The following is a 142,590-nucleotide window of genomic DNA, read 5'->3' as shown; positions in this document are numbered from 1 at the left end:
TTGCAGACAGGCCCTTGCACAGCATGTCTGGGCTGCCACTCACCCCCCTCTTCTTTTATCCTATTTCTTTATTTCCCTTTGCGGTGTTTGGCAACCTGCTTTCAGTCAGACCAGAAGTTCTCTTCTGTATGCACGGAGCCCCTTGTCTGGTGTGTCTCACTATACAGCCAGACAGAATGATCCATTAGCAAGAGCAAGCGAGTGAACTGACTGCATAAAACCGCCAAGGGCTGGTAAGCTGTTTCAATAGCTCTTACTGATGCCAATGAGCTACTTTTTCGACCTGTTAAAATCCCACCTAATAGGAGCAAGGGGGCCAAGCTGAGGGTTGGAGACAGAAGGGTTCTGCATTTGAGCTCTGACTTTGATACTTTCAGATGTATGTGTCTGTCTAACATGTTTGGTTTCTTTAAGGGTTTCCTACTCTGATAGAGGAAAATAGTGATTTTGTCCTCTGGTTTCCCAGACATCACAGAAGGACATAGAGATCTTCATAAAGTGCTTTGGAGGTTTTCTTAGAAGTTTTTGGAGGAAGAAGCTGATGAATTTGCTCCAGGCTCTCTCCATCTTCCTGCCAGCCCAGGATTCCCAGCAGGAGGCAAATTTCCTAATCAGTCAAAGCCATGCTCAACCCCCATCCCCACCTGCACCCTATATGCACATTAGGCGGATATAGGGAAAAAGTGAGGAGCCCTTAGTGGGCTCCATGCTGAGGACATATGACCTGTGCCCTGGAACTTTCCAGTCTGAGAAGGTGGAAAAGTACAAAGGAGGCCACATTCTCCAAGCAATAATGACACAAAGACCCAGAAACAGAAAGTAGAATATAGTAACATGTCTTCCTCCAGGGAGAATACACAGGGCAGTAATGGAGACAAACGCAGAGGGTGGGGGTGGATGTGAGTGCCCAGCCCCGCCTACCTGCATGCCTCCTGGGCGCCAGCCCCTAGCCCTGCCTGGTTTTACATTAAGAGCTCACAAACAGCATTGCCCTGGGCCACACCATTCACCTTTCCCAAGGGAACACATGAAAAGTTCATGACAACAGCCTCAGATCTCTGACCCCTGCTTTCTGAGACTGCAACCTGCAGAAAACCAAGGGGTACCTGAGGGTGAAGGGCCAGAAGCTTGTCCAGACTACTCTTTTCTTCAGGGCAACCAAGGCTTCTGATGTCAGAGGCGAAGACCTGGATGCTGCTGTTTGCTGGTCCAGCTTGCTGTGGGCTGGCCCCTCTGCTCCCACTCCCGAGAGCTTCAAGGGGCTGAGGACTGCTCCACCCTGCCCTGCCCTGCCTGGGTGCTGCAGGAGGAGCGGGGAGGGGTGCAGAAAGAAGAACGGCAAGACAGTGGGCAGGTGCCAACTGGTGGGTCCAGTCTCCCTGGAAAGGGAGAAATTCAGGAGAAAGCCAGGGAAAGTCTGGCTGTAAGGAATCCCTTGCTCGGTAATGACTCTCCCCACAGCACACAGCACACAGCACAAGAGAACCTCATTAAAATGCAAGCCAGGTGAGCTTCGGTGAGTAGGTTCCTAAACATACTTCTGACCCGCCTCCCTGCAGGCAGCGTTCCCCCACACACACATTTGTATCCACTGGGGCCGGGGCCTCTCCGCAGCCAATCTGAGACATCACAGAGCAAAACAATGCAACTGAGCTCCGCCAATGCCGAGGCCCCAGATCTCGGAGGGATGGATGGGGCCTCAGATCCCAAAAGAGAAAATGTCAGTAGGACCAAAAGGGGCTATTAATAAAAACAGCAGGGGTGTGGCCCTGGGTCTCATGTAGACACATACACAAATGCTCCCATTTATACAGATTTTTTTTTAAATGTCTTTTTCAGATACACACATAGACTCACAAAGCAGAGATCCTCACTTATCCGGAGGCACACTTCCTCCTTCCCCGACCCACATACTAGAAAATCAAATTAACTCACTGACCTTCTAACTCATCCCCCCCACCTTTCCCTCCTATAGGGTGGGCTTCTCCCAAAAAGCAGTCTTGGGGGCCCGGGGCTAAGGGAGGAACTGTACCATCCACATTTTTTTCCAGAAGGGAGTGGCACCAGCAGTCTGAACACCTGCTCGTCCCACAGACTGACAGCCTGATCTGGCCCAGCTGCTCTGGGAAGACCTGTCTTCCCACTGTTCCTTCCCTGCCAATCTAATTTCATTATGATGGCTCTTGGCTCCAACCTGTAAAACTGAATGCACAGTCCTGGAACACAACGCAACCTGGGTACCCTCACCTACCCTCTGAGAGGACCCAGGCCACTGTTCTCTATCTGGGTGTCCCCCCAACCCAGCACCTCCTTTCAGTCCCTGCACTCATACTCACCTCCTCCAAGAAGTCTTCTCTGATTAAATTTGTTTTGCTCTAAATAGCACAGCGTCTCAGTGCTCAGGAAGAAAATTGCTTTCTATTTATTGCTTGTTGTCTGAGCTTGTATCAGGCCTGACTCATGAGAGTGCTGACTCTCCCATTAGATGAGAGCTTCTTGATCCTGCAAACAATCCTTGTCCACTCCCTCCAGAGTCCTGCAGAATCCTGACCTGGGAGCAGACTCAGGAGGAGTCCATTGCCTGGACAACACAATTTTCAAGGCCTTGCTGTTGGTTTGTAGAAGACCCTGCTGGAGAGCGAAGCCCTTGGAAAGCAGGAGCAATAACGAGGGGTTGGAGCCATTTGGGTTCCAAGAGTTAAGAGGTTTCCCCAGAAGTGACTGTCTAAGCATCAGGCATGGCCTTTGTGGAGAGCAGCTCCCTGTCTGGTTTGTGAACTGAGAGATACTTCTCGCTCATTTACTTGAATGCTCTAAGGAGAGTCATCCTATACCTTGAATAGAGCAAGCGCGAGAAGTACAGTCAAACAGAGGCCGTGGAGGGTCAGAATCAGAAAGGGGAAAGGAAGAGGTAAAGGTGGATGGGAAGGGGAGGAGTGGAAGGTAATAATAACAAAGTGGTTTGAGGGGAAGGTAAGGAGGAGAGAAACAGAAAGGGGAGAAGGAAAACCTGACCCAAAAGGTAAAAAAGGGAGTTATGATGGCATCAAAAGCAAGGCAACACAGAAGCACAGACTAAGACAAAGACACAGATACAAAACTATCTCCATCAGGAGCTTCAAGAAGGTTCTCAGGCACTAAAACATTCAATACTTCAATAAAATATATATATTAAAAAGAGAGAGAAGGCTCTCAGGAATTGAAGTGTTCGAGGTGGGCGCTGGGGATTTTAGGATTTTAGCCCCTATTATGGATCAGCTACATTCTGCACATTAGACTCTTTGTGTAACACCCCACGAGGTGGGCACTATCGCTGCCTGTTTACAGCTCAGGGGACCCCGGAACAGAGAGGCAAAGCAACACCCTTGGTCATACAGCTGATACATGTCAGGTTTCAGGTTCAAATCCAGGGCTGACTCCAAAGCTTGTGACTTTTGTGCCATCCTTCCCCGGCTCTGGAAGCACTCTCCCTGGGCTGATTTTCTCCCAGCATTTCAGCAAGCCCTAATGAAGTGCCTTCCGTGTGCCCAGCATTGTCATAGGAGGGGTCTCTGCCCCCACAGAGTCTACAGTCTAACGGGATTCCTCTGATGTTTGATGGCTTGTTCTTGTATATCCAGGTTGGCAGGACCCCCCTAAAGTGAAAATGACTGTCCCTCTGCTCCAAGGTCATGCCCGTGACTGACAAGGACAGGAGGGAGTTTCAACCTCTTTCTTAGTCAGCAAATTTGGATCCATCAACTCTAGATAGGGGAATTTTCTTACAAAAACTCTTAGACTACTCCAAGCCCCTGGTCCTTCATAAGGGCATTTGTCTTGGGAAGATGGGAATAAATAAGGAAAAGAGGGTGGTTGAACAACTGTCTGGTCTCTGTGCTTTTCTGCTAGATCCACTTTCCCCCAAAGTGACTAAAGTCTCTTCCCCTTGACTGCTCAGAGAGTGGGGCCACTGGGGGCAGGGGCACCAGGGATGATGCCAGCAGAGAGGAAGGATCAGAGAGGGATTTACAAAACACTGCAGGGCTGCTGCCCGGGGCCCAGAGCCAAGCTCTCCCTCCCCATGGAGGCAGGGCTTTCAGAGAAGGAACAGCTTCGTCTGACCAACTGGAGGAAGAGCAGGTAGCAGGATGCACCTGGGTTATGCTGGGGGCTTGGGAATTCCTTCTCTAGAGCTGTAAACTTAGACCGGAATATCACCACTGCCCATTGCTCAAGTCTTGCCTGGAGGCTGAAGGAAGAGTTTGATGAACTCTCTAGGTCACTAAACAAAAATGTATTCCGAACTATTCAGACACAGAGAAAGACACAAAGAACAAGATCAGGAATAGCACTAAGAATGCCACCATAGATCCCCTTGCTCTCTCTGCTGACATGCTCCTTGTTCACCCGAGGTGAGCACTCTTCTGAGTTTGGTGTGTACCACCCTGCAAGGTGTTCTCCACCCTATGGGTCCTGCCTCTCCTACAGGGAGAAGGCCAAGAGGGCCTCGGTCAGCCTTCAGCCTGAGCGCTCTGTCCTCCAGGGCTGTCTGATGGGGCTCCCCCGCCTGGTCTCGCTCTCCACCCCCACCCCAGATGGCTGAGCAGACAATCAATATTGATGTGAATCTCCTAGGCAGGCCTGCCGGACAGACAGGCCCAGCAGACAGAGGCAGAGATGCCATTCCCAACATGGGCGGGCTTTAACGCAGACACAAAGCAGGTGACCCAGGTGCCTGGTGGCTCTGGCTGGACTGAGGTCATCGTGAGCCAGGAGCCAACCAGGCCCTGCTGCTCCACTGGCCAGATCTGACGTGTGCCTCTGCCAGACGTTTACAGCTCCTGTTCACTCTGCTGTTTGGCAGGGTGAGATGCCCATGCTCGGATGAGGCTGAGGGGAGAATAATAAGCAGTTTACTACCCCCTGCAGAGCGAGGCGGCAGCACAGCTGCAGGGCTGACAAGAGTTTGGGAGAGGGACCCGTGTTGCCCCAGGGCCCTGGTCCACCCCCAGCAGCCCGCTCCTCTCCAGCTCATTGCACATCCCTCTCTTGAAGGGACACGCCGCACCCCAGGGTCCTGCATGGCTCACCCCTCCTCCTCTCACCGTGGCCTCCTGGTTCTGGTCCAACTGACCAGGCTCCCGCCTCCTCAGGAAGCCTTTCTTAGCTGAGGTTCCCTGGCCTTGAGCACTTTTGCCCCATGTTTATCCAGTTCTTACACAATCAGTTGGCACAATGGTAAAATTTTCTCTTATGAAAATACAGCCTTATGTGCCATGAATATCTTCCCTGCCACACTATAAGCATCTAGAAAACAGGGACCAGGGCTGATCCATCCTAGGCACCTTTCATAGCCATTTTCCTAAATGGCTCCGTAAGTGTTTGTTGAATGACTGAATGATCTCTGCCCCCCACACCTGCCTGAGTGTTTCTCAAGGATGGGACTACCCAGGTCTTAGAATTTCCCAGTAGAACCAATAAAGGGATACCCACTCCTGATTGTTGAGTGAGTGGAGAAAAACCCCAGAACAGTCCTTTCAGCCAGTTCACTCATCCTCTCTTCTCTATCCAAAGCTCACCTGCCCACCTGCAGGTCCCTCAACAGCAGCAGGAGCAGAACTAGCATGGCCTCATCATGTTCCTTCGAAACCCTTAGCTGATACTGTTTTGGTTTGACCTGACTTGAGGCCCATTTACCAGTCTCCACAAGTGTCTATATCACAACCATCCTGAGAAAAAGAAAGCATGCTTCAGGCAGCTTTCCTGCTTCCACACTAACACAGTGCTTTTACCACATATTTGATATGACACAGTGGTTTTACCACATATTTGATCATTACAGGGCACATCTCCATTCTACAGAGAAGGAAACTGAGGCTAAGGGAGTTGGGCTGAAGGACCTGTAGCTCACAGTTTGGACTAAGATCCTCTGACCCCAGTCTGCCACATCACCTGACAGCCTTCTGCCTCTCTCCTCACCTCATAGAACTCAACAAAGAACAACCTCCAGAAAGGCATAGCCTTTGGGCTCGAGAGAAAATCTTTGAGGACAACTGAAAGCTCCTTGCAAAAAAGAAGACAGAGAGAAACTTCAAGTCAGAGCAGCAGGGCTGGTATTGCCCTCAGGGTTTCTGGCCAACCAGAGATTCTTTGTGGGGCCCAGCAGTTCCCTGTGGAGGGCAGCTCTGCCCAGGCAAGAGGGCACACGGCTTTGTCAGGGATGCCCTGAGTCAGAAAGGCATCAAGAATCAGCGAGTGTTCTTGACCAGACATGAGCAGCACCCGGGCTCACCTTCCCGTGACTTCTCCAGGGCCCACGGTGGTCACAGCTGCTGCTGTCTGAGCATTCAGAGCAGACGAGGACCGTCTTCCCTATGCAGACAGAGAGTCCCTACTTACACATGTGTCAACTGGGATTCAACGAGGTGGCATAACTTGTCTAACAACTCGGACCTTAAAAGTGTCAGCATGCAGATTCAAATCCAGGTTTTTCTAAAGCCAGTATCAACAACCTCTCCAAAACTATTATCCACTTCTTCCAGAAACCGTCATCTCCACTTTCCTGCTCAGTAAGACGCACATCGCCTAGACCAGGACGGTTATTTTTATTTCTTTATTTGTAGCAGGGAATATATCGAAAAAGTCCAAAACATATATGTTACAAAAGAATATACCTTGAAAAGTCTTCCTTCCACTCTTGATCCCCAAACGTGTTACTCTTCCCAGAAGCAACCAGTTACTGTTTTCTATATTTCGTTCCATGTGTATATTGTGCACAAAAAGTAATTACGTATAAACATTCTTCCCCCCTGCCCTTTTTAAACAATGGCAGCATATTAAATACATTGCTCTGTGCTTGTATTTTTTTTTCAGTAAACAGTGTGTTATTGGAATTATTCCATATCTATACATAAAGTGTTCTCCACTTCTCTTGATGATTGCAGAATATTTCATGGTCTGCAAATCCATTTAACCAGTCCCCTGTGATGGACACTAGGTCATTTCCAATCCTTTGCTATAAAAAAGGATGCTACAGTGAACAACTCTGTATACAATGTCATTGTGCTCATGTGCAAGGACATCTGTAAGAAAAATTCCTAGACATGAAATTGCTAAGTAAGCAAGCTCTTAAATTAAACATTACCAATGGGAAGCAAAATAGAAAGATCAGGAGTAGACTCATATCTTTCAACCTGGCTCTGTCACTTACCAGCTGTGTATCCTCCAGCAAGCTATGTGACCGCACTAATCCTGGGTTTCCTAGTCTGTTAAAATATTTGCCTCCTTATAGGGTACCTGTGAGGGGCCAAGTAGAAGGCAATGGATGTGAAGTGCCTGACACAAAGCCTGACTCACGGAGGTGAGGAGGCGATGGAGCAACAACCGTCCCCTCTCCACAGTGGGAATGGCCCCACTCCCCGTCCTGGGAAAAAGCTTCTTCCAATGACCTGCCCTTTCTGCCTTCTCTTTCCCTCTCCTCTATTGATTTCTCGTGTTCCCAGTGCCTCCTGGCACCGTCTGCCTGGTATCACAGTTCTTTGTGTCGTTCAGTGTGTCTCTTGCCCATCAGATGATTAGCTCCTAGAGGACAGGGACCCCCTTACTCTTTCTGAAACACCCCCAGCACCTGTCAGAACTCCTGGCACACAACAGCAGCTCAGTGAAGGTCCACTGAACTGAAATCAGCTCTGGAAAACACTCCTCACAGAGTAACCTCCTGGATTCTTGGTACTTGAGCAAAGAGAGAAAGGTGTCACCTCCGGCCACCAGGCTGAAGAGGCAGCCAGCCTCCCTCTACCATCTGCTGAGGTTTGGTCATCAGGAAAGGTTTTACTGAATGTGCCATCTTTAAAATCCTCTGCTTCTGCACCTCCCATCTCCCATGACACCCCCACACCCAGACCCTGGTATAAAACATTCAGACAGGGCCCCTCTGGGGAGGGGTGGAGGATCCTCCCTGGCTCCTGGCTGTCCTTTCCCTGGCATGTCCCGGGTTGGACTGCATGCCACCCAGATCAGCGCTAGGGCCCATTGTCCAGGGAGCGCAGGGAGGCGGGAGGAAATGATTTCAGCTTCTCTCTGGAACATAAATGCTTTGTTAATTGCTGTCAGGGCAGCTCCTTGGGAACTGATTACTGATAGTGATTGAAATGAAAGAGAGGGGGGAAAAAGCCCCAGCAGGCTCTCCTTTGCTGGCTCCTGCCCTCCTGGGTGGGTCCGCCCACATGCCCCTTCCCTGAGGCCGGAGACCCTGCTCCACAGCCCAAAGGCCCCTTCTCCCGCCCCACTCCTCACCTGTCCCCTGCTGGCCTTTCCCTCCCACTGCTCCTGACTTTCCGCCTGTCTCTCTGCCTCATAGCAGCGTGGCGCCCTCGTCTTTTCCCTCAGCCTGTCTCCAGGCCCTGCAGCCTCACCTCTTGCTGCCTCGCACGCCGTGGACCCCTGGCCTGCACTCTTTCCTAAGTTCCTGCCCTTCAGTTGCTGCTTTCTTCTCTCTCCTCCCCTCCTTTCTGTCTCCAGCTTCTCCAGCCACCACATCCGCACCTCCTGTTAGCTCCTCAGCCTCTCCCTTTGCTGCTCGGGCTCCTTTTGTTGGAGTCTTGGACCCTCAGTTATTCTCTTCAACAAAGAGAAAGATGGGGCTATCGTGTGGTGTCTTGGCCCCCAAAACTTACAAAAATCTGATTTCCATCCTCTTATTGTACTGAGGCCTCTATCCATTCCGCAGACTCCCAACCTTCAGTCTTCGGTTTGTGCCCATTGGTCCAGTGAACGTCTGTCTATCCCACGGGCTGTGTTTGGGGCCAACACTAGCAGTGCCTGATGAGCTCTGCGCCTCGGTTTCCGGTGTGGAAACCCCAACACTCCTTCCATTACTCACAGAGTGTTTCTTCTCCTCTGCCCGCGGCGGGATCTCCCTGCATCAGGTCTCAGTCTCACCTCTCTGCTTTAACTGGAAGCTGCCCCGGTTCCGGTCTGGGCTGGACCCCTGGCTTCCAGCGAGGGTCTCCTGTGCCTTTAAGAAAGCGGGCGCCTGCGGGCCCCCCAGCTCCTCCGCGCCCACCCCCCCGCCCCAGCTTGAAGCAAAGATGGATATTCCCACGGTGCCCCCTTCAGAGGGGCTCATAAATAATGGCTGATCTTCCCACAGGGGACGGGAACTGTTCCACTCTCGTGGAGCCTGGGGAAAGGGTGACAAGGCTAATTTATGTCTCTCCTCCTGTGCTCACACAGCAGTGGAGGACAGGCCGCTTTTCCTCTCTCTCCTTGCCCAGTCTCTCCTCCCGGGGTCTGTAAGGGAAAGGGCAGGGGATGAGAAAGGAGAGCTCCGGGCTTCTGGATCCCTGAGGCTGGATCTGGGTCCCTGAGGTGGATGCCTGCCCTCCACCACCGCCCCAAACCAACCACAGAGCAGCTTCAGAGCCAACAGCCGCCCTTCCCAGACCCCGCCCACCCCCCACCCTGCGGAGCCCCGGCCAACCCACAGCCCACGGGGCGGAGCACTTGTGAAAGCAAGTGTGGCGGCACGTGATGTTCACATGGCGCAGGTTTCAGAGCAAAGAGCAGTCGGTTCCCCAGACCTCTCAGACACTCCTCTCTCCATGCTTCAGCAGCCCCTCTCCCCCTGCAGGACTCCCCACGAGGGGCCCTCCCCGTCCCACCAGTCTAGCCGCTCACAGGCAGCTTCAGCCCAGTGGGGGGCTTCCAGGTCGCTGCTTCGACCCGCCTGTTACCTCAGTGGCCTTGGCTAGTGAGGGTCTTGAGGCTCTGAGAGCAGATTTCTCCCATGCGTCTCTGAAGCTGCTCTCTTTCACTGTGTTATACCATAGTCCACCCATCTAGACTGGCACACACCGCCGCCATTACCAAGAAGCTCTGCCCTATCCCCAGCCCAGGCCGAAGGCAGGCTGGCTGGGACGCTAGGCCCCGTAAGTACTGCCTTGGGGTCAGGGTAATGCCGGGCCTGGCTCCTAATGAAGATGTGGGGAAAGAGTCTGTGGTCTGGAGTGGTGGCTCGCTGTGTTGGTCATCACTGCAGCAGATAATCAATTAGCAAGGGCTTTTAACAGATGGCCAGACCCCACATTGGGCCTCCTTCCAGCCTATCCGCACCCGAGGCAACCTCTGTCGTCCCCCAGCGTTCCCTCCACCAAGCCAGCACACTTTCCCAGCACCGGAGCACTGCTGAGGTTTCTTGCCATTCCCAGAGACTGATGGATCTGTCTCTGCAGCTCTCCCTTTCTCATCTCTCTCCCTGCAGCTCTTTCCTGCCTCTCTTCGTATCACCCCATCTCTCCATCTCTTTCCTGCCTCTCCCTCTCTCTCAGACTCTGCTGCCTCTTTTCTCCCCCCACCTTCTTCCCTCCTCCCACTCTCCTCCAGGCTTCGTCCCTCCCGCTCCTTAGCGCCCCCACCCCCCAAATCCCTATGCCTTCCCTCTAAGGAGTATGTTCAGCTCAACGGTAGGGGTCTCCTAAAGGCGCCTTCACAGCTGGCGTCTTGTCTTGAAGGCTCTGTCAGTGTCTCCTTAAGAGGCTCACCTGGGGTGAGTTTATAAGCGAGCTGCTTCCTCTCCTTCCCACACTAGGTCCTGGACCGAGTGAGGGCAGCGAAGAGGCCTCCAAGCACAGTGAAGTGTCCTCCCAGAGGTAGAACCCCTAAAGATAAGCTCTTTAGGGGAGAAGGAAACTACAGGTTAATTCAGAGAGACTCTGCTGTGGGTTAGGTCTTCCAGGAGCCTGAGGATTGAGTTGCTCCTAACCACCAAGTTGGCAGTTATGTGAGCTGAGGGGAGGAGGCTCAAATGGCAATCACTGATGTGCACCCAGAGCTTACTGTGCACGAACACCCATCCTTCTGTTTCCTGAGGTTCAGGGGATGACTTGGAGTGAGAGGCAGTGAGAGCATTATAATGCCCCTTTTGCAGATGTGGAAATCAAGGTCACAGCTAATTACTTCATTCATTCCTCACTCCATCAGTTCTTTACTGAGTGCCTACTACCTACAGATGCTGTGTTATATATTAGGCATCATCAAGATAGCTAGAACTGGAACCCAGGGTCAGGAGACACAGGCCTGGGAGTTCTCTGTGATGAGACCACAGTGCAGCCTTCAGGCCAGAGTTATTGGTTCAGTTTGGTAAGTGGTGGTTGAGCCTGAGTGGTGAGCAAAGGCCCAGGCCTGTATGGACCATCTCCAGCCCTTTGGCCTTTCCCCTGCCTGGCCTGAGAGGGGCCCACTGCAGTGTTTCTCTGACAGGAGCACAAAGAACAAGACCCTGCACCAGCAGAGCTCTTGGCTCCTTGAGCCCTTGCAGGTTTCTTACCTTTCTAAGCACAACCACAAAGGCCATATGGATCACCTCACAGGAAACTGGGCAGGAAGGAATGCTAACTTAGTCCAGAGCAGGGCTTCAGCCAATGAGAAGAGAGGGGGAGATTCAATTCCATCCATTCCTCCACTCTTCTGGACAAAGCAAATTACTTCTCAGTTTCTCTCTTAATGCTACCCCTCTTTCTTCCTCCTTGGCTGGAAACGCTGTCGTTTATCGCATGATATTATGTAGATGAGTTAAAGGACAGAGGAGCAGGGAGAGTTGTTCAGAAGTTGTGAGGAGGACCATGTGGTGTGTTGCTGAGTAGATGTACAGTTTCCCTAAGTCTCATCCACCCATCCATCCACTTAGCCTAATTCACTGGGAACCTAACAGAAAAATGCTGACATGTCCATTTTTGTTCTTTCTCTAGCTTCTCTCTCTTCACAAGATCTGTGGATAGGAAGGGGGAGACTTTTCAGAGGTCATTTGTTCCACTCATCAGCCTCTAGGAAGAGCCAGGCTCACTCCCCAAGCAGATAGACTGATTTCCCCTGGTACTCACACCTACAATGAACAGTCTTTTCTGCCCATAAGCTTTTTATTATGTTGAACCTGAAGGTCTCCAGAACCATCTACACTGTGTTCACTGCCCTGCCTCCTCTGAGTCTTCTGTTTCTCCTCTTTGATGCCCTGTTTTTCATTTCTTTTTTCCTTATTCTCATGGCTCTGGGACAGAGTTGTGAAGTTCAAGTCAGAAAACCTCATTTTGAATTCCAGCTCTATCACTCACAGTGGAATGACCAAAGCCCTCAATTCTTTGGGCTTCAGTTTCTTCCTCTGTGAAATGAGTATAATAATACCTTGTTGCTGTGAGGATCAAATGAGATAATGAATGGGAAGCAGGTTTGTAAACCATAAACCACCGTCCTGGAAGGCTTACCATTAATTTCTCCTGTTTGTTCAACACCACAGAGAGAAGAGGTGGGAAACCAGCAAGACTTCAGGTCAAAGCTGAGGACCATGCACCTGAATCATAACTCTGGCCTCTGGCTCCACAGGTGACCGTGGGAAAGTCACATAACCTCTGAGCCTGGGCTTCCCCAATAGTAAAGAAGCAGTCATTAGACCCATTTGCCTCCCCTAGTTGAGGAGGTGAGTTGCTCATAAACAGTGTTGTTCATTCTCTATGTCAGAGACACTTCTGAACTCACCACTCCAATTGCGATTTACTGAGCGTACATGATCCTGTCTCCTGGGCTAGATAAACAGAACTTGCAAAGGTCTAGGCCTTGCCCAGGAAGAGCATCCAAGCATCCAATCTGGCCCAGCCCTGCCAAGGAGCAGAGTAAGGTACCTTCTCAGCTCACATGTGCCTCTGCTCCTGGATGAACCTACCTAAGCAGAAGTGACAACCGAGTCTCACCCCTGGCACCAGCCACCGAGAGCCAGTGAGACCCTGACTGATCAGAACAAAGGAAAGGTTTCCCCATCACATTGGGGTCCTCTAAGCTGTGCAGAGCCACTCCTCTCCTTCTCAAAATCCTTTCTCTTCTGCTGTCCTTCTGGAGGTGTCTCAAGGCAACTTTGTGGCAGAAACCTCCTAACCTGTCCTCACAGCTTTGGCCTCACATCTCCCCATCCATCCCACTCACTGCTGTCGAATTAATCCTCCTAAAATACTCCTGTAGCCTCTTGGTTTCCTGCTGGGCACCTTCAGTGATTCTCCATTGCCTACAGGATAAAATTCAAGCTGGATGAGGTCTGACACAGAAGGATAAATAACTTCAGAATCACGAGAACCCTGGTTCGGCCTTTGATGGACTTCTCTGGAACTTCCTTGAGTGTCAGTTTTCTCAACTGCAAAATGAGGGCAATAGTACTGATAATCTACTACTGCAATTCAACTTTAAAATATATAGACGGCACAGTGCCTAGCCCACAGAATTCACTTAGCATGCATTAGCCCCCTCTGACTGCCTCCCTATTACTTCCCTCCACATCCCGCTACAAGAAGCACCTTCCCTGATGGCTCAGACGGTAAAGAATCCGCCTGCAGTTCGGGAGACCTGGGTTCCATCCCTGGGTTGGGAAGATCCCCTGGAGGAAGGCATGGCTACCCACTCCAGTATTCTTGCCTGGAGAATCCATGGACAGAGGAGTCTGGTAGGCTACAGTGCACGGGGTCACACAGAGTTGGACACAACTGAGCGACTAAGCACAGCACACCCTGGGAGTCCTTGCAGACAGACACTGATAACCAATGCATCCCGCTTACAAGGGCCAGGAGAGGGGCCCTGGGAAGGTAAAGGCTTTGGGGTAATGAGCAGGCTTTTGGCACATCGGGCTAAAGTCTTCAAGTGAAAAGGGAGGACAGAGTCTGCTCCAAGTGCTGCCAGCACGGGGAGCTCACCTGAGACGAGAACTCCTGTTCTTGATTTAAAAAAAAAAAGGCTTCTTTACATAACTGAGCATATTACTTACATGGCTTTGGCTCAGCCCTTGGGAAACCTGGTCCTCATTCTTTCAAAGAAGAAACTTAAACCAAAACCCAAAACAAACAAAAAAACAGGCAGCGCTAGCTGCAGAGTTCCTGCTCCAGCAACCAAGAGGCCTGAGGAGCCCATGGACGTGGGGTGTGGCAACAACATCAGGATGACTTCATTCACTGAGTTATCAAAAACCACAGGGTCTGCCAAGAAAGAGGATGAGTCACCAGGACCCACAGGAAGGATGACCAAGGGCAGGGTGGGCAGCAGGATATGGTGAGAAAAGTTAAGTATTTTGAGGACACACAGCTTCAAATCCTGACATAGCTTTGGGGTCTTAAACTCTCTGAGCCTCAGCTTCCTCATCTTTAAAAATCAGGGATAATCTAAATGCTGATTGCATAGCATTGTTTTGGGGATTAAATGAGTTGATGCGTATAAAAGACATTAGCAATAAATATTACTTATTTTGACAAATGAGTTCTTAATCTTCCCCAAAGTTAGAGAAAGAAGATTCTTCAGAGGGATGATTTCCCCAAAGTTCAGGCCTCCCTGAGTTCCAGCCACTCCCTATAATTTCAGGCCCACTTGGTCCATACCCTCCGAAACATCAAGACCTGCATCAATCCATACAGACGTTCTCTAACAATCAGAGAACCCAGGCATCTTGCCATCCTCGGAACACCCACAGCACTTCCTTTCTGATTCAAGCAATAACAAATCACAGACCATTGCGGACATTCTGTATCATTCACATCTCATTTTATTATGCATGCATGCATACTCAGTAACTCAGTCATGTTCTTTGTGACCCCATGGATTGCAGCCCACCAGGCTCCTCTGTCCATGGAATCTTACTATGCTGTTGGGTAATTTTCATAGGTTTTTCCAGTACTCATGTATGGATGTGAGAGTTGGACTATAAAGAAAACTGAGTATCAAAGAATTGATGCTTTTGAACTGTGGTGACGAAGAAGACTCCTGAGAGTCCCTTGGACTGCAAGGAGATCCAACCAGTCCATCCTAAAAGAAATCAGTCCTGAATATTCATTGAAAGGACTGATGCTGAAGCTGAAACTCCAATACTTTGGCCACCTGATCTGAAGAACTGACTCATTAGAAAAGACCTTGATGCTGGGAAAGATTGAAGGCAAGAGGAGAAGGGGACGACAGAGGATGAGATGGTTGGATGATATCGGCGACTCAATGGACATGAGTTTGAGTAAATTCCAGGAGTTGGTGATGGACAGGGAAGCCTGGCATTCTGCAGTCCATGGGGTCGCAAGGAATTGGACATGACTGACTGACTGAACTGAACTGAATTGACTGAATTTTCATAGATGTAAGTTTTTGTAGTCAACTACACCATAGACATTCCATAACTCCTCATGCAGCTATAACAGAATTAGGCACAGACTTTATGCTAAAGCTGTTTTGAATGAGCAAATAAGCTGAGCTTAGTTAGATCATTAGGCTAACAAGATCAGGGCTTAGGATCCAGGCTATAGATGGCTCAGAATCCAGGCCACCCAGGCCACATCGTGCTGCTGGTCAAGCAAAGATGGGACAAATGTGTGTGGGCGAAACAGCCACTACCACAACCAGAACAAAGGTGCCTGCCCTGCAGAGGGGGCTCAGAGCCCCCTTCATCTTACTGCTTTCTGTGATACTGATCCAGTTCAAGGTGGCTGGGACCTTGAAAGAGAGGAAATAACCAGATTGAGAGAAATGCAGATGCTGGACACAAACTGAGCCTGGAGAAAACCTCAGGCAGCCTGGAACCAAAAGAACAGGGGCCCATGTGAAAATAGACGGTGCTGGGCATCCAATCAGCCTAATAGGGCACAGCAGTGGGTAATGAGAGGTGACGTTTACTTGGAGCCCGTGAGGGTGCTGGCCATTGGGAGATCTGTTCAATACAGAAAGAACCCAGCCAAGGTAGCATCTAGCCTTGGGGCGGTACCTGTGGACTAGGCCACAACCAAGCTGGAGACAGAAAGACACTGGTTCCTGTCGGATTGGAAAGAGCTCCCAGGAGCCTGATGGGCATGGCTCCCTCATTAGTCCTTGGTTGGAACATTCTTCAGCTTCCCTCCCTCGGGCATTTCTAGCTAGGATGTTCTTCCTTTCATCTCAGCACAGGCCAGAGGGGACGAATATTGTGCAGATAATTAATACAAGTCCCACTTCTCTCGATGGTAATTCAGAAACTGAATCTAGCCAGAGCCAAGATGGGTACAGGAGACAGGGAGACAGAGGAGTGGAACAAACAGGAGTGCCTGACAAATCTATCTGCAATACCCCAAAGAGAGCTGTTGGTCTAATGCACTAGAACAGTATTTTGTATGTAGAGAAATCCCCTAATAGGGTGATGTGTCCAAAATGTGAGCTTTAGATTTGATACCCATAACCGCAAATTTTCAGGTCCCTTTGCTCTGGTGGGTAAAATGACCCCCAGCTGATTCTCTGAATGGCAGGGCCTTGGACAGAAAAGGATAGAAACAAGACCTCCAGGTATTGTGGAGTTTTGAAGCAAAGAGGACAGTTATCTCAGTATCACGAGTCAGAAGGTGCAGGGTGGACATTTCAGAACACTGCATAATTGCCCACTGAGGCCTGGTACTCCTTCACCCAAGCTTAGTGACCTACCATCCTTAGGGCTGTTTCTGGGACTCAGTGCAGCGGGAGCCACCCTGAACAGAGTACTTTCCTCGTGTGTCCCTCCATGGCCTCATCTGCCCCACCAGGACAGCATGGTCTGGAAACGCGCTCGTTTCTCCATCACCTACACACACTAAACACGCTTACCTGATGAAATCCAGTTAAACCAAACTCTGGGGTAACCTGAAAGGGGAAAGGGAGTAAGAAAAGGCCAATGTATAGCAGGAGATGTAGGAGAGAGAAGAATTCACTCCTGTTCCCTCAGGCCAGTAGAAAAAGGCAACTTTTTTTTGTAAATGATACGGGCCTCAGTCCAATATTAGTCTGGATTTTTTCCATTGCAATGAAAAGAAACCTAACTAAACCTGGTCTGGGCAAAATCCCTGAGTATATCAGGCCTGGCTGCCTACAGAAATCTCACTGTCAGGACTGGTTTCTCTGCCACTTGCAGCTGGACTTTCAACGCTGGCTCTCCAGGAGGCATTGCCAAGATGGCCCCACATATCCAGGTGCTAACGCTACTAGTGTGAATTCTACCAGAAGGGATTTTGACCAAAGTTCCAGAATTGAGCCTCATCCCCTAGTTTGAAGTCAGGAGTAGGGTCAATTCTTCCCAAACTGCAAGATTTTAGTGAGAGAAAGCAGTAATTTTTCTTTTTATAAAATATTGTATTTTATTTTTAATTGGAGGATAACTGTGCTACAATACTGGGATGGTTCCTGCAGCAGTGATTTTTCAAAGAAAAATTAAAAAATCCAAGTGTCGCCACTCAGGGAATCAGCTGGAGGGTGATTTTACCCACCAGAGCAAAGGGACCTGAAATTTTGCAGGTGTTCGTATCAAATCTAAAGCTCACATTTTGGACACATCACCCTATTAGGGGATTTCTGGACACACAAGGGCCCTAGATCCTGCAGTAAACAGCTGCTGTTAGCAGAAGGAGACCAAAAAGCAAACGACCACTACAGACCCTATCCTGAGTCAGTGGGTCAAGTTTCTGAATATGAAGACATCTAATGTAACCACTAAAGGATTTGTCAGGGCTGGGTGAAGCATTTACACAAATGGATGCCATGAGGAAGTTTTGACAAACTCCTGGCCCCTCAAGAGCCAGAGTCAGTCTTATCCACCTTTGTTTCTTCCATCTTAAAATAGAACATTTGACTTGAATATCTCCAAGGCATTTTAAAAGACTGTGAGTTCAAGAAAAATGAATATTTAGCAAAAATTTCTTTGTTCCTAGGCATCCAGAAGAGGCAGAAACCTCTTGAAAAATACCAGTTTTCATAATTCAGGGGATGTGATGACTTTGAATTGAGAGAGCTGTTATGAAAATCAGGATAACTCTTTTGCCCAGACAGAGGAGGTTTTGTTCCTGTGTGATAGGAGAAGTTAAGAGAAATATCCCTGGCCATGGTCTGGGATGGAAGGAATGGGAATCCAGGAGAGGGAACTGGAAATGTGGCTGTGCTAGCTAGTGTGTCATAGTCAGTGTGTGATGACTAGCCCATGCCAGCCCATCCTGATGGCAGAGACTGCATCAGTTACCTTACTGGGGTTGAGTTTATCCACCAAGATGCCAGACCCAGAAATAAACTGTTTTGTGAGCTCTATACTTAGAGAGGGCACGTAGAGGCAGAGGGATGGGGATGGAACAGTCAGAAGTCCAGGAGCCACAGGCCACAGGCCCCAGGCTTTGGAAGAGAAAATATGGGCTTTCCTTCCTAGTAAGGAAACTAGGTTTGAAATCAAGTACTGCTATATATCAGCTGTGTGACATTGGATAAGTTAACAAACCTCTCTGACCTTCACTTTCCTCTTCAATAAAATGAGGATAATGATACTAACCCCTCAAGTTTTCATAGACTCAAATACAATAGCCTAACTAAAACCTTTATCACAGTGGAAATTCAGAAGTGTATGATCAATGGTGGGTATAGACCCCACCCAAGACTTCCTATTTCAAAGGATTTTGAGCATTTCAACTTTATTCTGCAACAACCAGCCTCAGAAACAGATGAGGGAGCTGAGGGTGAGTTCCCAAAGGAAGAACTTTGACCCTACTCTTTTCCTCCCTTGTTTAACATCTGTGGTTTGCACGGTCAGAGACTTACATCCCTGGCCTGGCAAAACCAAAGTTAGCCCAGACCAGGCAGATGGCTGGGCTTCCCTGATGGCTCAGTGGGTAAAGAATCCTGGAATGCAGGATACACAGGAGACATGGGTTTGATTCCTGGATTGGGAAATACCCTGGAGAAGGGCATGGCAACGCAGTCCAATGACCTCCAGGTGGCAGACTTCTTGGCCTGCCTGCCTTTGGAACCTAATGAGATGCTCTTGTGACTAACTCCAAACCTTTAGCACCAACCATAGTTTATATTCATTCATGTATTCATTCAGCTGTTGATTCCTTTTTGCTATAATAGATTGTCAGGCACCTGTTGTGCCAGACACTGTGTCAACTACTGGAAATACAAAATTGAGTCAGATGCTCTGCCCTCAAGGAGCCTGGAGTCTAATGGGAAGGAGACCCAGCAATAGGCCATCATTGCGGTACTCAATAAGTGCTTGAATAGAGGTCACCTCTGAACACTTTTGAAGCCTCGAGGGGCACCTAACTTGTTTTTGGGAGAGGGGACTCAGGGAAGGCATCTCAGAGGAGGTGACACATGAGCTGAGTCTTAAGGGACTGTTGAGCAAGAAGATCTGAGCAACTGTTATTTTGAGAACTATTTCTCAGCCATTATCATACAAGAAGCCTAACAAGTTGGTTATTGCCAGGCTGATTATCTCATGGAGATGATATCACGCTGACAGCACTAGGGTAATTACCAAGCAGAAGTTATATACCAATGCCTGTGATTCTAGGGTGATGATAACTTAGGCACCAAGGACTCCTATGGTGAATGAAGCCCTAAGGCCCCAGAAGCAGGCAGTCCCGTTGGAATGCACCCGTTGGTTGCTGCATCTGCCATGGTCAATGAAAAATGCAGGAATAGAGCCCGGTCCTCACAGAGACTGGGTGCGGTGGGGAAGGGTATGGAATAACTTTCTCTTCATATAGAATCAGTTAGATTGGATGGTGACAAGAACCTTCCAGCCTGGAATGTGGAAGGGAAGAACCAGATGACCTCTTTTGGCTGCTCTGATAAGAAGAGTTTTAGAATTTGACTCTTTGTTTCTAACTTAGCCCAAGGCTCTTGGCTCAAAGTGCTGCCATTGTCTTTCCTTCAAACTAATTAACCAGGTTTCACACACCAGGAGAGACATGCACTTCCAGGCTCCCAAGCCACAGTTGTGGGGAACCCACAGAGGCCTATAGAAGCTGAACACATTGCAAAAGGCCACTCAAGGAACCATAAATAGAACATTGTAGCCGCTTGAATTGGTCAGATAAGCCACATCCCTCCACACAATGCAAAGAAGAGTAGCTTTTCCTATCGAGTACTTTCTCTCCACTCTACAACCACCAAATCTCAGAAGAAACTAAGATTAAGGAAGCCAGCCTGGAGCTACCAGCTGCAGCAGCCCCTCTTCGTCCATCCTCAACTCTGGTAGATGCACTTTTTGGTACCCTCACGTCCAGCTCCAGCAGATGAGAGTGCCTCTAAAGTAGAGCTCCAGACTCCAAATACCAGTGTGGAGCCGGGTGCCAGGGAAGACAGCTGAGCAAAAGTCTTAAAATGACCTCTATCTCATTTATCATCCTCTTTCTGTTTCTGGTGAGTGCCTATCAGAATCTGAATAAGAAGGATTCAGGTTAGCCCTTCTGAAGAATTTACTTATTTCTAATGGATAAAAAAGGAATGTGTAATGTAAGCAAGCAGCAGAATCTCCTTCTCCAGGGGGATTTTCAGAAGGAGGGCTCTCTACCTGGTGAGCCTTAGCAGGATTGCCTGGAGCCAGGCATGTGGACTGAGTGACTTCTTAGAACAGGCTGAGACCCCAAGAGCTCTGGAGTAGATGGTCACTGGCGAGAGACAGCATCCCAGCCCTCAGCGCCCTCCCTTCACCTTGAGGTCTGCCCTCCATCTACTTACCCCCCCCACACACACCCAGGTTAACTACACAGAGTAGGCGTCCTCTTTCCTCTTCCTTCTCTCTTGACCAAAAGCCTGTATACCGGTCACAGAAATGTTCACAATCCTCAGTCCTTGCTTTCTGGAGGCTGTTAAACGGAGATGGACACACAGACAAGCCAAACATAAAATCTCTTTTTCCTCTCTGAACTGGCAACTCTGGCTTTGTTGCAGGAAGGGGGACCCCTTCCAGGGCCTGAAAGGGGACTCTTGTCTAACACTCAGAAATGAATTGCCCAAGGAAACACACACACTGACAAAGCAAGAGACTTTATTGGGTAGGGGTGCCCGGGTGGAGAGCAGAAGGGTAAGGAAACCCAGGAGGACAGCTCAGCCACATGGCTCACAGTTTTATGGTGATGGGATTAGTTTCTGGGTGGTTTTGGCCAATCATTCTGATTCAGGGTCCTTCCTGGCAGCGCACGCATTGCTCAGTCAAGATGGCTGCCAGCAAGGAGGATTCTGGGAGGTGGTAGGACATGTTGCATCTCCTTATGACCTTTCCCGAACTCTTCTGGTGGGTGATAGCTTGTTAATACTGTGTTCCTTACCAGGAGCTTCTATCAGAAAATAACTCACACAAATGGTTACTATGGTGCCTGTCCAGAGTGGGTGGTTTCAGTCAGTGTGGATACCACACTCATATGTCCATTGTTTCGAGTAAAACAGAAGTACGCAGGCACAACAGGCTTGGTCAGAATGTCTAGAGCTGGAACCAGCTCTATGACTTACTGGCTAGCAGCCCTCTCTGAGCTTCATTTCCCATGAAATTAGTGTAACGATACTTACTTCTTAGGACCACCAGAGTGAAAGGACATAAGGTAAGTGAGCTGGCTCACCCATCGTCTGTAAATATTAGTTGGAGAAATGACTGAAAGGTAAGTGCTCTGCCTAAGCATTTGCCGGGCCACCGTGGGAACACTTCAGTTTACTCTGTGTTTGGAAGGGTATGAATATAGGAGCTAAGGAGCTGCCTAAATAACAGAGGGACTGAAGGGCCCTAGGTCCTGGAGTAAACAGCCTAAGCCTTCCCTGCAGAGCAAATTCCACTCTGGGTTTCTTCGAGGGCCCACCTCCTATGATCTTCCCCAGATGAAAACGTCAAGGAAGGAGGATTTCTGGAATCTAGGACCCAGTGTCAGTTTGAGAACAAACGGGAGGGGGTAGAATTCAGTTATTGGGATGGAGGCAGAACCACTGCTGCCTCCTCTTTCCTGCAGCCCTTCCCAGCCAGGGCTGCTCTCCCCAGGTCTCCACAGCACCTAAGCCTAGAAGGCCTGAAGTCTGAAGTACTGACCCAAGGTATGCAGGGTCAACTCAAGGTAGGGGACAAGCACCTTGGCTGAGCAGGCAGAGGACCTGCCGCACAAACTATGTGATATCACGCAATCCTGTTCCCCACCTGGAAAACGGGAATAATAGCTCATACCCTATTCTCCCTACCATATACAACTACTGCAAGGATCCAATTATTCTATGCAGAAAAAGTACTTTGTAAACTGCAAGTACTGTACAAACATGGAAGAGCTATTAAAGGCTCTGGAACAGAGGACCTGTGAGATGGGACATATTATAAACTCTTCCTGTCTGGTGTGGAGGCCAGAAAGGATCTTTCCAGTTGGCTTTTCTTTGATCTTCGTTTGAAACTAAAAAGAGCACTTAAGGCACTGCTGACACTCTAATTAGGTTTAAAAATTAAATTTATAAGTCATCACTTGTTCCCTTCTTTCTACATTTACTTTCTCAGCTCTACTGAACACAGACATTAACCAAAAATTATTTTTAAATGACACTGATTTGATGTAGACTGAAACAAATGGAAGACAAATATTTTCTTAGAAAAACAAATCACAAATCAAACTTGAGTTAAAAAAAAAAACAACTAGTTAATGAGTTCAAAGTGAAATTAAAAGCAAACCACTGAAGTTTCCAAAACAACTGAATAAGAGTAAAATTGAAACAGTAAAATATGCTCGCAAGTAAATCAAATCAATTTTACATATCATCAGAAGCACTGGATCCCCAAAGTGCCACTGGCCCTCACCTCTGCTGGCCCAGGCTTTCCCATGTTAGATCCTGCACTCCTCCACTTACAGGATGACCCGGACATCTCAGATGTGCTCAGTTACCAGGGAGGCAAAGATGAGGAAGAGAGAATTCCTTCACTCCAGGAGGGGCTCAACACACACGTTTTTCCTATTCAAACACTCTCCCACTGCCCATCTCAACTCTTTCCCCACTATAAACCCTCTTCTGCCTGCGATCACAGAAGGAGGTAGAATTCTCGGCACCCCTACTAAGCCTCATTGTTGCTAGAATCAGAACATTAAACCAGCAACACAACGAAACACCAAAAATCCAGGGAATTAAAGTTGAGTCCAAAAGGCCTCTGTGGTGACAGAGACTGGTGATCCTGAGACCAGCTCTTTCCAGTTAGCAGAGAAAGCATCCTTTGATTTAATTCTGCATCACACCCTTTACAGCTCAGATCTGCTTTCTAATGATCTTGGTAAAGGTTGTCCCACCCAACCCTCTCCACAGAAATCCCAGTAAGTGGAAACAATGAAATTGTTGCTTGTCTAGGGTAAATGACCACCCACACTCAGCAAGGGGTGAGATGGAAGCCAGGCCTCCTATGGAGGGCCCAGCAAGGTTCCTGGAGTGGAAAATAGCCCCTGTTTGTTGCTGCTATTGCTGCTGAGACAGCTGCTGTGATTTGCCTGTCTCTCATACTACCAGCCAGAGCTATCCATCCTTTCATCATCCTTGGACCCTTCCAGCTGAAATCATTACTGCCTTCCTGGATAGAGTACTCCCTATCTGGTTCCTGGAACAAACCTCACCACAGAGTTGAGAGTTCCTTGTTTGAGCAGATGAGCTTGTCTTGGCTATCTGTGTTCTTATCTGGCTGCAGTCTTCTTTTATTACCTGTCATCTTGGCCCAGGCTCATTCAGTAGGCTGCTTCTTGATATCTCTGCCTAGCACACTGACTCCCAGTTGCTAGCCCACATTCTGGTCCCCCAGTTTTGGGGACCAACCTGCAGCCAAATTGCTTTCCTAAGCTCTGTCTTCCAGTTTCCTTTCCATCAGCAGCCTTGTCTTGGGTTATGTATAAGGATACAAAAAGGGCCTGGGGCAGATGTTGCTGGGATAAATGCCTCTGTCTACCCTGCCTTCAGCCATCACCAGAACTGCTCTGCAGGGGAATGGGAAGAGAGACCCTGGGTAGAATTTTGAAGTCCAGCAGGAGTCCCACCAACTCTAAAAAGCCTTTCCCAAAGGCTCCAGCCCATCATCAGCTTTCCTTTCACTAGAACTTTGCTGGATTTTTCATCTGGATCCAAGCTTTAGACTTAATCACACACTTTGTTTTGTGATCTGTTTTATGTGTCTCTACAACTAGATTAGAGGCTTCCAGAGAACAGGGACTATGTTTTATATACCTACACTACATAAAATTGCCCAGAGTTGCACTGGGTGGGGATTATCGCTGCCTGCCACCTAGGTTTCCAAGCTATCTACACGCTGCTGCCACAGCCAGCTTGCTAAACATAGACTTAAAGAGGCCACTCAGGGCTCTGGAGAGTCCACACCAAGCCAACCTCCCAGCCTCCACTCTCTGCTCTTCCTACCTCTGGACTTTTGCTCAACGCTCCAGCCCACCCCTCTCCCCTCCCCCTCCCCCAATCCAAAAGAGGCTAAAGCTTACTCTTCAAGATTTTTCAGGAACCTCCAAATACCATCTATTTTCTAGAGCTTTCTAATGTTTTTGTCAAAAGTCATCACTCCCTGGAATTTCCAGAGAAGTATCTTCATACTTCAAATTTCACCATATACTATCTAGCACATAGTAAGCACTCAATAAACGTTTAAAAGAATAACTGTTTAAAAGAATAACTATAACACCTTCTATTGTGGTTATTTATGCTGTGAACATCTTTTTTCCTCCACTAAATAAGCTTTATTATCTCTGTACGCCTCATCTAGGCCCCACGGATGTTAAAACAGTAGCCATTCAATAAATGTATACTGAATTGAATAGTAGGTATTCAGTAATGAATAAAACGAGTGAATAAAATTCACTGAAGTGAGTGTATCTAAATGGTACATATTGACGTAAAAGGTTTCTATATTACTATATTCCTTAGTACAAGTGACCAAAAATCCCAGTTTAGTCTAGATTACGCATTCATAATGATTCATGTAACTAACTCATTTGTAGGAAAAGCAAGGGTAGGATGTGAGGTCGAGTTGATTCAAATGCTGCCAGAACTTGCTCCTCAGCTTTCTTCTCTGCCTCTCTCTGTGTGTAAGCTTCATTCTTTAGGATGGCAGGCTTCTTTCATGTGGCAGGAAACACAGTATCTCATACTTTCAGAGCTTAATTCCTCTGAGTGTCCTTGCTGGAGGGAATCAAGCCTCATTTTCACTTTAGCCTTTTAGTCAAAAATCTCAGAAAGGAACATAATTGGCTCAGTTTGGGTCAGGTAGGGATGGGCCTCTAATAAAAGGAGTTCCCATATTAACAGTGAGGAGAAAGACCATCTTAAAGAAGAACTGGGTCTGGGTGTCAGGGGGGAAGTTTCGTGTTCTAGACAGATAAAACAGTAGATACTCACAGTAAGGAGAGGTACAGTCTGCATTCAAGAAACCTGGGGAGAACGGGCACAGGTGATTTGGGGAACTCAAGACGGGGGTCTCAAGAGGCCAGAGGAACACGCTTTGTTAAACATCTAAGACAAGGCTGACTGCATTTTCTTCAAGTAAGAGTCAGCGTGGGGATAGGGTCGACAGTGATGGAAGCCCACTGACCTGGCCTGCTCTGGGGAGGCCATGATACCTGGCTGAGGAGAGCCAAGCTACAGCTAAAGGATCGGAGAACGTGTGAAGGCAGGGGCACGGCAGGGAGAAGAAGGAAAAAGGTCTAGTCAGAGGCTAGTCAACAAGCCATCCACAACAGCCCCACCAGGAACTTCAGTGCGAGAGACGATACCCTCCCCTCGTCATGGTGGGAGAAGGGGCACGCCTCTGCTCTCCCACACTTGGCAGTTATTTTTATGGTAGGCTTATTTCTATCCATTCTAGACCTCAAGCCAGCTGCTAGAAGAAACAAGGCACCGAGGCTTCCAGGTGTCCACTGGCTTCAGGACTGGTTCCGTTACAGAGATGAAGCTGCGGCCACTCCACATTCACCCTCCTGGTTTCAAGGGGGCTGGAGTTGGGCTGGGCTGGGGGGCTCTTCCCTCATCCCACAAGCCCCACGAGTGCAGGGGACACTGGGCAGATCTACCTGACACGGCCTAGGGACCCCAGCCAGCCATCGGGACCTCTTTTGACAGCACCTCCCCTGCACAGCCTGCTTCCTTTGAACCCAAGGAGTCTGAGGAGACTCTCTAGCCTTTCACATACTAACCAGGAATCATTTCCCGGCCCCTACATGCCAGGCCGCCAAAGTAGATCCTTCCTTAAATGGGACCACACATCCTGTCTAAATTGTTACTCCTCCAAGGCAAACTTACAGAACAGTCAGGCAAGGCCTCCACACACAGCCACTGCAGACAAGCTTAAAATACACTTTAATCCATATAAAGCACCATTTCAGAGACTGGCTTTCTCATGAATGATAAAGATGCAACTGACACTCACTGGGGACTAAAATGTCAAGCTGCTGCAATCCAGCAGGGAGCCTGACAGCCATTAAATACAAAGTTCTGTTTCACTGATTCTGTTCCTTTCATTTCCCTGTCTTCCTCAACAACTGATCTGAGCTCCTGAAGCTGGCATTTTGGTAGGACCTTAGAAACTCTAACATCTCTATCCCTACCATCAGTTCTTCCACTGAAACGCTCTGAGAGTGGAGTGGGATGGACCAGAGGAGTTGGAAGAGAGGTGGAAACTGAAGGAGAACACAGCTCACCTTCGGGTTCCTCTAAATGCCAAGGAAGGGGAGACTTTCACTCCCTAGGAAGAAAGGACTCCTTGAAAAACAATCCATGATGGCTTCCAGAGGGGGTGACCCTAAACGCCCCTCCACACCCCTGGAATCCTCCATCTATTGGACTGGGAAAGACAACCACAAGGGTAGGCATGGGACTTATTTTGGATTCAGTTCCCAAGATAGATGGGAGCAGGCAATCTCTAGCACCACATTAGGAAACTCTGAGTTCTGAGCCCAGCCAACCACTCTAAACAGTTTCTTTACTTTTGTCTGTTTAACTTTTCCTGGCTCAGAAATAGGACATAAATGAGTTATTGAGAAATATTAGAATAGAAAAATAGAGGAAAGAAAGGACCCAAACAGTAGGACACTGGCAAGGGTGCGAATAGGCAGAGGAAAATCAGACCACAAGGCTCTAACTCACAACTCTGCTTTTCCATGTGCACGTGGTTTTTCATGCTTGGGCCTGGAGGTTGGATGGCAAAGGAGGACAGGTATGGTGTGTCTGAGGAGGTGGGTTAAGATGGGAGGATCAAAGATGTCTCTTCTCAAACCCTGAAGTTGTAGCCAGTCACCCTCTCTACATCTAGTTTACGACTCTAACCTGTGAGGTGTGTTTTAATCAGGCTTCCATTAGTATATGCGTGTGTGTGTCTGCCTGTGTTTGCTGCTGCTGCTACGTCGCTTCAGTCGTGTCCGACTCTGTGCGACCCCATAGACGGCAGCCCACCAGGCTCCCCCGTCCCTGGGGTTCTCCAGGCAAGAGTACTGGAGTAGGGTGCCATTGCCTTCTCCGCTACCTGTGTTTACATGCCTGCTGAGGGAGGTGTGGGAATATGTCAGTCAATGTAGATGTGCACCAGTTGATGGTGCATGTTTGCACTTGAAAGCCAGAAGGTTTTAGGCAAAATCTAGGGGTGGCACTGTTACACAAAGCTGGTGAGTGTGTGGCTGCTGGGTGTGATTAACAGTTTATAGTCTGTGTGTAAGTGTGCATGAATATCTGCATGCAAGTTAAAATGGAAATGTGTGCTGGAACATAATATAAGTGCAGGGAAGTACCTGGGCTTTGGAGTCAGTCTGACTTAGCCTTACATCCTTGTTCTGTTATTAACCAGATGTGTAACCTTGGACGAGTCACTGATCCTCAATTTCCTCTACTTAAATGAAGGTAATAAGTACCTTTCAAGTTTGCCATGAGATCACTCCACACCGGTTAGAATGGCCATCATCAAAAAATCTACAAACAATAAATACAGGAGAGGGTGTGGAGAAAAGGGAACCCTCTTGCACTGTTGGTGGGAATGTAAACTGAAACAGCCACTATGGAAGACAGTATGGAGATTCCTTAAAAAATCTAGGAATAAAACCACCATATGACCCAGCAATCCCACTACTGGGTATATACCCCGAGAAAACCATAATGCAAAAAGACACATGTACCCCAATGTTCATCGCAGCACTATTTCAATAGCTAGAATGTGGAAACAACCTAGATGTCTATTGACACATGAATGGATAAAGAATCTGGGGTACATAAAGGCAATGGAATATTACTCAGCCATAAAAAGGAATGCATTTGAGTCAGTTCTAACCTAGAGCCTATTATAGAGTGAAGTAAGTCAGAAAGAGAAAAAACAAGTATCATATATTAATGTATATATAGAATCTGGAAAGATGGTACTGACCAACCGATTTGCAGGGCAGCAGTGGAGACATAGGCATAGAGAACAGACTTGTGGACGGGAGGGGTGGGGGAAAGGAGAGGGTGGGACGAATGGAGAGAGGATCATGGAAACACACACTACCACATGTAAAGGAGCCTGTGGGAATTTGTTGTATGATGCAGAGAGCTCATATTGGTGCTCTGTGACAACCTGGGGGTGGGGGGGAGGGGAGAGGGTGGGAAGTGAGAGGAAGGTTCAAGAGGGAGGAGACTATGTACACTGATGGCTGATTCATGGTGATGTATGGCAGAAACCAACACAATATTGTTAAGCAATTATTCTTCCATTAAAAATTAATAAATTTTAAAAAAGATTGTCATGAACATTAGAAATGATGTATACAAAGCTTTTGGCGCCATAGCCCACACATAGTAGGATTCAAATTAGGCAGCTAGTATCACGCACTGGGGATGAGCCCCTGGTGGTTACTGAGGCGGTTAACCAGGCAGCAGGTATGTGAGATCTGGGTGAGGATTGTGCACTAAGGTGTGCGTACAAGCAAAGCTGTGTCTAGATGTGTTCGACCAAAGCAATTCCTTCTGCTCCAGCAGCCTCCCTACTCAGACCGGGGAAGGAGGGTGCAGGGGCTGGGCAAGTTCTCAGACTCTTGGGTTTCTGGGTCCGGGGTCTAAGGCAGTAAGAGGTTGAAAGGAGCTGCAGGAAGCCAACGACCTGCAGAAGCTTCCTTTTTTTCCCTCCACCCAGCAACCGTTGAACACCGCCACTCACACCCACTCGTCGCTCCACCCCCACCCTGCGTTGCTTTCGACAAGAGAGAGCAGGGCGGAGAGGAAACCCCACCGGAAAGAGGATTCCTCCCCTCCTTTCCCCACGCCGCCTTAAGACAAACCAGGAAGCCGGCGCAGCTTGCAACTGGGCCACCTTAACAGCGAGGAATGGCCTGGCTCCCCGCCAAGCCCCACCCGGCCCGGCCTCGCTCCGCCCCTTCTCCTCCCGCTCGGGCCGGGCTGGTGAGCCGGAGTCTGGCCCGAGTTGGCTGGAGCTGTTGCCATGACAAGCATTTTCTTAAGAAAGCTCTGCTGTTGAAACCGTCTAAATCCGGGCGTTGAAAGGGGGCTCGAAGTTCCTGGGGAACCGTCCCTCCGAGAAAAGCAAGACCAGGGACACCCGCCCAGCTCCCCGGCGCCCTTTCCTTCCAGGAACCTGAGAGGTCCTTCCCTTTGGGAGGGCCGGTGGAGACCCAGCCCACTCCCTGGTCTCCGCGGGGAAGGCAGAAGAGACCAGCTAGCAACTCCGGCGTGGCTGCCACACTGGGGAGACCGGTGGGTGTACACCTCCCACCCTACCCCTGTCCATGGAAAGCTGGAGGGGAAGTCCCGCGTGCAGAAGCCTGGATCTTTGCTAAGGAAGAGAGGTAGGCTTGCAGAGAATGATTTGAATCGTGATTTGCAAACTTAGTTTCTTTCTTTCCTCTCAATGACTTCTTTAACTCCCTGAATTTCTTCTTCCTAGCATATTTCTTGCGACTGGGTTTAGGGTGTGTGTATGTGTGTATATGTGCACAGATTTGTCAAATACTGTATTTCCTTCCTAGGTTCAGTTCTTAGAAACCATATAATCAAACAAGTGATTTCTCCTTTTTCCCCCTAGTTGTCATTCTTAGGTTGTGGGGGTAGGGAAGTGGAGGGTCTGTATTTTTCATACCCAAATTGAGCTTTTGGCAAAAGCATTTGTTTTCCCCCATTCGTCCCTGCCCTCCCTGCCCCCTCCTCCCCCTTGGCTTGGGAATGAGACACAGAATGGAAAACTGTTGCAGAAATATTTTCCGTGTCTGTTCCCTTTCTTGAAAGCCCTAAAGAGAGATGGGAAAAAAAAAAAAGAACTGAGTATGAAATCTTCAACAGGAAGAGGGGCAGCTCTGGGGGCTGAGAAAGGGCTCACTGGGGGGTGAGTGGCGGTTTCTGCTAGGAGAAGTTGGGGGTGGGGAAGGGGAATGCATACATTTTCTTTGGCTTTGTAGAGAAACCTCAGCAGTTTCTCTCTACCGCTTGCAAAACATCCTCAGACTTTCACGTCTATAATTAGTCGTGGAAAAAGCTGGGAGTTCCCTCATACCGTTGTTGTTTGAGTGTATGCAGAACGTCAAGAACCAACTGTATGAGTGTCTCTGAGGGCACCGCCCCATATATAGCTGTTCCCAAAGGGGAGAAAGGCGAAGGGGTGAAGTTGGAAAGTTTGCAGTTTCACGGGGCTGGAGAGTGTGTGGTGGTTAGGGTGGGCCACAGGTAACATTAGGAGGGTCCCAGCATCCTGGGCCACTGTGCTGTCTTGATGAAGAGCTAGAAATTCATGCTGGGATTGTCCCTCCTTTTGGTTCACAAACACACTCACTCAAATACTTGGCTTGCCCCTGGGGTGGAGGAGGCAAGCTGGCATCCTCTGCAGGCGAGTCCAGCCTCACATACGCCTCCGTCATCTCTCTGAAGGATCCACCGCGCTCCTGCCGGGTGTGGAGGGTGCGGGAGTGGCTAGCCACATCCTGGGAGAGAGTGGGCACTCTGCTGGCCAGGAAAACCGCCCTCCCGGGCATACCTGCCAGACTCACAGTAACTTGAAGTTGGTGCCCGCCAGCCTGGTAGGGGGGATCTCAGCTGACGTAGTAGGCCCCGCGGCCGTGGGGGGGCCGAAGGGACCGGAAAACCCCACCGCACCCACCTCGCCTAGGTGGAGTGTCTGGCCGGGAGTGACGGTCTCGTCTCCCTCCCGGAGCCTCTCCCAGAGCTGCCCCTTCTGGTCCTTACCACTTGGAGCCCCCTGTCCCCATCGCCCCCTCAGCTCAAGGCCCTCTTTACAAGGAAGGAAGGGACGAGACCAAGGTCATCCTAGGCTGGGACAGGCCCAGGGGAGATGGGCCTCCGGGGCAGGGGGCCGGGGAGAAAGTGTTGGAGGCGGGCTCCCTCAGCGGCCGGCCCGGGCTGGCGGCCCGCGGAGCGCGCTCTGGGGCGGGTGAAGGGTGCTGGGGAGCCGGTCCTGTCCCCGAGGTTGGGGAGTGCAGGTGTGTGGGACCGAACGCTCGCCCTCGCCCTCTCAGCCAGTTTGGTCGGAAGAGTCTTAAAGGGGAGAGGTTAGAAACTGGAAAGAAGGAAGCAGAAGATTTGGAGGAGAGCAGACATAGAGGCCAGGAAGCAACAGGAACCCGTTTCCACTCTGGGGTTCTGGAGGACGGGGCTGCCTGCACTCCTGCAAGGTCAGACCGCGCCTCTGCCTAGACTCTGCGGGAGAAGCCGGGGGGGGGGCCTTATCACGCGGGCAGGGGGCCCACGGCAGGACCCCCGGCTGAGTTCTGAGGAAAGCCAGGGAGAGGAGCTCATCTCTTGGCCCGGGAGCCCCGTCCTCCGCGCCACCATCTTGCAGAAGCACAATCCCGAAACCACCCCTTCTCCGCGCCCTGCGCCCTCTCCCACTCGGGGGCCGGTAACCCCCGCGTTCGCGCGGCCAGCCCCCCACGCAGGGCCCTGACCAGGGGTCGACTCCGGCGGGCTCGGGGAGGCGTCTCCCAGACGCGCAGGGCGCGCCCGCCGCTTTGAGCCGCAGGCGGGGGCCGAGGGGCTCCCCGCTCCCCACGCCCTCTGGGGCGGGTCCGCGCTGCGCCCCCCACTCCGCCACGGCCACGCCCGGTCGCCGCCCCGCCCCGAGCCTGCGGGGTCGGAACGCGCCAAGCACAGCGGGTTCCGGGCCGAGCGCGGTTCCCTGCCCCCGGGGGTGCCCTGAGCCCGGTTCCTTCCCCTCCCGGTTACCGTCTCTGCGGCCCTGGCTGGGTTCAGAACCCAGCAGGACGAGCACAGTTCGTTTCTCCACCCTGGCTTCTCAGCACTGAGGGCGCAGTCAGTGTTTGCGGGCAGGAGAAGGTGGCGTCTGGGGGGTCTGGGAACCGGCCTCTCCTGGGCTGACTCCTGGCTTCCCTGCGGTCTCCATCCTCCCCTCGGTACGGAACGCCCGCTCCCCCAGTGATGGCGGGAGGGAGTGCTGAGTCAGGTTTGTCAGGGTTCGATGGCCTTGGGTGTCCAAGAAAGTCAGAACGGGAGGGCCCAGGGGGGCAGAAGTAGCAGGTGCTGCGGGAGGGGACCCCGAGCAGACGCGGAGGAGCCGTGACTCTGTGCCTCTCTCCTGCAGCCCCTTGAGAAGAAGAGGGGTCCTGAGCTACTCAACCCAGCCCTGATCCGCTGCCACCTGCCAGCGTTTCAGACATTACAGAGGAAACTGCCTCTTATTCGAGAATAATTCAGCTTCTCTCAGCAACCCCCGTGGGCCCTTTTCTCTTTTTTCTATTCCCCTGGCCTTTGACCCAGGAGGCCTGCCCGCTGAGGGCATTCCAGACCCACCAAGCCTTGGAGGGAGAAAGCGAGGATGTTCCTTCTTGGTCCCAGCACCTTAAGAGTCCTGTCTGGCTTAGGTCAGCCCAGGTGTTGGGTTCAGCTTGTTAGAGGAATGCCCCTCCTAGGCCCCACTGCCTTCCCTGGAGGACTTCTTCCTGCCTCCGACCTCCTCCACCAGCCCCCTGGATTGGGCTCCCTTCCCAGCCGGCTCCCTGCTCCTCAGACCCGCACTGACTCCTGTCATCTCTGATGGGTATTTGCTGGGTGGGGGTAAGAAGGAGGGAGGGATGAGCAAGGCAGAGGTCACAGGAAGCAGGACACTTGGGCAGAATCAACTGGGATGCCGTGTCTTCCCCACTCATTTCCCCCTTCTGCAGAGCCGGTCAGAGGAGGAAAGCAGGCTGCAGTCCAGAAGGCTGGTGTGGAATGCTTTGTTCTCCACTTCCTCTCCCGGCATCTCTCTGTCTCCTCTTTCCTCTTTCCCTGTATGAGCCATTCTTGTTCCACTGACTTACTTCCTCTGCACGTGGTGAAGCAGAAATGACCCGGCTTGCTGCCCCCACCGTCAGCCCGTCCTCTGTTCAAGACGGGACCTACTTAGAAGCAGAGCCAACGACTGCCGGCTGGGGGAGGAGCTGGTGGGGGCAATTTGTGCTGGGACAGGGGCATATCAGACAGGCCAAAGGAGAGAAAAGGCAGGTGCAAACACAGGTGTCAGGGGCAACAGTACCCCACCCCCCACCCCTCCTACCCGTTTGGACTCTCTTCCCTCTTAATTCTTCTCTGGCTATAGTCTTCAGTCTCATCATTTCTCTCTGCTCTGGTTTCCCAAGTTAAGTACAAAAATGTTTAGAATAATTTAGGGAGACGGTCTGGGATGAAATCAGTGAGACTCCTTTGCTTTGGCCTTCTTGAGCTGCATCACTCAGGGCAGAGGGAGCTTAGGGTAATGTGTTAATTGGTGAGGAGGTTAAAGACTGTCAGGTAAGCTCAGGGAAACTCTCAGCGTAGAACACTTCATAGCATCCTGCTGTGATCTTCCACCTGCAAAATCAATGTCAGGGTGCAAACTAGTACAACTGCTATGGAGAGCAAGTTAGCAATATCTAAAAAAACAACATACGCATTTACCCAGCAGTCCTGTTTCAAGAAATTTATCCAGAAGATGCACATTCACAAATACAGAAAGACAGGTGCACAAGGTAATTATTTAAGGCATATTTGTAATAAGGAAATCATTGGAACTATCAATGTCTTTTTGTGTGTGCACTCAGTTGTGTGTGATTCTTTGTGACCCCGTGGACTGTAGCCAGGCTTCTCTGTCTGTGGGGTTTTCCAGGCAAGAATAGTGGAGCAGGTTGCCATTTCCTACTCCAGGGGATCTTCATGAACCCAGGGATCTAAATCGTGTCTTCCATGTCTCCTGCATTGCAGATGGATTCTTTACCACTGTACCATCTAAGAAGTCTGGAAATTATCAATGCCCATTTTTAATAGACACAGTGGAGTACTATGCAAAAAAAATGAGTAGGAGCTCTATGAACTGACACATGATACCTAGGATATGTTATTAAGTAAAAACAGCAAAATGCAAAAGAGTGCGCATAGTATGCCATCTTTGAGTTGAGGAAGTGGGAGAAATATGGCTTTTTTTTTTTGCAAACTGATACATACAGACAGGAAGGATAAACCAGAAATTAATTAAAATGGTTACCTATAGGGGGTAGGTAGAAACAAGTTAGGCTAGAGATTGGCACGAAACTTTCCTGATACCTTTTTAGACTGTTTTGAATTTTGAACCAGGTAAATATTTTATGTATTCACAAATTAAATTAGATCAAAAAGAAAGAAAAAAGCAAACTCTAAAGCTGACTGCAACAAAAATAAAGATCCTAACTAAATATCAATTTGATTACAAATAAGAGAGTTAATTCTAGTAGTTTTTTAGTTTAGTGCCCTGACTATATCCATACTGAAATCTATATTCTAAGGATAAAAAGAACTGCAAAAAAATCTCAGAGAACTTTGTGTTATTGGTGTAATAAAATGGAAGCTTTGCTGATTATCGTAGGCTAGCTCAAAGAAGTAACTATGTTGATATTTCTGGAAATTAGAGTTTCACTTTGGAAGAAGAGAGACAAAAATGGAGGAAGGTGAGGCAAAATCCTATGGTTTTTTTATGTATCTCCTAGGTCTGTCCCCTGGCAGGGTCCAGAGGCAATGCCATGTAGTAGCATTGAACACACCTAGTGCTTGGAGTTTTATTTCTAAGTACCACTTTCCATTAAAAGAAAGCAGTGCTCCTTGGAGAAATGGCTGATTCCAAGTGTGGGACTGGGTAATAGAATGTAAGACACTGAATAAAAAAAGATTCCTTGAGTCCATTCTGAAAGTTAAAATGGAGCAGGAAGGAGTGGGGAGAGAAAACTCTGTATAGATAAATGCCAATGAACTGTGGAAGTGAGGACAGAACTGTAAACTTACCCGTTTGCAGCCGTAAAATAATAGTTGATTTGGGCTAGACTTACTAATGGATGCCAAGACCACTGGGTGAAAGGTTGGTCTTAGTGTATTGCCTTACAGTGACCCCTTAGAAAAGGAAACACCTGTCTTTACAGTGGGCCAAGTCAGCACTGACCACCTTAACCAAAGCACCAAACGTCAGCAGCAGCGGAAACACCTGGCATTAACTCCTCCTAATGTTCTTGCTGTAAGAAGTTCAATCATATCACCTATATTCTTGTCAAAATGTTTATCCTGAATCTAATCATGAGGAGATGAAAGACAAATCTAGAATGAGAGCCGTTCTTTTTTATTCCTTTACATGCCCATCTAACAAATTTATTTACTTTTTAACTGTTCCTGTGTGATAAAAGTCACACTTTTTGGCGTGCAGTTCTGTGAGTCTGGACAGAAGTGATCATCATGTAATCACCACTGCCGTGAGACTGTTGTTGTTCAGTCGCTCAGTCGTGTCCAACTCTTTGTGACCCCATGGACTGCAGCATGCCAGGCTTCCCTATCCTTCACCATCTCTCAGAGCTTGCTCAAACTCATGTCCACTGAGTCGGTGATGCCATCCAGCCATCGTCTGTCACCCCCTTCTCCTGCCTTCAGTCTTTCCCAGCATCAGGGTCTATTATCTTACAAAAGACCCTGATGTGCCATGAGATACTGAACCACAATATTTGCCTTTCCCAAACATCCTACTGATGGAATTGCACAGGATGTAATCTTCTGTGTCTGACTTTCACTAAGCATGACACAGTTCAGATCCTCCTGTGTTCTTTTGTGTCTCAAGAGTGTGTATTACAGAGTAGATGTCCATTGTTTTAGTTTGTTTATCTGTTCACTAGTTTAAGGAGATTTTATTTGTTTCCAAGTTTTTGGAGATTGTGAATAAATTCACTATAAATATTGGACTCAGGTTTTTGTGGGAAAATTGTTCACTTCTTTAGAGTTATAATTTATAAGAAACTGTTTAACTGTTTTCCAAAGTGGCTCTCCTATTTTGAACCAACACTGCATGATAATTCCATTTCTTTGCATCCTTACAGCACTTAGTATGGTCACCTTTTTAAAGCTAATCTATCAGATGTTTAGAGTTACGAAATTAGTTGGTAATTAGACTGTTATTTGATCTGTCATCAGCCTGAAATGTTGAAAAACCTAGTAAGAAATAAGGCAGGCATCTCTGGATGTTAGCAACCAAAAAAGAAAAAAATCTGCTGGAGTAGAATGAGAGTCATTCTCCATGACAACTGAGACTTCAAAAAAGTGAGTTATTAAAAAAACATTAAAATTGTGTGTTTGGAGAGAAGGGTAGGGAGGCTGAAACCTCTTTAGATTTAAAGAGGTATTTTAGCCAAATGCAATCCATAAACCTTAATTGGATCTTGGGTCAGAAAAAAAAAAAAAAAGACCATAAAAGACATTCTGGGACAAGTGGGAAATTTTTAAGATAGATATTAGATGACATGTAATTATTGTTAATCTTTAAAGGTGTTCTAATGGCCATGATAATGATTTTATAAGAGAGTATATTTATGCAAAAGTATTCTAGAGCACAGTGTCTGCAAGTGGTTTTCAAATGTTTCAGCAAACAAAAGTGTGTGTGTGTGTGTGTGTATTTATATACATCAAGAGGGCATACAAGATGCTAGCAATTGGTGAATCTAAGTGAAGGGTCTGGAGTTGTTTATTGCACTGTTGTTTTCAACATTTCAGATTTGAAATGTTTCCTAACACCAAGGTAGGGAGAGAAGTAAATGCCAGGGAGGACCCTCAGATTCCTAGACTGCCCTCACTCACCCCTCTGACTGAACCAACAGGGCGTCTGCTGTCAGCTCCCTCACCCGCACACAGCACCCTCCCCAGGAAGTTTTTGCTTTCCCCTCATTGCTGTTAGCATCAGGCTTTTCTTTCTGGGGGGGAGCAGCTTGGGCACTGCTGACTAGGCGTCGGGCGAGCCCAGAGTAGCAGGTGGAAGCAGGCGCTTGCCGCGTTGCCAGGCGGCCGGGGAGGCCTGGGGTTGGAGGCTTCCAGAATCACCGCCTGCCCTATGAGAACGGCCCTCCATGTAAGAGGGGTCTGCCTGGTTCAGAAGTCGCTTCTGACCAACCTTTCACATCCCTTCTGAATTCTACAGTGAGGTGCTTCTGAGGGAACCCAGCTGTGCCTGCCCTGAGCCTTCAAGTGTGGGCTGAGCAAGGGCGCCTAGACCGTCCCCTGCTGGCGACGGCACAGGGGCTTACGGTCACTAACCCAAATCACTGTGCTGCCCACCACCGCCTTCAGCCTGGCTCTAACTCCGGAAAGAGACTGGGTTTCCAGGACTGCCTGCACTCCCCTCTCTCCTCCTCTGTTTTCTCCCTTGGTACCCTGGGGCTTAGGTCCTGTGTGATGACTCAGGGCCCTTCTCATGTAGGAGAGGACTCTGGATCCTTTACTCCATTCCCCTCTGTCTTGCTTGAGAAGCCTGAAAGAGCAGGAGCCAGAAAGTTGGAAGGGGACAGATAGGGACAAGTTTGTTCTGTGTGTTGCCAGACCTGCCAGAAGAACACGGGACTGCGAGTCAGAAAACTGGTGATCTGGGCTTATGACTACTGAGTGACCTTGACTGAGGCAGGTAACGTCTCTGGGCCTTAACCGCTTCCACGAGAAAATGAAACCAAGCTTGGACAAAGAGGCATTTCTGATTCAAGGCTCCTTTTCTAAAAAGAGGCAAAACTCAACACCCAAACCAAGCTCTTTTATCATAGAGGCTAGAACAATGTAACATCTTGTAGCTAAGCTCCATTCTTCTTCCCAGGATGACCAGTTGTAAGGAGACCTAAAAGCATCTGCCTTGTGGACAGCCACACCCTCCAAGTTTGGGAGTAGGACAAAGTTCTTAGATTCCCCATCCCCACTGGTCTGCAAGTTAATTGAGTACATACTCAGCACCTCCAAGGCCACGGTTCTGTTATGTCCTAAACCAGAAATTAAGAAAGATTGGCTGGAGATACAGAAATCCAAGACTTCAAGGAGTTTACTTATTTCCTAAGAAACGTGATTCCCCCAGAGAGTTATTAGGTCGAACCATATAAAATTGCCAGTTTGCAACCTCTTTTGATGGTTGGATAGCATCACCGACTCGATGGACATGGGTTTGGGTAAACTCCGGGAGTTGGTGATGGACAGGGAGGCCTGGCGTGCTGCGATTCATGGGGTCACAAAGAGTCGGACACGACTGAACAACTGAACTGAACTGAATATGATTCAAATTGACGTTAATATTATTAAACACTGGAAGTCAGGAACTACAGTCAGTGCTGTGGAATGGAGAGATGAGATTTCCATCTGAACAATGGATTGAGTTTAGAGAAATTTGGGTAGAGTCACCAGCTGCTAGGCCGGTTTGTCCTATCTGTCAATCCAGGCTTTTAGCCCTGGAGGTAGACACATTAGCCAGGACCTTATCCAGACTCTAGTTGAGATTTCAGCATTAGTTTTTCTGGTAACTGGCCAGGGCAGTTGCCCATGGGTAGAGAGGAGAGTGCTGTCTATCTGTAGTTTACTATTGCTGTGCCCTGCTTCATATCTTCAGAGTTGAGAATGGAGGAAACTAAGAAAGGAAGAAATAGGAAATATCTACCTAATTCTCCCCCGCTAGTGGCAGACCGCAGTGGGACACACACCTGAAGCCTCACCTGGCACAGGAATGCTGGGAGCTGAAGTGGGAATGTGGGAGGCCAGAGTTTGACAGGTCTCACCCCATCCTTAGAGGAGGTAATTGCCAAACAGGATTTGGATGAGGAGAGAAAATAGCTCTGATGGAGGAGAGGATGGGGGAGGATGGGTGGATTGAGAGGAAGGGCCGTCTGCATCTGGCCGAGGACTCTCAGCATCGTGGAGAGTCAGGTGCCCTGGCAGGTGAGGGAGGCTGTCTGCTTCCTCCTGCTGGAATCCCTCCAGTCCTTTGGCTGAGCCAGCGCCCAGGTCTCAGGGAGGAGGCATCTGGCCTCAGCAGCAGCCTGCTGTCTGCCTGCTCTCCTGGCACTTGTGGACCTTTAGGATGATGTTTGGGACGTCCCCTCCGCGCTCTCTGTACTACAGTCTTCTTTGTGGGAAGCACATGTAGGACAGCTGTTGGAATGCTAGGACAGGCACAGCTGGCATCCAAACCTCCAGGGGCTTTCTGACCTTGGTACAGGGGAGGTTGCTCACCAGGCTTTGGGCTGGGGAGGTTTTATTTTATTGAGTCAGAGCATTTGAGATGGATTGAGCTGGAGAAATGGTCCAATTTCCCTTTATCCCAAGTGAGAAAACTGAAACCGAGAGACTTGTCCAAGAACACCGGACTAGTTGGAGGCCAAGCCCAGTTCTCCCCACTCCACGCCTGTGACTGGGCCCCTGAGCCCCTTTATGCGTTTCTGCGTGAGCTAGATGGATGTCGAATCGCCTTGGTACCCACTTTCTCTACCCATGTAATTGGGACGATTATTCTAGCCCCTCTGGGGATGATGTGCGGTGTGATGAGATCATGTGCTAGAAGCTTTTTCGAAGAAAGATGCCAGAAACCATAACGTTGCTGTGCTGTGATCGTTATTGTTGCTGCTGTTATCAGCACTTAAGATCATTAGGACTGAGAAAATGCAAAGGTGAGGCGCTTTGGCACCCCCCTTATCACTGTAGCTTCTCACAGGCCTGGGCTTTTCTCTTGGTCCTTTCCACATCCCTTCTCAGGCACCTGGGCCTTGAGCTGGGAAAGGCAGAGTAACTCAGAGCAGAAGCAGAGTTCCTGGAAAAGGGCAGGCAGAGCCCCCCTTCTGCCTGGGTATCCCCAGCTCTACCCTTTTTTCAGAATGTGGCCTCTTGGAAGGAGTGTGGAGGGAAAATACTCTGACCTTCACTTCTTCCTTGGCAGCTGACTAACCTGGGTTGGCTGGGAGCTCTGATTTAGGGGCTAAGAATCAGCAGAGTTGAGCCACTGTAATAGGACAGAACAGATTGATTTTATTGCCAGAGCCAATCTGTCATTCATTTGCTTGTTCATTTATTCATTTGTTCATTCAGCAAACACAAAATGAGCACAAACTGTGTGTCAGGAGCAGTGTTAGAATTTGGGAAGAAGTGATGTCCAGAAGGCAGGGAAGGACTAAGAATCACTTACTTTCAGCTCAAGGACAAGTGTCCTGAGCCTGGGCACCCACAGCAAGCCCTGACTGTGGCAGTGTTCCCAAGAACGTGCATTTGTGTCCTTGAAAGATACCTTTAACCCCTGAGCTCAGGAAGATCAGGCTTAGATTCCATGATGGATTGAGCTGGGAGGGGCGCTCCTGTTTCACCAATAAGACTGGCCTGATGATGGACTTGCCCTTGTCCTTTGTCTTCTGGGCCAGGGCCTGGTGCCGGAGCTGGGTGTTTGTCCAGCCTGATATACCCAGTCCTTGGGCTGGCATCCCAGTGTTGTCTGACTTTGTAATCCCCTGCTTATGTTCTCAGAATCTGATGGGAGATATTCTGTTGCTAGGATGTGCAGAGGGAGCTGAATGGAACCTTGGAAAGAAAAAATAAACTTCCAGAGAAGCCCTCCAGCTTCTCCTCCAATCCTTATTTCTCATTTCAGCCCTTCCAGCCTACTTGGCAGTGTGACATTGAAGGATGAGAGAGTAGATTTCGATTCGGTTGATGCATGTTATACACATCTTTATTTGAACCTCAGCTTTCCCGTCTTTAAAGTGTGCATAAGATCATCTTTCCTTATCTACCCTGTAAAGTGTTGTGATGGACAAATGAGATATGATAGATGACAGTGCAGAGAAGGCAATGGCACCCCACTCCAGTACTCTTGCCTGGAAAATCCCATGGACGAAGGAGCCTGGTCGGCTGCAGTCCATGGGGTCACTAAGGGTTGGACATGACTGAGTGACTTCACTTTCACTTTTCACTTGCATGCATTGGAGAAGGAAATGGCAACCCACTCCAGTGTTCTTGCCTGGACAATCCCAGGGACGGGAGAGCCTGGTGGGCTGCCGTCTATGGGATCGCACAGAGTTGGACACGACTGAAGCGACTTCGCAGCAGCAGCAGCAGCAGCAGCAGCAGACGACAGTGTTGGGTAAACGCCGAAGTGCTGGATGTACGTAAAGCTTATTACTCCAGTGCCTCCTCCTCATTTTCCAGTTCACATTTCAGTCCCTTCTGCTGCCCAGTCCTCTGATCCCACTCGCCAGTACGTCCTTCTCTGGTCTCTCACTTCCACTCCAGATTCTGCTCTTACTCTGTCCTCTCTCCTTGCCTAGATCAAGATCTAAAACAATACTTGTTGCATCTTAAATGATAACAGTAAAAAGTAATAGTCTAATTATGTGCTAGGTATTAAATTTGGATTATCTCATTTAATATTCTTAGTTGACAATGAAGTCAGTACTAGTATTATCTTCATTTTACAGATTAGTAAAGATGTTCATAAAACACAGGCTGAGGTCCAGCCCTAGTTTAGTTTATTTCTGAATTTCCTCTTTCCACTGCTGAATGACTGACTGGCTGACAAGAACAGGGAGAGATTTGACAGCATTTATTGAATGTCGCCTAAATATGCTGCTTTCAAATTATGTCACAGCAGCCACCATCTGAGACAGTTACTGGGTTTGTCTTAGAGATCATCTGGTTGCAGAATAGCAACCAGTCCAAAAAAGCAAAAGGGGGAACTAGTAGGTTACAGAGAAATATCACAGAATGAGCAGCAAGAAGTGCGGCTTCCGTGTGGACAGCATCTTTCCTCTGCCCCCCAGTTCACATGCACAGCACTCATCGTGGTTCACCAAGCAGCAGTTTCAGTGTCCAGATTGATGACCTTCCTGCTTAGCTCTGCAAAGTAAATTAACTCGAGTTTCTCAGCCCAAATATCAAAAGATGCTGATTTCCAGATCACATCTGATGTCCATCCCTGCTAATTATCCGTGATCTGTGTGGCCTGCTTGAGGAGAGTGTGGACTAATCAAATCATGAACACACAGGCTTGTCCCTCCAACAGTGGCTGTGGGTGGGAGCAGATGTTTCTCGAGGGGAAGTCCTTGACCTTAGATGGATGCAAACCCACCATCTGTTTATCACAGCAGACTGTCCCTATGGATGTCATGGAGGTGCCCCTAAAGAAGAGATGAGTCAGTTGTCCTAGAATCTGCATGTTCAGGTGGGCCCAGAAAGATAAGAATACCATTTTTGAACCCTGCTATATGTCAGGCATTTTATGTGTATTATCTTTCAACCTTATAACTTGTCATTGTTTCCATTTTATAAATTAGAAAGGTAATACTCAGCAAGCTAAATGTCTTGCCCAGAGGTCCTCTGGTTGGTTTGGGCTGGGCCAACGTTTGACCCAGGCCTGACAGTAAGACCCTTTCTATTAACCAAAACTCACCCAAAAAGACTATTTGATGTTGATTCTGCTGTGATGTACGCTCCATGAGGGCAAAGATCTTAGTCTTTTTGTTCACTGATATATCTCACCTAAAACAGTATGTGGTGCATAGTAAATGCTCAATTAAAACATCATCAAATGGATTTTGTTTTGGTATGTTCTGTACCCCTGGGCTTCCCATGGTCAGAGGGAAAAGGGTAATATTCTAACTGCTGAGAATGGGCCACTGAAATAAATAAGAGGATAGCCCTCTGAGTGTGCCTCTGATCCCTAACTCAACTCTCCTTTGACAGGGGACTTTAGGAAGAGTCCCTCAACATCTAAAGGATGGTATAGCTCTATCTCCATCTGTGTTTCCTGTCCTATACACCTGGTCTGAGACACTTAGCTCTGTGAAGAGGGCAGGTGAAAGGAGATTACCCTAACACTAGAAAATTCACTTACTGGAACAGGACATAGAATGCCAGGCAAAATAATGCTAATTTCCATTGGGTTTTCAGCCCCAAGGTTCAGTTTACCAAATCCTGAATTTCTTCCGATGCCTTTCTCTGTAGCAGTGCCCTCTGCCCTCAGTCACCCAGACAACATTCCCAATCCCAGGTTTGGGAGAGTTGGAACTGGGTTCAAGTCTGCCTTCCCATCCTTTTGACCATGGACAAATTTTTCATGTGACTGGACTCAACTTTCTCTGGAAAAAGAGGATTATTTATTAGTAAAGAGTGATCCATGTTCTTATGGCAGAAAGTGAAGAAGAACTAAAGAACCTCTTGATGAAAGTGAAAGAGGAGAGTGAAAAAGCTGGCTTAAAGCTCAACATTCAGAAAACTAAGATCATGGCATCTTGTCCCATCACTTCATGGGAAATAGATGGGGAAACAGTGGAAACAGTGTCAGACTTTATTTTTTGGGGCTCCAAAATCACTGCTGATGGTGATTGCAGCCATGAAATTAAAAGACGCTTACTCCTTGGAAGGAAGGTTATGGCCAACCTAGATAGCATATTTAAAAGCAGAGACATTACTTTGCCAACAAAAGTCCGTCTAGTCAAGGCTATGGTTTTTCCAGTGGTCATGTATGGATGTGAGAGTTGGACGGTGAAGAAAGCTGAGCACTGCAGAATTGATGCTTTTGAACTGTGGTGGAGAAGACTCGTGAGAGTCCCTTGGACTGCAAGGAGATCCAATCAATCCATCCTAAAGGAGATCAATCCTGGGTGTTCATTGGAAGGACTGATGTTGAAGCTGAAACTCCAATACTTTGGCCACCTCATGCGAAGAGTGGACTCATTGGAAAAGACCCTAATGCTGGGTAGGATTGGGGTCAGGAGGAGAAGGGGACGACAGAGGATAAGATGGTTGGATGGCACCACTGACTCAATGCACATGGGTTTGGGTAAACTCCAGGAGTTGGTGATGGACAGAGAGGCCTGGCGTACTGCAGTTCATGGAGTCGCAAAGAGTCGGACACGACTGAGCAATTGAACTGAACTGATCCATGTTCTAAGGGCCTGGCCCATAGTAGGTCCTCGTTGAATTTTGATTTTACTCCTTCCGTCCCTCCAGTTCTCCCTTCCTTCTCCATGGATCCTGGCTCAAGCCTGCCCACCTGCTCCCTGCTAACCTTTGGGCTCAGAGCCCATTGTCCCCAAGTAACTGAAAGGCCCGGGGGCCCCAGCTTCCTACAGCTTTCCACCAAAAGGCTTCACAGGCTGACTGGGGACTCCGTTGTTTCCACATGGCAGCAGTTCCAAAATCATGCTTGACTCTTGTACAGGAAGAGTCCTGGCAAAATAAGGAGTGGCAGGTGGAGAGCTACAGTCACCTCATTTTGTTTGCTCCTGCCCTGCGTTCCTTCCCCGGGAGGTAGATGCTGGAAGAGCCATGCTGGTAAATCTCTTGTAGGAGCCAGAATGGGTGACGGTGCTCTACTTGCTTGTAGCAGCTGCGGCCCGAGGATGCCATCGCTATTTGGTCAGGCAGATCACTTGCCAACTGCCCCTGAAATTGAGCAGGCTGCTTAATAAACAGGCAGGAAAGTCCCAGTCTGGGATTGCCTCCTCTCTCTCCAGGACGCACCCACACAGAGACTTTAGCTGTTGTGAAGTGCCAGCCTGGCCAAGGTAAGGCAGGAACCAGAATTTGCCCTCCCTGAGCTGGGAGGGGCGTGGCAATGAGAGACTGGGCTCTTGCTTCTGCTTCCTGTGGATTACTTAAGTGCTCCAGGCTCTTTTGGAGTGGAGGAGATAGATTCTCCAGCCGCCTCCTAGTCTCTCAGGGATGGCATCCTGTGATGGAAGATGCTTTCAGAAGAAGTGAACATGTGAATCGTAACCAAGTTCATGTGAGCAGGCCTATGGCAGCGTGGTTGCTGGGATAGGTCAACCTGTCGGTTCTGGCCATAGCATCCACTTAGCCCACGTGCAGCCTGTGAGCCAGGAATGGTGCCCTACCTCTGTTTAGCCACTGTTTAGCATAGTCCTTGAGCTTCCCAGGTAGCTCAGCTGGTAAAGAATCCGCCTGCAGTGCAGGAGACCTCAGTTCAATTCCTGGGTCAGGAAGTTCCCCTGGAAAAGGGATAGGCTACCCACTCCAGTATTCTTGGGTTTCCCTGCTGGCTCAGACAACAAAGAATCCGCCTGCAGTGTGGGAGACCTGGGTTTGATCCCTGGGTTGGGAAGATCCCCTGGAGGAGGGCCTAGCAACCTACTCCAGTATTCTTGCCTGGAGAATCCCCATGGACAGAGGAGCCTGGCGGGCTACAGTCCATGGGGTCGCAAAGAGTTGGACACCAAGGGAGGATCATCAGTAAACATTGGATGGATGAATAACTGAATAAACAAATAGAAATTTTTCTTTAGAGTCAAGATCACAGCAAAGTTTACCTTTTCTCTTCCCAGGGTCATCATCCCTGTTCAGAATGACTCCTAATGATGGATGGGGTGGTCTAGAGGGACGAATTACAGGTTAAAAATAGGAAGACCTGGGATTTCAACTATTTAAGTTGCTCTGTCACTTTAAGGATAAATCTGGGCTTCCATTTGTTCATGTGTAAAATGAATAGTTTGGCCTAAACATACTTTGAGGAGATTTTAACTCCCAATTCTCTGCCTCCTCCTGCCCAAACAACCCTGCAGATTAATTATAGTTGGTTACCAAATTTTAAAAATAAGATTTACCATAGAAATCCAAATTTCTTGCTTCTCAAAAAGTGGAAGCTCTCACAAAAGTTCCACCTTTTTTCCATGGCAACAGTTAGCAGGAGCTAAGTAACCGCTGCCCTGTTCAGACAGCGTCTGCCTTCCAGTTTGCCACAGACGCCTCCTCTCCCTGCTGCCTAATGCTCAGGCTGCCTGGTCCATGCAGGCATGTTAATTTTCAGACCTCGAATGGGGAAAACAAAACCTCAAAGGGTGGAGGGAGAGGCATCTAGGATGGGGTGACAGCCCAGCCAGGTTTAGGTGCAGAGAATAGGGGATCTTCCTGGGAGGCGGTGACAGGGATGTGAGTGGAAACAGTGACCAGTGCCTCAGGAGACTGCTTAGGGACTTGGCCTCCAAGAATTGTGAAGTCCCTGCCTGAGGAAGTGTTCCCCTCTTCACCAGCTTCCTTTGCCTTGGACGCCTGCTGGGAGTTTGGAAGGCTCCCTAGGGCCACCTCCGTATAACTTTATCTGCCACTACATGGTAGGGAGCTCAGGGCTCCATCTTAGAAGCTTGCAATGCTGGTAATTCCCTTTGCACTTCTTTCTGTTGTCCAGCCTCTATTGGTATTTTGGTCACAAAACAGTTCACACTGTTGGAGTAAATACAACATGAGACAACCCAGGATCCCAGCTATAGTCCTATTGGTAAAGTGCCTGTTCTCCTGTTAACTTCCTCAGCTTATCTCATGCACCTGTTGCTGTAAACAGCAGTACTTCGGAGCTCCCCAGGGCTGGCTGATCCCAGAGTCCTTTGTCTAACTGGGTGCTAACTTGTGCCCCAGTGTAAGTCAGGGCTGTTTCTCACTCAGCTCCTTAATCATCTTGTCTGAGCCCTTAGGCAACTCTGCCTCTTTGTTACCCTAAGCAGGCAGGACCTTCTTTGCATACTCATTCTTACAATCTGTTTTTCCTGCTTTCTGGTTTGCATGCTTTATTTTTTTAATTAATTAATTTCTTTTTGGCTGTGCTGGGTCTTTGTTGCTGTGTGTAGGCTTTCTCTAGTTGCAGCAAGTGGGGGCTTCTCATTGTGGTGGCTTCTCTCGTTGCAAGGTACAAACTCTAGAGTGTGTGGGCTTCTGTAGTTGTGGCACACAGGCTCAGTAGTTGGGGCTTAGGGCTCTAGAGTGCTGGCTCAGTAGTTGTGGCGCATGGGCTTAGTTGCCCTGCAGCATGTGGAATCCTCCCAGCCCAGGGATCAAACCAGTGTCCTCTGCACTGGACCACTAGGGAAGTCCAGCATGCTTTCCTTAAGGGAGAAGTAAGATTTCCATAAGTCCAAAGATAATTGTTAGCATTATGTTATATTATCTTTATTCTTTTATATATGTAGGTGATTCTACACATTTTTTAAACAAAATTGGGAATACTTTGAATATCAAGTTTCTGATTCAGATTTTTTCCAACTCAATCCTATATCATGAGCATTTTCTTACATCCTAAGGAATTGGCCACAAGTCAGTCACAAATATGGTTCTTGGAATCCGATAATAGTAGACAACCTGAGGTGAAAGATTGATGTGATTGTGGAAGGAAAATAAAGATACTGATGCTTGCACCCTTTGCCTTGAAAGTTGACAGTCTGGAGCCAACCTGGGCTGGGCACAGGTATCTGAACCTGGGATGGAAAGATCAGAAGAGGGAGAAAGTTTGGAACCCTTGAATTGCCTTCGAAAATTCCTTCCCTCTGTGTGTCTGGATCCCACATGAAGGTTCAGGCCAACTTGTGTTTGAAGTAAGAGTTAAAAATGTAAAGTGGCTTTTACACAGGCTCAGCTAGGGGCAGGGCTTTCTGGAAGAAGGTGTGGAATACCCTAAATCAAGTCCCTATAAACCTGTGAGTGGAATTACTCTTAATAGCAGAAAGGCTGACTCCTCCTGCTGAGTTTGGGCTCTTACACTAGCCCCCTGGTTTGAAAGAACTGTATGGCTTTTCCTTTCTTCTTTCTCTGAGTTAATTTTATCTTGGGCTATATTTTTAAAGAAAAGAAATTTTTTTGTTTTGTTTTGTTTTGTTTTGTTTTAAATAATCATCCAAGCCTAGGTCTGGGAGGGGCAGAGAAAAAGGAGTTAGGAAGAGCAAGAGGCTGTCACCACCACCAAAATTAGCAAATATAGCGCTGGGGACAAAGACATGGTCTAGTTCCTCTGATGGAGACAGAGAGTCCCTGTGCTTTTGGTAGGCAGCTCAACACCCCTCAACAGGATGCTTTGAAATGACAGCCTGAGATGTCAACCTCTTAAAAGTTGTACCAACCAGCAATTATACATTTAGAAGTGACAAAGAGTCTTGATGACCATCATGATGAATATAGGCTTATCCAAATAATATTGGTACATGTTCAGTGTGGGCTCAAGGGCTGGGACATGAAGTCTTAGGTTCATCCATGAGCTGGTGCCACCTCTCTGTGTGACTTGGGAAGCCTTCCACGACTTTGTCCCCTGGCCTACAGGGAGGTTTCACCCTTGCACTTACCTCTTTCCTAGGGAGGTTTCATCCCTTACCTTCCTCCTTCCTCCCATCTAGGGAGATAGATGAGGGAAATGGAGGGAGATTCTGTGGTTTCCATTATGAAATAGAGGAATCTTTGTTATTCTGTTTTTATTCTGGTTACTCCAGAACCTCTTGCCATAACAGAGGAAGATAACAGACTGAGTGTTACCATCGCACATGTCACCCAGCTTCTGAACAGCCTTTTCATCCTCCCTAAAATATCAGATAATATAATTTTGAATACCTTACAGGGTCATTAGAAGAATCACATGAGATAATGGGTGTGATAGAACTTTGTACAAGGTAGAGGGCCTACAAATATATAATTATTTACGAAGATTCTTGAATGAGGAAGTCCCTCCTCACCTGACTCCTCTGAGGTTTGGAAGGCCTTTTTTTCCAGCTCATCTAAAATTTGAACCCTCTTTCTTGGGTAGGTGCTGTACCTATGCTATAGGTGGAGGGTGAGATGCAGCAAAGATTTGTTCAAAGTGGGTGAAAAAGCTGGAACTCTAGAGGCATTAAAAAGAGCCCCTTAATTGAGTTCCACTCTTGACCATGCCACTAGCTAACAGCATGACTTTGAGCAAGCTCCTTAACCTTTGAACCTCATTTGTCATCTGTTTTTAACCATAAGGATTATTAATAATCTAGGGACAGTGTAGAATCTAAACAGAAGTGTTCTGAGAAATTAAAAGCACTATACATGTGTGATAGTACATTATTAGAGCTCAGATGTGTTCCTGAAGATGTCAGGAGGAACCAGTGTTTGATTAAGATTACACATCCTAGAATCCTATTATATCAGAATCTGCCTGCAATGCAGGAGACCTGGGTTCAATCCCTGGGTCTGGAAGATCCCCTGGAGAAGGGAAAGGCTACCCACTCCAGTATTCTCGCCCGGAGAATTCTATGGACCGAGGAGCCTGGTGGGCTGCAGTCCGTGTATTGCAAAGAGGTGGACATGACTGAGCAACTTAACGTACAACAGTACATTACACCAGCACTGGAAGGGACTATCACTCAACTCCCTCAATTTTACAGGCCATAAAAAACTGAGTCCAAGCAATCCCCCCTTGTACCCAGACCAGGTCGCACTCTGCTCTAGGACTCCGGTTCCCCACGTGTTGCCCTTCTGTTTCACGTCTCCCACATCCCAGTACAGATGGAAGATCACTCACTCTGTGTACCTTAAGGGCCTCTCCGATCGCCCTTTCCTTCCACCGGGAGGGGAGGTGCCTTTCATGCTAACGTCTCAGTCGCCCCGATATTTGTCCTTCCTCTCTGACATCATGCATCCACCGATAGCAGCGTTCATGCCAACGGAATGCCGGGCAGAGCGGGCAGCTCCGGATTGGGGCTGAGCTCGCAGTGTGGGAGGCCAGGGGAGGGCGCGCGGGACCTGGGGGGCGCCCGAGGGGAGGCGGAGAGCAGGTCCTGGGAGGCCCGGCGGCCCGCCCGCGCGGTGAGTCACGGCTCCGCTGGGCAACCGGGGTGGGGCCGCCCGCCTGCTCTGGGCTTGGCGGGGCCGGGTATCCGCTGCCCCGGGCGCCCCCATGCCAGGCGCCGGGCGCAGGCGGGGACTGGACGGGGCGGCGCAGGGCCGGGGCCTCCCCGGGGCTCCGCCCGGAGACGGGCAAGCGGGCGGGGGCCTGCGCGGGCCGGGCCGCTTTGGCTCCTCACCCCCCAGCCCAGAGCCCGCTCTGCGGAGCCCCCTCCCTGGGTGGGGCTGTGGCGGCGGAGGACCCGGAGTCTCGGCGGGGGCTCCCCTGAGCCAGTTCGCTCTGCGCCCCAGAGGACACTGGCGCTTTGGCTTCCTCTGTCCCCGGTTGCTGTCTCCCTGCATCGTCAGATGAAATGCCTCCTCACCTCTCTCCACCCAGCCGGAGACCAGGTCCCTGCTGAGCTCTCCCTCCCACCTTCTTTCCGAGCCTCTCATGCTTTCTGGCTCTCGGGTCTCTAGAGGAACAATGCAGATCCGACTTCCTGCCCTGCTTCCCTACCACCCCACCCCCAAAAATCAGAATTGCTACGTTGGTTGATAATGTTATTCGCTAACATGGTCAAATGCAGTATATTCACTGTGTTGTTAAATGACAATTTTAGACTGTGAAATCGACAACAGAAGGGCGCATCTAAGAGTTGCTGACTTTTGGTAGATCCATGACTATCTTTGATCATGCAGATTAAAAAATGTTGCAGGCAGGAATAGTGGAAACATACTTCTCTCTCTGATCTCTACCTCAGTTTTTTTCCTTCCTTTTATTTCTCTGAGGCACAAAAATGGATGGTTCATGATACATTTTCATCATTGGTTTATGCATGTCTCTCTTTTATTACTTATTTATGTAGGTTATTAATGTATTAATGTACCTGTTGAAGACACCACCCAGTCCAAAAATGTTGAACTCATCACCCAGTCCAAAAACGAGATCACTCCCATATTTTGCATCCACCTATGTGCCCTTTCTATTCTAGCCCCTTACCTTATCACCTATCCCAACCACTACCCAGAGTTGTGTGTTTACCATTCTTTTCATAAACCTATGTATGCCTAAACAAATATATTATTTAATCTTACTTTATATTCTTTATTAAAAACATATACTGTGTACGGTCTTCTGGAGCTTATTTTCACTCAATAGTATAATGCTAAGATTTGTCCTTGTTAAGTGTAGCTGCAGTTCATCTGTTTTTACTGTTACATACTATGCTATTGGTGAAGCTATCACCCTTTCTCGCCATAAAGAACAGCATTACCACAACCTTTCTTGTTCATGTTTTCCTGTGCAAGTCTCTCCTAGGTATCGATCTCAGAAGGGAATTGCTAGGTCTTGGTATGTGAATATTCAGCTTTACAAGGTAATGAGAGATTGTTTCCTAGTATGTTTGTAGTGGTTTTGCTTCTAGCAGTAAAGTGCAAGAGTTGCTGTTGGTCCATGTCCTTAGAGTACCTGGAATCATCAGACTTTTAAATTTTTGCCAACTGAATGGTATAAATAGTGTCTCTTTGTTGTTGCTGTTAAGTTGCTAAGTCGTGTCCAACTCTTTGTGACCTCATAGACTGCAGCATGCCAGGCTCCCCTGTCCTCCACTATCTCTTGGAGTTTGCTCAGATTCATGTCTGTTGAGTCAGTGATGCTGTCTATGAATATCTCTTAATGGCCTTAATTTGCATTTCTCTGATTAAGTGAAGTTAAAGAGCAAAAATAATACTTCACAGATCAGACCCACAAAAATTACAAACATTGGAGTTATTGGATATAGAAAAATATAGAATATATTTAACATGTTAAAAGAAATAAGAGAGTATTAAAAGAATAATACAAGGACAGGAAACTCAATTGATGAGGCAGATATCCAAAGAGAACATCTAAAAATGAAAAAAATACAGTAAAAGAAATTAATATTTCAATGAATTGCCTGAAATAGTATTTTGCAACTAAAGAGAAAATTAATGAGTTGTAAGATATTTCTGAGTAATTACATAGACAATGGAAGATGGAAGAAGTGAAGATGGAAAATGGTGAAGAACTATAGAAGCATAGAATATAGACCAGAGATTGGCCGGATAGTAAATATGTTAGGCTTTGTGGCCCACATGGTCTCTGTCATAACTACTCAACTTTGCTGTTGTAAAGCAGTCACAGACAATATATAAATGAATGGCTGTGGCTGTTTGCCAGTAAAACTTTATTTACAAAAAGAGATAGCAGGTCAGATTTGGCCCAGGTTGTATAGTTTGCCCACATTGGAAATAGAGTAAAAAGATTCCAATATACACTTAATTAACCTTCCATAAGGAGATAATAGAGAGAATAGAAGCATGACAATGTTTAAAGAATAAATGGTTAAGAATTGATGAGGTATAATCATTATTAATACACTTGTGAGGCCTAATGAATCCCAAGAAGGATAAGTAAAATTCACCATTAGACACACAATAATGAAACTACAAAACACCAGAGATAAATAATTTTTAAAGTAACCCAAAGGTAAATTACTTCAAGGGAATGACAATTAGACTGATAATAGATTTTTCAGCCTCAACAATAAAAGCAAGAGGATGGTGAAATAGTATCTTCAAAGTTCTGGAGCCAAAAACTGCTAACACAATATCCTGTCATCAGTGAAAATCTGTGAAGAATGAGGGCAAAATTAAGCCCTTTGTAGACAAACAAAACCAGGTTTCTACCAGTAAGACTTCCACAAAAGCAACTTCTAAGGGAAATAGTTCAAGAAGAAGAAAAATTACCCAAAAGAAAGGTTCAAGAAGGAATGCTGAGCAAAGGAAATTGTAAACATGGAGCTAAATCTAAATATTACTCACAAAGAAAATAAGGATAACCGTGTCTAATTTCTAGTGATAAAATGAAGCTACACATTAAAATTGCCAGTAACAATAGCATATAAATTGGAAGATAAGAGTCCAAGTGTTCTAAGCTCCTAGTATAGTTTGAGAAGAGGTTAAAGATACTGATTAGCAGACGTTTTTAAGTTATATGTACATTCTAGTATTCTTAAGATTTCTAGGCTAACACAAAAACTAGGAATACTGTAACTTCCAAACTAGTGGAGGGAATGAAAATGAAAAGAAAGAAAAGAATGAAGATAATAGGAAATGTGGCAGTTAAAAAAAGTTCAGGCTGTGACACAGAAGAAAGTAATAACTATTACCATTTATTGAGTAGATGCTGTGTTAGTCATTTTGAATCATCAATTTTCATAATTTCATGTAAAGTACAAAGCAGACATTAAAATTTTCAGTTTCTCTTATTACCTCATGCCTATGCTTAGAACAAGATCTGGAACTTAGTAAGCACTCATTTATTGAAGAAAATTAAATGGGAGTGAATATTGATTCCTATCTAAAGATGAGCAAACTGAGGCTCTGAGAAACATAAGAAAATGAAAAGCAACAGACAATATGAAAGTGAAACTCGCCTCTTAAGAGGTTTTAAGCATACATGCCCGTCTATTTTCCTATCTGTGAAAATAAGTCAAACAGTGCTTGACACGTAACAATTATCATCGAATGATCAGTGCTCGCTAAATGATAAACGCTATTGATAGGGAATTTGTGCAGAGTTGCAGAGCTTGGAGTCCAACCCAGGTGTGTAGAATTCAACCATACCTACTTTCCCCTCTACCGTGTGTAGACTTTCCCTCTCTTCACTGATGCAGAAGTATCCATATAATACCTGAGAGCATGAGCTGTGGAGGCAGGCGGACCTGGGTTCATGGCCCGGCTTGACCACTATAGGACTTTAGTTCACTGTAGGACTTTGGGCCTCCACTTCTTCAACTGTTTAAAGGGATGAAAATAGCTATTAAAAAAGGTGAGCTTCCCAGGTGACGCAGTGGTGAAGAATCCACCTGCCAATGCAGGAGATGTGGGTTCTATCCCTGGATCGGAAAGAACCTCTGGAGGAGGAAATGACAACCTGCTCACGTATTCTTGCCTATAAAACCCCACAGACAGAGGAGCCTGGTGGGCGACAGTCCATGGGGTCGCAAAGGGTGGGACACAACTGAGCGACTGAACAAATGCACATTAAAAAAAGGTGGTTGGACTTCCAGGGTGGTCTAGTGGTTAAGAATCCATCTGCCAGTGCAGGGAACATGGTTTGATCCCTGGTCTACTTCAGAAGGAAATGGCAACCCACTCCAGTATTCTTGCCTGGAGAATCCCAGGGACGAGGGAGCCTGGTAGACTGCCGTCTGTGGGGTCGCACAGAGTCGGACACGACTGAAGCGACTTAGCAGCAGCAGCTGGGAAGATTCCACCTGCTGCAGGCCAACTAGACCCATGCATCCAGCGTAACTACTAAAGCTGATGCTCCCTGGAGCCCACACTCCACTACAAGAGAAGCCACTGCAATGAGAAGCCCGTGTCCCACAATCTGAGAGGAACTCCCGCTTGCAACAACTAGAGAAAGGCCACACAAAGCAATGAAGACCCAGCACAGCCAAAATTAAACAGTCTTTTTTTATGAAAAGGCATTTGTAAGATTGTGAGACTGCATGCCAATCACTTTGATGGTGGGGATCACAAACTAGGTCCCAGTTTATGTAACAGAGAGTTGGCGCTTTAGGGAACAGTAAGAAGAGAGTGGTTTCTAACCCTGGAATAGAGGTTAATCTGGGTGACCTTAAGCGGCTCGTTTCTTCCTTAAGCAGAAGCAAGGGAAATACTGCAGTGCATCACCACGCACTCTGCCTGGTGAGCAGGCCTCTAGTGACTCTAGACTCAGCAGTTGAAATGGACTGATTGATAGCATTAAATAATAACCATAATAATTATGTTTGAGTGCTTAGTATGTGATAGCACTGTGTGCTTTTACAGAGGTTATTTAATTATCTTAAAATCTTGTGAAGTATTTTAAGTGGGGTTACTATCTTTATCCCCATTTTATCAATGCTAAAATGGAAGAACAGAGACATTAACTTTCCCAGGGTCAAGCAGGTAGTGAAGGTGAATCTGGGATTTGAACCTGTCTTATCACTGCACTTCATCTTAAAAGGTGACTGAGCAAAAGAGCCCTCATGTCTGGAAAGCACCTTCAAGGTAACACTGTGGGGAAAGTGTGGCCCTTGTCAAATTCGGATTTGGATTCTGGCTCTGCTTTACTATGTGGCCAGAGACAAGGTATTTAACCAGTTTTCTTCTTTGTAAAATAAGGGTGGTGATATCTGCTTCCCAGGTTTGTTGGGAGGATCGAGTGCGGTCGTACATGAGGTACTCAGAAAGGCTGGGGACTCTGTATTTTCATTGTGAGTCAGGGAGGCCTTAGCTGAGCTGATAATGGGGTGACTTTGGGAGAATGAGTAGATGAAAGCTGACTTTTTTCTCTGCTCCTTTAAAGGATGCGTTGAGCATTGCCCTGATCACCCTTTTATGCCACCCCCCGCCCCAACACACAGAGCATGGTATTCAGAAAGCCCTGGTTCCCCTCCCCTTGGCCTGGCCACGTATCCTTGGCAGGATGTTGAGTTGTATGAGTGCTAGACCTTCTGTGGGCTCTCAGCTCTGTGAGAGTCTGGGGTACCTGACCTCTGGGCCACTGGGTCTCTCCCTCCACTGCCATGATGGGGCTGTGCTCCTGGTGGCCGCAGCAAGTGGCTTCCACACTCCTGAGCTAGACTGTTTCTTCCCTTCTCACCTGTTTCTACCAACGCTACTCTGTTTGCTTTCTCATCTTTTTTTTTTTTAATTTATTATGGTAAAATACACATAAAGTGTACCCTTTAACCATTTTAAAATGTACAGTTCAGTGGTATTTATTACACTCACACTGTTTTGCTACCACCAGTTCAGTTCAGTTCAGTCGCTCAGTCGTGTCCGACTCTTTGAGACCCCATGAATCGCAGCACACCAGGCCTCCCTGTTCATCACCAACTCCCAGAGTTTACCCAAACCCATGTCCATCGAGTCGGCGATGCAATCCAGCCATCTCATCCTCTGTCGTCCTCTTCTCCTCCTGACCCCAATCCTTCCCAGCATTAGGATCTTTTCCAATGAGTCAACTCTTCACATGAGGTGGCCAAAGTATTGGAGTTTCAGCTTCAACATCAGTCCTTCCAATGAACACCCAGGACTCATCTCCTTTAGGATGGACTGGTTGGATCTCCTTGCAGTCCAAGGGACTCTCAAGAGTCTTCTCCAACACCACACTTCAAAAGCATCAATTCTTCAGTGCTCAACTTTCTTCACCATCCAACTCTCATATCCATACATGACCACTGGAAAAACCATAGCCTTGACTAGATGGACCTTTGTTGGCAAAATAATGTCTCTGCTTTTAAATATGCTATCTAGGTTGGTCATAACCTTCCTTCCAAGGAGTAAGCGTCTTTTAATTTCACCTCTGCAATCACCATCAGCAGTGATTTTGGAGCCCAAAAAAATAAAGTCTGACACTGTTTCCACTGTTTCCCCATCTATTTCCCATGAAGTGATGGGAGAAGATGCCATGATCTTAGTTTTCTGAACATTGAGTTTTAAGCCAACTTTTTCACTCTTCTCTTTCACTTTCATCAAGAGGCTCTTTAGTTCTTCTTCACTTTTTGCCATAAGGGTGGTGTCATCTGCATATCTGAGGTTATTGATATTTCTCCCTGCTATCTTGATTCCAGCTTGTGTTTCTTCCAGCCCAGCATTTCTCATGATGTACTCTGCATATAAGTTAAATAAGCAGGGTGACAATATACAGCTTTGACGTACTCCTTTTCCTATTTGGAACCAGTCTGTTGTTCCATGTCCACTTCTAACTGTTGCTTCCAGACCTGCATACAGGTTTCTCAAGAGACAGGTCAGATGGTCTGGTATTCCCATCTCTTTCAGAATTTTCCACAGTTTATTGTGATCCACACAGTCAAAGGCTTTGGCATAGTAAATGAAGCAGAAAAAGATGTTTTTCTGGAACTCTCTTGCTGTTTTGATGATCCAGCGGATATTGGCAATTTGATCTCTGATTCCTCTGCCTTTTCTAAAACCAGCTTGAACATCTGGAAGTTCACAGTTCACGTATTGCTGAAGCCTGGCTTGGAGAATTTTGAGCATTATTTTACTAGCGTGTGAGATGAGTGCAATTGTGCGGTAGTTTGAGCATTCTTTGGTATTGCCTTTCTTTGGGATTGGAATGAAAACTGACCTTTTCCAGTCCTGTGGCCACTGCTGAGTTTTCCAAATTTGCTGGCATATTGAGTGCAGTACTTTCACAGCATCATCTCTCAGGATTTGAAATAGCTCAACTGGAATTCCATCACCTCCACTAGCTTTGTTCCTAGTGATGCTTTCTAAGGCCCACTTGACTTCACATTCCAGGATGTCTGGCTCTAGGTGAGTGATCACACCATCATGATTATCTGGGTCGTGAAGATCTTTTTTGTACAGTTCTTCTGTGTATTTTTGCCACCTCTTCTTAATATCTTCTGCTTCTGTTAGGTCCATACCATTTCTGTCCTTTATTGAGCCCATCTTGGCATGAAATGTTCCCTTGGTATCTCTAATTTTCTTGAAGAGATCTCTAGTCTTTCCCATCCTATTGTTTTCCTCTATTTCTTTGCATTGATCGTTCAGGAAGGCTTTCTTATCTCTCCTTGCTATTCTTTGGAACTCTGCATTCAAATGAGTATATCTTTCCTTTTCACCTTTGCTTTTCACTTCCCTTCTTTTCACAGCTATTTGTAAGGCCTCTGAGGGACAGCCATTTTGCTTTTTTGCATTTCTTTTCCATGGAGATGGTCTTGATCCCTGTCTCCTGTACAGTGCCACAAACCTCTGTCCATAGTTCATCAGGCACTCTGTCTATCAGATCTAGTCCCTCAAATCTATTTGTCACTTCCACTGTATAATCATAAGGGATTCGATTTAGGTCATACCTGAATGGTCTAGTGGTTTTCCCTACTTTCTTCAATTTAAGTCTGAATTTGGCAATAAGGAGTTCATGATCTGAGCCACAGTCTGCTTCTGGTCTTGTTTTTGCTGACTGTATAGAGCTTCTCCATCTTTGGCTGCAAAGAATATAATCAATCTGATTTCGGTGTTGACCATCTGGTGATGTCCATGTGTAGAGTCTTCTCTTGTGTTGTTGGAAGAGGGTTTTTGCTATGACCAGTGCGTTCTCTTGGCAGAGCTCTATTAGCCTTTGCCCTGCTTCATTCTGTACTCCAAGGCCAAATTTGCCTGTTACGCCAGGTGTTTCCTGACTTCCTACTTTTGCATTCCAGTCCCCTATAATGGAAAGGACATCTTTTTTGGGTGTTAGTTCTAAAAGGTCTTGTAGGTCTTCACAGAACCGTTCAACTTCAGCTTCTTCAGCGTTACTGGTCGGGGCATAGACTTGGATTACCGTGATATTGAATGGTTTGCCTTGGAATCGAACAGAGATCATTCTATCGTTTTTGAGATTGCATCCAATTACTGCCTTTCGGACTCTTTTGTTGACCATGATGGCTACTCCATTTCTTCTAAAGGATTCCTGCCCACAGTAGTAGATATAATGGTCATCTAAGTTAAATTCACCCATTCCAGTCCATCTTAGTTCGCTGATTCCTAGAATGTCAACGTTCACTCTTGCCATTTCCTGTTTGACCAGTTCCAATTTGCCTTGATTCATGGACCTAACATTCCAGGTTCCTATGCAATATTGCTCTTTACAGCATCAGACTTTGCATCTGTCACCAGTCACATCCACAGCTGGGCATTGTTTTTGCTTTGGCTCCATACCGTCATTCTTTCTGGAGTTATTTTTCCACTGATCTCCAGTAGCATATTGGGCACCTACCAACCTGGAGAGTTCATCTTTCATTGTCCTATCTTTTTGCCTTTTCATGCTGTTCATGGGGTTCTCAAGGCAAGAATACTGAAGTGGTTTGCCATGCGCTTCTCCAGTGGACCACATTCTGTCAGACCTCTCCACCATGACCCATCCGTCTTGGGTGGCCCCACACGGCATGGCTCAGTTTCATTGAGATAGACAAGGCTGTGGTCCGTGTGATCAGATTAGCTAGTTTTCTGTGATTATAGTTTCAGTGTGTCTGCCCTCTGATGTCCTCTCCCAACACCTACCATCTTACTTGGGTTTCTCTTACCCAAGTCCATCTCCAGAACTTTTCATCATCCCAAATAAAAATTGGACCATTAAACAGTAATCCATGTACATCACCCAACCCCCCACCCCCAGCTGAGCCTGGGCAGCCCCCAGGCTACTTCCTGTCTCTATGAACCTGTCTAGAGTAGGCACTTTGCATAAGTGAACTCATGCAGTGCTCCTCCTTTGTTTCTAGCATCTTTACTTTGCATAACTTTTTCAAGTTTCATTCATGTTGTGGCATATCAGGATTTCATTCCATTTTAAGGCTGAATGATATTTCATTGCATCTATCAATACAGTGTTCGATATGCAACATTTTGTTTATCCATTCATCTGTTGATGAATGCTCCCTTTTCTTTAATCTTTGGATTTCTTTAATCTTTTCTTTTGGCGCATCATAATTTGCAATAATATAGAGAGAGCAGCTTCTTTCCCTGCAGTAGAACATGGAGGGGGGTCACTGTCCCAGATGGTGAGGGAGGGTGCAGCTAAACGTGCTGTTTGTAAACTCTGCTCTGAAGCCTCTACTGGGTTTCACCCTTCCAAAAGTCTCTTCCCAACAGGTACTTAATGTGCTGGCACCACCAAACCCAGAAGTGCTCATGGGAAAAGAGAGCAGGATTACCTGGAGCATCAAGCCTCCCTTTGCCGCCTTCCTGGGGACAGAACCGACCTTGCCCCAGGAGTACTCCATTTTCAGTGCTGTAGGCACAGGGTATAGAGATTCTAGAGCAGCTTTGGTTTTCCTGTTTATGTTTTTGAGTTTTTGTACGTTTTCATTGTGTATATTTCTTCTTACCAGTCTGTGTCATTTCTGTCCCTTCCTTGGCAGGTCAGTGTTTCTGCGTGTACTATACTATAATCGCAGGTTTTCGTAACAAAAGCGTGTCCGGTCTTCTTTATTTAGACTTTTGTACCTGGGAGTTCCCTTAGAAGGCTCTCTTCCTTTCTCTGAGTCTTCCTCCGTCCTGTTTTTGTTCTCCCTTCTCTGCTTCTTTCCCTCTTACACCCCCTCGATGCACCAGAGCTTTGCAGCCTTTATCTGGACCACAGTCTGTATGCCCAAGGCGTCCCTGACTGAGATGGTGACGCATGCCTCCAGCATGTCTCACAGCTCCCTCTCACAGGGAGTGGGAGAACCTATACTAATCCTCTGAGCTCATCAGGATAGGAATCTCCCAGCTCCAGTGTCCTGGGTGGGGCCTGAAATTATCTGATTGTTTCATATAGGCTGCTCTCATCTCTTATTCTGGTTTCTGTCCCCTTTTTAAATAGGAACTTGTAACATGTAGTGTGTCTTAGTTTCCAGGCTCTTCCTGTGATTGTGTGGCCTTAACTGAGTCATGTCACCTTTAAGACCATGTGTTATAAAATCTGTAGAAGGAATATCATCAGTCTTGTTTATCTTTTTTATTTTTTTTAGATTTTAAGCTTTTGTTGGGACATAGCCAATTAACAAACAATGTTGTGATAGTTTCAGGGGAAGAGAAAAGGGGTTCAGCCCAACATATACTTGTATCCATTCTCCCCCAAACTGCCCTCACCTGTAGGCTACCACATAACACTGTGCTATGCTGTAGGTCCTTGTTGTTTATCCATTTTAAATACATTAATAGCAGTGTGTACTTGTCAATCCCAAACTCCCTAACTATCCCTCCCCACTATAGTCCTGTTTATCCGAAAAGGCTGTTTCAGATGGCGTCAAAGTGCTTTGAAACTATAAAGCAGTATGCCGACATGAGTTCTTACCACAGTCTTCTTTGACTCTCATGAACTTTTCTGCCTTCCTCCTTGGTTTTCCTGACACCAGTTAACTGGAAACCTCAGGCGACTCCCCAGATATGGCTGCAAAAGTTGGAGATTCTGAAGAGATCCGTGAAGGGGGAGTATCAGTATCTTCCTGGTACATACAGCCAGGATCCAGAACAGGTACTAAGAAGGGTAAGAACAAAATAGCCAGAGGTACCAGGAGCCTCTGACAAAGGGGCGGCCTTGGTTGCCTCCATTCTGCTAAAGCTTTTTAATGCAACTGATCTTCATCCAAAGGCAATGGGCCTTTGGGTACGAAAGAAGTAATCACCTCTCAACTTAATATGAGGTCAGTTACTTTCATTATCTCCTTTTTCAGGTGGGAAAATTAAGGCCTAGGAAGAATGGATTTGGATGAGAGAGGCTGAGGGGAAGGCGAGCCTAGTGCCACTCAGGAACACTCCAAGGGGCAGGAGCCTGAGGCCACGAGAGGCCTGGCCCAGGCAGAGCCCAGCAAGGCCCAGACCCACGGGCCGGCCTTTTCGGGTGCAGCCTCTGTCACACTGGGTTCACTTCTGGTTTTCTTCCTTAGGTATTTCTTAGAATCTAGTGACCCAAGTCAGTGTGTCAGCTTGACAGTTAAGTGTCACTGCCAGCCTGTAAGCCAGCTCTATAAAGATGTTAGCAAGGTGCTCCCTTCAGATGAACCCAGCCCATGGGTGCATAACCCACCTGGCAAAACTTGGAGTGTCTCATCTCCCAACACCCTGCTTATTATGGGCTCATCATTTTCAGGGCACATTCTGCACACCTGTATGCTGTAGGTAGCAGCTCTGGAAAGCTCCCCTTTGCATATGGTGTGGGTGGAGCCCAGAGGTGGGGGGTAGGGGTTCTGTGAGTGATCTCTTCCTGGCAGTCAACTTGATGGCTGCCAGCTGGCCTGCAGGGCAGACCTTGGAGGTGTTGAATACACACAGGTGGATGGGTAAGGGAGGCATTTCCACCCTTCATTTGATGCCTAATGCAGATTTCTTTGCATTATCTGGCCCCTGTTTGCCCATATAGACTGCATAGTCTTTTTGTCCCAGTCCGCGGCACAGTGTTTGACTCATAGATGCTTCAGTGTGAAATGAAGGGATTTCCATTAGGCTTTCCCCAAAGGGAAAGGACTGGGGTTCTGGGAGATGTTTGCTGTGGTTGGTAGGAAACGCAGAGGATCTGCTCCCTGAAAAGGCAAGGAATTTAACTCTGGAGTGCACTCACTGATAAACCTGCCTCCTAGCTTGTGGCCAGTCAACCCCTGACCCTACCCTGCTTTGAGAAGCTAGCAGGGCATACATGGTACTTAACCTACAAAAGTCCTACAATCGCTGCTTCTGGGTGTAGAGAATCCTGGGCAACTCTGTCCTTTCCACCTCTCCAGTGTGAGTCAAGCTGGCAGGAACTCTGGAGGAGGCATCCAGGGGGTTCTTGTACAATGCAGAGAGCTGTCACGAGCATGAAAAGGAATTCCTAGGCCAGGTGGCCCCATTCAGCTGAGCGCTCCTGCTGGAAAGACATGGTAGCATTCTGGCACTCGACACTCTTCTGCCCCATCTGGTCCTTTGGAACGAGAGTCAGGAGTCCTGACCAGGGGGCCTGGGGAGGCAGTACACTGATGCTGGTGTAGGGGTAGGCCTCAATTCTGGGGAACAGCATCTCTATGTATCACTTCTGGGTGAAACTCAGGGGCTTTGGAGGGCCTTCCCTTTCCCAGAGCAGCTCAGTTTCAGCCTGTGTTCTCCCTGCCTCCTAGGTTAGGTTGGCTGGGCATTTGATATAGAAGAGAGGTTGCTCATCTTCCTATGTAATTCCTAGGTTTAACTCTTCCCTGACATGGTGCCTTATCATCCTAAAAATAGGGCCTTCACCCTAGCCTCCCCAGGAAGAATGGGGACTATGAAGACTGACCATTTTCTTTCCCCTGTAACCTTCTGTAAATTTCGCTTCATTTTACCATACTCCCCTCCTGTCTTGGCTCTTGAAACTACTCCTATCAGAAGAAAAAGGCAGTTCACCCTCCTACCCCTCTTTAGGGCCATATTCTGTTTGTTCTCTTGGAAACTATGGCAACCTGGCCTAAGAGGCAACTTCTACCATCTTGGGAGTTAATGTTCCAAAGCCTTGTACTCACAGCTCTGGACTCTCTAACACGTTTTTCCAGAGTGGGACAGGAGCCTCTGAATTTTCAGTTCTGCTAAAAGAAGAAAGTTTCAAATGAACCAACCCCTATAGAATCTTTTGGTTAGGAATGGAAGCAACATTTCCTGTAGGATCTGGAGTATGAATGTAGGCAACATTAGCTGGGAATCCTGAAGCTGTGGTCCACGCATTTTTCATTTGCCTCTTTCTTCTTTCACTAATTACTCACTTAGAAGACTGTTGGAGCTGGTTATCTTTTAGCTTACACCAACTTTTTTTTCTTTTCTCTCTTGACATGTTTGTACTTCTTGCTCTGGTGCTACCTTTTAAAGTCCCAAGTTGGGCATCCAGGGAGCTGTGATGATTAACTGCAGGAGTCCGGTAGAAGAATTCCACATCCTTAGACGGCAAAGTTTCCATGGCTTCGCTGCTGTGGGACGTCCCCCATGAAGGAATCCTCTTGAGCTGGCTGTTGGAGGGGGGAGGGCGGAAAGCAGGGTAGCCTGTCCTTGGCTTCTCTCTAGAGTTGGCAGCTTGCAGAGGGAGGGCTCAGGGGCTGAAGCCCTGAAGGGCGGGTGCTGACCTTCCCCCTACACTGGAAAGGATTGTTCTCTGCTGATACGGATCTTAACTGATTTGGAACAGCTGGCCAGGATGTGTGAGACTGGAGAAGCTGGGAAGAGTGCTCCAGCAAATTTTTGCTGAAGCAAATGTTAGACAAATAGTGTGAGATGCCTACAGAGGTCTGGCTTTGCTGGGTTAGGATGCCTTTTGCTGCTCCTCCACTGGTTCCCTCTGCGAATCCTTGAATACTTACTTGCGTATTGATGGGGAGAGCTAGGAGAAGGTGACCGTGTCACCAGGGAGCTGAATGTTTGCCTCCATCTGTCTATTCCCAGCCCCAATTTTATAGACTCACAGTGCAATTCAGGTGAAACAGTGGAGCCACTTTGCAGCTTGTGGTTGGGTAGGACTAGCTTATCATGTTCAGTTCTGAATTTTCAGCTTCTATGGTGGCACAGAGAGGAGCCAGAGTCCAGTTGTGGCCCCAGATGTATTTTATATCTGTCTAATCTCCCAGCCTCTTCCTCCATCAGGCCACTTCCTATTTACACCGGATTGGGAGCTTGGCTGAGCATATGAAATCCTGACTTTAGTTTGTTACCCATAGGAATAGTCTCACATCCTTCCTCTCCCACCGTCTCTGTTAGGGGTCTTCACTTCTGAATCCTCAGCATTTGCCTCTGCTTCAAGCATGATTAGATGCTACATATTCGACTTAGCCAGGCAAGCTCCAGGTAGGTCTGGGAGAATGCAGGTTGGTTCAGAGTTCACCCTGCCTGTTTCTGGCCATTCTCCGAGGGACACAGGTAGATTGGCTCTGTGTTGGTGTTAGCCGTGGCAGCCCCACGAGCGCCCCGCTCGCCTCTGAGCACTCCCAGACTTCTCTGCTGTTTGAGCCAATGTGGACTTGACAGGGCTGATTGGTTTCAGAAATTACTCAGGTAAGGAGGATGGAACTCTGTCCAATTAGATTGCCCCTGGAAACGTGGAAAAGAGAGAATGAGAGAGATTTTGATATTGAGATAGATAGATAGGCAGACAGATAAATAGGTATGTTGTGAGGGTGAGAGGGAGAGAAAGAGAGAGAAGGAGGCAAGAAGAGAGGGAGAGATACAGAAAGTAATATACAGAAATATGAAAAAATAAGGCTTAGAAATGGGGTATAGAGAGAAAAACGCAGAGGTAAAAAGAGACTGGTTACTGGCTATTTTCCCATGATTTCTGGCATCTCAGTGCTTCAGAAATAATCCAGAAAACATGCTTTTCTGCCACTTCCTACAGACCTCTCCCCAAGAAATAATCACCATGGTTCTCCCCGGTTTTTCCTTGGAGGTATGGCAGTGATGTTTAAAATGCTGTGTGTGGGAGTTTAGAATTGAATGGGTATTAGGAGAACTTGAGTTCTTTATAGTTGGTCTTTGCTTCTGCCTAGAGGGTGGATGATTCCTACAGCGATGGCTGGTTTCTCTTCTGTCCGCAGCAGAAAAATCCTGTGCCTGTGTCCTGGAGAGCGAGCATGATGGGCCTCCAGTCCGCCAACACCACAGCCCCAGAGAGGACAGGGAGACAGGGCCTGTGCTGAGGGTGGTCCCTTGGGACTTAACGGTAGCTTCTCTGTGCAGGTTGGGTCTCCTTCCCGGCCTTCCATCTTTCTCTTTCCCTTGGGAACAGAAGCACGTGGGAGCAGAGAAGGGTCGCTCATTCGTGACCTCCATGGTTTAGGTCAAGCACTGAGGTAGAAGCTGGGAGAAAGAGGTGACACACCCTCTCCACTCGCTCAGAATAATACACAGTACCTTGCACTTTCTCTCTCTTGAGACACAGAAACCACCACTAGCTGAGGCTGAGTCACCTCTCTGCCTGCCCGTTGTCTCTTTCAACAATGGGCCCTGTGTCCATCTGAGCCCTTTTGAATAAATACTCTTTATAACCAGATTTTTGGAAGCTTAGTGTACCGTGGGGGTTCTAGGACATGTCCGCCTCTTTGTCTTTAATGTATTCCTAAGGAACGACTGCTCAGCCTGAGTAAATGCGCTGAGACTTTCTAACCGGAGCCCTGGAATCTGTGATGTTCTCGGTCCACTCCTAGCAGTCCAGCATGGTGCCCCATGTTGCTCCCCACCCACCCTGCAGGGACAGGGAGATGCTGATGACAGCTGGTTTGATAAGCCTAGAGACCATGTCTGCTCTGCTCCTTTGACCTCAAGGTGCTGCCAAGACTGATTTCTGTCTCAAGTTGCTCATTTTCCCAGCAAGATTGTATCAGCTAACCCAGGCTGTCAGTTGGGACTGTGACCTCTCCTGGGGCAGCAAGGGGTGCTCCCCTTGTGGAATCAGCAGCAGCTTCCCCCTTTCTGCCTCCCTCTTCCCCTTGGGGACTGTTCTCATTGATAGCCTTTCTGAGCCATAGTGGCATCTGGAAGGTATTCTGTTACAGTCTGAGATGGAAAGAATTGAACCGTCTGTGTGATTTGCTCTTGTTAAAACTGCCCTAACTTTATTTTTAATCTGATCAATATGCCCATCAGCAGGTGGGGTTTTTTTCCTCCTACTAAGGATGTAACCATCTGAAAGGAACTAGAATAAGGTGGAGAAAGAGGAACGGTAAAATCTTCAGCATCTTTTGTATTCCAACCAGCTGTTTCTGCAAGGTGGCTCTCTGTTCTTTAGATATCATCTAGTCACTGGCATATTTATCAGTCAGCACACACTTTCAGCTCAGTTGTGTATGTATATGGGTGTGAGTGTGAGATACCACACAGTAATCTTCCACTCTCTCCCTCTTGAGCTGCTTATGCCTGATGGTGCATTTCTTTGTTCGTATTTGTTACTTCAGATTTGGCTAGGCGAGTGGAGAAGGTAGGAGGCTATGTTGCCCCATCCAGTAGCCAGAAAATACTCCCTACTTCTACCAAAAAAGCTCTTCCCATGTGCCTCGTGCCCTGGTGTCCAAGGATAAATCAACCTTGCTTTTGATCGTCCTCCAGCATCTGAACCTTGAATGCTGACTCCTTGGTGCTGGTGAGAGGTCCTTACCATCCTGACTTGGACCTTAAATCTTGTTCTACAGGAGTATCCTTTCCCCCCAGAGCTCCCTGAGAAGAGAGAATTGGATGAAAGTTCTCTGTACAAGTGACAGAAACAGGTGTCTCTTCAGAGGTACCTCAGAGGTCATTTCCTACAGCCCTCCAGCCAGGAGTGTCTGGGATCCATGCGGATGGCTCTGCACCCATGGCGGGGCTGGGAGTGGAGGGCGATCGCCTTGAGACTGTCTTCCCACGACCCCGTGTCTTCATCCTAACGATACCTGCATCTGGTGGGGGCTGGTGGGGAGACAGGGAATGTAAGGAATGTTGCTGGTTGGAGCCAGCCTTTGACAGGAAGGCATAGGACAAAGCGTCTTTGTCTCTTCTGAGAGCCAGTGGTGCAGAGGTGAGAAAATCCAGAGTCGGGGCTTCCCCTTGATGAGCTGGGGCAGATGCATGTAGGGGCAAGAAGCCATCCATCTCCCTCTTTAAAGGAGCTGACTATACTCCTTACTTCAGTTTTCCCCTTGCTGGTTCAAATCCCAGACTCTGTAATACACTCTTTTTCTTCTTGAGAAAAGTTGCAGTGGATCTTTTCTTTTTTTTTTTTAAGCAGTTTTGGGGGTTGGGAAAGGAAAACTTTGAAAGTAAAATAATAAAAAACCAGCCACTCTGCCATTACAGGCACATAAATAGCTGCACCATCGTGGGGCTGCACACTCACTTCGCCATAGCAACCTCACAAGTGTTTATAGCAGCCTGTCGCCCCGGCTGGAAAACAGCAGCTGCTGTGGCTCACCCACCACACCCGTGCCGCCGCCTCGGCCTCAGAGCAGCAGGCACCCCCCCCTCCCCGAGGTGTGGCAGGGCCGTGGGAAATGGCAGAGCCAAGGCAGCATGAGATCCAGATGTGCAGCCGTGTCCAACTCTGCGACCCCATGGACTGTAGCCCTCCAGACTCCTCTGTCCATGGACTCTTCCAGGCAAGAACACTGGAGTGGGTTGCCATTTCCTACTCCAGGGGTCTTCCTGACTTAGGGATCGAACCCAAGTCTCTTGTGTCTCCTGCACTGGCAGGAACCCACTGTGCCACCTAGGAAACCCTCAGATGTGCCGAGGAGTGGTAATATCCCGAGAACCTGAAGTGCGGGGTGGGTGTCTTTCCTGCCTGTTCCCTTTCCCCTGGGTATCACCCCATCTCTCATCTCCTGCAAAGTCGGAACCTAAGTGCAGAGGGTACTTAGCTTGCACATGAACCCAAAAGGGGTCCGGGTGTTTCTCTGAACCTCACAAGGCAGCTTGTTTTAACTTTCTAAATAAATCCTGGCTTCTGTTGCAGCCTATTCAGGGAGGTCCTCTCAAGTTTGTTTTCTCAAGGACTTACAGGACAGGGGCTTCCCTTGGGAAGATCATGGGTCTCTCTGGGAAAGAGGGCTGCCCTGAGATGAACGGAAGCAGAGATCAACATTCTGGAAGGACTAAAGGAGGATGAGATGGGACAAGACCCTCCTGTGACTCCCTGTCAGCCTGGATCCAAGGACAGTGTTGGGCCTGTGCCTCCGCTGGGAGCCTCTGTTGCTTTGTCTTGGTGTTGCTGAAGATTCTCACAAGGTTGTAAACTCTGCATCGTTCTCAAGTGGGTACCCAGACCAGCAGCAGCATCCCCTTGTTAGACAGCTTGTTTCAACGCACGTCCTCAAACTTCCTGAACCAGCAACTCTGGGAAACCTCCTGGAAGTCTTTTTTTTGTTTTAATTTATTTGCAGGGAAGCGATGGAGAGACAGACATAGAGAACAGACTTATGGACACAGAGTCAAGGAGAAAAGGGAGGGTGGAATGTATGAAGAGAGTAACATGAAAACTTACATTACCATATGTAAAATAGACAGCCAATAGGAATTTGCTCTAAGACCCAGGGAACTCAAACCAGAGCTCTGTAGCTTCCCAAGAGTCTTGATCCTCACTCAGGTTTCAGAACCGCTGCTCCAAGGCATAAGTGCAAGAAAGTATGATCTGCCCAATTTCTGAAGACCTGCCCTGATCTCGCGGCTCCTGTCTATACAATGTGTAAACAAAGAAGAGTGAAACTGGGGTGGTAAGATGACTTATTCAGGAGTGCTCCCGGATCACTGTCCTATTAAATGCCATCTTCTTGGCATGGAGCCCTTGCCCATTTGTCTGGAGCTTCCAGGAACTAGCTGGGCTGAGAGAAGTCTGCATTAGACAGAGCCAGGGGTGGCTGTCTATACTGGTAAGACTGTCATGAAGCGGACGGAGGCAACAGGAGTGCCAGCCAGGCAGTGTGGTACTTGGGGCACACAGGAAGGTTATTTTGCTTCCTCTCCTCCTAAGCCCCTGGGACAGCTGCCCACAGCACACCCTTTTGGTGGATGACATGTGACCTCCATCTCACCCTGAGGCCTCCACCGGAGCCTGAGGTCTAGGAGTAACGAGATGCTGACCAACTCCAATAGCCAAGGGAAACTGACCCTCCTCTCCCTCTCCGTGAGCATGGCATGGTTCTCCTGAAATTTGTTCGTAAAAATAACACAGGATCCAATCCAGCTGCTAAACAGCACCCTCCACCTTTTTCCCATGGGACCAAAATGTGGAAAAACCATCACAGCCCCAAGAAAGGCAACCTGTTGCCGAGGAGTGTGTGTGTCCTGGATATGCGAAAGCTGCAGCCCAAGGGTCTGCTCCTGTCTGCTGACCTAGTGCCTAACTGTCCCGGTTTCAAGCAGCTGCACCTTACTGAGTGTAAGAAGAAGGTGCTCTTCTAACCCATATCCTGTGCATTTCCCACCATCTGGCCAGCACTCCTTGCATCAGACAATAGACCTTCTGGATGGGACGGTTACTCCCACCTGAACACAGCTTTTGTCCTCCTTAATCCACTGAAGGGGGTTGCTGTTCCATCCTCTCTATATTTTTTTTTCCTGAGCTCCAGCTTTCTGTGAACACTCCCATCAACACCCCCTGAGTCACAAGCAGCCATAGGAGTGACCCAAAGCCTTTGACTGTGTGGATCACAATAAACTGTGGAAAATTCTGAAAGAGATGGGAATACCAGACCATCTGACCTTTCTCTTGAGAAACCTGTATGCAGGTCAGGAAGCAACAGTTAGAACTGGACACGGAACAACAGACGGGTTCCAAATAGGAAAAGGAGTACGTCAAGGCTGTATATTGTCACCCTGCTTATTTAACTTATATGCAGAGTACATCATGAGAAACGCTGGGCTGGAGGAAACACAAGCTGGAATCAAGATTGCCAGGAGAAATATCAATAACCTCAGATATGCGAATGACACCACTCTTATGGCAGAAAGTGGAGAAGAACTAAGGAGCCTCTTGATGAAAGTGAAAGAGGAGAGTGAAAAAGTTGGCTTAAAGCTCAACATTCAGAAAACTAAGATCATGGCATCTGGTCCCATCACTTCATGGCAAATAGATGGGGAAACAGTGGCTAACTTTATTTTTCTGGGCTCCAAGATCACTGCAGATGGTGACTGCAGCCATGAAATTAAAGATGCTTACTCCTTGGAAGGAAGGTTATGACCAACCTAGATAGCATATTTAAAAGCAGAGACATTACTTTGCCAACAAAAGTCCGTCTAGTTAAGGCTATGGTTTTTCCAGTGGTCATGTATGGATGTGAAAGTTGGATGGTGAAGAAAGCTGAGCGCTGCAGAATTGATGCTTTTGAACTGTGGTGTTGGAGAAGACTCTTGAGAGTCCCTTGGACTGCAAGGAGATCCAATCAATCCATCCTAAAAGAGATCAATCCTGGATGTTCATTGGAAGGACTGATGTTGAAGCTGAAACTCCAATACTTTGGCCACCTCATGCGAAGAATTGACTCATTGGAAAAGACCCTAATGCTGGGTAGGATTGGGGGCAGGAGGAGAAGGGAACAACAGAGGATGAGATGGTTGGATGGCATCACCAACTCGATGGACATGGGTTTGGGTAGAGTCCGGGAGTTGGTGATGGACAGAGAGGCCTGGCGTGCTGCAATTCATGGGGTCGCAAAGAGTCGGACACGACTGAGTGACTGAACTGAACTGAACTGAGGCCAGTATGACTCAGATTATTTGGAAATAGGGTATATTCCCTATGGCTCTAGGCCCAAGGGACTGCCTATTTTCATTTTGATCTATTGATGCTATTTTTAGGATGAATCCAGGAGGGTAACATTGCCCTGCTAGGAACATTTCAGCTTCAGTTTCCCAACCCATGTCATTGACACTTCCTGTCTTCATCTTGATGGTTCTGGGGCCTCTGACAGGGGCTGGATCAATAGATCAGATATCAGGAACAAGTATCATCAGCCTTGGGCCAATTCTCAGTATCACTGTTTAGAGAAAGCTTGTGCTATCTGTGAGCCTGACCTTTTTCCCTGCCATCTGAAGGCATCTGGCCAGAACTGGTAAGTTTTGTCCTCATTGTCATAACATATCTTAGACAGTACAGTCTCTCCAGGTCTGAAAGGCTTCAGTATCGTAGTATGTTTTATCTTTTTCCGCTTTCAGGTGCAGACTATTGAGTCAATCATACTGTGGATTCATGGTCCAGTATTATCGTGATCCATGCAAGGCCCTTCCTGTGCTCACTGTTTCCCATATCCCACATCTTTTCCCTTCCCTCCCTATAAGCAGCATTCTAATGTGATATGTGTCTTTTTGTTTAAATATATCCCTTAAAACGTATAGTTTTGCTTTAGATGCATATGTTTTTAATTTTTGTTAAAGTACCTTTTTTTACCTGCACTAAGCACTATTTTTAAGATCAGCAATATTGTGTGTACATCTGATCTCTGTTTCTAACTGTTGCATAATATTCTCTGTTATCTAGCTCATGTATTTTTTCTGCCCATCCCTGGGAGAGGGGACCCCAGGTTGCCTTCAACTCTGTCACCACAAATAATGCATAGACTTAGTTTGGTCAAGTACAAGGTGGCTCCAAGGAGGAGGGGGAAATTCTGAATCCCCGACACCCAGGGCTTGAGGGCAACACATCTTCTCTACATAGATGCTTTGATTCTAGCACTGCATTTCTGCTGTTGAATTGAAGAAGACCTTTTCCGGGTAGCTTACCTGGTGGTTCAAATGGTAAAGAATCTGCCTGCAATGCAGGAGACCTGGGTTCAATCCCTGGGTCGGGAAGATTCCCCGAGAGAAGGAAATGGAAACCCACTCCAGTTTTCTTGCCTAGGAAATCCCATGGACAGAGGAGCCTGGTGGTCTACAGCCCATGGGGTCTCAAAGAGTCCGACACAACTGAGCGACTGGCACTTTCACTTTCTCAGGGTAGCAGGCTTGTGGGGAGGGAGCAGGTAAGCCAGGAGGCCTCATATAAGCCACCTCCTCACCAGCAAGTCATGTCTTCTCTTTAGGAAGGGAGTACCCACCAGAACCCAGGTCCCAGTGGCTGGCAGAGAATTAGCATTGGGCTGCAGCACCACAGGCTGCAGTGTGCCATGCTGTGGTCAGTACGGAGGCCTAGCTTTGGTGCCTCAGCCCTCCCTTGGCTTCCTGGCACCAACCTGGCTGTTGCTGGCGATGACAGGGTGCCGCTCAGCACCTGAACCGCCGCCAGCATCCTCTGCCCGACCTTCTGCCCACATGCCTCCACAGGGCCTCGGAGACTGGAGGAGGGTGTGCACACAGGTCTGCTTGGCAAGCCAGCAGGCACCAGGGCAGAGGAGGGAAGGAGACCCCTGACCCACAGGCAGGGTGGCTGCTCAGCCCAAGTGGTGAGAACTGGCGCAGGTGGGCCAGCCTCTGGGTCATGGGAATAAGAGGGCTGTCGTGTCATGAGGGCGGAGCAGAGCAGCCTCCTTGTGGGGTTTAGACCTTCAGAGGAGGGCCAGCCAAGGATGTCTCATGCAGGGCAGCCTGCCATGTGCAGGCGCTTGCCAGCTTTCATGAAAGGCCTCTTAGAGGTATGCCAACAGCAAGACCAAGAGTGAAGCTTAAGACACTGCAGGGAACTGCCCCTGTGGGAGTAAGAAGAGCTGTCTCTCTGTGCCTCTCCCCATCCCAGGGCTGATGCCCCGAGTGTGAGGTGATGGAGTGCAGGGAGCCCTCAGCCCACTCTTTCAGCCTCTGAGTGGGAACTGGGTATACTTGGAGTCATGCCATCCGGAGCCAAGGGCATTCAGGCCAAGGCATATGTATGTGGGGGCAGGGCTGGAGTGGAGGGTGTCAGCCCCTTCTAAGCTGTGACCTACTGCTATGGTTGCCCAGGAATCTGAAAGAGGTAAGGAGGTGTTTCCCTGATGTGTTTTAGAGCCTTTAGGGGCTCTGGGCCAGGGATGGATAGATAGGTTTATATGGGCTTCTCATCAAGCTTTAGGAAGTAAATCTGTAGCTTTGTTTCCATTTTCGTAAAGGATTGACCTTGTACTTGAGGGAGGGTGGCTTTGGATTCAGACTAGGACACAAATCCTGGTTCTCAGAATCTATATTTCCCTCTTATAAAATGGCATGCCCTCCTTACAAGGCTGTTAATGAAGATTCTGAGAAACAATATGTGGAATAATGAGAATAACTACTATGTATGGACCAACCACCACATAACAGCTGCTATGCTAGGCTGCAGTTTCTGTGTCAGTAATAACACGTGTGTACTTGCATGAATCATTTCTCTGTAAATGGGAAACGGGGGGGGGGCTGAAGCAGGTTTCGTGCTCAGCTTGGTGTGCTGTAAGGTGGCAGGAGCCTGTTCCTGTGCCCCCCATCCTAGCCGCTGCCTTCAGCCCAGAGGCCAGAGCCGAGCTCCTTACCATTCCCGCAGGTCTCGCAGCGGTGCCGCACCAGCCTGCAGCCTGGGCCCTCGGCCCCCTGCCGTTTCCTTTCTCCTGTTTCCATTCATACTTCATTTCCCATGCATCACGCCAGATTCATTATCAGCCTTTGGCAGGAGAGATTCAGGGAGTGGGTTCCTTGCAGATCCTCAAAATACCCTGCTCTGTCCCCTACATGGGAAGTTACCTTTTTTCCTTGTATTCTGAGGATGTACCCCAGGAAGGTTTCTACGAGTTCGGGATTTTTTGACAAAATTGGAGGAAACAGCGTCTGACTATTGTTTATGGCTTGATGGCTTAAGACTTGAGGTTTTTGTCTCTGGCAGCTCATCACTTTGGAACTTGCTAGGGAGGTTAGCTGCAAATTGAGTTATCAGGAAGTGTAGGCGCTCTGCTTCTCAAGTATATGTAGGAACTGGAGGGGGTCTCTGATCCTCATTGTCTGGAATGTGAGGGAGTTGGTTCTGAAAGAGAAAGAGCAAGTGTGAGAGTCAGTACTTCCTCTAAGTGATGATAAAGAACCTGTTACATATTTGCCAGAAAATGAAGAGGCCCACATTGGAGGGGAGAAGTAAGGTATTACAAAAAAGAGGAGGGCAGTAAAGGCCATTGATTGGCCAAAGAACAAGTCACTTTTTATGGCTTTGAATCTCAGCGTCTTTATCTGTAAGGTGGGAGTCACAGCCATCCTACCTAAAATCTGTATGCCAAATCCTGTCACATATCACTACAAGTTGTAGAACAGATGTTACAGAACTTTAAGAGGAAAAAAATTAAAATGATTTAATGGTCATGTAAGTAGTAGGATTTCTTGACCCCGCAGGAAGGGATGAAAATTCCCTCTTCCATCCTGTCATCATTAGGCTGGCAAAACGCTAGAAACAGGGAGTGAGAACATGCCTTACCCAGAAAGCCCCGAGCGGAATGACTAATCTTGACCTGACAGGAGGTGGTGGCCTCCCAGGCATCAGAGCATTGCGCCTGGGGCTGAGGCTTCCTGAGCACTTACAGATGATTCTTTGCCAGTTGCCTAATAAGGTTAGGGGCTAGGCAAGCTCAGTTGCAGAGAGAAAGTATTGGCTCTGGCTCCTGCCATGCCTCCGAATTCCAGAAGCACTTTCGCAGAGAGCCCAGCTTAAAAAGGGGTCCCAAACGGGCAGCACCCCTTTGACTTTGTGCCAGCAGCTTACTGACTGACCTATGTGTATATCTCAAGGCAACCTGAAGCAGACAAGCTTCGTTCTTCTCTACTTGCCCCATGTGTTCTAGTCTTAACTGATCTTTTTGCATTGGTTGTCCGTGTGAGTGGAAGATGCACTCCTCTCTGATCTCTTCAGACTGCCCCTACTTCTCTAGACATCCAAGGCCGCACTGTTGTGGTCATTCCATTGCCAAGTCACGGCCGACGCTCTGCCACCCATGGACTGCAGCACGCCAGGCTGCTCTGTCCTCCACTTTCTCCCAGAGTTTGCTCAAATTCACTTCACTGAGTCCATGATGCCATCTAACTGACTCATCCTCTGTCACACCCTTCTCCTTTTGCCTTCAATCTTTCCCAGCATCAGAGTCTTTACCAGTGACTCAGCTCTTCCAGTCAGTGGCCAAGGTATTATAGCTTCAGCGTTAGTCCTTCCAATGAATACTCAGGGTTGATTTCCTTTAAGATTGACTGGCTTGATCTCCTTTCAGTCCAAGGGACTCTCAAGAGTCTTCTACAACATCACAATTTGAAAGCATCGGTTCTTCAGCACTCAGTCTTCTTTATGGTCTAACACTCACACCTACATGCCTACTGGAAAAATCATACCTTTGACTTTACGTACAGACCTTTGTTGGCAAAGTGACATCTCCACTTTAAATACGCTAATTTCATGGCTGCAGTCACCATCCGCTGTGATTTGGAAGCCCAAGAAAAGAAAATCTGTCACTGCTTCCACGTTTTCCCCTTTTATTCACTATGAAGTGATGGAACCGGATACCATGATCTTAGTTTTTTGAATGTTGTTTCAAGCCAGCTTTTTCACTCTCATCAAGAGGCTCATTAGTTCCTCTTCACTTTCTGCTATTAGAGTGGTATCATCTGCATATCTGAGTTTATTGATATTTCTCCTGGCAATCTTGATTCCAACTTGTGATTCATCCAGCCTGATATTTTGCATGATGAACTCCACATATAAAGTTAAATAAGCAAGGTGGCCACAGGACTGGAAAATGGCAGTTTTTCATTCCAATCCCAAAGAAAGGCAATGTCAAGAATGTTCAAACTACCACAAAATTGCACTCATTTCACATGATAGCAAAGTAACGCTCACAATTCTCCAAGCTAGGCTTCAATAGTACATGAACCGAACTGAATTTAGAAAAGACAGAGTAACCAGAGATCAAATTGCCAACATCTGTTGGATGACAGAAAAAGCAAGAGAATTCTAGAAAAACATCTACTTCTGCTTCACTGACCGTGCTAAAGCCTTTGACTGTGTGGATCACAACAAACTGTGGAAAATTCTTGAAGAGATGGGAATACCAGACCACCTTACCTGTCTCCTAAGTAACTTGTAGGTGAGTCAAGAAGCAACAGTAAGAACCAGACATGGAACAACAGACTGATTCCAAACTGAGAAAGGATTACGTCAAGGATGTATATTGTCACCCTGCTTATTTAAGTTCTATGTAGATTAAATCATGCAAAATGCCAGGCTGGATGAAGCATAAGCTCAGTCGAAATTGCTGGGAGAAATATCAATAACCTCAGATATGCAGATACTGCTGCTGCTGCTGCGAAGTCGCTTCAGTCGTGTCCGACTCTGTGCGACCCCATAGACGGCAGCCCACCAGGCTCCCCTGTCCCTGGGATTCTCCAGGCAAGAACACGGGAGTGGGTTGCCATTTCCTTCTCCAGTGCATGAAAGCGAAAAGTGAAAGTGAAGTCGCTCAGTTGTGTCCGACTCTGTGACCTCATGGACTGCAGCCTACGAGGCTCCTCCGTCCATGGGATTTTCCGAGCAAGAGTACTGGAGTGGGTTGCCATTGCCTTCTCCGGATATGCAGATGACACCACCCTTATTGCAGAAAACAAAAAGGAGCTAAAGAGCCCCTTGATGAGTGAAAGAGAAGAGTGAAAAAGCTGACTTAAAACTCAACATTCAAAAAACTAAGATATGGCATCCAGTCCCATCACTTCATGGCAAATAGATGGAGAAACAATGGAAACAGTGACAGACTTTATTTTCTTCTCCAAAATCACTGCAGATAGTGACTACAGCCATGAAAGTAAAAGACACTTGCTCCTTGGAAGGAAAGCTGTGACCAACCTAGACAGCATATTAAAAAGCAGAAACATTACTTGGCCAACAAAGGTCCATCTAGTCAAGGCTATGGTTTTTCCAATTGTTATGTATGGATGTGAGAGTTGGACCATAAAGAAGACTGAATGCTGAAGAATTGTTACTTTTGAACTGTGGTGTTGGAGAAGACTCTTGTGAGTCCCTTGGACAGCGAGAAGATCAAACCAGTGAATCCTAAAGGAAATCAACCGTGAATATTCATTGGAAGGATTGATGCTGAAGCTGAAACTCCAATACCTTGGCCACCTGATGCGAAGAGCCGACTCATTGGAAAAGACCCTGATGCCAGGAAAGATTGAAGGCAGGAGGAGAAGGGGAAAACAGAGAATGAGATGCTTGGATGGCATCACCTCTATAGACATGAGTTTGAGTAAGCTCCAGGAGATGGTGAAGGACAGGGAAGCCTGGAGTGCTGCAGTCCACGGGGTCATAAAGAGTTGGACATGACTGAGCAGCTGAACATCAACAACAATGCAAGGTGACAATTTACAGCCTTGTCATACTCCTTTCCCAGTTTTGAAACTGTCAATTTTCCCATGTTTGGTTCTAACTGTTGCTTCTTGACCCACATACAAGTTTCTCAGGAGGCAAGTAAGATGGTCTGATACTCCCATCTCTTTAAGAATTTTCCACATTTGTTGTGGTCCACACAGTCAAAGGCTTTAGTGTAGTCAATGAAGCACAAGTAGATGCTTTTCTGGAATTCTCTTGCTTTTCCGTGATCCAATGAATGTTGGCAATTTGATCTCTGGTTCCTCTGCCTTTTCTTAATCCAGCTTGTACATCTGGAAGTTCACATACTGCTGAAGCCCAGCTTGAAGGATTTGGGGCATAACCTTTCTAGCTTATGAAGTGAGTGCAATTGTATGGTAGTTTGAATATTCTTTGGCATTGACCTTCGTTGGGATTGGAATGAAAACTGACCTTTTCTGGTCCTGTGGACACTGCTTTCCAAATTTGCTGGCATATTGAGTGCAGCACTTTCACAGCATCATCTTTTAGAATTTTCCATAGCTCAGCTGGAATTCTGATACCTCCACTAGCTTTGTTCATAGTAATGCTTCCTAAGGCCCACTTGACTTCACACTGCAGGATGTCTGGCCCTGGGTAAGTGTCCTCACCATCATGGTTATCATTAAGACCTTTTTTATATAGTGTATTCTTGCCACCTCTTTTTAATCTCTTCAGCTTCTGTTAGGTTCTTACTGTTTCTGTTCTTTATCATGCCCCTCCTTGCATGAAATGGTCCCTTGATGTCGATAATGTTCTTGAGGAGATCTCTAGTCTTCCCCGTTCTATTGTTTTTCTCTAGTTCTTGGCACTAGTCATTTAAGAAGGCCTTCTTATCTCACCTTGCTATCCTTTGGAACTCTGTATTCAGTTGGGTATATCTTTCTCTTTCTCTCTCGCTTTTCTCTTCTCTTCTTTTCTCATCTATTTGTAAGGCCTCTCAGACAACCATTTTGCCTTCTTGCATTTCTTTTTCTTGAGGATGGTTTTGGTCACTGCCTCCTATACAGTGTTACAAACCTCTGTCCATAGTTCTTCAGGCACTTTGTCTACCAGCTCTAATCCCTTGAATTGATTTGTCACCTCCACTGTATAATTATAAGGGATTTGATTTAGGTCATATATGAATGGCCTAGTAGTTTTCCATGTTAACTTAAGCCTGGAATTTGCAATAAGCAGCTCATGATCTGAGCCATAGTCAGCTCCAGGTCTTGTTTTGCTGACTCCATCTTTGGCTGCAAAGAACATGATCAATATGATTTCTATATTGACCATCTGGTGATATCCATGTGTAGAGTTGTCTGTTGTATTGTTGAAAAAGGATGTTTGCTATGACCAGTGTATTCTCTTGACAAAACTCTGTTAGGCTTTCCTGTGATTTGTATTGTACTCTAAGGGCAAACTTGCCTGTTATTCTGGGTATCTCTTGAACATGGACATCACCAGATGGTCAACACCGAAATCAGATTGATTATATTCTTTGCAGCCAAAGATGGAGAAGCTCTACACAGTCAGCCAAAACCAGACGAGGAGCTGACTGTGGCTCAGATCATGAACTCCTTATTGCCAAATTCAGACTTAAATTGAAGAAAGTAGGGAAAACCACTAGACCATTCAGGTATGACCTAAATCAAATCCCTTATGATTATACAGTGGAAGTGACAAATAGATTTAAGGGACTAGATCTGACAGACAGAGTGCCTGATGAACTATGGACAGAGGTTTGTGACATTGTACAGGAGACAGGGATCAAGACCATCCCCATGGAAAAGAAATGCGAAAAAGCAAAATGGCTGTCTCAGGAGGCCTTACAAATAGCTGGGAAAAGAAGAGAAGCGAAAAGCAAAGGAGAAAAGGAAAGATATTTCCATATGAATGCAGAATTCCAGAGAATAGCAAGGAGAGATAAGAAAGCCTTCCTCAACGATCAATGCAAAGAAATAGAGGAAAACAACAGAATGGGAAAGACTAGAGATCTCTTCAAGAAAATTAGAGATACCAAGGGAACATTTCATGCCAAGATGGGCTCGATAAAGGACAGAAATGGTATGGACCTAACAGAAGCAGAAGATATTAAAAAGAGGTGGCAAGAATACACAGAAGAACTGTACAAAAAAGATCTTCACGACCCAGATAATCATGATGGTGTGATCACTCACCTAGAGCCAGACATCCTGGAATGTGAAGTCAAGTGGGCCTTAGAAAGCATCACTAGGAACAAAGCTAGTGGAGGTGATGGAATTCCAGTTGAGCTATTTCAAATCCTGAGAGATGATGCTGTGAAAGTACTGCACTCAATATGCCAGCAAATTTGGAAAACTCAGCAGTGGCCACAGGACTAGAAAAGGTCAGTTTTCATTCCAATCCCAAAGAAAGGCAATACCAAAGAATGCTCAAACTACCGCACAATTGCACTCGTCTCACACACTAGTAAAGTAATGCTCAAAATTCTCCAAGCCAGGCTTCAGCAATACGTGAACCGTGAACTTCCAGATGTTCAAGCTGGTTTTAGAAAAGGCAGAGGAATCAGAGATCAAATTGCCAATATCTGCTGGATCATCGAAAAAGCAAGAGAGTTCCAGAAAAACATCTTTTTCTGCTTTATTGACTATGCCAAAGCCTTTGACTGTGTGGATCACAATAAACTGTGGAAAATTCTGAAAGAGATGGGAATACCAGACCATCTGACCTGTCTCTTGAGAAACCTGTATTCAGGTCAGGAAGCAACAGTCAGAACTGGACATGGAACAACAGACGGGTTCTAAATAGGAAAAGGAGTACATCAAGGCTGTATATTGTCACCCTGCTTATTTAACTTATATGCAGAGTACATCATGAGAAATGCTGGGCTGGAAGAAACACAAGCTGGAATCAAGATAGCAGGGAGAAATATCAATAACCTCAGATATGCAGATGACACCACCCTTATGGCAGAAAGTGAAGAATTAAAGAGCCTCTTGATGAAAGTGAAAGAGGAGAGTGAAAAAGTTGGCTTAAAGCTCAACATTCAGAAAACTAAGATCATGGCATCTGGTCCCATCATTTCATGGGAAATAGATGGGGAAACAGTAGAAACAGTGTCAGACTTTATTTTTGGGGGGCTCCAAAATCACTGCTGATGGTGATTGCAGCCATGAAATTAAAAGACGCTTACTCCTTGGAAGGAAGGTTATGACCAACCTAGAAAGCATATTTAAAAGCAGAGACTTTACTTTGCCAACAAAGGTCCGTTTAGTCAAGGCTGTGGTTTTTCCAGTGGTCATGTATGGATGTGAGAGTTGGAAGGTGAAGAAAGCTGAGCACCGCAGCATTGATGCTTTTGAAGTGTGGTGTTGGAGAAGACTCTTGAGAGTCCCTTGGACTGCAAGGAGGTCCAACCAGTCCATCCTAAAGGAGATCATTCCTGGGTGTTCATTGGAAGGACTGATGTTGAAGCTGAAACTCCAATACTTTGGCCACCTCATGCGAAGAATTGACTCATTGGAAAAGACCCTAATGCTGGGAAGGATTGGGGGCAGGAGGAGAAGGGGACAACAGAGGATGAGATCGTTGGATGGCATCACTGACTCAATGGACATGGGTTTGGGTAAACTCCACGAGTTGGTGATGGACAGGGAGGCCTGGCATGCTGCGATGCATGGGGTCATAAAGCGTCGGACACGACTGAGCGACTGAACTGAACTGAACTTGACTTCCTACTTTTGCATTCCAATCCCCTGTGGTGAAAAGGACATCTTTTTTTGCTGTTAGTTCTAGAAGATATTGTAGGTCTTCATAGAACCAGTTAACTTCAGCTTCTTCAGCATCAGTGGTTGGGGCATAGACTTGGATTACTCTGATGTTGAATGGTTTGCCTTGGAAATGAACCAAGATCATTCTGTTGTTTTTGAGGCTGCACCCAAGTATTGCATTTCAGACTCTTTTGTTGACTATGAGGACTGCTCCATTTCTTCTAAGGGATTCTTGCCCACAGTAGGAGATAAAATGGTCATCTAAATTAAATTTGCCCATTCCCATCCATTTTAGTTCACTGATTTCTAAGATGTTGATGTTCAATCTTGCCATCTCCTTTTTGACCGCATTCAATTTATCTTGATTCATGGATGTAACATTCCAGGTTCCTATGCAGTATTGTTCTTTACAGCATTGGACTTTACTTTCACCTCCAGACACATCCACAGCTGAGCATCATTTCTGCTTTGGCCTAGTTGCTTCATTCTTTCTGAAGCTAATTGCCCTCTGGAGTAATTGCCCTCCACTCTTACCCAGTAGCATATTGGACACCCTCTGACCTGGGGTGCTCATCTTCCCATGTCATAGCTTTTTGCCTTTTCATACTATTCATAGGGTTTTTGCGGCAGGAATACTGGAATAGGTTTCCATTTCCTCCTCCAGTGGACCAAGTTTTGTCAGAACTCTTCACTATGACCTGTCTGTCTTGGGCGGCCCTGCACTGCATAACTCATAGCTTCATTCAGTTATGCAAGCCCCTTTACCACGACAAGGCTGTGATCCATGAAGTGGTTGTTGCTAATGTTTATAACCTAGCTAATGGTTATTGCTAATGATGCTGCTTGGAATTTTCCACTCGTTTGGGGGTGTGGGAGTTCGCTCTCATAAGAAAAAATAGAGGGGCACATGGAGATTATTGCTCTTCTGCTTAAAGGACTGGATAACAAAAGTTCATTAAGATCAAATTAACCTTTTCACATCACTTCGAGTGTCCTATACAGGACACTGGCCATCTTTCATCTAAGATTTCCAGGTACTATTTCTATCTATAATGCCATTCATTTATCAATTTCTTCTCCCAGATAAAGGTGGGAGGAACTGAGCCCTAAAAAAACTGAGCTCTAAGAAAGCTAAGTGACTTGCTCAAAAGGTTCTTGGGAAGATGGTAAATCTGGTTATGAATCTACTATGAGTTATTCAGCCAAAAAAATTAGCTGAATGCCTGCTTTGTGTAGGTGATTGTTTAAGCACTGGGGAGAAAGCATTGAGCAAGACACGTGAAAAATCTCTGCCTTCATGAAACAAACATGGCAGTAGGTGGTAGAGATAAAAAAAAAAAGGTTATAATTTCTAGTTAAGCTGTCAATCAGCACTGTCCTCAACATCCTCTTCAAAGGTTAAGGAGTTCTACTTAAGGGTCAAATGGGCTTCTCGCTGCTGTCACCCTTCCCACTGCTTCCAGGCTTGGAGCAGAAACTGAACTGGAGAGAAATGTCCATGGTGCTGCCTGACCCTGTGCCAAGAGGACTGGAGAGAGTGACACACTGCCTCCGCTTCTCTCCTTGTTCCCTAGAAATGACATCTAAAAAGAAAGGGGAGCGTGATATTTGAAAAACAATAGCAACAACAACAAAACAAAATGCTTCTTGTATAACCCTTTATAAGTCAGGGTAGCTCTAAAAATCCACAGTAGGAGGAAGCTGAGGGCATCCTGGCAGAGGGAGGGGTGTAACTGCCTCCATCCCAGCGGAATCTACCAAGAACAGGATTGATTAGAATTAGTAGGAACTTTGGCCACATGTGATTTTTAGAAAAGTGATTGATAAAGTAGTCAAGCCCTTATCTGATGACCTTTATACTTCCTGTTCATCATCTAGAAGCAAGGACATCATCCATGTATTAAAGAGGGGCTGACCAGGGCTGGGCCCTCAATGCTCTGGTGCTGTGTTCAGAAAGACCCCCTTCACATTTAAGTAGCTGGTGCGTGGCGGTCCTCTTGCCTGAAGCTGAGAACAGGGCTTAAGATAAGCCTTTTTCTCTCCTTCATCCTCCCTGTTCCCACCCGTCCCTCTCTCCCTAGTCAGCATGTGCAAGAGGTGACACATGGCTTCCTGAGAGGAGAACTGCTGACCTGAGACCCTCCGTTGTCACTCACATGCAGGCTGACTTTGCTCCCCTGCTGTGGCCCTAGGCTGTAGCTGAATTGATAGCTGTTGTATTCCTGCCATCCCAGAGAAACTTGAAAACTCACAGGCTTCAAACTATCTTTCCTCCTCAGAGGTCCTTATGTTCCCTTTATGTATGAAGATTCCACCCTGCATTGCCCACTGCCGGAGCGTTTTACTCACCCTTTTCCCCACAAAGCTTTTTAAACTCCAAGATCTGAACTTAATACCTGATCTATTGACAACTGCAGCAGGCTGCAGAATTTCTATACAGCGTCAGGCCAAGTGTTCTGAGGGGCTGCAGGGGATGTGGACGTCTTCTCCCAGGTTGCCCTTCTGGTTTGTAAATGTGGGTGTTAGGACTATGGTAGAGTGCAGAGTTTGGAGGAGGGTGGCAGACTGGCGGGCCTCCCTCCAGATCACTCTGGTCTGGACTCCTTTCCTGATCTCTTCTCAGCTCTTAGAGGTAAGATTAAAACATTTTAAGATTAAAAGATTAAAACAGACTAAAACATTGTGTTGCAGGTCCCTCAAATAGACAGGGAGAGCCATTAGAGGTTATATAACCCTTTATTTCCAAGTTTCTGAAGTTGTGGGATTTGTGTTGCTTGGTTTAGAAGAGGTGAGGTATGAAGGCTGGGGTGTATCTGAAGTTATTTCTCTACATTGGAGTTTACAGGCTGCTGAGGGGCACCCAGGGAAGAAGGGGCCTCTCCTAAGTCAGTCCACTCAGCTTAGGCCTCAGCTATCAGTTCAGCTCAGATATCAACTGTCACCTAAACCCTTGTGCTAGAGTGAGTACCTCTTGTTCTTGCAGTTGCTGGATCTCATGCTGTTCTAATTGTTTCTTTATGTCTGCCTTGGAATCTTTATTCCAGAGACCCAGTTGTCATCGGTTTCCAGGGAGCCCTCCTCTTTCTCCTCTCCTGCCACCTCTCTGCTACTGCAGTTGCTGGTTGTTGCTAAGGTTGCCTCCATGGTAACATGCACATCCTGTTTATACCTCCATCTGGGAAAGTTGGTCTAAACTAGGAACCTACCTACCCTGGACAACTGCTTCCATCACCACCTGGGGACACCAGTCATCGTAACACGTGGTCCGGCTTACACTCAGTTCCCCCACCTTCTTCCTCCTTTGGCTGCCAAGCTTCATACACACGAAAGGACCTGGACCACAGGCTGCTGCTCTGAAGTTTCTTGCACAAGATATAGTCGGTCTTGTTCTCATCTGGACTCTCAGAGAAGAAAGAAGAAAGAAGTGAGGAAGAGAAACAAGAGACCTTGATCGGTGGAAGGGAGATTTCACATTTTCTCTGTTGAGGGCTTGGTAACAGCAGGCAAAATGACGAACCCAACAGAGCACACCTCGCCGGCCAACTTGATACTTGAGAGCCGTGAAGGGGAGTTTGGCTGCACAGTGATGGACCTGAGGAAGCTGATGGAGCTGCGTTCAAGCGATGCAATAGACCAGATCAACGTCCACTACGGAGGAGTGATGAATCTCTGCAGTAGACTGAAAACCAACCCTGTGGAAGGTAAAGGCCATGCCAGGGGTGGGGGATTGGAGGAAGGCGGCCTGCGTTAAAATATATTGTTCTCTCTGCTTCTAGAGAAGGGATGTTTCTGGAGACCTTGCTGCTATATCTGTGCCTGGTGGGCAAAGTACAGTCTCCAAAGCACTGAAAAGATGTGAGGCTGTGGAGGGAAACATTATTTCTTTCCCAGACATGAGGTTTAGTGACTGCGGTATTCTCTGAAGATCATTCTTTCCTTCTCTTTCTATATCACTGTGCAGAAGTGGGAATGTCTCTTATAAATGTTTATGTTAGAGGTGTGTTTATCAGTAAATAATCAAGTCCCTAACTCATTATCAGTCTTTGATTGCAAAGGGTTGAAGATATAATTCTTCCCTACCCTGATCTTACAGTATAATAGGAAGAGTGGGTGAGTCCGTCTACCCAATGTAGTACCGCTCTATGGTACACAGTTAGAAACGGGATGGTAAACAAAAACGTAGAGAGTTTACCCACCATATCTTTGGATTACTCACTCAGTTTTCTTTCAGGAAATTATTGATGACTTTTTCAACCCTGTCTGATGCACTTTTAGTATAGTTCTTCTTAATCTATTCTCTAAAGAAAACGAAAAATCCAGCTTCATGCTTACCTGGCTCAGCTCAATTGCCCAGTGAGCCATGGTAATTTTACTTCATTGAAATGGAGATAGTACTAGAGAAACCTTATTTGCTCCTTTTTGCCTAGTTTCAGCATCTCTGTTATAGGTCCTTGCTTGGCCCTATCAGTCAGGCAGGCCTTGATTGAGTAGCTTGAGATAGAGCAAAGATCTTGTCCTTTAGATGTCTTCAGCCTCTTGAGGTGTACTATTTCTAACCCTTTCTTGGAGGCCACGTCATATTTTTTGCCAGTTCTAAGAAGTTTTGACCCCTAGCCAGTGTTATAAATTAGTGACTTGGAGTCCAGACTCTCTTATTAAAAGAAAAAAGGGAGAAATTTTTATCAAGATATCTGTACATTGCCCATGTTTTATTTTCTTTACCAGCAGGGAGAGCTGCCTTACATGTTCTCTGTACTTCTAGAGTTCACTTTCTTTCTTTCTTTTTTTTTATTAATTTATTTATTTTAGTTGGAGGCTAATTACTTTATAATATTGTAGTGGTTTTTGCCATACACTGACATGAATCAGCCATGGGTTTACATGTGTTCCCCATCCTGAACCCCCCTCTCACCTCCCTCCCCATCCCATCCCTAGAGTTTACTTTCTTATCTCTTAGGCTTTGAGTTCGGTACTGGCTCTACCATTTACTAGCTGAATAACGTTGAATAGTTGACTCATTCTCTGTAAGTAAACATCATTTTCTTTTTTGAAAATGATATTAATGCTTCGTCTATAGAGTTATTGGGATTAAATATTGTATGTACAATGCTTATTCTAATAATGGGTGTTCAATAAATTAGTTGTCTCACATTAAAACAGAGTCCATATATTTGACGATATTTGCCAGAATATGAGTGCTTATGGAGTACAATGTGTTATTATATCTGGACAGGCTGCTTCAGTCTACCTGCAACCACTATCCATTTTCTACATTCACCTCTTGATGTCAAAAAAGAGCCTGGTTAGGATGGCAGTGCTGAGTTGCTTTCATGTGGCTCAGTTGTTGCCTTCTGTTTAGTTTCTAATTACTGCCCTTTGGATAATGCCTTCTTCTTGTCAGCTAGATTTCTTTATTTTGCTACTGTCACGGTAGTATTTACCTTAAAGAGAGGCTACTCCTATTATGTTTTCATTGAGATAATGTAGTACTTTAGGGACACTCAGCAGAACTTAAGCAGAATCTTTCTCCCCCCTTCCTATACTGTTCTTTCCCCTTGGCTCAGTTGCTTCTCTCACAAAGTGAAACTCCAAATAAGCTGGAACCTAAGAAACTTCCGAAAGCAGAGTCCAGGCTTTCCTTCCAATTTTCCAAACCCTTTCTCATAGCTGCTATTGTTTACTTCTAGTTCCCAGAGAGCTCCCATTCCCAAAGGCCAACATATATATTCTTTCAGAATATATATCAAGATATCAGATATCAAATGCTTAGGTTGTTTCCCAGTCCCAGTTTTAGACCTGTAGTTGAAAATCACTTTCTGATGTCAGCTGCTTCTGTTGCTGCAGACCCTGGCCACGCCAGACCTAGAACCCCTACCACTGGCACAACTGTCCACTGCCATTCCCCTACTTCCTTAGATCACAAACATGTATCTTGATGTTTTTCAATATTACAACTTACTGTTGGGCTGGTCCTAGAGCTAGGAAGCAGGCTGTCAGAAACAACTTTTCCATGAGAGATGTTTAGCTCTCAGTGCCAACAGTGACTCCCTCTGTATGACAAGAGGAAAGGGATAAGAAAAGAAGACACGGAAGAGCTATGACATGGGACTCTCTCCCCAGACAGAGGTGATGCTAAGTGGTTTGTTTGGACAGACTGAGACAAGAACATTGATATCCAGGTGCCAGAAAAAGTAAGTGAGTTCACAGCAGACCACACTAGGGTGCCTGACAGCCTAGCATAGCTTTGTCACCTCTGGTAGGCCCCTGCAGACTAATAATAAGAACATAAAGAAATTTTCCCAGTGCTTGAATTCCGCTGATTGGAAAGTAAAGTGAAGTAAGATTGGGGAGATCGTTTCCTAGAATATGACCCTTCCCCTTTATTTTCTGTTGGATTGATAGTATCTTTAGGATAGATTGTTTTAAACTATAGCTACTCAGGGGCCTTATGGAACTTGCAATTTATAACTTCTCTGACATAGTTTTATTTTTCTCTCTCTCTCTCTCATTCTCACTCTCAACAGACCAAAAGAATTAAATGACTTGCCTAAAGTCTTACCACAGGGTAGAGCTTGATGGAATAATTCATGTTTTCTGACTTACAGACCATTAATGCTCTGCTGCCTCTTCAGCTAGAGAATCAACACAGAGAATCTTAGAAGCACAGATAGTTTTGCAATTTGTTTTATATCCTGGTACCTGATAAAATGCCTAACTGTGACCCGATACTGATATGCATTTAATATTGGCTTGTGTTCCTCTAGTCCATTTACTAGTTGGAACAAGAGGCGATGCCCCAGTGGCTAAGAGTTGGTTACATTTGAGACGACATGGAGGCACCCAGCCTCCACAGCACTCATCAGTGAGCAGACACAAGGCTCAGTATGATCAAAAAAGAGAAGGAAAGTTAGAGAAACAAAAATGGGTGGAGGAGATGTGAAAGAGCACACAGACTTTCATCTAAGCCACCAAAGAATTCCACTTTCATGGCCATGTTAAAGAAAAGCAGAGGGACTTCCCTGGTGGTCCAGTGGCTAAGACTCTGCACTCCCAATGCAGGGGGCCCAGGTTTGATCCCTGGTCAGGGAATTACATCCCACATGACACAAGTAAAAGATTAAAAAAAAAAGAAAAGAAAAGCAGAGAGGCAGAGATGACTGTGTTGGTTGGGTGAGTGGTTGTATTGTGTGTGTGCGTGCTCAGTCATTAGTTGTGTCTGACTCCCATGGACTGGAGCCCGCCAGGCTCCTCTGTCTGTGGAATTTTTCAGGCAAGAATACTGGAGTGAGTTGCCATTTCCTCCTCCAGAGAATCTTCCTGATCCAGGGATCAAACCCACATCTGCTGCATTACAGGCAGATTCTTTACTGCTGAGCCATCAGGGAAGCCCTAAGTGGTTGTGTTGCCTGAGGTTTATCAGTAAGAAAAACCTGAGCATTTTGCAGTGATAGAATCTTTTTAGTTTGCTCCTTTCCTCATTCCAATTTCTTTATCTCTCTCTTTTTACTGCTGCTTGTTTCCCTATTCCATCCCCACCCCCAAATTTTTTCAGTCCTCAAAGAGCCAAGCAGTGTGGATGATACCCACTGGAAGGTAGTCTTTTATCTTCTGATCAACTTTCCATGCTATCTCCCGGGTTCCAAGAGCAAGAAAAACCTGTGTGAATCTGGACTGAGTTACCCATGGCTTAAGAGGAAGAAAGAAGTACTTTCTTTGGTCTCCCTTGGTGTGCAGGAAGAAGAGAAAGTCTGGATGAGAGACTCTTTGGTACAGATAGAAAGTTGTATGAATTCTCCTTCCCCACAGAACCTTTCCACATGGGTCCTTAGCTGTGTTACCTTTCTTCAGAGAAAGAATGATGTTTCCTGAAGAGGAGCTGTCTCAACAGTTAGGGGCTTTGAGGGACCTGGGCCCAGACCAGAAAGGGCAGAGAAGGGGAGCCTTGTCTAAACATTGAATAATTACCTGTGGGCTTCCTTCAGAAAGCTAAAAGCTCTATATTAAATTTGGATCAAGAAGAACGTTGGTGGAAATTTCTATTTCATCTTTCCTCTACATCCTGCTGTTTCTTTTCTTCTCTGCAGAGCTGAGGTATGGCTGTATGCACAGGGTTTCTAATTTCTTTTCAATGACAGTGAACAAATAGTTAGTGGCCAGCAGGTAGTGGGGACACAGTGGTGAACACAACAGGGACAGTTCTTCCCTCCATAGGGCTTGACAGGCACTAAGAGAATGCACAAAAATTAAGGCAATTTCAGATAATGTCATAGTGCTATGATGGTAATTTGGGGACCTGTAGGGGAGGACAGGTGGGCTTAGGAGTTGGAGATAAGACTCCTCAATCATGTGACTGTCTAGGGAAGCTCTGGCCTGGCCGTGCTCTATGTACGTTCCTGGCATAAGAGGCAAGCATCTTTGCCTTGCATAATTATTGAGCAGCTACTAGGTTTTGGGAGCTGAGATTCTTCAGGGAGTAAATGGCAGGAAGGGGAAAGAAACTGTTTTAAGACAGCCCAAATTTTGATTTTTGGTTCATTAACTGTAGGATTTGAGTTAATATCTCCTGCCACCTTACAGTTTCTGGGGTTCAGCTGTGTTCCTGTTGTGTTTCTGTTGCCACAGCTTTTGAGGTCAGTGGCATGTCCTACCACTAACTGTCTATTTCTCCAAAAGCTGGGACGTACTAGGGTTGGGCTCTTCCTCAGTGCGGCAGATTGAAATTTCTAGTAGCATTGTCAGTCTGGGAGAAAATTGCACACATAGCCCCAATAAATGTTCACCTACATACTACTGCGTTACTATTAGTACTTCTAACACTAATATTTTTTACATAATAGACTCTGCAAGAAATAGGAATGGATGAAGTAATACAAAAAGTTCTAGTACCTTTCCCACACCAACAAATGAATGCATGCCCCCTGTTTAGAGACCACTGCTTTGGAGAATATTGATGTTGCCGGGAGGGTATATAAAGAAATTGGCAAGTGGATATGGGATGGAATGGATGGGAGAAGAAAATGGGTAACTAGCTTCTCTGAGATTTTCCTCCCTATCGTTAGTCTGATATAGTCTGTTTCAGAAAATCCACTTTTCAGTTAGTTCGGTTCAGTCACTCAGTCGTGTCCGACTCTTTGCGACCCCATGGACTGCAGCATGCCAGGCCTCCCTGTCCATCACCAGCTCCCGGAGTTTACTCAAACTCATGAGCAGTCTGCTTTTAGGAGTCCATCAATCTCAGCTTAGAAGCACAGCTAAGCTGCCTCTCTCCTCATGCCCTCTGCCCCGTAGCCATCACCTTGAAGATGTCAAGTAAATTACCCTAAAAACCAGTCACGTGGGCATGCCTGCCAAGATGAACAGTATGTGGTCCTCTCTGCCCATCACGCTTTGAGTGGATATATTAAGTTTAAGGTATGAGAAAGACTCATACCAGAAGAATATCTTTGAGGGAGAAGAAGGGGGCTGCTGCTAAGTCGCTTCAGTTATGTCCGACTCTGTGCGACCCCATAGACGGCAGCCCACCAGGCTCCACCGTCCCTGGGATTCTCCAGGCAAGAATACTGGAGTGGGTTGCCATTTCCTTCTCCAGTGCATGAAAGGGAAAAGTGAAAGGGAAGTCGCTCAGTCGTGTCCGACTCCTAGCGACCCCATGGACTGTAGCCTACCAGGCTCCTCCATCCATGGGATTTTCCAGGCAAGAGTACTGGAGTGGGGTGCCATTGCCTTCTCCAGAGAAGGGGGCACACCAGCTCAAACAGCCAGAGAGCAGCTACGCTGTGATGGGAATAGCTGAGGCAAGTCCAGTAGCTTCAAAAAAGAAATATTTAGTACATGGTAGAGGGGTGGAGGTTTTCACAAAACCTATAGGAAGCAGCATCAACAGCAGGATGCAGATGATTGAGAAAGACAGGAGAGCAAAAGTGCCCTTGCCGAGTCCCCTGCAGGGAATTCCATGTTGCGTCCTGGGAGTTCCTTGTCTGGTTTGAGTTATATGCCTAGGCCCGAATTAGGCCAATGGTGCATGACAGCCGCCGGCCTACTCTTTCCCAGGCCGACTCCAGGCTCTCTGAATTCTTTCCTAGCCATCTCCTCCTTGCCTGGAGCGGGCCTCCTGGCTTAGCTGGCATAATGCTGCCAAGCATGGGATAGGGAATCCTGGAGGCAGGGAGAGTCATTGCGTCTTCTGAACCTGAGAACCCTCCCCGCTTTCTCCCCTTCCACCAGGCCTAGGACCTTTGGTGCTCCATTCGGTTGGCAACTCAGCAGAATCTCTTGCAAGTTTTGTTTTGCTTTCAACCTTGCTGTTGCCTTGCACTGAATGTCAGCTGGGGCGGTGGGGGGCAGAAAGATAGCATTCCTTCTTCGGCCGAGGCAGATGTTGCATCTGCCCTTGTAAGTGGGGCTTTCACTAGTCTTATTTAGCTCCAAGGTGTGAGCACCGGGGGTGTGATACCAGAGGGGAGGATGGCAGCCCGGGAGAGGGCGACCGAGCAGAGGGAAGGGAGAGCACTCTGGGCAGCTCTCTTTTCTCCATGCCAGAGTCGGAGAGTTCAGGAAAGGCTCACAGCCGAGGGCCGGACAGACAGACACACTCCTGGACGAAGCTGTCCACCAAGGCAGGCTTGGGGATCGAGAGTAAGGAAGGGGCCATTTTCTAAATCTGTCGTCCTCTTGCTGTGACTTTCGGGAGGCTGCCTTCTCTCTGGGAGTCGGAAGGCCAACATGCACAGAACACATCTCCAAGCTGCGGGTGTGGTAAGTGAGAGATGTACAAGCAGGGAAATGGCTCTAACTCCTCCGAGGAGTGGCAGTGGCTTAGCACAGGAGCTGGCTGAAGCCTTTCAGTCCTTATGTTGGTTTTAAGCTGCTCTTCCCTCTTGGTTTCCCTGGTGGCTCAGACAGTGAAGAATCCGCCTGCCATGGAGGAGACCTGGGTTTGATCCCTGGGTTGGGAAGATTCCCTGGAGAAGGAAATGGCAACCCACTCCAGTATTCTTGCCTGGAGAACCCCATGGACAGAGGAGCGTGGACAGCCTTGGTGGACAGTCCATGGGGTCACGAAGAGTCAAACGCGACTGAGCGACCAACACTTTCACTTCTCTTTTACCCTCTAATCCAGGGTTTTAAGGTAGGACTTGAAAGGTATTCTGATGTCCGTTCTTCTCATGTACTAAATAAGATTGCCTTCTAAGCAACCCAGAGAAACCTGTCCCTTGCACTATCTGTGCAGCAGAAGATTCTGCTCTTCCCTTGGCACAGTATCATTGCTCACACAGCTGGGAAGTCCCTCCTGATCTGACCTGGCCACACCCTCTCTGGGCCTGTGCTGGCTCTGATAAGGGGGCCTCCGTGGGGAAGCCGGCCCGGCCCTCCCCTCCTTCCCTGCCGGAGCCAGGCCACCAAGGGCTGGGCTGCCGCTCCTCCTCCCAAGCCACGGGCTGCACGGGCTCACAGCAGACACAGATTTTCCACCGCTGCTGTTCCATCCCCGCCGGCGGGTATGTGACTCCCCAGCCTGGGGTGGGGGCGGTGACTTCCCAGGCCGACATTCTTGTCACCTTTCCCAGCTCATGTGCTAAGTCTGGCTCTGAGGGCCAGAGGTACTCCCAGTTTGGGTGGGACTGTTTCTCGTATGTTCTTGGGGACACGGTTTCTGCTCATTTTCTTGATGTATTTCTAGGGGAAACCCCTTTCCAGTTTCCAGCATTCTCTTCCTGCCAAGTCCTCCTTCCCCACTTTGGGAAGCGGTGTACTTGAGAAGCAGCTGTGAAGATGAGGGACTAAAACCCCCTTCTGGCCTGGGCAAGTATTTTTGTGAAATCACAGCTGCTGAGATCAAGGCCTGAGAGCCTCTCAAGGGCTGGAAGAATTGGAATGGAAAGCCCCACATTGGGGGTTGGCGGAGCTCCCAGTGGCTTTCCTGTGCGATGCTGCATGTCAGAGAGGATTCCCAAGGCCACCCCGCTTGCAGCCCCACACTGCCCCTCCCTGCCAGAGGGCCTGCAGGAACCTGGGGCCACTTAACTTCTTAGGGGGGCTTTTATTTAAAAGCTGAGGGTGACTCGAGGTGGAGCAGATAGGTGAGAGAAAATGCAAAGAGGAAGTAAATGTGTGACTTTGAGAGCATCTAGGTAAGAGAGCAAGGCCTGACCTCTTTTGTTTTCCATAATGTGTCTTGTTTCATTTGCTTGGGTCCAAAATAAGGCCAATAATGAAACTTTTATTGAATATAAAATTCATAGGTTGGACTCTGACAGACCTGGTGTCACCATCCCTGAGGACAGGAAAAAGACAGGACTAATTCACTGCAATTGTAAATAAAGACTAGGAACAAGACTCATTTGCCTAGAGGTGCAGAGAAAAGCGGCAAGTGGGCCCGCCCTCAGGTAAATAAAGAAGGGTGACCCACCGTTCCTGTTTGCCTGGAGCTAAGGGGTTGTCCCCGGAGACAGGCGCTTCAGTGATAAAATCTGCCAAGTCCTAGGCAAAGTAGGAAAGATTAGTCACAGCAAAATGGAGCCTCAGCTGAGCACAGCTGCCTCCACAGCCCAGCCCCCTCTGTGTATGAGTTGGAATCCAGCTGCTTCTTGTGGAGCAGTTACAGACTGCCACATATTTACTTAAGTAATTACCAAACCTGTCTAGGCCTCAGTTTGCTTGTATGTGAAATGGGGTTAATAGCAGCTATCACATAGGGCTTTGCAGTGTTTCAGTGGGAAGACACAAATGTGCCAGGCACAGTGTAATCACTTAAATATTCACAATAATGTCTATTACTCATGCAGTTCATTCAAGGAATTTGTGTACTTACTACGTGTCAGGCACTGCTCTAAACCTAAGGAACAAAGACAAAAATCCTGGCCTTGTAGAGGGAGATAAACAAATGTAGAACAAATATATCAAATAACCTATTCCAGGAGAAGACCTATAGAGGGAAACAGTTGAGCAGGACAAGGGGATCCAGTGTCCGGGGGCAGAGACATCCGCGTGAAATACATTGGTCAGGGTGGGCCTCACGTGGCAGGTGGCGTTTGTCCGGAGACCTGAAGGAAGTGAAAGGACAAGCCCTAACTAGTGAAGGGAAATCGGAGAAAGAAAACAGCATGTGCAGGGACCCTGAAATAAAAACGTGTCTGGGGCACACAGAGAATGGCAGGAAGGTGAACTTGGCGGGATCTCGGTGATCAAGGCGACAATGGTAGGACTTAACAGGTGGGGAACTGGGTGCTCATAAAGGGGGCCTACAGGCCGTCATAAACTTTTACTCAGTTTCACTCCACGTACAAGGGCAGATGAGTGTCATGGGTTGGGTTGACAGAGGTCATTCTGGAAACAGAAGTGACTGAGGACAGAAAGGTAAGGGTGGCAGTGGGAAGCTAGTTGGACAGTCGCCGTAGTCTAGGTGAGAGATGACCATGCTTAAACAGGATGAGAGCAGGGGAAAATGAGAAGTGAGGGGAGCTTGGATATATTTTGAAGGTAGAGATGATAAATTTCCTGACTAAATGAGTATTGTAGATAAGAGAGAGAGAGAGGAGTCAAGGGTGATTACGAGGCATTAACATGAGAACAGAGTAGGGCAGGGTTACCTCAGTGGAAGTGGAAGTGTTAGTCGTTCAGCAGTGTCCAACTCTTTGAGACGCCATGGACTGTAACCCGCCAGACTCCTCTGTCCTTGCGATTCTCCAGGCAAGAATACTGGAGTGGGTAGCTGTTCTCTTCTCCAGGGGATCTTCCCAACCCAGGGATCGAACCCAGGTCTCCTGCATTGCAGGCAGATTCTTTAGCATCTGAGCCACCAGGGAAGCCCTTTTAGTTAGACTGGTGTTGAGGTTCTCATTTTGGCCTTCATTGGACTATTGATTGGCATGTGATAACCTCCTATATCTGATGTCCTGATTTGCCCTCATAGTCTACTCACCCTTATTACAGAGGGAATAGCGTCTCCTCCCTTTACATTGGAAATCCTGCTTTCTTAAGCAACATCCCAGGTAGATTAACAAGTCATCAGAACTCCTGTTTCTCAAGAGCAGACCTAGCTGTCCAGCACAGCAGTTCCAAGTTGGCACAGATGTGTTATCTCAGGTCCCTGAGAGAAACACGCAGCACGGCCCTGTTCCCTAGCAACTCTGCCTCTGCCCGCCTGGGGATCAAGATGCCCTGCCCAGGAACACTCCTTTCCCAGGCTCTGGCTCTTCTTTCCTGCTGAGAACTGACTTCTCAGAGTGGTGGGGGCAGGGAACCTCTGGCAAGCAGCCAGTGTTGCTTCTAGTGCTTTGGCCACCCTCCCCCCACCACCCCACCACCCCCGCCCCGTTCCTCTGCAGAGCTCTGCTTTGCCTCTCAGCTCTCTAGCCAGGGTCGTGCTGTTGGCCCCAAGGAGGCAGGAGGCCCTGGATTAGAACATCAGGTGCCACTTCCTGAACCAGCTTCCTGCTTCTCTCTCCTGAGCGCTAGCAAGTGGAAGGAAGTAGTCTCCAGTCCCCACTCCACACACACCCCTGTTTTATCTCCAGGCAGGGTCCCCAGGTAGATTTAGATACCTCTCCTGATGGTTTTTGTTTTTAGGGTGGAGGAATGGACCCTGCAAACAGTACTCCCTTGGGTACAGATTTTCCCATTTTCAAAATCCTTGTCTGAATGTCTTCCTTAGTTCCAACCCAGATCTCTTTCCTTGCCATTTAAAGTAACGCTCTTGGGTCGTATTCAGTGGAGATGGCGAATAGAAGTCTGCCCTCCCGCTGTGCCCCCCCACACACACACACACCGGTGGACTAGCCCTTCATTGTGAAGAAATGTGAGGTCCTCGGCATCAGTAGCCCCATTCTTTCCTTGCAGCTTCCAGTCATCTGTTTGTCTTGTGCCTCTGGGTAAAGCTGTGTTAAGTGTCCCCATGCTCTGATTCTAACCCTCCTCACTGCTGATCGTTTTTCAAGACAAAGGTTGCCTCTCCCTGCCTATGGGGAACCCATCGAGCAGTATAGCCAACAACCAGTGCCAAACCAAGGCTATTTGCTAATCAAGTTTTGTTTACACAACTTGATAAATGCCAGCTGGCATTAATTTAAATTATATGCGTTCTCCTCTTTCCTTAAAGTGTAACCCCTTCTGGGGCCCATGAGAAGAGCCTAAGACTCTGGGACTAATTCTGCCTCTTATTCCCTCTGGGAACGTGCCTGGACTCTGTGTGCATACTCACAGAGATGTGTAAGCACACGTGTGTTGGTGGAGAGTGCGCTGATGGTCAAGGACTGAGTGCTGCCTGACTCGGCGCTCTCACCTTAATCACTCTCTATTCACTCTGAATAACAGTGCTTCTCCTAGTACCTTGTCTAAGCAGTACTCGTAGCACTTAGTACATCTCTAAGTACGTAGTTCTTAGTAGAACATTAGTACTTCTGAAGGATGTATGTGTCTATGTGTGTGTGCCTCTGTGTATGACAGAACAGGACGGCTCTGTGTGCTTAAAGGGGATGCCCAAAGTTGGAGTCTCGTGAAGTCTGTATTCTGTTGATGTCCTGAAACCTGTGGAACTTGGAATCAGGATAACTGGTTGGGCTCTGTCTCCTAGCCTCCTAGCATGACCTTGAGCAAATAGCTTATTCTTTATGGCCTTTTTGTGTGAGCCAATAGGTAGAAGCCACCTCTGCTTTTAAATCATGGCCAGCATTTACATGTTAATATGAGAAGAAAATTCTATGTCTCAGGAAACATTTTAATGTACTCTTAGAGCTGAAGCCTGGTGCAGACTCAGTGAGGAAGAGATGAAGTTGTAGGTCTGGGCTCACTTACCCTGGAGACCAAGAGGAGCGAGTGGCCCCTGTCACCGGCTTGTCTTGTTTTGCCCCCATTTCACACCTGCTGAGTCTGGGAAAATGGGTGTGGTTGGTCACCCTAACTGGATCTCATACTTGGGCAGATCAGGAAGCAAGGGATCTATTTTAAAGGGCTCTTTTAACTGCCTTCCTCTGTCACTCAGCTGTTCCACTTTCTTCTTGCTCATTCACTCCACTCGCGTCTCTTTTTCAGGCCTATCTGGGAACCCTGCAGATCTGGAGAAACGTAAACAAGTGTTTGGACAGAACTTGATTCCCCCAAAAAAGCCCAAGACCTTCTTAGAGTTAGTGTGGGAAGCCCTGCAGGACGTCACACTCATCATCTTGGAGATCGCGGCCATCATCTCCCTGGTCCTGTCCTTCTACCGCCCCCCGGGGGGAGAAAATGAACGTGAGTATCTGGAACAAACGAGTGTGACTCTCATCTGGGTTCTTTCCACTGTATTTGTTGACAAATTTTATTAGGTTGGTGCAAATATAATTGCAGTTTCAGACCATGAATTTTAAAGCATAACTAGTTTTAATAGGAACCATTACAATGAACACATTTTTGCCAATGAGAAACGTTTATTTCTGTAGTGTAAAAATCGTGTTTTAGGATCTGAAATAATCTTGGAAAGCATGTTTCTGCATCCTTTGGGTTGTGGAAGCATTTTCCCTGCAAAATGTTGTTGAGATGCTTGAAAAAGTAGTCAGTTGGTGAGAGGTCAGGTGAATATGGTGGATGAGGCAAAACTTTGTAGCCCAGTTCATTCAACTTTTGAACTGTTGATTGTGTGACCTGCAGTCAGAAGTTGTTGTGGAAAAGAATTGGGCCCTTTCTGTTGACTAGTGCCCGCCGCAGGTGTGGGAGTTTTCGGTGCATCTCGTTGATTTGCTGAGCATATTTCTCAGACGTAATGGCTTCACCAGGATTCAGAAAAGTTTAGTGGGTCAGACTGGCAGCAGACCACCAGTGACCATGACCTTTTTCTGATGCACGTGTGGCTTTGGGAACTGCTTTGGAGCTTCTTAGTCCACTCACTGAGCTGGTCATCGCCAGTTGTTGTGTAAAATCCACTTTTTGTCGCATATCCCAAGCCAATCGAGAAATGATCCATTGTTGTTTTATAGAATGAGAGAAGATGACACTTCAAAATGATGATTTTTTTTACTTTCCATCAGCTCACAAGGCTCCCACTTACAAAGCTTTTTCACCTTTCCAGTTTGCTTCACATGCCAAACGACCATGGAATGGTCAACGTTAAGTTCTTCGGCAACTTCTTGTTTAGCTATAAGAGGATCGGCTTCAGTGCTGGCTCTCAGTTGGTTGTTGCCAGCTCCTGGTGGCCACCACCACAGTCCTCGTCCTCAAGGCTCTCATTTCCCTCCTGAACCACCACCACTGCCCTGCACGTTCATTAGCAGTTCCTGTACCAAATACATTGTTGATGTTGCAAGTCGTCTCCACTGCTTTAACCGATTTTGAACTTAAATAAGAAAATTGCTCAAATTTCCTTCTTGTCTAACATCATTTCCATAGTCTAAAATAAATATAAAATACACAGCAAGTAATGTCATTAGCAAAAAAAACATAAAGCAAGAAATGCACATTAAAATGATGTATAACATAACCACATTGATTAAGAATGTATTCTAGTAGCAAATGGCGAATTTCAACAATGCAAAAGCTGCCGTTACTTTTGCACCAACCTAACAACTTAAGTGTTGTGTGTGTGCCCCCCACCCCATTATCTGAGTGGGTTCTCCAAAGGAAACTAAAGAGTAACTAGTAAGCTATTTTTCCCCCACTTTCCCAGTAAATCCTTATTCAGAATGTTATGAATCCTCTACCCTCACTAAACCAACAAGGCTGTGCACCTCAAAGTCCCCCCACCCCCAAGCTGGGTGGGCATCCCGGGAAATAGCAGTGGGAGCTACCGTGCTGGGGGTCATAAGGTCTTTATATGTATCTTGCCTGTAGTTTTCATTGACATGTTTCATGCCATTTAGTCATACACCTGTTTTGAGTAAACAAAAGTCGTTATATTGGTTATGAGATGATGCCCAGTCCTGCCGTCTGCCAGTGTCCTCAGGATAGCTATCTTACCCAAGTTTTCTGTTCTTCTCTTTCCCTGGCTTTCTGTTCTGGGGAATTACGGAAGCACAACCCCCATTTTTAATGTCAGCAAAGGCCCCTCGGTGACCCTTTTCTCTCCTTTCCCTGGGCTAGAGTGTGGTTTAGCCGTCAGTAGCCCAGAAGATGAAGGGGAGGCAGAGGCTGGCTGGATTGAGGGCGCAGCCATCTTATTCTCGGTGATCATCGTCGTGCTCGTGACTGCCTTCAATGACTGGAGCAAGGAGAGGCAATTCCGGGGGCTGCAGAACCGCATCGAAAAGGAACAGAAATTCTCCGTTATCCGAAATGGCCACATCATCCAGCTCCCTGTGGCTGAGATTGTGGTGGGTGACGTTGCCCAAATCAAATACGGTGAGAGCTCTGTGACTCTTTTCTCTTCTAGTTCTGCTTCTTATACCTGTGCCACCCTCCCTATTGCAGGGCTAAGTCCTTTGGCATAAGGGGGCTGGGAATTGCTGAGGACCCAAAAAGATAAGACCCCAAATTGTGTTAACTTCTAGGTCAGAGTTTCAGGAGGTTATGGAAAAGAAATTCAAAGAAAGTAGTAACTGAAACTCCCAAAGACTGTCAGACTATACCCTGTGTGTCTTAGATTACAAGTATATAATAGTCAGGCCATGGGAAGCTCCTTGGGGATCAGTAACCATTTGAGTTTATAATGCCCAGAACAGAGTTTTATCGCAGGGTGTCAGATCCGAAGTTTCTTTTGAAGGTTCTCCAGGATCTCCCAGGCCGTTGCCTGTAGGAAGGGCCCTGGGAGCAGCCCTGAGATGAGGCTGGACGATCCTCACCTGCCCTCTCTCCCTGTCGCCCCTTCACCTCTGTGTGCTAGGTGACCTGCTACCTGCAGATGGGATCCTGATCCAGGGCAATGATCTCAAGATTGATGAGAGTTCTCTGACTGGGGAATCGGACCATGTCAAGAAATCCTTGGAAAGGGATCCCATGCTGCTCTCAGGTGAGGCCTCTGACTACACCAGTTCCCAGTCTACCTCCCCCTTGGCACTCAGCCACAGAGACTGTCTGGACCTTGCCCTGTCTTCCGACCGTGCCCCGTCTCCTGCCCCAAGGCTCAGCAGGGGCTGTAGCATGTCAGTGGGTTGAATACAAGGATATTGAGCAACCTAACAGAGGTTGTCCATGAAGCAGATGCTACAGGAACCTTCGAAGGGCTCTGCTGGCTGGAGTGGGTGGTGGGAAAGGAGCCTTACCCCAAAGCCGTTAGACACATTGTTCTCCTTCCCCCTGGTTTGCTTGCTCTTGATCTTTTCCTACTATCTGCCGAGTATAACACTATCCATGGGAGAGGAAGGAAGAGGGATTGCTTTTTTCCAAGTTTATGTTTCACACCAAAGAATGGCCAGGTATTAAAAAAAGAAAGCTCTTCTCCCTTCTTCTTTCTCATATAGGGACCCATGTAATGGAAGGCTCTGGGCGGATGGTAGTGACTGCTGTGGGTATCAACTCTCAGACTGGAATCATTTTTACCCTCTTGGGAGCCAGTGAGGGGGAAGAGGAAGAGAAGAAGAAGAAAGGTAAGGGGCTTTCAGAAGAGTCTCCCCTCTCCCACCTCCACAGACTGACCAGGAGAGGGAGCGGGTCTGGAAGGGAGCACCTGGCTGGCAGACTCTGCAGGATGATGCAGACAGATCTCCAAACCCCTTGTTTAGCTTAATGCTTCATCCTTGTCTCCCCACGGTGCTCCAATGAAAGCCGGATCAGGCTCTGCACCCTCCGGTCAGATTGCACTGATTCCTGCGTTTACTGGTGGACTGTAAGAGAATGAGGTAGAAGGCCTGTGCAAATGGGCTGGCAGTGTGCCCTGGCTCCAACCCTCTGTGTAGTCCTCCAACCCTCGCCCCTTTCTTCCTCAGACATGGGGGATTATATGAACCATCAAGGCTAAGGGAAAACTATCCAGGAGAAGAAACTGGTTTCCTGCTAAAACTGTGAGCAGGAAGAGATGCAGCCAGCAGGGTGGGAACAGAGAGGGAATGTCTGCCTTGAAGTTAGCCCTGTCTTTGCCATTCACTTGTTCCTGAAGGAAGGAAAAACAGAAGGCAGCAAGATAACAAACCAAATCTGCACCTTTCCCTAAGCATTCTTGCTCTTGGAGGAGAGAAGGATTTCTACCATTTGGCTGGAGGAGCATCTTGGGCTGTTTAGGGAAGGGCAGTTAATGAAAAGGAAACAAAGCACATTCAGTTAGGAACCAGACTGTCTCTGCAGCTGCCTGCAGAGTGAATAAGGAGGAGGCTTGCCTGGTGCTGGTGAACTGACATGGAGGCACCTTGCACAGCCTTTGCCACCGGGCAGAAACAGTTCACCCCATTTCTCCAAGTGGTTTGACTCGGGTCAGAAGCAATGCCCAACAGCAACTGTGCTCCAGGAGAAAGCAGCTCAGAAGGGGGTGTGCACTCCCCTGCATGAGTGGCCTGGTCCATACCCAGGGATTTGTGAGAGCCTCTAATAAAAATGGGGGTAAACAGAGTTGTGAGCTTCCTTTACATCCCCTTTGCTGCAACTCAGACCCTTTGCTGTCACCCTTTTAGGCTCTGAACAGGACCGGCAAATTGCATATCTGATCTCTGAATAGTCATTTTGGGTCCCCACCCCATTTTTTTTTCTTGTTCAAACAGGTAAAAAACAAGGAGTCCCTGAAAATCGCAACAAAGGTAACCTTTCCACTCACTCATTTACCATCTCTACCCGCCCACACTCAAACCAGACCTTTCCAGGCCATCTGCCTTCCCCCTGTTCCTCTCCATAAATCTGTTATCCGCTCTTGTGGCCCAGATGCCTCATCCTGAGGATGGTGCAGAGATTGGGGGTGGTCCCAAGCTGCCAAACCCAATCTAAGGTGGGGCAGCAGCACCCTCTGCTGTTAGCTCAAGGGACCTCCCGTCAGGATTTCTCTCGGGAAGCCTGTGCTGTGATCTGCTCTTCCCGGGGTGCTGACCTTGCTTCATTGCCCTTGGCCAGAGTTAAGGAGCAAAGATCTTTCATTTCTCGGTTGGAAGTCTTCAGGGTCCTTATGGGGGAAGGCGTTGGGATGGGCAGTCCCTGCACCCTCTTCTTCCTCTTTTGGTGCCCTCTTCCCATCTAGATTCCTTCTCAGCTAGTCTTCTCTGGGGTGGAGAGAGCCCTTTCTCTGTAACCTCTTTCCCCACTTCTTTGTTCTCTCCACGGTCTGTTTTCCTCCTCCTAATCTGATGTGTGTTTCTTTTTTGGTGGCTGTGTTTACATCCTGTCTCTGTCTTATTCGTGAGTCTGACAGCAGAGACAATCTCTCAGGAAGGGCATCTAACCAAAGGGGCAGAGCCCTGCAGGGTGAAGTTGAAGGGGTGCTGGGAACCAGCAGGAACTGCTCTCTTGAGACAGCACCTGGAGACTTTTTCCTTTCATAACCCACATCATAATAAGTTTTAGAAATAAAGATATCACATTGGAAAACCAGGACTCAACAAAAATAATTCTTAAATTTCAAATCTCTTTAACTCTTCTTTTTAAAGCAAAATGGATTTCTATGTCTGTCTTTATCCCTGCCTTCTCTTGTTCCAGGGAGTCCTCACACCAACTTCTTCCTTTAGGGAAAAGTACTCTGTACCTCCCTACCTTCATCAGACAGGGGAGAAAGGAGATTTCCTTCCCCTATTGTTCAACTAATATAAGAGGGAACTGGAAAATACCCTGTGTCTGGGGTCTGTTTTTCTTCCATAACAGTCTATATATACGTAGAGAGAGAGGGGAACCTTTTAAAGAGCCAACTAAGACCCTAATGGGTTTCCCATATGGCTCAGTGGTAAAGAAACTGCCTGCCAATGCAGGAGAGGTGGCTTTGATCCCTGGGTCGGGAGGATCTCCTGGAAAAGGAAATGGCAACCCACTCCAGTATTCTTGCCTGGGAAATCCCATGGGGTCACAAAAGAGCTGGACACGACTTAGCAACTAAACAAGACCCTTATGCTCTAGGAACATTTACCAACCTTCCTCGTCAGCCCCTTTCTGCAGTAAAGATTCACTATTTTAAGCACTGAATTCCAGGAAGGATGGCTGTTGATAATAGCACTCAGTGGCAGGACAAATCCTCTTGCTGGAATAAACCTGGCTCAGGGCTCTGAGATAGTGCCAGGAAGCTGCCACTGAAGAGGAGATCCATCCATTTCACCTCCAGTTGTTAAGATACCATTCCAAAGGCCCTAAGAGAAGGTCAAGCTCCCTGTCTGGCATGGGTGAGTGAGGTCAGATCTGATGGCAGAGGTCCAAGGTGTATTCCAGAAATAAGACAGAAGGATTTGTTAGTTTCCCCTTGCCTACTACTCAGGGCTACTGCCTTGCCTGCTGACCTGTCCTCTTTGTGTGTGCACCCTAGCAAAGACCCAAGATGGAGTGGCCTTGGAAATCCAGCCACTCAACAGCCAGGAAGGGATTGACAATGAGGAAAAGGAGAAAAAGGCCGCCAAGCTGCCCAAAAAGGAGAAGTCCGTGCTGCAGGGCAAGCTGACTCGCCTGGCTGTCCAGATTGGGAAAGCTGGTGAGTAGGGTGGAGTCTTCTCAGTGTCTTTGTCAGTCTTACTCTGTATCCTCGCCACTTTGATTGCCTCCTTTCCATACCAAACAGGTCTGGCAGAAAGGAGCCGAAAATTCCAAATGGCTAGTGCAGCTCAAGAGTCTCCCTCCCTGTGACTGCTGGACCACTCCCTTGGCTTTAGCAGACAGACATGTTTTCCTATTTAGGGTTTTTTTTTTTTTTTAATTTATTTATTTATTTTAATTGGAGGCTAATTACTTTACAATATTGTAGTGGTTTTTGCCATACATTGACATGAATCAGCCATGGGTGTACATGTGTTCCCCATCCTGAACCCCCCTCCCAGGCCTAAAACAAATGGGAGATTAACATTAGCAAGAAGGAAGACTTTAATAACTACTCACCTGCTCAAGTATTGGCTTGAAAATTCCTGAAGGGTAGAGAAGGCTGCTGTTAGCTGGGAGCAATTCTCTAGCATAGGAATGGCCGGGCACAGAGCAATCAGTTCAAAATAAGGACTGCAGGACAAAGGAAGACAATGACTAAAGAGGTGCTTTGCAGAGCACTCCTGTGCATCATGAGAGGAAACAGCTTCTCCATGCTTGACTCTGGAGAGGATGGGCTGGGGGGGAGAGAGGGAGCGGGAAGAGGCAATGAAAGGAAGATTGCTCCCTCAGCGGGTATCCCTCCAAGCAGTCTTCTCCTGATGTTTACCTCCTGACCCCACCTCAGATGCCCAATACATCTCTCTGTACTGTTCACCTGGGATCTTGTTACAGTGCAGATTCTGATTCAAGCAGTCTGTGTGGGCCCTGCGTTCCTAACAAGCCCCAGGCGATGCCAGTGCTGCTGCTCAGCTAAGCACACAGTGAGAAGCAAGAATCTACAGCGATCCACTTAAGCATTCAGCTCCTCAGTCACATTAGCCTGTTTCAAGTGGTCAGTCATCACATGTGGCCAGTGGCTGCCCCATTGGACAGTGCAAGCAGAGAACATTTTGAGCATCACAGAGAGTTCTACAGAGCATCAGCTTGGCCTAGTCATTCAGTTCTAGTACCCAGCTAATTCTGACCACCATGAAATCCCTTGCAAGTAAACAATAGATGAACAAGAAAAATTGAAGTATGAAATCAAATTATTGAGCCTGGTACACAGGTTTGAAGCATTAAACATTTTCTACCTAAGCCCTCCTGTTGTGCTCCTAATCCCTACCTTATTCTTCAGGGAGTACAGGCTACCTGAGGGCTAGTCAGTGGTCTCTGTGTACTTCCCATATCAAGCTAGGCCAAGGAGCAGAAGGAAGCAAGTGATGCACCTTGCACTACACTGAGAGTGAATGCCTCCTTAAAGTTTGCACCCTCGGTGCCTTGCTTGTCCTGACCCTGAATATGCCTTCACTGATATAATCACCTCTAGCTTTGCTCTGATTTCCCTGAATCACTGGGCCCTCGGGAAAAGATGTGTATCAGAAAGCAGAACTCTTCCCAGATATTGTGCCACAGGTACACACAGGTGCCCAAGTATTTATCCCCCAGCTCTCAGGGTAGCCAGGCAATAGGTAAGGCAGTTGGAGCCCCTAGGCCAGTTGTTTTCTGACCCAGAGCTTATTCTGCCATTGTAGGATGTGTAGGATGACCAGCTGTCCCAGTTTGCTTGAGACTTTCTCAATTATAGCACTGAAAGTCCCACAGCCCAGGAAACTGCTCAATCTCAGGCAAACCAGGATGGTTGATCCCCCTCTGGTGTGCCATACCAAAACCTTCCTGTGCCTTCATCTCCTCGTCAAAGAGGATGATAATAGTAACTTATCTCGCAGGGTTGCTGTAAGGATTAATGTGTGCTTGCCTGGCTCATAGGAAGCACTGTGCTAACATTTGCCATTACTGTCACCTTCTGTCTGGGCCACGTCGGGAGAAAGGCTGGGGAGCACTCTTCTAAGGGTTAGTTATGTAGGTGTTCTGCTAACACTGTAGGGCATCACTGTGACTACGTGAATTGCCTGACATTCTCAGTCTACCAGAGAAGTCAATGAACTACTAGGAAAGAGCTAACAGTAGTCACTACATTATGATTTGTGGGAAGATTGTAGCTCTGAGACAGAATCTTAAAATGCTGCTTTTGGAAAACTAGGCCAACCCCCTTGTTTATAAATGAGGAAATAGGCTCAGAGAGGGGTCAAGACCAGTCCAAAGCCACGAGTCAAGTGGGTGCAGCACCGAAAGTAGTACGCATGTCTTTAGAATGCAAAACCATGTCTTTTGCCTACACCGTAATGTACAAGTACCAGAGAATAGCTAGGGCCTTTGGGTATGACTAGATAGATATCCATCTCTGGTTAGGGCCCTAGGAATGCCCTCAAGGCTGGGTTCACGTGATTTGTTTCCTGGACAGGTCTGATCATGTCTGCAATCACAGTTCTCATCCTGATTCTGTACTTCGTGATTGACAACTTTGTGATCCAGCGCAGACCATGGCTGGCCGAGTGTACCCCCATCTACGTGCAGTACTTTGTCAAGTTCTTCATCATTGGCATCACGGTGCTGGTAGTGGCTGTGCCCGAGGGGCTGCCCCTGGCCGTCACCATCTCCTTGGCTTACTCCGTGAAGGTGAGGCTGGGATGAGACTCTGCTCTTTCAGAACACAGACCAGAGGGAAGGGCAGCAGGTCGCTCTGGTGAAAGGATGGCCACTTTGTCTTCGTAAACTCTGGGTGATGCCTTCCAGGAGCACAAGTCACTGGCACTTTGGAAGGACCACCTGGATCAACTGCATCGTTTACCTAACCCAGTAGCATCTTAAGAGGATTTATAAAAATGGTATCTTGCATTTTTGTATGGGAGCAGAAAATGAAATGTGGAGAGTTGCTGGCTAGGAAATGGCCTCTGACCTGTATTTTGGAAAGCTCAGTTGATCCCCTCTCAAGTCTTATCTATTCTCCTTTGTAGAAAATGATGAAAGACAATAACCTGGTACGGCACTTGGATGCTTGTGAAACCATGGGCAATGCCACAGCCATTTGCTCTGATAAGACAGGAACGCTGACCATGAACCGCATGACTGTGGTGCAGGCTTATATTGGAGCCACTCGTTACCATCAGATCCCAAGCCCTGATGCCCTTGTGCCCAAGGTCCTGGACCTTATTGTCAATGGTATTTCCATCAACAGTGCCTACACCTCTAAGATTCTGGTAAGCTCTTCTTTTGCCAGGACACTTAAAATGGGTAGTTGGAAGGAACCATTGATTTTCTCCTATTTATTCTGCCTGAATTGCCATCCCATATCCTATTTCCCACTCCCCAGTGAACATGTTTGGGGTGAGACTAGGGAATAATCCGCGGAAGTAGATTGGGAGATGGGGTGGGGGAGTGAGGCAGGTAGGAATCTGTGGCTGTGAAATCACCATGTAAAGGCAGTATCTCTAAAAAGAGGTCTCATGCTAGTAGCAGAATTGAGCTTATCATGAATAAATCACTTAGTTTCTGGAAGCTAAGAGAGAGTGTTAGAGACACCAGCACCAGCCCCATGGCAGCTAGAAAGACCCCAAGCCCTGGGGGCTCAGGGACCATGTCCCACGGCCATGGTCAGCGCCCCCGTGGGCCCCGGGCACACGTGCGAAAGCCTCCTGAGGGAGCCCTTCCCCTCGCAGCCCTTCCCCTCGCAGCCCTTCCCTGGCTGCGCCCCTCACCCAGCCGTCCCACCCGTGTGTTTCTTTCCAGCCTCCGGAGAAGGAGGGCGGCCTGCCCCGGCAGGTGGGCAACAAGACCGAGTGCGCCCTGCTGGGCTTCGTCTCGGACCTGAAGCAGGATTACCACGCCGTGCGCAGCGAGGTGCCCGAGGAGAAGCTCTACAAGGTGTACACCTTCAACTCGGTGCGCAAATCCATGAGCACGGTCATTGAGAAGCCGGGCGGCGGCTACCGCATGTACAGCAAGGGCGCCTCTGAGATCATCCTGCGCAAGTGAGGGCCCCCCCCCCCCCCGCTTCTTCCCTGCAGGGTCCTCCCCTCGGGGAGGTCTGGCTGTCGGCCCCATGCTGAGCCACCCGGATAATAGCAGACCGTCCTTCCGGGTGGTAGCAGCATGACAAAATCTGAGCTTGGTTCAGGCCAAGCCTTGCAGTTATGTACTTTGGATACTATACTTATACTTACAATTCAGTGAGGCAGATGCTGTCATTATCCCTGTTTTACAGATGAGGAAACAGGGGTGTAGTGAAGTTCAGTAACTTGCTAGAGGTGATACGGCTGATAGTGGTACAGCCAGGATTCAGACCCAGGCAATCCATGCTTCCTATTTCCTATTCTGAAAAGAGATAATACCCACTTATCTCACAGGGTTACTCTGATTAAATGATTTGATGTCTGAAAAATGCCTTGCACATAGTAAGCACTAGAAATGTTGGTTCTGTGTTCCTTTCCCTTTTCATTCTCAGTTCTGATCACAGGAACTTGCATAATCAAAGTGGCTAGACGATCCTTAGGGCATTAAAAGTTGACCTATGTGGATGTAGGGCCAGTAGCTAAAGACCAGTGCCCCAGCATGGGTTTACCCCAGCATGGGTGACACTTTGTCGTTGCCCACACCTTCTGCCCTGAGCCCTCTAGATACTGGGGATTGAGAAGGTCTCTCTACCATTGAGAAGCTCAAAAGAGCAGGCGACCCACGAATGACTCTTGCTGTTGCGTTCCCAGATGAGTAGGAGCAGATGACAGGGGAGAGCGATACGCTCTGCCCACCTGTGCTTTACCCACCTATCAGCCGCCCTACCTTGGATACAGGGGCTCAGCTTTGAGTGATGAGTGAAGATTTATGGCCACATAGTAGTGTCTTTAGGAGTAATGCAGAGTGGTCGAAGCACACTTGGCGGGAGGTGGGGTGCTGCGTTCTGACTGTGCACCTTCCCAGGTGTAATCGAATCCTGGACAAAAAGGGGGAGGCGGTGCCATTCAAGAATAAGGACCGAGATGAGATGGTCCGCACCGTCATCGAGCCCATGGCCTGTGAGGGATTGCGGACTCTCTGCATCGCTTACCGGGATTTCAATGATGGAGAGCCCCCATGGGACAACGAGAGTGAAATCCTCACTGAGCTGACCTGTATCGCAGTGGTGGGCATCGAGGACCCTGTGCGCCCAGAGGTGAGGCTCTGACTTGGAAAAGGGCTGGGAAGCATGAAGGGGCCGCGGCCCCTGCACTGGCCCGTCATGACCTAATGAGCAGCCACGCAGGAGTCACGGGAACTGGGGTATCAGCTCCGTTTCTAGCTGTGACTTAGGAAGCTTAGCCAAGTTACCTAACTGCTTCTCATTTGCTGGGATAGATGTTTTCTGTGCTTCCTGCTTCACAGAACTACTATAGCATACTGAACTAACAGAAAGTGGCAATCCCACTTCCTGTGGTTCATGCCACCTGAGGGGTGAGAAGCATAGGTTTTACTGGCCTAATAAGAACAGTTTGGCACTCAAGAATAGTGAGGAGATGGAATTAATTGAAACACCAACTTTGGCTCAGTCACATCCTTTCAATCAACACATTCTTGTCATGTACCCGTAGAATATAGCTCAGTACTACTTTCAACTTTTGGAGGCATGAGAGGGTGTCATGCAATTGGGAAACTTAAAAGAACTGATATGGCCGGAGTATGTGCCAGGGGTGGAAAGTAGTTAAAACTTCTGCTGGAAAGGAAGGGAGTGGCAAAATCTCAAAAGGTCTAGCGTTCCCTGCTAAGAAATCTAGATTGTAAGTGAGACAGCAAGCTTTTACACCTGGCTCCTGAAGCAGATTTCCCCTTCTACTCGTGGTGCATGCATTCGTGCCAAGTCACTCAGTTGTGTCTGACTCTGCGACCCCATGGACTGTAGCCCGCCAGGCTCCTCTGTCCATGGGATTCTCCAGGCAAGAATACTGGAGTGGGTTGCCATGCCCTCCTCTAGGGGATCTTCTCGACCCAGGGATCAAACTTTATATCTCCTGCATTGGCAGGTGGGTTCTTTACCACTGGCGCCACCTGAGAAGCCCTTAACTCATGGTGCAATAAGGCAAATTCAAATGTGAGTATCATGGGTAGGACAGAAGTAAGGTGGCACCAAGCAATATAAAACTGACCAGACTCGGCCTGTGCCCCATGGTTCTACTTCCAGGGTGCCTCTCTCCTGTCAGTGAAGGGACAGCTGAAGAAAAGCTGATGACCAGGACTCACCACCCCCACCTTCTCCTTTCCGCTTGCTTCGCTCTCCCCAGGTGCCAGAAGCTATTGCCAAATGCAAACGAGCTGGCATCACTGTCAGGATGGTGACAGGGGACAACATCAACACAGCCCGGGCCATCGCCACCAAGTGTGGCATTGTAACACCTGGGGATGACTTTCTGTGCTTAGAAGGCAAAGAATTCAATCGCCTCATCCGAAACGAGAAGGGCGAGGTGAGCCTTAGGTGGTGGGAATCAGAGCCTCCTTCATTAGGGGAGGGCTGATGCATGTGTAAGGCATCTGGGACAGGTGGGAGAAAGTAGATGGTTTTTAAATTAAAATCTATTCATAGTAAGACGTCCCTTTTACTAAAGCTGCTCAGACGGTAAAATTGGAAATTTTTTCTTCTCACTGTATTCATTCACAAGCTATCTTTTGAGACTAACTTTTCACATCTTTCCATTTTTTCCAGTCGTGGGATGACTCTGTCCCGGTTTTCCTCTACCCCACCACTCCTGTGTCACTGCCCTGTGAATGGCAGTGGCTCGGGTTGGTATCAGGATACGATCTGGGTGTGGGAAGGCCACAGCTCCTGGTCTAAGTAGAGATTGAAGCTAAGATCTCAGAGGCACTACTTCAGCCAGCTGGGCCAACAGCTAACCCTGGGCCGCCTTCCGTCAGGGGTCTCAAAACTAGGGGTTGGCTCCCAGGTTGGGAATTCGGAGGAAAAGGAGACAGGCAGGGCCTGAACAGTCAGCATCCGTGAACCCGCTCTCGGAGCCTGAGTTGGGTGCTGCACCTCTGCTGGAGGCCAGGGTCACCCTCCCGGGGGGCCATGGGACATGAGCTGCCCCAGGAGCTTGGCGTGTGTGGAGAAGGTTTTCCTGTGGCTGTTCTGAGCTTGACTGACCCAGGTGTGTCTGCTGTTGCAGGTAGAGCAGGAAAAGCTGGACAAGATCTGGCCTAAGCTCCGAGTGCTGGCGCGGTCTTCCCCCACTGACAAGCACACGCTGGTGAAAGGTGAGGTCAGCTCCTGAGCAGGTGCCTGGGATAGAGGAAGGCAGACCAGGGCGAGCACAGATAAAGAACCGAAGCCAAAGAACTCTCTCGTCCTAAATAGGGAGGCCTAAGAGAGCTTCCCAGCTCATGGGAAGAACATGCAGGTTAGCAAACGTCTGAGCACCTGGTGAGTATAAGCTATATGATGAAGTCGTTTTTAAACATTATCATATCTTGTTTGCCCATAGTACTGGGAATTAGGCAATACAGGTTAAGCTCTTCCCATTCTGCAGAAAAGAAAGTTTGAGGCTGAGACGACAAGTAACTTACCCAAATTGCCCAACTGGTAAATAGAAGTGTTATCGTTCAGCCTCTGGGCCTCTGCCTTCAAACCATGCAGTGCTTTTTCGACTGCATTTTAACTGTCTTGATGTACTAGACAGGATATCTGACAAGGTCAGACTTTCTCAGTTTAGATTGCTACCTGTGAAACAATTTACTGCCATTTGGTGACGCTATAAAACCTCCAGCATAGGGAGAAAAGAAGGAAAGAGTGTAAAAAGGGAGGTAGCGACAGGGATTAGAGAGGAAGACCAGAAAGGCATCTTTTGTGGGAAAGCAGCCCCCGACAGCACGCGTGGAGCTTACTGTGGTGTGCCTGTTTTCCCAGGCATCATCGACAGCACTGTTGGGGACCAGCGACAGGTGGTGGCTGTCACTGGCGACGGCACCAATGACGGGCCAGCTCTGAAGAAAGCAGACGTTGGTTTTGCCATGGTAAGCAGCTCAGCGTAGCATCTCTCTCTGACTGCAAGCTGCCTCCACCAGCGGGAAGCCCAGACAGGCTTCTGGTATCCTTCTGCTTCTTGGACCTCCACATCCCACTTTGTGTTCTCTTCCCTAACTCCATCTCACCTACCTGCGTGACCAATAATAATATATATAGTGAGGGACTCATGAAGTATGAAGACAGGGAAATCATGAGGTTTCATTACCCAGGAAAATAAGACAAACTGAAACTTCAGTTTCAGTTCATTCTCTCATCCGTGTCCGACTCTTTGCGACCCCATGAATCTCAGCACGCCAGGCCTCCCTATCCATCACCAACTCCCGGAGTTTACCCAAACCCATGTCCATCGAGTCGGTGATGCCATCCAACCATCTCATCCTCTGTCGTCCCCTTCTCCTCCTGCCCCCAATCCTTCCCAACATTAGGGTCTTTTCCAATGAGTCAACTCTTCGCACGAGGTGGCCAAAGTATTGGAGTTTCAGCTTCAACATCAGTCCTTCCAATGAACACCCAGGACTGATCTCCTTTAGGATGGACTGGTTGGAGAGATCAAATTGCCAACATCCGCTGGATCATCGAAAAAACAAGAGAGTTCCAGAAAAAAACTGAAACTTACCCATGAATATGATAATATTGTCTGCCTAGGCACACTATAGAAAATTCACATTCCATATGGAAAGTGTTTATTCTTTAGTTAGCACTGTTCATCACTCTGTTTATGAGGCTAGGAGCAACAGAGTCACTTAGAAAGTTCATTTAAAATAACATATTTCAAGGTTTGACAGTCAGCTATCTTGATTCGATAGCATCTGGGCCAGGTCCCAGAATCTTTGTTGTTGTTCAGTTGCTAAGTTATGTCTGACTCTTTGTGACCCCATGGACTGCAGCACACCGGGCTTCCCTGTTCATCACCACCTCCTGGAGCTTGCTCAAACTCATGTCCATCAAGTGAGTGATGTCATCCAACCATCTCATCCTCTGTCATCCCTTCTCCTCCTGCCCTCAGTCTTTCCCAGCATCAGGGTCTTTTCCAGTGAGTCGCATCACGTGGCCAAAATATTGGAGCTTCACCTTCAGCATCAGCGCTTCCAATGAATATTGAGGGTTGATTTCCTTTAGGATGGACTTGTTTGATCTCCTTGCAGTCCAAGGGACTCTCAAGAGTCTTCTCCGCACCACAGTTTGAAAGCATTAATTCTTCGGCACTCAGCCTTCTTTATGGTCCAGTCTCACATCCATACATGACTACTGGGAAAACCATAGCCTTGACTAGACGGACCTTTGTTAGCAAAGTAATGTCTCTGCTTTTTAATATGCTGTCTAGGTCTGTCATAGCTTTTCTTTCAAGGAGCACACGTCTTTCAATTTCATGGCTGCAGTCACCATCTGCAGTGATTTTGGAGCCCAAACAGAAATCTTTAGGTTTTTCTTAACAAGTACACTTGTTGATTCTAACGCTCAGGGACATTTAGAAGCCCTCAGATAGCAAAGTACATTCTCACATTCAAGTAGGTAATGATAGTAAGCTTCCCATACATGTTGAACTGTTAGTGATTTTTAAGCAGTAGAGGTGATTCAAGAAGAAATCTATCTTTAGAGTGCTCTCTTTACCCAGAAAATAAATTTCAAAAGTTTTTATCCTAGGGAATTTCAAGAACATACAAAAATAGAATAGTTTGTTGAATCCCCATGTACCTGTTACCCAGGGTAAATCTTGCTGGGTGGGCCAGTGTTGGCCCACACATACACATTTCCCCTTCTCCAGCTGGATTACTCTGAAACACATCCAAGATAGTACGTCATTTCATCCAGTATGTGTCTCTGGAAGAGAAATATGTATCAATATAATATATTTAAAAGAGTCATATACCATTGTCTCACAACAACATTGATTCCTTGCTATCATTAGATATCTAGTCAGTGTTCACATTTCTCTTCATCAGTTTTTTGTTTTTCTAAATTATTTGTCCAAATCAGAATCCAAACAAGATCCATACACTGTGGTTGGTTGATATGTGTCTTAAATGTATAAATCTATAATAGCAGTTCCTGAAGTATGCTCTTCCACCTATGCCTGGAAACCTACAGAAATGCAGATTTTTCAGGCCTCGCCCCAGATCTACTGAATCAGAAACCTTGTAGTGGGGGCCCAGCAGTCCATGTTTTAAACAGGCCCTCTGGGTGATTCTCACGCATCCTAAAGTTTGAGAGCCACTGACCCCATAGGATCTATGTGTCAGGGGTTCCCAAGACCCCCTTTACATTTGTGGATTCACTGGAAGGACTCAGGGGACTTGGCATATAACTGTACTCATGGCTAAGATTTAGTCCACTAGTATACTAAGAATCTAGTAAAACAAAGTCACAGACAGAATCTGGAATCCATATGCAGGCTTCCTTATGATCTCTCTCCTTCCTGTGCTATGCTATGCTATGCTAAGTCGCTTCAGTCGAGTCCGACTCTGTGCGACCCCATAGACGGCAGCTCACCAGGCTCTGCCGTCCCTAGGATTCTCCAGGCAAGAATACTGGAGTGGGTTGCCATTTCTTTCTCCAGTGCATGAAAGGGAAAAGTGAAAGTGAAGTCGCTCAGTCGTGTCTGACTCTTAGCGACCCCATGGACTGTAGCCTACCAGGCTCCTCCGTCCATGGGATTTTCCAGGCAAGAGTACTGGAGTGGGGTGCCATTGCCTGAGGTGGTCAAAAAGAGCACCTGCTTTCCCTAGCAACGAAAATGTAGCAATACCTGTGACGTTTCTGCCCAGAGAAACCCATCAGAGACTTGGCACCCTAGAGTTTTATTAAGGTTGGTCATATAAGTACCATCAACCCAGCATATGCTAAGATTCCAGACTCCTAGAAGGAAGCAGGTTTTCAATGGAAAAATAAGAAAAATTAGTGAGTCACTAATTAATTTTCAGTTAATGTTGACTGAGAACATTCTGAGAGCCAAGTTCCCAGATGCTAACCAAGGGCCAACCTTGCAAACAGACCTTTCTCAAGATAGCAGTCTCAACCATGCTATGTTAATTGTTTTCTGCACAAGCCCTTCCATCTTTTTTTCTAGCTATTTAATTTTGAAGGAAACAGTTTGTTTTTTTACATAGGATATACTACGTCATGGATTTTGTTGATTATATCCCTATGTCCTTTAACGTGACCTTGTCTTTCCTATAAAGTAGTATTTAGTTTTACGAGCAGTCAGATTCTGCACCCCATCTTTCACTAAGGGCTGCAAAATGACAATGTTCTGATTTTCTTTATTTATTAACTTGAATACTTCTATAAAAAGAAAATTACCCTCATCAACTCTTTGGTTCAGCTCCTATGTGAAAGATAGGTTAAATGCTTGATATTTTTCCTTTACCAGTTCCCAAAACAATGAGTTGATTTTTGGGGATCCTCCAGAGTTGTCCAATGAATTATTTATTTTTTGAAAAACTACTAAAAGTTAATTTTCTGTTTTTTAAAATATCATTATGAGCTCATATTCTTTTGAATATGTGTGATATGTTTCCATCCATTGCCCGTATTATTATTTTGATGTTCATATGACCCATCATTAGCCTCCTCCATGCTGCTAAGCACTTTAGGTATAACCTCAGCTGTCTGTAATAGCACTCTTGGTCTCTTGCATGATAAGATGTTCCAGATCCATCATGCATATTTCTTGTCCTAGATCTAGAATCATCCACTTCTCAAAGGAGTTCTGCTTCATTTTAGTGAAGGATGGTATTTAGAGAACACAATCTGAATGTCAGGATGCTCTTTACTTCTGAGTAAATTATTGTTTCTAAAACTTTTCAGTGGACAAAGCTGGGAAGTACATCTTTTATATCTCTTTTTGGTTTTGTGTTTCTTTGTTTTAAAGGTAGAATACTTCATGAATTCATATTGGCATTTCCAATTCAAATTTAGAATTCTAGAACTCACTTCCTAATTTTACTTCCCTGATTTTACATTTATCTCTCAAACTGAAAAGTTGATCTAAGGGTATTAACATAATTATTATTTGGTTTATCATAATATATATGTAATAGTCTCAAAATAGCAATAATAATACAATTACTGTACTAAAAACAGTTAAAGATTTTTCTTATAGTTCTTTTTATCCTGTAGGAATATCCCACTAGAGCTGTAGGATCAAAGTACTGTGTTTTTCAAAAAGTCATTTAGAACTTTTCACTTTGTGTGGTTTGCTACCAACTGGTTATACCAGTTCATTTATATCATGTGTTTTTTGTTTTTTTTTCATTTTTGAGATTGCTTATTTTAAACTTAATTTTGTTTTATACCTATATAAAGTAGTTACATAATTCTAAACTAAAATACACAGAACAAGGTCTATTTATAGAAGTCTTGCTTCTATTCCTGTCCCCTCCATCCTGTTCAGTTCAGTTCAGTCCAGTCACTTAGTTGTATCCGACTCTTTGCAACCCCATGGACCGCAGCACACCAGGCCTCCCTGTCCATCACTGACTCCTGGAATCCACCCAAACCCATGTCCATCGAGTCAGTGATGCCATCTAACCATCTCATCCTCTGTCATCCCCTTCTCCTCCTGCCCTCAGTCTTTCCCAGCATCAGGGTCTTTTCCAATGAGTCAGCTCTTCACATCAGGTGGCCAAAGTATTGGCGTTTCAGCTTCAACATCAGTCCTTCCAGTGAAGATTCAGGACTGATTTCCTTTAGGATGGGCTGGTTGGATCTCCTTGCAGTCCAAGGAACTCTCAAGATTCTTCTCCAATGCCACAGTTCAAAAGCATCAATTCTTCGGTGCTCAGCTTTCTTTATGGTCCAACTCTCACATCCATACATAACTACTGGAAAAACCATAGCCTTAACATTCAGAAAACTAAGATCATGGCATCTGGTCCCATCACTTCATGGCAAATAGATGGAGAAACAGTGTAAACAGTGGGCGACTTTATTTTCTTGGGCTCCAAAATCACTGCAGATGGTGACTGCAGCCATGAAATAAAAAGATGCTTACTCCTTGGAAGAAAAGTTATAACCAACCTAGACAGCATGTTAAAAAGGAGAGACATTACTTTGCCAACAAAGGTCCATGTAGTCAAGGCTATGGTCCATCCTGTTGCCTCCTTCTTAATCTCACACATAGCTTCTTTGATTTTTGGTTTATCCTTCTGTTTGCTCCTTTAAAAATATAATCAAATGTGTAGTATGTCTATATCCCATTCACTTAAATAAGTGACACTTATCTATATTTATCTGTATACACACTATATACTCTTTTTTTTCTACCTTGCTGTTTTTCATTTAACAACCTAACTTGGAGATTATTCTATAGTAGTACATATATAAAGACATCATTTCTTTCTTTTTTTTTCTTTCTCTTCTTTCTTTTAACAGTGCATAGTACAGAATTGTGTGGATATATTAGAGAATCTTTTGAAAGGGAAATTGAATTATATAGTATATCTAACATATTCATTTGTTGCAATCTGGATAGGAAAATAATACTACCAGGTAAACAGAACAAATCATCTAATGGTACAGGTCAGATTCACAAACAAGCTCCTCTGTAGGTTATAGGGGTTGTAAGACATGGAATAGAAGTATGGTGTGGGGATATTAGGGACAGCTTTGTCTAGCAAGCAGGGCTTAATTAATTTACTGGGGCCTTAAGAATAGATGTCAGACACAACTGAGTACCTTTCACTTCATTAAGGATAGATAGGATTTAAATAGAAGGGGAAAGAGGATGTTCCAGGCTTGGAAAAAGGGTGTAAGTAGAAGACTGAACTCTCGAAGTGATTGAGAGAATTCAGGGAGTTGTGAATGAATCAGTAGGTTTTGAGCAGAAAGCTTATATAACAGCAGTTTGGAAAATGAACGAGAGTTCATTTGTTGAAGGCTTTGACTACCAGATTAGAAAGTTTACTGTTTCTCAAGCACTGCTTTCAACCACTGATATGTCGATTTACAAACCTTTAGTGGTTCCCCAGTAACAGGATTTTGAATAAGGACAGGATATCTGAACTATGCTGCCGAACAGCTCACAGCTCCTTCTAGGAAAGAATGCAGAGGGACTTCCAGGTGTGGGGGAGATAAGGATTTAAATTGGATATTGCCAGTGGGGGAGATAAGGATTTAAATTGGATATTTAATTTGGAGGTAGAACAGAAAGGACTTTTCCCCTATCTTCTAATTACTTTCTAAGATGGAGAAGTAGGAGGGACAGGAGACCAGAATATCAAAGGTGACTGTGATTTCCAGTCTCAGTTCAGGAGTGTGGTGCTGGCATCATGGCACATTTTCCCTCCGTTTTCTTTGGGAGAGGAGACCAGAATGTGGGGGTTTCGTCTGTAGAACTTGTGTGGCTGGAGTGCCCTCTGGTGTTTGTGCCGAGTTCTGAAGCTTCTTGGAGTTCAGGAAATGCGTTCAGAATATAGACGAGCTCTTTTTCCAGTTCCTCACTGTTTTCCTTCCCCCTCTTACCTAAGGGTATTGCAGGCACAGATGTGGCAAAGGAGGCCTCTGACATCATCCTAACAGATGACAACTTCACCAGCATTGTGAAGGCGGTGATGTGGGGACGGAACGTCTATGACAGCATCTCCAAGTTCCTGCAGTTCCAGCTCACCGTCAACGTGGTGGCCGTGATCGTGGCCTTCACTGGAGCCTGCATTACCCAGGTGGGATGAGGCTGGGGCCAAGGGATAAGGGGCGTGACATTACAGTGTGTCAACTGAGGAGCAAGGACCAGCGTTTCTGCAAGGGTGTTGGAGCAGGAATTTGCTCTCCCAAGTCTCCCTCTGCTCCTGTGGGATGAGGATTAATTTATCTGCCATTAATGCAGCACTTACATGTTAGCCAGTGTGATAAGCACTTATTTGTAGTTTCTCTGATCTTCAAAAACAACCTTGCAAAGTAGGTATTATCCCCATTTTACAGGTGAAGAACCCAAGGCTCAAAGAGGTTAAATAAGTTTCTAAGTGTGACTCAGCTAATAAGTGGATAGCAAGAGGTAGGCCCTCTCAAGGGCAAAGGTGAGGCTGACGAGTGAGGTGAGGGGTGGTCAGCAAGGAAAGCTGAAAGGAGTGGTTCTTCTTCCTGCCAGGATTCCCCACTGAAGGCCGTGCAGATGTTGTGGGTTAATCTAATCATGGACACCTTTGCCTCGCTGGCCCTGGCCACAGAGCCTCCTACAGACTCTCTGCTGAAGCGTCGGCCCTACGGCCGCCATAAGCCTCTGATCTCGCGCACCATGATGAAGAACATCCTGGGTCACGCCGTCTATCAGCTCACTGTCATTTTTTTCCTCGTTTTTGCCGGTGAGCCATGGAGAGGATGGGTTGGGGGGCAGCGTGTGGAGTGCGAGAGGTGGATGGGGCAGAGCCTGGCCCAAGAGAGGAAGGGAGCAGGCTGAGCAAGCTGAGCAGTAGCATCTTCATGCACGGAGTGCACCCTCTGTTCGCACGCCGTGGTGCATTATGGCATTCTGTGACTCCTCTTAAGAATCTCACAGGGGTAACTTTATGATACCTGTCTTTAGATCATAAACCTGAAGCTTAGGTCACATATTGAGTAAATAGCAGCACTGTGTTTCAAATCTATGTCTACCAGACTCTAGTGCTTGAAGTTTTACCACCATGCATTGCCACAAGAAGGCAAATATTGATGGAACAAACTGAGAGAGAAGGTCAGAAATGTTGAGACCAGGGCTAACACCAAAAATGTTTGATGACTGTTGTGGCTCGGATACTGACCGGTTAGAATGAACACCAACCCTAAGCAACCAGTGAAGCCATACTCATCAGTCTTGACTCAACCTCAGCCCTCCCTGAGAGTGTACTCAATCTTCCGGTGCACCCCTCTCCCAACTAGGTGAGAAATTCTTTGACATTGACAGCGGGAGGAGAGCGCCTCTGCATTCTCCGCCCAGCCAGCACTACACCATTATTTTCAACACCTTCGTGCTCATGCAGCTCTTCAACGAAATCAACTCCCGTAAGATCCACGGAGAGAGGAATGTCTTCTCGGGCATCTTCCGCAATCTCATCTTCTGCTCAGTGGTGCTGGGCACATTCATCAGCCAGGTGAGATTCTAGCTCGAATTGGGATAGAAGGTCTGGGAGGATAAAGGCCAGACGCTGGAAGCCAGGATTCCCTGAGTGCCCCACAAGAGGAGTAGGGGAGGGATAGGGACTTAGGCTGTGGCTTGAACACTTTGGGGTTCCCAGCTGGTTTTCATTTGCTCATTTCTCTAGAATTGGATCCTTCTGTGTCGAGTGCTCCAGTGCACGGCAGCACATTGGTAGTGAATAAAATAAAATTTGTAGAATTCTTTCCTTAACTTTCTAGAACACAGAAATTGAACATAGTGACCACAGAGGAAGGTCACTGTCTTCTAACCCCTTTCATGCCTCATGCCGGCGTACTTGAAATGTGCATGCAGGTGCTGAAGAGGCATCTCCCTGTCCCTGCCACTTTGTTCTGAAAGGGCTCGTGGTACAAAATGCTACACGATTCAGAGAAAAGGAGAAGAAATGGCATGGTGCCACGTGTAGTTGACAGATAAGCCTGATGTGGATTCCTTCTGTGGGACTGGAGTCAAGGGCATGACTGCCCTGCTGGGAAAATGATCGAGCCCCTTTCCTCTTGCCACAGTCAGAGATATCCTAAGACAGACGCCACACAAGAGATGATGAGCACAGGAGCGCCTGCCTCTCCCTTATTTGCGCCCCTCCTAAGTTTCCCTTCTCTGTCACTGTGCCTTCTCTTTCTTACCACTGGCTTTAGTCACAGGAAGCCCTTAGCTCCCCTTGATCCCCTAGCCTTTGCATTGATAGTGTTCATAGTGACTGTAAACTCCCCATCAGAAGGCTCTGCAAAGACTGTTGGTGTCTCTCTTCCCTTTTCCCCATCTGGGTCTCTTCTTTCTCCTTCCCCAATAAGCAGACCAGGGGTTGCACTGCAGGGATCCTGATGTGGCTTTGCTGGCCTTGGCTAGAGGGCTGGCTGCCTGTTACTCACCTCCCAGTCACAGGCTGCCTCTTTGTCTGTTCTAGATTATCATCGTGGAATTTGGGGGCAAACCCTTCAGTTGTACGAAGCTCACCCTGTCCCAGTGGTTCTGGTGTCTCTTCATTGGTATTGGAGAGCTGTTGTGGGGCCAGGTAAGTACCAACACACCCTTCCCGCATGGGCACACGGCCGGCAGACCCCCCTCCCCTAGATCAGATGGAACAAGCCACTTTGGAGACTCCCAGCTCCAAACCTTCATATTCTCCTTCCCTCTACCCTCTGCCACCGGGTTTTCAGGTTCTTTCCATCTTTCAGGATTCCAGAGCAGAATGATGAGTGCCCACCCTTCAGAGGCTTCTTATCTCTTCTCTAATCATGCCTGGAGACAGACAAATCCCTTAGCTTCTCTGAGATGGAAGTGGAAATTTTCAGTGCTAATTTTGCTAAAAGAAAAAGAAAAAAGGAAGGGTCTTAGAAGCAGAAGAGTTTACAAAGCACATGTCTGCAGGGAAGCTGCAGTCTGGTTGAGTGCTCTGCATCATGCTGCAGGACTCCCTTGCCTCTGCTGTTTCTCACCATCACCTTATCCAGGATGAATGTTTGACCATCACCTAAGATAAATGCAGACTCACACGGTCTCTAGAGAAGCAGTATAGTGTATGGTTGAAAGCCCAGACTTTGCAACCGACTCCCTTGGTTTGAATCCTGGTTCTTTTTTACAAACAGCATCACAGTGAGTAAGTTTCTTAGCAGCTCTGCCTCAGTTTCCTCAACTCAGGATAACAAGGCCATTGTGAATCATTCTTAATCAACAACCCAGTTTCAATATAGAAATGACTTAGACAAATGTCTAGTACCTTGTAAATACTCAATAAATGTTAGCTATTAACACTATAATAATATAGTCAGGTTTGATAAGAGTTTGATTCCTTCCCTAGTACCACTTTACAACTCCCCCTCATCATCAATTCTGCCCTGGGCTACACTTCTGCTTTGCAGACCCCAGGTCTCCACTGGTCAGTCCCCAGCCACCTGAGTAATAGAGGCTTTGCTCTAACTGGCTCCAGAGATTCCTCCCTAGGACTGCGGGCTTTCCCCTATAGACCTGCTGGTTATTTCTTCCTTATCTCCTAGTCGCCTCCCTGATTAATCCCTATCCCAGTTCCCTAACACACGTCCCTCCAACCTGCTCTGTTTGCTGTTTGTTTCCCAGTGGGTCCCTAAAGCTTTCTTGTTTCGTGAGCTGTTTGAAACACTCACCTGGATCGAGTTTCACATGGGGCCACGTGGCCCTGGAGACTTCCTTCTGTATCACAACAGCTCCTTCCAGCATCCGAAAGCAGCATGTGCACATTCTATTTCAAACATTTGACTCCACGTAGGACTGCTCACACAGTCCCCCTTCCCAGCTGAGCCCTGTCTGCTCCTCTTCTCGTTTGTAAAGGACAACTGACTGGCAGGCACTGAGCTTACTGTGTGATTCATTTTGAATTGCAAGCCCAAGCTCCTGCTCCATGTCCTCTGAGAATACTCATATGTCCCTTCTTCTATGGGCTGCCCTATCCACTTTCTCACCTGAAGCCCAAGAAAACCTTCAGGGTCCTCTCGGTGTAGTTTTGTAAAAGAGCGATTACTTAGCATATGGAAACTGAGAAGAGGATCACTCCCCTCCAACAGCCTTCCTTCCCCTTTGTGCACACACATACATTGTGACCATCTTGTCCCCAGACATGTTTTGCCCCAGATTCTTGTCTGTGCCCCTTCCCACTATGTACCACGCATTGTGGTTACCTTAAGAGGCAGACAGCAAAATGGAAAGAGAGAACTGAGACAGGAGGAGGAGAATAAAGTATGTCCCAAGGCAGATGCTGGTCAGATCCTAGAAAGTCAGTTCTCCTTTGTACGTCTGCAAGTGCAGACAGCTGGTCGGCCCCTGGCAGATACTGGCCCAGGCGGGCTGGTACTCTCCCCTCTGCTTTCCCTCCCAGGGAGAGGGTGGTGGGGCCAAGCGGGACTTGCCCAGGGCCTCACCCCCACAGCCAAGTGGCAGCTCTTCTCACCCTGATCCTGGCATCTCCCCTTTTGCTGCACCTGCTTTCAGGTCATTTCCACGATACCTACCCAATCCCTGAAGTTCCTGAAGGAGGCTGGGCATGGCACCACCAAAGAGGAGATCACTAAGGATGCCGAGGGGCTGGACGAGATCGACCATGCAGAGATGGAGCTGCGCCGAGGCCAGATCCTCTGGTTCCGGGGCCTGAACCGTATCCAGACTCAGGTATGGCGATGGTGACCTGTCCTTGCCCTGAAGGAGGAATCCCCTCCATCTTCATTGGGAGGTGTTGGGAGGGCAGTAGTTCTTGGTGGCCAGTGTCTCTACCCTTCTTAAGGCCCTCTCACTGGTGGGTAGCCCAAGCTCCCTTGCTTCAAGATAGAAGCAGAGGCGGCAGTTTGGGCTCCTCTGAGAGGAGAGTGATCGTAGAAAGCCCAGAACACAGGACCCCAACTGCTGGCATTGTCCTCTAGCTTTGGGTTTGTCTGAAGGCCACTCCCACCCTTCACTGGGTAGGCAGGTTTCCTGCTTAAGGTCTCTTGTAAGCACTAGGCCTAACCTCCGGTGGGAAATGTTCAGAGTCTTTCCTGACCCTGCAGAAGAAAGGATTCAGACAATGTCTCTGTACCACCATCCCCAGCAGACATTTACTGTACATCCTCAAGCTGCTATTAAGGGAATGTAGATGTTACCTGGAGGATCTTTGTAAAAGAAACTCACTCTTTTATGTCTTCCCCACTCAAAATGTAAGACCATGACGGGGAACCTTATTGCTAAGTGTATATAAATAACAGCAGTCTCTCAGTGCCTGAGTATCTTTTACAGGTTCAGATTTTCTTCCCAGAAAGGAAGAGACTATAATTTCTTCACACCATTTCCCTTCCTGCAATCTCTGAAATGGGATAGAAGCTACTCCTGCTGCTCTTAAGTCCCTTGCCTCTACCCCTACCGTAACTTTTTCTCCCCACCTTTCATGCAGCAACTGTAGCTGTCTTTTCCTGGGTAAATGGCCTGGTCTAGGTATTGATAATCTTAACACTTCCCTATTCTTACTTCACATACCTCTATTGTGTTAGTCCTAAAATTTCCTATCTCAGGGTACTGTAAATCCCCAAGTTCTCAAAGGTGTTCTCTAGAGAACAGGCCTATCCCTCTCTGCAGATTGGCTAGAGATCCCAGAAGTAAATTTCACCCTCTAAACATAGCACTGCAGGTGGTTTCAAAAGTTCTTTCATCAAGCCCACCACTTTCTAGGGAAGAAAGGTGAAATGAATATTCTAAGGTAAATACGGTGGTCCCCCCTTATCCATGACTTTGCTTTCCTTGGGTTCAGTTACCTGTGGTCACCCACAATCTGAAAATATTAAATGAAAAACTCCATAAATAAATAACTTGTAAGTTTTCCATTTTATGCCATTCTGAGTAGCTGATGAAGTCTCATACTGTCCCACTCTATCCTGCCCTGAATGTAAATCATTCCATTGCCTACCATATCCTCGCTATATCAGCTACCTGCCCATTAGTCTAGGAAAAAGCGTCGTATATACAGGATTAACACTGTCTGCAATTTCAATCATCCACTGGGGGTCTTGGGATTTATCCCCTGCAGATAAGGGAGGACTCCTATAGCAGCTGGGAATTGGTCTCCTGTAGACAAGACAGCAGATAAAAATGGGAAAACAAGGCTAGGGAGGGAAATTCTGGGGCACCTTTCCCCTGTCTTGAGCTCCTCCTCACAGAGAGGGAAATCCCAGGGGACCTGCAAAAGCCGCCTCAGCGCTTGCAGAGTTTCCACAGCAGCCCACCCTCCAGGCTGTGCGTGCACCCCCAGCCAGGGCCCCCCAGGCCCAGAGAGCTTGGTGCCTGTGGCTCCCATCTCTGAGGCCTCAGTACTTCCCTGCAGGTCTGCTCTTTTCAGAATAACCTGTCTTCTTTTCTTCCCTTCAGGATCATCTGCCTCCTCTTCTACTATGTACATTTTTTCCTAGCCAGGATCTCCTCGTTCCAGTGTCTCCTGGCTCCTTCCCAGTCTTCTCTCCTGGGGCTGAGACTCATGGATCTTCCCTCCCCTCCACTACCAATGTCCATCCCCTCGACTCTATACCTCTCTGGTTTTGCTGCCTACATAGCTTTAGGTAGACACCTCTCTCTGTTGGAGCAAGAGGCGCTTGGACCAGAGTGACATTAACACCTAAACTTGGGCAACAAAGGTGACCTGTTAAAGATGCCATGATGAGCAGGCTGTGCCATCACCCTGATTCCACAGCAGCTGCGCTGACTGTGCTAACCTTCATCCTGGATCCTAAAGCCCTCTCCTGGCATCAGCCCTTCACTCAGCAGAGCTGGTCCTTGTCATTCTCCTTGCAACACCTGGAGATGGGAAGTGCTGCCAGGCTACTGTCCCATCCTGGCCCCTGTAGCTTTGAGAGACCTAAAAGCGCCAGAGAGCAGAAGTCTGGGAAACTCGAGGGCTTGAATCTTGGTAAATTTCCAGCTTCATGGGAAGGTTGGGACCTTGTGGCTTTAACAAGCCCTGAGGAGTAACTCTCTAGCCCCTTCTTCCATGTGGCTGAGCCCTTCGCACATGCAGACCTCTTTCTCCCACAGAGTCAGGCTCCTCCATCCCTTGGAAGTGAGAACTGTATCATGTGATGAAGAGTGGTATTATAGCTCAAACCTGGTCTGAGTCCAGAAACTAGCCCTAAACATTTCATGGCTTCTCAGGAAGCTTTATAAACAAGAGCAACTGGTCTGACTCACAAGCTCCCTGCTTTCCCACCTTCTCACCTGAAGTTAGGTTAGATGAGTGGGTCAGCACCTCTCCTACCTCCCTGGTAGACTGACCGGTGGTGTTAAGCATTTGGGCATTTTTAAGATGTTTCTACCAGATCCTGAAGGGTAAGAGAATTCTTTTCGATTTGTTCCTTGTTAGTCAGAAGTCAGGGATGAGGGTGGCAGGTTACCAAGGCCTCAGATCAAGACCACTGTCAGAAAACGCGTGGCCTTCATTGCCTCTGTCCCTGAGGACTCGGACCCTGATGATCAGAGACAGTTTGTGCAGGGCTAGACCTGCAGCTGGTGAGCGCCACTGCCTCTCCCAGCCAGCCCCTCCTCCTTGGGCCCATCTAGCTTCTGTGAGCTCTTGACTGACTTGTACCAGCAATGCCAGGATCCCAGCGCACGAATGCTGCTAGAGGCCTTCTCTAAGAGCCTGGCCACTGGGCTCCTGAGCACCACTTTTAGAGGCCTTTTCCACTCCCACCCAAGGAAAGGATATTTTAGAGAATAACCCAGAATAGGGTGAGCCCAGCAATTTCGTAGTCTAGGAGCCTTTTCCCCATGGCCACTTGTGTATGGGCTACTACACTGCCTCTGTTTAAACACATAAGTTGTTTTCCTGGAAAATCTGCAAGAATAGGTAATCAATTTAATTGGCTTAGAGTTCCTGAGCCTCAAAACTCAGTAATATATACTTTGCCTACTATCTTAAATTGCGTGCTTTATTTTTTTTAAGAGTATAGGTCAAAGCAGTGAATAAGCTGTCACTCTCTGTCAGGAGTCATGAGTGGGAAAACCCCCTTTAAATTTTAGATAGTTTTGGACACCAGCACACCTAAAATGCCCATTATAGGCTAACAGGGAAGGGAAGACTAGATTCAAGACTAGATTCTGGCTGGGTATTTAGACTCCAAGGCAAACTGTTCCTTAAATGAAGTGTGATGTGCAATTAACGTTTTTTCCCCCCTTCTCCTTACCATTGTTTTGTGTGTGAGGGATTCTCTCTGGCTTCCCATCTCCCGTTCCCTTTCCCCAGCGCTTTCCATCTCCTCCCCTAACCCTCTTGGACCCTCCCTTCCTCTTTTCTCACTTCTCTCTGACTGTGGAGCAAAGCTGTCTCACTTTCTGATTCTTTGCAGATCGACGTAATTAACACATTCCAGACGGGAGCCTCTTTTAAGGGAGTCCTAAAGCGCCAGACCATGGGTCAACATCTTGATGTAAAACATGTTCCTAGCTCATCCTATGTAACAGTTGCACCAGTCAAATCTCCCCCCACCACTTCTGTTGCTGCTGCTGTTTCATCTCCTACTCTGGGCAGTGAGTGATAGTCTATTATGATGCATGATTTGCTAAAATGACCACAAGAGAGCACGTGGCATTCACTTTAACCAGTCGTGGTTACTTTTCCTTTTGGTTTTCCCCTTTGATCTTTGAGTTAAGGGAAAAAAAAAGTGGGGCAAAATCCCCACTCCAAAACTAGGCCGTGTGCCCTTAATTTTATTATTTTTTTAATGTTGAAAAGCTATTAAACCGTAACCATTTTAAAGACAGTAATCTTGTTTTCTGATTGTTCCCCTGCATTGCCTGTTCCTTCCTTGAGTTTTGTTTGTTTGTTGCTTTGTTTGAATATGTTGTTCCTTTCCTCTCCTTCTGCTCCTTTGAGTGTCAACTCTATCTCCTAAGGTTAGGTATAAGGTTAAGCCAAATGAAGACTCGGGAACTCTCTTCATCTGGGGGCAAATTTGAGATCTCCTGAAAAAAGGCATGAAAGGAGCTATTATCCCCCTTTTTTTTTTTTCAACCAGTAGATCTGTCATAATTGAGTCAATGTTGAGTTTGGCCAATAGTGTCATTTTGGCCACCACTCTACTCTTAGCTGGCAGTATTGGCATAAAAGTGGTAGCTGAATGTGAAGAAAAGACGTTCAGTTCAAATGCACAGGTCTAAGCATCCCCGTTGTTTTACTTTTCAGGGATCTTAAGCCAAACTCTGGTTTAAGAATCTATTCATTCACCTCTCATAGGCGAAATATATAAAAAGATCAAAATAACTTATTTTTCACCTGTTAAAACAATTTTTTTTTCTTTTAGGAATTTCTGAAGAGCAACCTTTTTTTTTCCTCCTTTCCTCTAATTTGATTGTTTTACTTATAACCAACACTTCATATTTTATTTTGGTTGTAAAGTTTTAGGACCTCTTTCTCAGTCATCCTGTCAACCAGAATGCCATCAAGGCTCACCCTAAGATCTGGTAGATACAGGTAGATTATTGGATTATTGCTAATGCTTATGCCTTCCTATTCCTGATCTTTTTACCTTCCCCAAGTGGGACCCAGAGAGGAAGTAGAAGACTCTTTGCTGATAGTACTGTTGAGGTATCGGGTGGGGAAGGAGTCTCTGTAGTAAGCATACTGTGGGCTTCAGATAGCTGAGTGTTCAGTCTGTCTCTTCCTCCCCACTCCTGGACACCACCACTCCTACCCTGAGGTCGGGGTAAAGAGAAAACAGTTGCTTCATCTGTGGTTCACTTGACTGTGAGTGTGTAGGATGATCAGACCTAGATTATCCATTGTCTTTCTAGCCAGCCCTGAGTGTTCTTATGTGAGGTGTGAGGGGCAGGGGGAGAGGAGGTTTATGTAGATGCATATTCTTTAGCCCCAGAGGCAGCCAAGAACTAGTCTTACCCTACCAATATGTAAGGCTCTCTTGCTCTAGTCCTCCCGTATTCCTCTTGTGTCCTGTTTTCTTCTAGTTTTACCATGTCCTTCTAATTAGTTTCTGATCTTTTTTAAATCCTGCCTCTCTGTTGGGAAGGGTTAGTGTCAACTGTCCTGGTGATTTGAAGGTGGGAGGACACTAAGCAGAAGGCAGTGACCATTGGGCTCATGTAGAGCTGCTGGTAGAGGATACGGTGCAAACCCTCAAAGGAAGAAAATCAGGAGAGTCAGGCCATACCTGCTCTTTCTCCAGCTGTGCCTTCTTACTGGAGGGCCTAGAAGTTATAGTCATGCATTGTAAAACCCATGTCCATTCCAGATTTCCAAACGAATTCAATTATTTGTCTAACCTTCAGTAGACAGATCTCTTAATATTTCCCTCTCCGCATGCTAAGTTGCTTCAGTCATGTCTGACTCTTTGTGACCCCGGTGGTCTATCGCCCGCTAGGTTCCTCTGTCCATAGGATTCTCCAGGCAAGAAGACTGGAGTGGGTTGCCATGCCCTCCTCCAGGGGATCCTCCCGACCTAGGAATCGCATCTGTGTCTCTTATATCTCCTGCATTGGCAGGCAGGTTCTTTACCACTACCACTAGCTGGGAAGCCCAAGATTTCCCTCTCTAGTAAGGCCCTAATTCCTTCTCTTCCCTTAATTTCTGCAAAGGAAAACTGCAGAATACCAGCTGGAGAAAAGGAGTCTTCATCTTCCCATGCATTGAACTCCAGAGAGTGACCCTTAGCACTCATGCCTAATCTAAGGTCCAGCCTGGTTCGGGCCTCCAAGCCATGAGAAAGAGTTGCTCTTCAATCAGCCACTTTCACCTGTAGGATAAGTGCTGCAGAAGAGACATTTCCCCTAGACTCTGAGTGACGGTGATTGGGGAAGGAAAGGTTGATTGGCCAAGTGGAGAGGGCCTGAAGTTTGCACAGCCCCACCTCTATCTGTGTCTTTACCTCTCACACACTGCTCGGGCACCGGGCACTGTGCGTCAGGAAGGGAGGATGCCACCGCCTGGGGTGGCCTGGTGATGAGGTAGCTGTGTGGTGGGCATCCATGCGTGTCATAGAGTCTCTGAGGTCAGCGCTGGGATTGAGGGGCTTTCTGGCACAACCCACACCCTCTGCCCACCACCCTCCTCTCTGCCTGCCAGGCCACCAGATGGTGCTTCCTAGCTCTCTGACTCCTCTTCTCGAGCTTCCCTTACAGGTGGCTGCTTTCTCTTTAGAGTCCAGAGCCCTGTTATCTAGCTGGAGGACTGTTCCTTGCTCCCCTAAAGAAGAAACTGTCCCTATCTTTTCCATCCCCCCCATCCCCACATCACCTTCATCTCCCTTATTGTTTGCCTGTAACAGTGACTCATCACCCCAACAGGTGAGAGGAAAAGCCAGCAAACAGGGCTCCAGAACCTCATTGCAACCCCTGTTTTTAAACATCTGTTTTCTAGATTGGACTTCACATATAATTGTTTTAACAAAGTATTCAGTTGCTTCAAAAAAAAAAAAAGCAAATAGAAGCAGGAAGTTTGAAAATCACTGATACTGAAGATGATCAGCTCATGGTATAAAGGTACCTGTTACCTGTAGCACCTGTTAGAAATGTGGAGATCAGAAGAGTGAGTGAAAAGTATGGGCTGTGCTAGCACTCCTTTTAGGAGGTAGTATGGCTTTGAGCCCATCTCCTGACTAGGGCATTGGATTTGGTCTCGCTTAATCCAAGTTGCTCTGCTGTAAGATTTGATATAGATCCATTATAACTTGGGACTTCCTGAAAACCAGATGTAACCTGTATTCCGTCTGATCTTACCAAAAGGATGGAAGAGTAGATCCTAACTTTGTGTGGAGCATGTGAATGTGCACCCAGGTTCCTCGGTTCTTCTTAGCTGAAGCGCTGAGCTGATTTCACCGGGTGACAGCATCCTCTGCCTTCTGAGCTCTGAGTGCCCTCTGTCCTGGGGGTCTGCCAGTGAATTGTGGAGGGAGGCAAGATAAAGAAAGCCTTAGCCGGCAGAGACGCAACCTCAGTGAGCCTTCTTTGTACATTACTTTTGAAGGTTCTGTACAGTGATAGGAAGCATTGAGACAAGCTATACAGTTTATTTGCCTGTCTCTCTGTGTGCTCTGCTGGACCCATATTCTGCAGGAAAACATTCTTTGCTTAAAGAGCAGCTTGACGGAAGAGGTGCCCCACCCCAGCCCCCATCACTTCTCTTCCCTCTCCTACCGCAACAGTTCCTCCTGCATTATTTCCATTTCTTTTCTGATGAAAGAACTTCGGGATAAGTCTAGGATCAGCCACCTCCCAGGAACTAAAACTGTCCTACGACCACTTTCTTTTCCCCTGTCTCTCCAACCTCTCAGGATCCCACCTTGTCCCCTACTCCAGTTCTACCAACCCAAGTTCTAAAGCATACCTCAGAGAGGTTTCCAGTTCGGAAAAACAGCTGCCAGAAGAGCTGGTGCCTATGGATAGACTGAATGCTGGGCAGAGGGATCAATGACTGTCAAGTGTTTCTTCTTCTCTTCTAAACTGAACCCCTTCCTTTGCTGTGCAGTAGAACAAAGACTGTGACACTCACAGGCAGTGTATTCCCCTTCGCCCGAACTGCAGGGGGTTTCCTTTCCTCCACCCTCTTGTCCATCCCATCAGAAAAGCCTCCTGAACTGAGTGGTTTCTGTTCCGACCCCACGCTTTCCCTCCCCTCCCTAAGATCATGTTCCTCTTCGTAATTTACAAACAGCTGGAGAGAGCTTTATGACTCGGCACAGCTGCTGTGTGTCAGCGTCATGGCCACACGTGTCCAGCCTCGTCTGAACTGAGAGAGCAGCGCTCTGTCAGCCTCAGGGGGGGCAACTTTGATGCCTGTATTTATCCACCTCTTCAAGGGGAGGGACTGAAGGAGTGGGGCTCTGCTTTGTTTGGGGGAAGAGGACATGGTGGAGATTGTGGGATATAAACACATGCATGTTTCCTGACTGAAAGAGCAATTATTCAATTGGAGAGTGTAAGAATTTTGATTTCTTGCATGCCGCTAACACAGCTGCACAGTGTTGACTGCCTTGCCGCACAGTATTCATGGTCGCTTATCACCCAACGTGTATTGTGTGCAAATTGATATGTGTTTGGCTTATTGAGGGTTTTCAACAGATAACTAAACTTCACTGTGTAATCTTCCATTCCACACTCACAAAATATTTGGCCCCAACACAGAAATCCACATGTCTGGATCATCTTTTAATTTTGACTATTAAATTGCACCTAGTTCCAATGTCCTTGCCTTCCATCCAAAAGAACTAATGAATCTTTTTATTTCGTATGTAAGAATAGATTGTTTGGGAATGCTAACTTTTCTTTGGGTTTCCTACTTTTTTTATGCAGCTTTGAAATATTCTAGTTGTTTGTCATTATTCACTCTCCCCACCCCACCTCAGTGCTTGAAATGTAAGTCACGTGATGTTCTAGTGTTCCATGACCCTTTCTCATATGTTTGGTTTTGGTTTTTGAGCAGTAGTGTTTGATAGTTTGGGGTTTGTTTCTATCATCAAACCACCCAGTTCCCTGTTCTTCTGACCAGTTCTCACCGCTGCATTTTCTCACCCTCCTTTTCCTTCTCCTGGTATAGATCAAAGTGGTCAAAGCGTTCCATAGTTCCCTCCACGAAAGCATTCAGAAACCCAAGAACCAAAACTCCATCCACAACTTCATGACCCACCCTGAATTCACCATAGATGAGGAGGGGCCACGAACACCACTCCTGGATGAGCAAGAAGAGGAAATTTTTGAAAAGGTGTCTAAGCCTGGGACTAGGATGTCCTCCCCGGATGGTGAGGTCACTCCACAAACCAACAGAAACAATAGTTCGGTGGATTGCTGCCAAGTACAAATTGTTGCTTCCCACTCAGACAGCCCTCTACATAGCCTGGAGACGTCAGTTTGAACTTCATTCTCTGATTCCCTTTCCTGCCTTCCCTATCTCCCTTTTCATCTGTCCCATCAGTAAGGTGATAATGGGAGTTCTCACTGTCATGTCAGCTGCTCCCAAGTATGTGTGAACCTGCACCTGACCATGAAGAGGCGAGAGCACAGACCTACAAGGATTTTAACTGAAACTTGAGTTGGGGTTTGTAGCAGGACCCAGTTAAGCCCCAGGCAAGTGATGAGTGGTGGATCTATTCCTTGGATGTGTCAGTAGTCATTTTGAAAGAAATGATGAAAATCGTCTTGGCGTCTACCCCACCTGCAGTTCTCCCCAATATTCATACCTATGTCACCAGTCTCCTTACTTCTGGATTTTTACCCTATGAGTCTATGCTGTTGATGAGCTCAGTTCAAAATTCAGAGCTACAAACATCATCAAATGAAATGTGTTGAGGTAAGAATGGAAGGTACAGAATCAGCCTATAGAGTGATTGTTTTAAAACAATTTTTCCATTTTGAAATCTTATACCTAAAGCCCTTAACCTCTTTCTGCCCTTCCAATGAAACCTCCCCACAATCTCTTGGTCTTTTGTGACCATTGTCTTCCTTACCTTCACTCTTTTTTTTTTAAGTTTGATGATTAAGAAAATGGAAAGAATATGGGTGAGTTGAGTCAACTTTGACCTTTCTCCCTTCTGGCCCCAGTGGAACTCTTGATTTATTTCTAGAGACAGATACGTTTCTTTGCTAACGATCCTTTGGAAGCAATTGAGAGCAAGTAATACTATATGCCTGTTGTTGCCAGTTTATCTACTTCTAAACTGCCATCTTGTCAGGTATGTGTGGTTTCTAAGTGCCAGGAAGATTAGCCTTGACCATGAAGCTTACATATATTTGGTTTGTAGTTTTTACCTGAAGCCTGAGCTTTCTCCTGTTCCTAAAATGGTGGCAAAGGAATGAATTAAGACTGGCCCTGCCTCCTAACTAGACTTGGATATTAAGGAACAGAAGTTGGCAGATCTAGGACAAGACAGACCATCGAAGCCAACTATGAGTCCTCCTCGGGGTAACCACTACTGCTTTCAAAGCCATCTGCTAAGGCTCTTCTCGGGTAGGGCCTGATTGTTGGGGCAGTGAGGATTGAGAAGCTGTGAGAGAGGCCAAAGTGCCCTTGCAGCAGGATCTGAGAAAACCTTCCTCAGAGAAGCCGGAAACCTGGAGCTCAGGTGACTGGGGTCAGCTTGGACATTGCCTTCAGTTTTCTAATTCTACTCTGCTGTGTCCCTTAACATATCTAATCGCTGAAATGGCCCCAGCCTTTCCCAGATACTCTGATTTTGAAAATATATGGCTCCAGTGACACTTTACTGACTTAAAGGAGCAAGAGACCCCCTAGAGGCTCCCCCCTCCCTCCCTCCCACCCCCTGCACCCTGCTCAAGCCCCTTCTAGAATGCTCAGTGCTGCTCAGTTAAGCCCTGTGCCTTCTCTCCCTGGACACTGCCCAAAGCGTCCCCTTCCCCACCTGGCTCTCAGGAGCCAGGGAACTGGCTAGGAGATTTTTTTAAGTGTTCCTTAATGGGACGGGGTGGAGCCGCATTTGCAGTTGCTCCATTTCTCTCCCTGCTGTGCCGATATAAGCTCTTCTGTGCAGGAGTCAGCTCATGTCTGCCGATTCCCGTCTCCATTGGATAAGTGAAGCCTCTACCCTCTTTCTCAAGTGAGAAGGGCCTTGAGGCGGCCGAGGACTGCTGCATTTCCATTTGGGTGTCCGATGACTTGACCTGTCCTCTCCAGCCTTTTCTTGTGGCTCCCTCCTCCCTCCCTCTCTCAGGAGCTGCCCTAGGAAGGAAAAATAAAGAAATAGTACCCCCTGCACATTCCCATTAGTACATCAGCCCCCAAATCTGATTTTGGTTCTGTAAAAGTTACATGTTTCAGTGATCTTTTTTTTCTCTGTCTTCAGTACTAATGGGGGGGGGTGGATAGCTCACCCGAGGTGTTCGGTGTTCACATATATATTTATTAAGTAATTGGAAGATTTAATTCTATCGAGTCTTTTATTACCTCAGATCAGTTTTTAAAACAAACTTTGGAGGCTATTTTATCATTCCTGCTCCCGAAAGACTCTCATGGTGCCTGACAAGTTTACTCTTGAGGGCTTGTGTCTACTTGTTTAAGGTCAGTGGGATTTTTTTGTGTGTATTCTAGTTTCTGTAGTAAGAGAGAAAATATAGAAATATTATGCAAACAATATATAGTTTTCTTTAGATCATAAACTGATATTTTTTGAGTCAGCCATATGTATTTTGTTTAAAGGATTTAAAATAAAGTGCTGTCATGTAATCCTGTGGAAGGGGGCACATAACCCAACTGTTAGACATGACAGGTGACTTACAGTGTATTTGCAATTGGTTTTAAAACCAATGCACCATACTACCTTTCTCCAAACAGCCATCTTATGCTTAGGGGGAAGAATTTTGTTGGATTCTAGAACTTTTTAATATAAATTTTGCTGATATGGAATTGAGCAAGTTTAAGTGTTTATGTGCATATATTTTTTATATGGTTTTTTTTTTTCCTATTCAGTTTCAGTGATCCAACTGGCAGTGAATAAATATGACAAAAGTTAATAAAGCTTTCCCCAAAAAACGGTGCTTTGGATTTGAAGAGAGTCTGATGGGGAAAAGGGGGAAACATTATCCTAGATTCCTCTCTTGATAAAACTAGAAAAATGGGCAGTAGATTACCAATGGGAAGGAAGGCATCCAGGAAGAAGGAACAGCTGGCAGGAAATAAGTGTGCATCCCCATGGAAATGGGTATCAGGAACTAGTGATCAGGATCAGAGACCTTGGGTAGATTTATATTTCTTGAAGAACAGCTAGCAGAGTGGTACCCAAGACACTGGGCTGCACGAGTACTCTGATTTAGGGTTTGAATTTTTTATGGTTCTTTCACCTCCTGTTGCCCCTGGAGTTTTCCATTAGTGATTTTTTTGTGCAAGGATTTGATTTGAGACTTCTCCCCCTCCCCTAGAAAAGTTTCATGCAATATATTAGATGGGAGATAATAGTTCTACATGGAAAAATAAAGGCTGGTTCTAGCCCTAGGTGACAATCTTGACTAGATCCTTCCCATAGGTGTCCTCTGCTTCTAAAATGACTCTCCATCTCTAAGTGTGGTAGAGAGACCAAGAAATCCCACAGGCACTTCTGAGTTCTTCAGGGTTTGCATTTCTTCTTCCCTTGAGCTTCAGAGGGGAGAGTCCGCACAGTTAAATCTGAGTGATTACCTCATTGCCAAAACCCAGGGGCATGGCAAGCTCACATGTGTCCTGAAACCGCTAAACTCATCACTTCTCTTTCCTGTCTTCCCTGCCTAGTGATTGAAGCAGCCTGTGATGCCATCCCAAAGTGCACACTTCCTCTTCCTCCCTCTGCATAGCTGGGACCCCCTCACTGCAGTGGTGGGGGTGGGACCCTTTGTAAATGCCTGCTCTTCTTCAGCCTTTACGGGCTCTTCCTCAGAACAGACCAGACATCCTTCTGTTTAGCTCAGTCAGTGCTGTCCTTACCTTCCCAGCCTGCTGTTAGACCTGCTGTCCCCCCTTCCTCCTGATTAGGAGAGGTGGGGGAAGCTGAGCTCCCCATGACTGAGTTGGCCTTTGGTTTGTGTTTTCTCCCTGTATGTATATATGCCATATGTGAGTATGCCATATATATGTGCCAACAAACCTATCTACATTGTTTCAAATCAGCACACAGATAGGAATTTTGAGTTTCTTTTTTTTTTTCCCCCAGTAACTAGTATAACAGGCACTGGTATTTTGTATAAAATAAAAAAAAAAAACAGAAGATTGATTATCGTGATCTGCATGACATACACAAACAGTGATATCAAAGCAATGTGTACCCAGTGTGTGTTGCTATAATCTACAGTTCAGCTAATCAGTACACCCAATCTGTATTTTCATTTTAATATTATTTAAGCTCTCTGTACAATGTTTTGCATGTATTTATATGGTTCTTAGGGAAAAAATGCTATAAGTGGCAATTCTGAAATTCAAATATATTGTTCCATTGAGACAGGAGGAATGGAAGGGGAGTTTTAAAAGAAGGAAAAAAGATCTTTTTTTTTGGAACCAGTGAAGCTGTTGCTGATGAGCAGAAACCAAACTATTGTGCACTGAGAATAAAAATCCATGCCCACTTGTGACTGTGCTAGCCTCTGTATGTATCCACTTCTGGGTAAGGTCACTGGTTGGTGAAATTGAGAAGGGCTCTGCCACGGCCACGTTGAGAGCCTATCTGTACAAACCCAGGACTCAGCCTATTACTGGATCCTGAAGTGTTTCTGTGCCAACACTTCCCTTTGGTGATTCACAGCCCTGGTTGCCAGTTTCATTCCCTTAGGAAACGAGCTTTGCTCTGCCAACCTTGGTTAGAATCTGCAATCAGAGAACTGTGAAGCTGGGGCTTTTGATAAAGGATGAATCTGGAAGGATGAAAAAGAGTCAGGTTTGGCAGTTCTTTCTTTCTTTGTTTTAATTTTTAACAAAATGCCTATCAGGAAAATTAGTTTCCCTTATGTTAGCAGCTGGACTTCCCTCGGAGCTCAGTTGGTAAAGAATCTGCCTGCAACACAGGAGACCCAGGTTTGATCCCTGGATAGGAAAGATCCCCTAGAGGAGGAAATGGCAACCCATTCCAGTATTCTTGCCTGGAGAATCCCATGGACAGAGGAGCCTGGCGGGCTGCAGTCCATGGGGTCACAAGAGTCGGACATGACTTAGCAACCAAACCACCACATATTAGCAGCTATTCCCTACCTTCCGGAGTTCTTCAGTCCCCACCTTCCCAAAGGTTTTTGTGGGGGTTGTTGTTGGTTTTAGCTGTTCCATTCACTGAGTCTCTAGCATGACTAATGTTAGGCCTTAGTTTCAGGTCAAAACAACTTCCTGGCAGGTCATTTAGGTTCTGAGCTTTCATATCTCAGAATTCAGAACTCCTCCCAGCAATTCTCATCCAGACACATCTACTCCTTTAAAATAGCAAGTAAGAAAAGGATTTGTTGGCTCCCCAAGGTATTTTAGGAAAAGTATGATGTTGAAGAATAGCCCAGCTCTCCTGGCTGTTTGAACAGGTCGATTCTGAAGAAGGAGCCAGCCATGGTTGATAGTCTTCTGTAATGAGAAGTCTTACCCACCTTTCCTGCCTGTCCCAGGTTGCTCTCCATGGGTATGGCCACACTGCCCACCTAGTTTCTTTCAAACATGCTGGGGAGAAAATAACTAATAACCAACCAAACAGGGTCTGGGACTTATTTGAAAACAGAAATCATTCACAAAACAGGACTAAAGTCTTTTTCTTTCCTTTGTAGTTTCCATCCCAAATACCCTTACTTAAAAGGGATGCAAAATACACACACACACACACACACACATACACACAACTCAAGTCCTTTCTAAAGTTTGGCCCAATGTTTCCTCCCTTACTCGTACCTTGTCTTTGTTGGGCCCTAGATCTGTGCATCTGCCACATCAAACAGGATCTCAAGGAGCCGTACCTCCCAACCCCAGTGTGTGGTGAGGCATGAAGCAGAGCTTCAGAGCAGCTTTCTGGCAGAGACCAGTGTTTCCTAAGACATTGGTTTAATGGGATATATAGCCAGCTCAGCTCCTTGCTGCTGCTGCTGCTAAATCGCTTCAGTCATGTCCGACTCTGTGCAACCCCACAGACGGCAGCCCACCAGGCTCCCCCGTCCCTGGGATTCTCCAGGCAAGAACACTGGAGTGGGTTGCCATTTCCTTCTCCAATGCATGAAAGTGAAAAGTGAAAGTGAAGTCACTCAGTCATGTCCGACTCTTAGCGACCCCATGGACTGCAGCCTACCAGGCTCCTCCGTCCATGGGATTTTCCAGGCAAGAGTACTGGAGTGGGGTGCCACTGCCTTCTCCAGCTCAGCTCCTTAGGCTTGAGTTAACACATGGGGAAAAAAATGTTCTTTTCTTCCATCTTTTCCTACCCCTATTTCTTAAAAAAAAAAAAAAAAAGCAGTGTCTTTGCCTTCCATCTTTAATAATGGTTTGTGAGTCTCCCATTTCTCAACTACTGTATCCTCTCCCTATGGCCACTGGGTTTGTTTGAAACTCTCCACCAGGACTGACTGATCCCACCTTCAGCCCCACACCCCCACCCACCCCCCGTCCCACCCAAGTGTATACACATAACCAGACAACTCCCTAACTTATTCTGGGCAAATCCAAGGATGATTCACTAGGTACCAGTAAGCTGGTTACCAACCCTTGACCTGAGTCTGTTAGGGCATGGCCTCCATGCCACTGCAAGCAGGATAAAAATGGTATGTCCTTTACCAGCAGATTTTGAAACCTGTTATAAATAAAACGTGCACCTGTTACTATCTGTGTAACATCATTAACATCCAGTTGTCCCCCCAGATGAACCTGAGCTATGAGAAGTAACAGTCAACTAGATTCATAGACCAGGATACTTTTAGCTTTGCCTTTTAGGCAGTGATTTCTGGGTTCTGGGCTTGCCCATATCTTGATGGAACGAATCATAAATCTTCTCTGAAATCTATTTCAAAGCACACCTCCCAGTTCTCAGAAGATACAGTACTTGAACTGAGCAGCCAGTGCCATCACACTCAGAGCTGGCTACAGCATCTCTGCTCAGGCCTGGCCCCTGGATTCACGCCTGGGCACCACGTGGTTTCTCTGATGTCCCCTGGACTAATGGCCCTGGAGATCATCCTCTAAACAGCACAATTGATTTAAGTTAGGTTTCTTGTTTAACTCCAGATCTCCATATTTTGGCCTTTTTTAAAGCAAATACAGGGGATTTCCTGGAAGTCCCCTGGAGAAAGAAATGGCAACCCACTCCAATATTCTTGCCTGGAGAATACCATGGATAGGAGCCTGGTGGGCTACAGTCCATGGAGTCACAAAGAGTTGGACACAAATGAGCAACTTTCACTGGAAGTCCAGCAGTTAGGACTCTGCTTTCACTGCTAACGGTGCAGGTTCAATCCCTGGTTAGGGAACTAAGATCTCGCAAGCTGCACAACATGGCCAAAAAATAACAATAATAAAATTTTAAAGCAAATATATATGAAAATTTAAAAGAGGATGTGAAGGTGGGGAGAGAGGGCTGGAAATTACTGATTGCCTTCAGACGTGGTTACCCAAACTCTTCATTTGAGTTAAGCATTTCCGCATCTTTCCCATTAATCCCTTGAACTGAAACTGCTGCCGATCAGGTAGGAGAGAAAAGCAGTTTGAATGTTTTTCTGCTCACCCTATGGTGGAGGAGCTTAAACAGAGTAATTATATGGAGTAAAATCCTGATATAAACTCTGCTTCTTGACTGGCTTGATTTTCCATCTCTACAAGGAAAAAGTGTAACTACATCAATGATTTTCAAGCTACATTTTAAAGACCTGAAAGGGATTCCTTAGTGATGATTCAGAGCCCACGGGTATTCAACAAAAGTAGCACTTTTTTTATATATATAAATATTTGACTTCTGGGTCAGCTGTAGCTTTAAAAAAATGACTTAAAAGCCTTATGAACTAGCCATCTCTAAGGGCCCCCAGCTCTGAAATGCTGAGATTCTAGTGAACAAATCAAATAGTCAGTGCTGAAATGATCCAAACGTGGGTGACTGTCACAACAAGTTGTGTGAATAAATGCACAAGCCAGCCTAAGTGGGATCCTGTCTTTATTGTCTCCTACTATAGTTATTAATGTAACATAAATAATATAGAGTAAAACTTTGTGATTATAGATCCTTCTGCTGAGATTGTTATCTGGCTGTTCTGTGTCAGAATTTGCTGGGAAAGAGCGGTAGTTTGGGAATCCAGAGACCTAATCCAATGGAATGGCATGAAATTAGAGAAGCAAGAGAGCTCGTTTGAGCTTTGGTAGAAAGAGCCAGCCAGGGAATTAGAAAGCCTGTGTTATAATCCCAATCCTGGGACGCCCCTGGTAGTCCAGTGGCTAAGGCTCTGAACTTCCCAACGCAGGCAGCCGGGTTTGTCCCTGATCAGGGAACTAGATCTCACATTCTGCAACTAAGAATTCCCATGTCACAATGAAGACCTGGCACAGCTAAATAAATAAATAATTTTTTCTTAACCGATCAACAACGCTGCTGCTAATTTGCTGTGACCTAAGGGTCTAATGCTGGGAAGGATTGGGGGCAGGAGGAGAAGGGGACGACAGAGGATGAGATGGTTGGATGGCATCACTGACTCGATGGACATGGGTTTGGGTAAACTCTGGGAGTTGGTGATGGACAGGGAGGCCTGGCGTGCTGCGATTCATGGGGTCGCAAAAGAGTCGGACCTGACTGAGCGACTGAACTGAACTGAAGGGTTTCTCCAGTTTGGACACACTTTCCATGCTTGCTCTGGTATCTAAAATTGCTATTAATAATCATAAGAGAATGTCTAGATGGCATTCCTCCATTGCTTTATCGCCTCTGGAATGCAGCAGTGTGTGTGCATTGAGCACTACTGCATACTGGAGAATAATTATGCATACTGCATAATTGGAGAAGGAAATGGCAATCCACTCCAGTGTTCTTGCCTGGAGAATCCCAGGGACCGCGGACCCTGGTGGGCTGCCGTCTATGGGGTCGCACAGAGTCGGACACGACTGAAGCGACTTAGCAGCAGCAGCATACTGGTACCTGCAGGCTTCACCCCTGCAACAAAGACAAATTGTTCCCCAGCCCTTACAGTACAAGAAATCAATTTCTTTTCTAAATCAAGTCAACCCTAGCACCAAAATAGCTAGCACTGGCCAAATCTGTGAGAGGTGTCAGCTAGTCTTTCTTTACGGTCTCATCCCCTCCACTTGGATATTGGTCCACTCCTTCATTCATCAAGTATTTATTATGCCAGGCACCAATGTATGCAATAGCGAACAATAGTGAACAAAACAAAGACTGACACTTTTAAATTTAGTCTTGTGGAGAGAGACAAAACAAACAAATACAGAGCATGTCGAATGGTGGCAAGGACCAAGGAGAACAGTAAAGTGGTGTGAGAAAAACAGGGAGCACAGACCATGAGGATTGGTCTTTTGTAGAGTGAGTGATTAGGGAAGGCATCTCTGAAGAAGACTGTAAAGAGAAGTTATAGAGTAAAAGACTGAGCTAGTAAATATGTAGAAGAAGGAGATTTCAGGCGAAGGATACAGCAAGTGCCAAGGACCTGAGGCAGGCACTCTTGCATTGAGGACATGCAAAGAAGCCAGGAATTGGCACTGAGTGACTAAGTGGGAAACTGAAGGAATTAAGTTCAGGGATGGGAACCTGTAAGCCAGTAAAAGTTTGGCTTTCTTGAGACAGGAATTCATGAGAGGGTTTTAGCTGAGGATTCCGATGATCTATGTTACAGTTTAAGGGGATAACTTTGGCTGTTACGTGGCCGCAGTCTAGGGAAAATGGAAGGAACAATAGTGCAACACACATGCCTCACATGGGCCTAGCCCAATACTAAGGGATACAGGCAAATTCAAACCCTGCTGTCTTGCTATTGTCCTCTGACACACAAAAAGAAAATGCTTGTTCAAAACAAACTTAAATTGTTTGCCACCCCAGCTTGTTCAGAAGGCCCTGGTTCATGAAACAGTTGAAATGATACTTTATTCACTCACACGAGAAGGGAACAGAGAACCCGTCCTGACGTCTGCCTTGCTTGCTCGGTGAGGTCGCAGGCTGCTCCTGGCTCCTCCCCTGACGCGCTCTGCGCTCTTCCCCGATTCCTGCTGCGACGCCCCCTCCTTCCTCTGCTGAGGGCAGCCTCCTCCCGCCCGTGTGGGCCTGAGGACGGAAGCCGCTCTCCTGCCACCCCGGGAGGGAGGGGAGGCCGGCGGCCAGCACCCCGGCGTCTGGCCGCGGCTCCGCAGCTGCCGGCGCACAGGGGCAACCTGCTCTCAGACTGAGACGTAGGAAAGGCCTGCTCTCCGACCTGTAGACAATGGCGCCCGGCGTCCTCCACTGGGCCTCAGCCTGGAAGACAGAAGCTGTCTCCCAACCTGGTCACACTTCTTGCTTCCAAATTCTCCTCAACTCTTCCCAAGGACCTTAGGTTGAATGAGAGCAGGAAGCAGAGAAATGAAAGAAATATTTATGTACTTTCCAAATTTCTCTGTCCTAACCCTCCCTGCTCTCTCACAGTGTTAACTTAAAAGGAGGATATTTGCTGCCTTTGTTCTGTTTCAGACGTGCCTCAACTGGAGAAGGCCTCTCCATGAGCAAATGCGCAAGGAGGGATGGGGTTGTCAACCAGCTGTCATCCTGCTCCATTGTCTCAGCTCCTAGACCTTCAAAAACAAAACCTGGCTGCAGCTGCCTTTCACACAGGGCAATTTTGGCGTGTTGGGGGAGCCCAGAAATACAAGAGCCACTGATAACCCCTTCCTAGGGCAAAGGAGACCCAACACAGGCCCTGGGTTGCCCTTCCTGTGAGGAGCAGCAAGGGCAGTGCTGAGATGGCTTTGTCCTTCAGCCCATTCGTGCACAGCAAGAGAAAAAGACTAGGACGCTCGTTTCTTTCTCTAAATTCACAACAGCAATAACCACCAAGAGAACTTCTCAGAAGACCCAGTTAACTCTTAAAGAGTCAGGCACTGTGTCAAATGCCAGAGATGTAATACATTAAAACACAGTCTGCTTGAGAAGGTTCAAAGTCTACTTGGGGTAACAAGCATTTAAACAACTCATCCCAACAATTGGGAGGTGCTATTACACACAGGGCCATGAAGATACAGAAGAGCAAGAATCCAGTTCCAGATGCAGAGGGCTTTACAGAAGTGGTGATGCTTATGGCAAATTTTTTTTTAAGTAACAATTCTGGTTTTATTTTAAAATGACACTTCAAACAATGGGTCCAAAAAAGAAAATAACCAAATACCTCAAGTCACACACCCAGAAATAAACTCATAAATGTGATTTTACTGGAATTCTACCAAAGAAAAAGACACTCTGCTACAATGAAAGAACTAGTG

General features: G+C 47.0%; 1 protein-coding gene, 2 long non-coding RNA genes and 1 other non-coding gene across 9 annotated transcripts; 2 read left to right on the top strand and 2 right to left on the bottom strand.

Annotated features, from left to right (window-relative positions):
• Positions 1 to 29,154: 29,154 nt before the first annotated feature.
• ATP2B4 (ATPase plasma membrane Ca2+ transporting 4) lies at positions 29,155 to 135,767 on the top strand. Of its 6 annotated transcripts, none has more exons than XR_014055047.1 (22): positions 29,155 to 29,564; positions 83,685 to 84,341; positions 96,670 to 96,867; positions 98,689 to 98,946; positions 99,428 to 99,553; positions 100,005 to 100,130; positions 101,235 to 101,270; positions 102,968 to 103,129; positions 105,518 to 105,732; positions 106,071 to 106,313; positions 106,843 to 107,084; positions 108,031 to 108,262; positions 109,365 to 109,544; positions 110,244 to 110,331; positions 110,981 to 111,087; positions 117,568 to 117,759; positions 118,185 to 118,398; positions 118,952 to 119,163; positions 120,136 to 120,243; positions 122,193 to 122,369; positions 131,260 to 133,734; positions 135,644 to 135,767. XR_014055047.1 is itself a non-coding variant. In XM_081495030.1 (22 exons), exons 2-22 carry the CDS (start codon positions 84,149 to 84,151, stop codon positions 131,572 to 131,574), a joined length of 3,705 nt encoding a protein of 1,234 aa, XP_081351156.1. In that variant the 5' UTR covers positions 29,155 to 29,564; positions 83,685 to 84,148; the 3' UTR covers positions 131,575 to 135,767. The 6 variants fall into 6 exon arrangements, 5 of the variants coding, with proteins under 5 accessions (XP_081351156.1, XP_081351158.1, XP_081351159.1 ...); XM_081495030.1 differs by adding an exon at positions 126,062 to 126,142 and having other exon boundaries at positions 131,260 to 135,767; XM_081495032.1 differs by adding an exon at positions 126,062 to 126,242 and having other exon boundaries at positions 131,260 to 135,767.
• LOC145507715 (uncharacterized) lies at positions 72,697 to 83,831 on the bottom strand. Its single transcript, XR_014055049.1, has 2 exons — positions 83,609 to 83,831; positions 72,697 to 73,519 (listed from the first exon to the last, which is right to left on the bottom strand). It is a non-coding gene; the product is annotated as an uncharacterized LOC145507715 (long non-coding RNA).
• On the top strand, positions 87,657 to 87,729 carry TRNAG-CCC (transfer RNA glycine (anticodon CCC)). The gene has a single exon. It is a non-coding gene; the product is annotated as a tRNA-Gly (tRNA).
• On the bottom strand, positions 97,024 to 126,232 carry LOC145507716 (uncharacterized). Its single transcript, XR_014055050.1, has 13 exons — positions 125,900 to 126,232; positions 122,213 to 122,737; positions 117,563 to 120,534; positions 112,796 to 112,921; positions 110,959 to 111,229; positions 110,222 to 110,356; positions 107,893 to 108,043; positions 107,277 to 107,427; positions 103,531 to 103,748; positions 100,180 to 100,367; positions 98,566 to 98,834; positions 98,397 to 98,476; positions 97,024 to 97,999 (listed from the first exon to the last, which is right to left on the bottom strand). It is a non-coding gene; the product is annotated as an uncharacterized LOC145507716 (long non-coding RNA).
• Positions 135,768 to 142,590: the final 6,823 nt, after the last annotated feature.

Source organism: Giraffa tippelskirchi, chromosome 5 (genome assembly GCF_054371585.1).
Source record: "Giraffa tippelskirchi isolate mGirTip1 chromosome 5, T2T-mGirTip1v1.2.pri, whole genome shotgun sequence".
Lineage (NCBI taxonomy): Eukaryota > Metazoa > Chordata > Mammalia > Artiodactyla > Giraffidae > Giraffa > Giraffa tippelskirchi.
The sequence above is the reverse complement of the archived record's forward strand: the minus strand, read 5'-3'. Positions and strand labels throughout refer to the sequence as shown.

Excerpts from the sequence above, each read along its gene's own strand:
- ATP2B4 (XM_081495030.1), top strand. The coding sequence starts at position 84,149 with ATGACGAACCCAACAGAGCACACCTCGCCGGCCAACTTGATACTTGAG. Across the intron at positions 100,131-101,234 it reads GGAAGAGAAGAAGAAGAAAG|GTAAAAAACAAGGAGTCCCT; the intron begins GTAAGGGGCTTT and ends TTGTTCAAACAG. Across the intron at positions 119,164-120,135 it reads TGGGCACATTCATCAGCCAG|ATTATCATCGTGGAATTTGG; the intron begins GTGAGATTCTAG and ends TGTCTGTTCTAG.